The 144179-nt window shown below is 46.2% G+C and overlaps 1 protein-coding gene and 1 non-coding gene across 4 annotated transcripts; both read right to left on the minus strand.

The window, feature by feature from the left end:
- Positions 1-17613: 17613 nt before the first annotated feature.
- On the minus strand, positions 17614-97066 carry Taf1b (TATA-box binding protein associated factor, RNA polymerase I subunit B). 3 transcript variants are annotated; one of them, XM_075984067.1, is made up of 15 exons: positions 96986-97066; positions 95271-95369; positions 89788-89875; positions 82804-82901; positions 82276-82371; positions 78368-78518; positions 73745-73901; positions 67591-67690; positions 33897-34044; positions 32411-32588; positions 31091-31137; positions 28710-28800; positions 19904-19974; positions 19159-19381; positions 17614-17991 (listed from the first exon to the last, which is right to left on the minus strand). In XM_075984067.1, exons 1-15 carry the CDS (start codon positions 97001-97003, stop codon positions 17790-17792), a joined length of 1767 nt encoding a protein of 588 aa, XP_075840182.1. In that variant the 5' UTR covers positions 97004-97066; the 3' UTR covers positions 17614-17789. The 3 variants fall into 3 exon arrangements, with proteins under 3 accessions (XP_075840182.1, XP_075840184.1, XP_075840183.1); XM_075984069.1 differs by having other exon boundaries at positions 67591-67695; positions 96986-97031; XM_075984068.1 differs by lacking the exons at positions 78368-78518; positions 82804-82901; positions 89788-89875; positions 95271-95369; positions 96986-97066 and having other exon boundaries at positions 82276-82363.
- Positions 65919-66054, minus strand: LOC142856619 (small Cajal body-specific RNA 14). Its single transcript, XR_012911667.1, has one exon.
- Positions 97067-144179: the final 47113 nt, after the last annotated feature.

The raw sequence follows: 144179 nt of genomic DNA on the forward strand, positions 1-144179 counted from the left end.
AGTGCTCCTGCCGGCAACCGCAGCTGTTTCCAGTCTCTGTGCCCAGCCCTGGTACGGCACTGGGCCCTACCACCTGTTCTCTCTTTATGTGATAGTTCTGTATTTAAGAAAATTACACACACACACACACACACACACACAGAGAGAGAGAGAGAGAGAGAGAGAGAGAGAGAGAGAGAGAGAGAGAGAGTCTTCATACTCTTGCCAGAGTGTCCCTTCATAAAGCTTATGTTGCTTCCAATAAAGCCCACCCTTCCCAAGTCCGCTGCTACCCTGGAAGTTAGCACCCTCCACCCACTTCACTCACAGACTCAGGAGTACTTCCGTTTCCCTACCCAGACTTCCTGAGCCTCGGCCCAGTGAGCCAGCCATCCTGTGTGACCCACAGTGCCTCCAGCAGACTTCCAACATTTCCCATGCTCCATTTTCCATGTGCAAGATTGTTATGCGAGCTTTTCCAGAGAGGGCATTGTTCTGTTGCCGTGTGGCCCCCAGCACTGGCATATACGTGGAAATGTCCTGGAGATGGTTATCAAATGGCACAGTTCTCTGTAGGCATCCAAGGCCCCACAGTCTGGTCTCTTCTGGCCTATGGGACTGGCCTATGGGACTGGCAGATTGGCTCTCGATAGAGAGAACACTGAGGTGAATTGGTCCATTGGATCCACTGTCTAACACATGGTAGGTGCCAGACAAACAGGAACAGTAAAGACATGTTAAGTCATAAAGTCAGAAACAGAGCAGTGTTTAATCCCACTGGGATTAGATCATATAGATGTAGTGATAAATATATATGGTCTTAGGTGTGATGGTACAAAGCTGTAATCCCAGCAGTCAGGAGGTAGAGGCAGTCACCCTCATCTATATATTGAGTTCGAGACCAGATTCATGGTTGTAACATGAGACCCCGCTACAAAACAAAAAAAATGAAAAACTTAGTCTTATCAGTAAACTTCAAGATAAGATTGTTCCATTTCTTTCTAATACATTCTGAATTTCAATTCCACATCTGTGGGCTGTTAGCATTATGTCTTTTTGTTTGTTTGTTTTTCAAGACAGGGTTTCTCTGTGGCTTTGGAGCTTGTCCTGGAACTAGCTCTGTAGACCAGGCTGGTCTCGAACTCACAGAGATCCGCCTGCCTCTGCCTCCCGAGTGCTAGGATTAAAGGCGTGCGCCACCATTGCCCGGCTATGTCTTTATTTTTACTTAATTTTTTACACTTATTTATTTAGTGTGTGGAAATGAAAGGCCATAGCATGCCCATGGAAATGAAAGGCCAGCTTGTGGGAGATGGTTCTCTCCTCCCATCACGTAGGTTCCAGGGATTGAACTCAGGTCATCAGACTTGATGACAAGCTCCCATACCCACTGAACCATCCCAAAGGCCCTTAATTATACTTCAATGTTATTTTTAATTATAAAAATAATAACTACTCATGGTTCAAGATAAAGAAACTAGTGAGCAAGGGAAGGAAGACATTTAAGCAATGCAGGCGAGCTGGAGTCCAAATGGGCTCCTCCGTCCCCATCCCCACTCTCCTGAGAGAACTAACCACTTTTTAACTGTTTCTCTGTGTTTCCAGATTTTTCTATGTGAATGAAAGCATATAAGGTTCTTACAGGGACGAGTTCCTGCTTCTCACAATTTCCACAACTTTTGTGTCAGAGCACTGGAATTGATTTCTCTGAGTGGGTGTGTGTTAGAGACTGGTGGTCAGCAATAAATTTTCCCTTACCCTTCAGAATCACGGCCATTCACGATAAACATCCTCCCAAGTATGTTTCTGCTCAGTAGGCCAGGTATAGTCAGAGGGTAGATTCCAAGAATTGGAGTTGGTGAGGGAAGCATGTGCACACTTGGAATTCTCAAATTAACATTTTTACTATTGTACATGTGTGCGGATGGGGAGGGGCTGTTTGTGTGGCATGGTGTATGTACGTCAGAGGACAGCATGATGGAGTCAGTTCTTTCCTTCCACCTTTACGTGAGCTCCAGGGATGACACTCAGGTTCACAGGCCTGTGCGTCAGGCACCTCGTCCACTGATCTAGCTCTCACCAGCGCACAGGGAGAATGTGTTAGATTTTTTACGGACATTTTTTTCCAATTAGCCACTCAAACTGGCCAAAGCCATGATGGTGCCAACACCAAACGTTGTCAGAGAGCGCTATGAAAAAAAAATACTATCTTACTGCTCTAAACTGCATTTTTTAAAGTTATGAGTGGGGCTTATATTTTTGGAGGGGCTTCTTAAACTTAAGAATGGGAGCCAAGTGGTGAGAGCACATGCTTTTAATCCCAGTACTCCAGAGGCAGAGGCAGGCGGATCTCTGGCCTCTTGGAGGCCAGCGTGGTCTATAGAACAAGTTCCAGGACAGACTCCAAAGCTACACAGAGAAACCCTGTCTCAAATAACCAAACCAAAAGAATGGGGTAGTATTGTTGGTTTCTGCCTTGTTCTTCTGAGATAGAATCTGATTATATGGCCCCAAACTAATCTCTAACTTCTGGGCTTAAACAATTCTTCTCCCTCAGGCTTCTGAGCAGCTGTGTCCAGGCATGTAGCGATGCACCCAGCTGCAGTCTTATTTTGTTACTGTCACTTTAACTTGGAGGGATGTGCTTGTTGTTTTTCAGACAGTCTCACTACCTACCTCTTGCTAACCTCAAACTCATGATTCTCCTGTCATAGGCTCCCAAGAGCTAGGGTTACGGAAGTGTCACACCATGCCCAGTCGATGGCACTGTTTTAAAAAGAAGGTTGTATCCTAAGTGATGAGTATCAGAGTAGGGGACCCATTACATCTCCCTCCCCGTGGTAGCCATGGACTCTGGAAAAAGTGTGTCAAGGTTGCTCCTGCTGGCTAGTGAGGTGTTCTTAACATACTTACTTCTCTTTGGGCCCCAGTAAAACAAACATGGAGAGAGAGAGAGAGAGAGAGAGAGAGAGAGAGAGAGAGAGAGAGAGAGAGAGAGAATGCGTGTGTTTTGGGCATCCCGCTCTTATGTCCCAGGGCTCTAAGAACAGTTTCTGTAATCAAAATTACCCTGGACATTACAGTTCCTTCCCAACCTGGCCCCCAACAAGTTTCCTAATTGACACCCCAGTTAAAAGCTTCCAACACACTCTATCACTCTGCCCCCATTACAGTGTCTGGTACAGTGGTTCACACATGCTGAATTTTAGCCCTTTTCCCTGGCTGGGTTTAAACCAACCTGCTGTGCCACTAGAATTGTTCCCAGGGGCTCTGATCATTGTCCCTTCCTAGACTGCACCTCTCAGGCTGCTCTGCCTTCTCACTAGTGTCTGTCCCACGTGACTGTTCGAGATCAGGATTCAAGTTCTAGGTCAGCATCACAGTTTTACCCCAGGTGGCTATGTCCCTAATAGTCCTGCGTTTCTGTTTGGAAAGCAGTAGTGAGTGTTGTGGCGTTAACTGGAATGGTGTGTTTCCAGAATTTCCCACAGGGGTGTGTGAGAGAGTGCATGACATGAAAGCAGAGGGGACACTGGGGGAATGATGTGAGCTAGCGAGAGGGGACAGTAGAGGAGGAGCAGGAATAGAAGTAAGGTCGAATGACACATATGCATGAAAATGTCATAATGAAACCCATTACCATGTGTGCTAGCTTTAAAAATTAAAGACACAACTAAACCTAAACACCAACCCCCCCCCCCCAACACACACAAAATGAGCCGGGAGGTGGTGGCACACAACTTTAATTGCGGCACCCAGAAGACAGAGGCAGAGGCAGGTGGAGCTCTGTGAATTCGAGGCCAGGCTGGTCTACAAAAGCTAGTTCCAAGACAGGTTCCAAAACTACACAAAGAGGTTTTTTCTGTCTTCCTCTTGAAGAGGCTGTTTTTGTCTCTTCCCACTTCTCCCCTTCCCCTCTTCTGTTTCTCTCTCTCTCTGCCTCTCTCTCCTCTTCTCCCCATTCCCCTCCATAACCCACTAAATAAATATCTAACCTCAAAAAAAAAAACTACACAGAGAAACCTTCTGGAAAAAAAAATCCCACATTTCCTGGCTTATGGACATTTAAAGATGTCTTCTTTCTTCTCTGAAGATCTTGAGGTTGGTAGAGTGTCGCTCATGGTAGAACGTGCTCAGAAAGTGCCAGGACTGACATTCAGTCCCTGATAGTCCATCCTCCATCCCAACAACAAACATATTCTAAGAGCAGGAACCTACGCTATCGTCCCGAGGCACACCACCTCATTGCCTCACAGCAGCCATTTGTGCACTGCTTCCTCCTGGGATTTGAGTCCTGATGACAGGCTGGTAAAGGAAAGGACATCAAGTGGCTCAATGATAATGGCAGAGTCTCTGCACCAGATCTCCAACCGCCCCACCCTTTGCCAGCCTGAGATGAAAGACTTTCCACTCTGGAGAACAGGGTGTGGGAGGCAAGGAAGGCTGACTGTCCCCACTGCCTCCAGCCTTGAGATGTCGGAAGCTGTTTAACCTCTGAGTCCACCGTGGGCAATCAGATTATTATCACTCTTATTAGTAAAGCCTTTCGCTAGTTTTTGAAGAAAAATGTCACAAATTGGGAATAATGGGACATACCTGTAATCCCATCACTTCCAAAGGCTGAGGCAGGAGGCTTAAGAAGTCAGCACTAGTCGGCTGTACAGTAAGACCCTCTCAAAGGAAAAGAAAAGCGCGATGCCCCACACAGTTCCCAGCATATTAACAAGAGTTTAACGAATGTTAAACTTACAACCTCCTCACTTTTCCATTATCCTAGCATAAGCTGTTTTGATCCTCTAGGATAAAAACTTTACCTCTTATTTAAAAAGAAAAAAAAAACCCACAAATGTCAGGCATATTAGCATCAGTGGTCATTGCTATTCAGGAGGGGAATGACATTGGCCTTCCTCGGGGAGTATCGAGTGTCCAGCATGATCAGGCACCCCCCCCCCCCAGCTTCTGATCCTTAAAGCTCTTTGAGGTAGTCTGAGGTCATCTCTCATAGATGGAGAAGCTGCTGTAGAGAGAGAATGAGTTCCAGGGTCTCAAAGCCAGTAAGTGTGATGTGAACCCCGACATCTTGAACCCCATACTTTCTAACAGGTTTTGATGTTTCTATCTGAGATTCCAAAATTAACCCATGACCCCATTGTAGAGCGGTCCGGACACACTGAACATGGCAGAGCTGTGGCCAGCACTTTCTAGTGACAGTATTTGGCTTTGGAGATGGCGTTTGGTGGTTGCCTGAGCAGAGTCTCAAATCTCGAGCTCCACCGACTCTCAGGATTGCGTCCGTTTTATCATCCATCCACTCCACTTTCAAATGTGACAGTTGCCATGAACACGCTTGCTGAAGGTTGGTCCCCCTCCCCCCATCCTGTCTGCCAACCACCAGGTCTACTAACGCCGGGTGAGTTTTGTCAGGTACCTGGGACTTGGTCCAGACTCCAGTCACCAAGAAGTCATCTGTGCGCCTGTTTGTGAATGGAGGCAGCAGAGGCTCAGTGGGATGGGGCGTCACCAGCTTGCTGGCAACTGGGAGAATCAGGATACCGGGCATTCTTTTCCTGTGGCTTCACTGTCAATTGATCGTTCCAGCAAGGGCTCGGCAGTTGCGACATAGCTACCAGAAAGCCCTTGGCTTAGGAGCGCAGGCCTTAACCTCCAGAAAGCCCTCTCACCTATGACTAACAGGGCATAGGCGTAGCCATCAGATTTGCTGCCACTTGAAGAAAACACCCAGGTGGGGTCTGAGAAGCTAAGCCTTGCTTTCTGGCTCACACGGCCACATTTGCTCCTGGAAGTAGCAGTCCTAGTGGGAACTAGTGGTCATCTCTTTGATACAAAGTATTTATTTTATTTAAATTTATTTAAAATTGTGGAAGCATCACATACATTGTAGTGAAGGGGGAGACAACCTTGCTTTGTAGCTGGAGAACAAGCAAGGGTCGAATCACTTGCTCAGAGTTCACAGTTCACTGATCCGGATCTTACGTGATTTCCCTGCTGACAACTTCCTTTGCTTGAAAAAAAAAATCACATATTTTTGCCCTCAATTTTTATGTCCTTTCTCAACCACAAAACCACCAAGTCCAATGTCTGGGATGTTGAGTAACTTCTGTAGTGCTAATTGGAATAAAGAACTACAGGCTGAAGAAGGGGGTAATCGAGGGCATTTTACAATAAGCATCAGCAAGGAAAAGCAGGAGCCAGTCAGGGGAATTTCGTGACGGCTCTCCAGGGCAGGCTTGGTCTCGGTCTGCACAAGTGTGAGCATTTGTAGTGCTGCTGCTTTGGATCAGGGAGCTCGCCCAGCAACACTCAGCTTAGATACCCTTCAATCCTAGATTTAAAAAACATTCTAAACTACTTTATCATTTTATGTATACTGAAGTTTTGCATATATGTCTGTGTGCCGCCAGTGTGCTTGGTGCCAACAGAGGCTAGAGGAGGGAGGTGGAGCCCCTAGAACTGGAGTTACATATAGTAGTGAGCTGCCACATGGGCGCTAGGAATTAACCCAGGTCCTCCGGAAGAGCATCTCTCCAATCCCTCCTTTAACCCAATCTTACGAGTTCCTCCAGGTAGCATATGACTTCATCTTTACCCTGCTCTGAGCTATGGTGGGGTTGGCCAATGGTGGGGGGCTTCTCTGCAGCCTGAAAACAATAGAGGGCCAGTGAATGTGTGTGTGTGTGTGTGTGTGTGTGTGTGTGTGTGCGCGCGCGCGCGCGTGCGCTCCAGTGAGAGAGTATGCATGCATGCCTGTTTCTGAGCATGGAACCCAGGGTCTTACACATCATCTCTGCCACTTTGTAGCAAACCCAGCCAAGTGAGTGGGTGTGTGGTAAGCCGAGAAACTCACAGACAGCGCAAGGAAAACGCAGACAGGATAGCCAGCACTGTGACCCCAGCTACTCAGAGGCCTGGGTTCAAGGCCAGCTTGGGCAAGGTAGGAAACTCTTTTTGAGACAGGAAGAAAAAAGAGCTAGAGCTGCAGCTCAGTGCTAGAGCTCTGCCTAGGACGTGGAGGATCCTGACCTGAATCACCAGCCAAGATGGGAGACTGCGACCCTGCAGTTCTGGGGAGATGCATGGTCAACAGAGAGAACCACAGTGCGTCCATTTGTACTTAGTTGTGTGGTGTGTCCTAGGTGCCCGTCTTTGAATGCCGCCTACACTCTTAGGAATTCTAGTTCTTGATGAGGACACGCTGAGCTGACCTACCTGGCTTGTGGCACTGGACCCATGTGTGCACAGCCAAACCCACCGCCACTCTCCAGTTGCTCTGCCTAGGGAACCATAACTGCACAAATGCCATTCATTCACTGACCGTGGTGTGTGCACTGGGCACAAGGAACTCTCCTTGAGGAGCTGAGCTGGGCTGGCGGAGGCTGGCTGGAGACGACATCTAAGTAGTGTTCTCAGGGAGCAAAAGCTCTGAGAATAGAGAGGACATCCCTGACAGCAACACCAGCCCTGGCAAGAGCCTGGAGGAACGAGATGTCATGGCTTGTCTGAGCTGAGGGAGCATGCAAGGCAGGAGATAGGAAGGAGTACAGGAGCCATGGTCCAGTGACGAGCCACTGGGCCTCTAGACAGCAAGGAGCCATCAGAGGATTTGGAGCCCCAGAGTGCTAGTAAATCTATTTTTGGAAAATTACTGGCCGAGGAATGATAAATGCCTGGAGAGAAGGGAGGTTTTGCAATCCCCCTGGAAGAGAGGGGAGCATGTATCTGAGCTGGGCAGTGACACCGTGGGGCTGTGTCAGGCTGGATGGAGACTTGTGCCGCGGGCAGGGAGGGCTAGAGATTTGTTGCTGGTGTGAGTGGGAGGCAGGGGACATTTCTGAGGGAGATGAGGTTTGGGGTGAGGGTGGGGGCAGCTCTGAGGATTCTTTAGATTGGGGCAATGTTTTCATCCACACCAGGTAGCCGTGTGAGTGGATACAGCTGCCAGACTGTGGAGCCAGGATGCCTGGGATCAGATCTTGACTCTCTGGCTCTGTTTGACCCTGAACAATCAATGAACTCGGTGTTTCAACATTTACACTCGTAAAATAGTGGGGTGCCACATCATGGTAGTTAAGAGGCTGATCATAAAATAATGGGGAGCCATGTCATGGTAGGTAAGAGGCTGAGCAGCTCTCAGGAGCAGGGCCTTGGAACACTAGGAAGGAGACAGCTATTTGACAGCCATGAAAGTAATGCCCAGTTCCCCTCTCTAAGAACTCAGAGTAATTCAGAACCAATACTCAGAACACTATTAAACAATGCAAAGTGCCCTGCAGTGACTGCTGGAGTGAGGAGCAGTTAGCGATGTCCCCCTTAGTCATTACATAGCTGGAGCATCTACCAACAGCAGGATTCTCTAAGGAGCCGTAAGAGATGAGCCTGGACAAGAGGACCCAGGCAGGCTAACTGTGTTAAATGTGCCAAGTAGGACACTGGAGGTGCCGAGTGATGGAGAGACAGGAGTAATCAGGCACCAAGGAAAGGCCAGGGAGCAAAGCCAGGGAAGAGGGTACACGAAGCACCAGGGAGAAGGTGCCCAGCGGCAGGTCCTGCTAAGGGACATGTGCGGGCGGTGGGCATCCTGTCCACTCTGCCCTGCAGGGTGACTCTGGGATGCTCCTTATCTGTGCCCCTTCTGATGCAGGACTAGACTGTACAAAGCATGTCAGCTAGACATAGGGACAGCTAAAACTAAGTCACAAGAGGAAAACCGAGCCAGCTTTAGAGAAGAGGAGTTGGCTGCGGTGAGCATGGAGGGAGAGGACAGAGCAGTCCAACAGGCAGAGGTCTTTCCAGAAAGACTTTCCTTCTGGTGGGAATTTCTAAGAGAACACTGAGAACATCTTCCATCCTCCCACTGATTTAGCCTTGGGGTTAGTTTTCTTCTCAAGACCTCCCTCCCTCCTTCCCTGATATTTAGACAGGCCAGCCAGTGAGCCTTGGGGACCCACCCGTCTAGGTTCCAATCCAGCACCACACTTACAGCTGAGTGCTGCCGAGCTAGGGTTTTCTACCTGGATGCCGGGGATCCGAACTCAGGTCCTCATGCTAGTGCAGTAGGCACTTCCACCACAAAGCCACACCCCCCAGCCCCATCCTTTCCGCTTCAGGTAATACGGACCACTTAATGCACCTCCTGTGAACAGCAGTGGTGACAAAGGCAACCATATACAAGTGGCAGTCTGGCTTTAGGAGGCCTTGGGGAGCTCACGAGCCCCACTTCCCTGCAGAGATTCATAAGGCACACACTGGTTGTTCCAAAAGGAAATCACTCACCCCAGAAGAGCAAAAGGCCAAGTGAGCCAAAACACAGGGCTCTTCATTTACTGAGTCTCTTGGTCATGTGTGCTAGCAGATCAACCTGGCACGCTAAGGCGGCAAACAACTGGACACCCACAAGAGCTCCTGGAGTGTATTTTGTGAGAGACTAAACCGTGTGAATTTACTCAGCTCTCAAGAACTCAGAGGCATTTTAAGTTAGAAACAATAAAACCTCACCAGCTCCACACTTGGTACAGACCTCCACTCTTCACTGTCTGCAGCATTCAAGTACCTCAGGTAACTTGTACAGCAGCTGTGCCTGGAAACTCAAGTCTTCTGGAAGACGGGGTGTGCCACCCTTCCCAGTGTTTTTCTGTGTGAACTCCGAGTCACAGATGTGCCACGAATGGGGCTGGGGTGTGAGGATAAGAATTAGAGCCATTGTACAGGCGAACTCACCATGCTGGCTGCCAGGTGTCGGGCTCTCCCCCTCCATTCCAGAGTTGAGTGGTTCCTCTTCTAAGGGTCAATGGCAGGCAGGCTTTCTACATGCCCCTACCACCACCACACTTCTAGGGGATGAAGCACTTCACCCACTTGAAACCAACACTGCAGCCCCACAGTGATGCCCACTGCTCCTGTGTATGGGATCCAGAGCTGCACAGGGGGGCACTCTTGCCAAGTCTCAAACTACCAAAGAACACACATATTTTAGTGTGTGTGTGTGGGGGGGGTTTACTAAGAATAGGCAGCAGTGTGTAGGTATTCTGCAGAGGAGGTGTCCAAGCTGGACCAGTGCACATGCTCGTGGTTGTGTACTAAAAAATGGTAACGGGGTCAAAATTCACTGGTAAGACTAATGCAGGAGAGCTGGGATGTTTTTGTTGCATCGTAGGCTGTATCAGCTTTGAAAACGTTTACATTTCTGAGACTGCCATGTGCTGCTCTAGACTGTGGGTCCCTGTGCCTTAGAGTCAGTGCACCTGGCTGCCAGGTGAGGCAGGTCAGGGCTTCCCCTGCACGTGCTTGGATCTACCTTCTTTCTGATTAGTTCAGAGCTAAGGACCACCACAGTCCCAGTGATGGAAGCAGAACCCATTGCTAATAGTGATCTCAAAAAGTCCAAGACCATACAAAAGAAAACCAGAATGTCCCTCATGAACTGAGAAGAGACTTATCCACCATTTTAGCCTATCAGCTGTGCCTCTAACCGCAGCTGGTTCAGAGGCTAAGACAGGACTGAGTCAAGGCCATCAAAATGTTGTCTCTAACAAATCTAAAACCACATTTCCCAGAAACCAAACTTAATATATAAAACAGATGGTGAGTCAAGGCGAAGGGAGTGGGGTTGATCCAACATTTAAAATTCAGTCAATGTAAACGACTACATGAGCTGACCAAACGAGACCACCAGATCATCTCAGAGATGCCAAATTTGTTTTAAAACGACAGGACTCACTACTGATTTCTAAAACAATACCTGAAACCAGCAAACATAAAAAGATTTCCCTTAGGTTTTTGTTTATATTTTTCCCAGAGCTTCCCATGACAAACTTGGGATAAAAATTCTTCTTGTGGCCTTGAATGACATGCTGTCCTCTTTGGCCCTTCTCTTGCACCCCGACATCCCCAGCTGTTCTTGAACCTGTCGGCCTTTGTGCTTAGTCCCTCTGTGATGAGTGATCTTCCCTGACGTGACAAGCTGGTTCCCTCTGCTGTGTTTCGTGCAAGTTGCTGTCCATTCTAATGTCACCTCTCTAGATGGTTCCTCTCAATGGTGCTTTGTAGTGTACCCCTTCTTCTCCCTTGACAGTCACCTCATTTGTTCCTGGTTGGTTTCATTCCCCATTAAGACAGACCAATATCAGCTCCACTCAATCATATAACCCTTAAAGCAGGACACGTGTTCAGTGCTGTACCCCTGGGCCTAGACTGTGACCAGAACATGGCAGTTCTCGACGAGAAAGTAACTGAATAGGAAGGCCCAACTTTTCACAGCCTCGCCATGATACAGTCTTTACACCACATGCCAGTTGATCACGTGGAAAACAACAGCTCATTCATTATTTCTTCCCTGTGAGTGAGCTTGAGTATCATGTCTTTTCAGCTTGGCCTTTGAATTGCCCCCTTTTCCCCTGTTGCTCTGCAAGCACCATTGCTGTATCAAATAAACTGCTCTTCTGCTCACTGTGTGCTCAGACACGCCGCCCGTGTGCTCTTCTGCTCACTGTGTGCTCAGACACGCCGCCCGTGTGCTCAGACACACCGCCCGTGTGCTCTTCTGCCCACTCTGTGCTCAGACACGCCGCCCGTGTGCTCTTCTGCCCACTCTGTGCTCAGACACACCGCCCGTGTGCTCTTCTGCCCACTCTGTGCTCAGACACACCGCCCGTGTGCTCTTCTGCCCACTCTGTGCTCAGACACACCGCCCGTGTGCTCTTCTGCCCACTCTGTGCTCAGACACACCGCCCGTGTGCTCTTCTGCCCACTCTGTGCTCAGACACACCGCCCGTGTGCTCTTCTGCCCACTCTGTGCTCAGACACACCACCCGTGTGCTCAGACATGCCACCCGTGTGCTCTTCTGCCCACTCTGTGCTCAGACACACCACCCGTGTGCTCAGACACGCCACCCGTGTGCTCTTCTGCCCACTCTGTGCTCAGACACACCGCCCGTGTGCTCTTCTGCCCACTCTGTGCTCAGACACACCGCCCGTGTGCTCTTCTGCCCACTCTGTGCTCAGACACACCACCCGTGTGCTCTTCTGCCCACTCTGTGCTCAGACACGCCACCCGTGTGCTCTTCTGCCCACTCTGTGCTCAGACACACCGCCCGTGTGCTCTTCTGCCCACTCTGTGCTCAGACACACCGCCCGTGTGCTCAGACACGCCACCCGTGTGCTCTTCTGCCCACTCTGTGCTCAGACACACCACCCGTGTGCTCAGACACACCGCCCGTGTGCTCTTCTGCCCACTCTGTGCTCAGACACGCCGCCCGTGTGCTCAGACACGCCGCCCGTGTGCTCAGACACACCGCCCGTGTGCTCTTCTGCCCACTCTGTGCTCAGACACACCGCCCGTGTGCTCTTCTGCCCACTCTGTGCTCAGACACACCGCCCGTGTGCTCTTCTGCCCACTCTGTGCTCAGACACACCGCCCGTGTGCTCAGACACACCGCCCGTGTGCTCTTCTGCCCACTCTGTGCTCAGACACACCACCCGTGTGCTCAGACACACCGCCCGTGTGCTCTTCTGCCCACTCTGTGCTCAGACACACCGCCCGTGTGCTCTTCTGCCCACTCTGTGCTCAGACACACCGCCCGTGTGCTCTTCTGCCCACTCTGTGCTCAGACACACCACCCGTGTGCTCAGACACACCGCCCGTGTGCTCTTCTGCCCACTCTGTGCTCAGACACACCACCCGTGTGCTCAGACACGCCACCCGTGTGCTCTTCTGCCCACTCTGTGCTCAGACACACCGCCCGTGTGCTCTTCTGCCCACTCTGTGCTCAGACACACCGCCCGTGTGCTCTTCTGCCCACTCTGTGCTCAGACACACCACCCGTGTGCTCAGACACGCCACCCGTGTGCTCTTCTGCCCACTCTGTGCTCAGACACACCGCCCGTGTGCTCTTCTGCCCACTCTGTGCTCAGACACACCACCCGTGTGCTCAGACATGCCACCCGTGTGCTCTTCTGCCCACTCTGTGCTCAGACACACCACCCGTGTGCTCAGACACGCCACCCGTGTGCTCTTCTGCCCACTCTGTGCTCAGACACACCGCCCGTGTGCTCTTCTGCCCACTCTGTGCTCAGACACACCGCCCGTGTGCTCTTCTGCCCACTCTGTGCTCAGACACACCGCCCGTGTGCTCTTCTGCCCACTCTGTGCTCAGACACACCACCCGTGTGCTCAGACACGCCACCCGTGTGCTCTTCTGCCCACTCTGTGCACAGACACACCACCCGTGTGCTCAGACACACCGCCCGTGTGCTCTTCTGCCCACTCTGTGCTCAGACACGCCGCCCGTGTGCTCAGACACGCCGCCCGTGTGCTCAGACACACCGCCCGTGTGCTCTTCTGCCCACTCTGTGCTCAGACACACCGCCCGTGTGCTCTTCTGCCCACTCTGTGCTCAGACACACCGCCCGTGTGCTCTTCTGCCCACTCTGTGCTCAGACACACCGCCCGTGTGCTCTTCTGCCCACTCTGTGCTCAGACACACCACCCGTGTGCTCAGACACGCCGCCCGTGTGCTCTTCTGCCCACTCTGTGCTCAGACACACCGCCCGTGTGCTCTTCTGCCCACTCTGTGCTCAGACACACCACCCGTGTGCTCAGACACACCGCCCGTGTGCTCTTCTGCCCACTCTGTGCTCAGACACACCACCCGTGTGCTCAGACACGCCACCCGTGTGCTCTTCTGCCCACTCTGTGCTCAGACACACCGCCCGTGTGCTCTTCTGCCCACTCTGTGCTCAGACACACCGCCCGTGTGCTCTTCTGCCCACTCTGTGCTCAGACACACCACCCGTGTGCTCAGACACGCCACCCGTGTGCTCTTCTGCCCACTCTGTGCTAAGACACACCACCCGTGTGCTCAGACACGCCACCCGTGTGCTCTTCTGCCCACTCTGTGCTCAGACACACCGCCCGTGTGCTCTTCTGCCCACTCTGTGCTCAGACACACCACCCGTGTGCTCAGACATGCCACCCGTGTGCTCTTCTGCCCACTCTGTGCTCAGACACACCACCCGTGTGCTCAGACACGCCACCCGTGTGCTCTTCTGCCCACTCTGTGCTCAGACACACCGCCCGTGTGCTCTTCTGCCCACTCTGTGCTCAGACACACCGCCCGTGTGCTCTTCTGCCCACTCTGTGCTCAGACACACCGCCCGTGTGCTCTTCTGCCCACTCTGTGCTCAGACACACCGCCCGTGTGCTCAGACACGCCACCCGTGTGCTCTTCTGCCCACTCTGTGCTCAGACACACCACCCGTGTGCTCAGACACACCGCCCGTGTGCTCTTCTGCCCACTCTGTGCTCAGACACGCCGCCCGTGTGCTCAGACACGCCGCCCGTGTGCTCAGACACACCGCCCGTGTGCTCTTCTGCCCACTCTGTGCTCAGACACACCGCCCGTGTGCTCTTCTGCCCACTCTGTGCTCAGACACACCGCCCGTGTGCTCTTCTGCCCACTCTGTGCTCAGACACACCGCCCGTGTGCTCAGACACACCGCCCGTGTGCTCTTCTGCCCACTCTGTGCTCAGACACACCACCCGTGTGCTCAGACACACCGCCCGTGTGCTCTTCTGCCCACTCTGTGCTCAGACACACCACCCGTGTGCTCAGACACACCGCCCGTGTGCTCTTCTGCCCACTCTGTGCTCAGACACACCGCCCGTGTGCTCTTCTGCCCACTCTGTGCTCAGATACACCACCCGTGTGCTCAGACACGCCACCCGTGTGCTCTTCTGCCCACTCTGTGCTCAGACACACCGCCCGTGTGCTCTTCTGCCCACTCTGTGCTCAGACACGCCGCCCGTGTGCTCTTCTGCCCACTCTGTGCTCAGACACGCCGCCCGTGTGCTCTTCTGCCCACTCTGTGCTCAGACACGCCGCCCGTGTGCTCTTCTGCCCACTCTGTGCTCAGACACACCGCCCGTGTGCTCTTCTGCCCACTCTGTGCTCAGACACACCGCCCGTGTGCTCTTCTGCCCACTCTGTGCTCAGACACACCGCCCGTGTGCTCTTCTGCCCACTCTGTGCTCAGACACACCGCCCGTGTGCTCTTCTGCCCACTCTGTGCTCAGACACACCGCCCGTGTGCTCAGACACACCGCCCGTGTGCTCTTTTGCCCACTCTGTGCTCAGACACACCACCCGTGTGCTCAGACACACCGCCCGTGTGCTCTTCTGCCCACTCTGTGCTCAGACACACCGCCCGTGTGCTCAGACACACCGCCCGTGTGCTCTTCTGCCCACTCTGTGCTCAGACACACCGCCCGTGTGCTCTTCTGCCCACTCTGTGCTCAGACACACCACCCGTGTGCTCAGACACGCCACCCGTGTGCTCTTCTGCCCACTCTGTGCTCAGACACACCGCCCGTGTGCTCTTCTGCCCACTCTGTGCTCAGACACACCGCCCGTGTGCTCAGACACACCGCCCGTGTGCTCTTTTGCCCACTCTGTGCTCAGACACACCACCCGTGTGCTCAGACACACCGCCCGTGTGCTCTTCTGCCCACTCTGTGCTCAGACACACCACCCGTGTGCTCAGACACACCGCCCGTGTGCTCTTCTGCCCACTCTGTGCTCAGACACACCGCCCGTGTGCTCTTCTGCCCACTCTGTGCTCAGACACACCACCCGTGTGCTCAGACACGCCACCCGTGTGCTCTTCTGCCCACTCTGTGCTCAGACACACCGCCCGTGTGCTCTTCTGCCCACTCTGTGCTCAGACACACCGCCCGTGTGCTCTTCTGCCCACTCTGTGCTCAGACACACCGCCCGTGTGCTCAGACACGCCACCCGTGTGCTCTTCTGCCCACTCTGTGCTCAGACACACCACCCGTGTGCTCAGACACACCGCCCGTGTGCTCTTCTGCCCACTCTGTGCTCAGACACGCCGCCCGTGTGCTCAGACACGCCGCCCGTGTGCTCAGACACGCCGCCCGTGTGCTCTTCTGCCCACTCTGTGCTCAGACACACCGCCCGTGTGCTCTTCTGCCCACTCTGTGCTCAGACACACCGCCCGTGTGCTCTTCTGCCCACTCTGTGCTCAGACACACCGCCCGTGTGCTCAGACACACCGCCCGTGTGCTCTTCTGCCCACTCTGTGCTCAGACACACCACCCGTGTGCTCAGACACACCGCCCGTGTGCTCTTCTGCCCACTCTGTGCTCAGACACACCACCCGTGTGCTCAGACACACCGCCCGTGTGCTCTTCTGCCCACTCTGTGCTCAGACACACCGCCCGTGTGCTCTTCTGCCCACTCTGTGCTCAGATACACCACCCGTGTGCTCAGACACGCCACCCGTGTGCTCTTCTGCCCACTCTGTGCTCAGACACACCGCCCGTGTGCTCTTCTGCCCACTCTGTGCTCAGACACGCCGCCCGTGTGCTCTTCTGCCCACTCTGTGCTCAGACACGCCGCCCGTGTGCTCTTCTGCCCACTCTGTGCTCAGACACGCCGCCCGTGTGCTCTTCTGCCCACTCTGTGCTCAGACACACCGCCCGTGTGCTCTTCTGCCCACTCTGTGCTCAGACACACCGCCCGTGTGCTCTTCTGCCCACTCTGTGCTCAGACACACCGCCCGTGTGCTCTTCTGCCCACTCTGTGCTCAGACACACCGCCCGTGTGCTCTTCTGCCCACTCTGTGCTCAGACACACCGCCCGTGTGCTCAGACACACCGCCCGTGTGCTCTTTTGCCCACTCTGTGCTCAGACACACCACCCGTGTGCTCAGACACACCGCCCGTGTGCTCTTCTGCCCACTCTGTGCTCAGACACACCACCCGTGTGCTCAGACACACCGCCCGTGTGCTCTTCTGCCCACTCTGTGCTCAGACACACCGCCCGTGTGCTCTTCTGCCCACTCTGTGCTCAGACACACCACCCGTGTGCTCAGACACGCCACCCGTGTGCTCTTCTGCCCACTCTGTGCTCAGACACACCGCCCGTGTGCTCTTCTGCCCACTCTGTGCTCAGACACACCACCCGTGTGCTCAGACACGCCACCCGTGTGCTCTTCTGCCCACTCTGTGCTCAGACACACCACCCGTGTGCTCAGACACGCCGCCCGTGTGCTCAGACACACCGCCCGTGTGCTCTTCTGCCCACTCTGTGCTCAGACACGCCGCCCGTGTGCTCAGACACGCCACCCGTGTGCTCTTCTGCCCACTCTGTGCTCAGACACGCCGCCCGTGTGCTCAGACACGCCGCCCGTGTGCTCAGACACGCCGCTCCTGTTTGCCATTTGTCACGGTGATGCTACTCATCTTCTCTGGTGGCTTCCAGTTTGAGATAAGCTCAGGTCTTCCCCAGACCCAGCATCAACCATCCTGTGTCCTCAGCATTCTTACACTGTTTAGATCTTTGACCCGCCCGGGATCAGCTTTATAAAAAGTGAAGCGTAATCTAATCTAAGAAGCAAATTCGAAGCCAGTCACGCTGGTGCATGCTTACAATCCCTGATTCAAGATGGAGATGCATTGAGGCCAGCCTGGGCTACAATAGTGAATTCCAGGCTAGCCTGAGCTGCACACTGAGTTCTCGGTCTGAACTAAATGGCTAATTCCCATCTTGGAAAAAGAAAGTTGAGCTTTAAAATCCAATGAATACAGGTTTCCAGGTGTCATTTACACAATTTTTTACTTTCCTGAAAAAAACATTTATGAAAATAATTCAAAGTTCACATATTTTACAATGCATATAAAGATATATATCAATATGTATGTGTATAGAATAATGTGTTTCCCACAATTCCCTAAGATCCGATGTTATCCTACAGAGCACACCCTTCTCTGGTTCTCAGTGTCTTCTTACTTTTTTGGGTCTTGACCTCCTTTTTGATTCATTGTATTTTTTTTCAAAAAGTTTCTTTTCAATTAAGCTCACTTCTTCATGGAGAACAGAAGTCTTTATTCTTAGTAAGAACGAGAAGATGTTTAGTATAAACTGGTAACTCAGAGAAAAGTTTGACTCTTCATAGGTTGTCACATGTTTACAGTAGCTAGAATGGGAAGGAAAAGGAGGTAAATTATCTTAAAATAGTAACTCAGAAACTCTGGCATCCATCCACTGACACCCCCAAATCCCTCTGCCAGTATATATGGTTAAAACAGTATTATGACTTCAAAGGAAACTTGGGAAATTTGCTGAGGTCCTTAATTATATGAAGAGAAAATTCTTCACAGTGTCTATGGTTGCTAAGCTGGGGACAGGAGGGGCTCACTGTACCAGTCTCGATTTCTGAAATGTTTGGTCTAGTTCGCAGTTATGTTTAAAGACAGGTACACACCCACCTCTGGGTCATCATTCTGAGCAGTGCGATCCATGTGTGTGTGACCCTAAGTTCCCAGGATTTTGCTGTCTGTTCATTTGTTTTTTAATTAACGAAGGACCTACGACCCCCACTTTACTATCCTAACTACACTCTATGTCCATCCTTCCATCCACAGGTAAGTGCAGTCCTCGTCCTCATCGAGGAAACTTCTCTTTGCAATAGATGGGGCTAGTCCAGAAAACCACAGCCAATCAAAATGCAGAGGTGTGCAGCCCAGTCCTAATGGACACATTTACAAAGTACTCCTGCACCTCAGGCTCAGGGCACTCAGCAGAGGAGGGGCAGAGATGTAAGAGGCAGAAGACCAGGAATTTGCTATGAGACTACGTCGCCTAACATCGGAAGCTACACCCATAAAGTCTTACAACTGCCTAAACTCGAGCTGAACAGGACAATAGACATGCCAAAATAGATGGGGAGGAGAGGAGCCCAAGAGGCCTCGATATTGCCTCGAACTACAGGCATAAGGCATGCCAAGAGCAGGGAAAACAGTCTTCCCCAGAGAACAACGCACCACTTGGTTATGCAATAGCAAATGGTCAGCCCTGCAAACATACATGCACACAACACTATAAAGACTGAGCAGGGTGTACTTATGTATTTAGGAATACATATGTATATACATACATGTATGTAACAGTGAAAAAGGGGGCAAGATAGTGCATCTGAAAGATAGCAAGGAGGGGTTTTGGAAAAGTCTGGAAGGAAGAAAGGGAGGTAGGAAATAGTGTGATTATATTATAACTTCATGGAAGAAAAGAAAGGGACACTCCTCAGGCAGAGCAGGAGGCCTCATCATGCCTCATTCTTCTGGAGTGTTGAAAACATACATACCTTTTGCAGAATTTCTGGGTACTGAGCCAATACAGTGAGTTCTTGGTTATCAAGGACTGGCCTTTCGTTATCAGGAGTCCCTGGAGGCTATGTCCATGGAAACAAGGGCTATCGATGTCTCCTTCAGTCCAGCTGAACTGAAAACTTGAAGGGGCCTTCTTTTCCACCATAGGTGTTGTGCCGAGCAGGGCACTGAATTGCTTCTGAAGATTCTTCACCATTTCTGCAGGTGGAAGGCAGAGGCAAAGGTCAATTCACAAGTAAGCCAAGATTTGTAAGAATGGACTGGTGTTGGCTTCTTAGCCTCTGGGGTGGCGGTAGGGTGGGGGCAATCTGGTCTCCAACTCAGGAGCCGCCTCCCTTCATCTTCTAAATGCACACTCGCACCCAGTTGGTTTCATAACCGCAGTAACATGCGGGTGGCCTTAGGTGAGGCTGGAGCTGCGTGAGGGGCCTCAGGCAGTTACTTAACAATGATTGAAGAAGAACACCAGACAATCTCAGGGCCAGTTTCCCAACAGAGCTCTCGCAGTCACAGATATTGCTGGGCCCTTAAGCTCTGCTGTGAAGACACAGGCAAATTCCCGGATGTGGATGTCTATGTGGTTTCTCCTTTGGCAGGAATTAGACACAAGCACATCCCCATCGAGTGGAAGTGTGTTTATGCATTGGCTTTCCATATGCAGACGGCTGATACTACCAACTCTACTGCTACCTGGTACCCAACAGGAACCAGCAGACTCACCTCTTCTCTTATACGCGACTGACTTGTCGATGTGCGAACGGTAGATCGGTCTTTTGGTTTTCCAATAATATCTACACACGGTTGGAAAGAAGTGAAGCAGAATGAGGGACGAACATCCACACAGTTCAGAGACGGAGGCAGAACCTGAAGCTCAGTGGCTCCAGGCACTTGTCTACATTCTCTCAGGGCTTCCATTTCTGCAGGAGTCAGGGACCCTTTAGGCGCCACTACACAGCATGCAGTAGAGACTGTTTCTATCACCACACACAACCGTGCTGTTTACTCTCATTGCTTCTTCACCTGCCTTTGCCCCAAATGCTCATCTCTGAGTGCTGTCCTTAGGAATCTGATTTAGAACCTCATACAAAATAGACAGTGATTGCCAGTCTCTCTGGCACACATCCTCTTCCTGGTGAGAAGAAGGAATGGCCCAGATTCTAGCATGACAGACCTAAGACCATCCCTTCGCCTGCAAAGGCAACCTCCTCCTAGGGGAAGGGCAAACAGGTGTGTTCATCACAGAGAGGTGTTGGCCTGAGCTGGTCCACAGGGTCCCCGACCCGCACCCCAGGGCAAAGGCTAAGTGCCATCTGGCATTCCCGCAGGTGACTGGTGACCAGAAATGAATGGTGACATAACCATCTCTGGTCCAGGCAGTTAGTGAACGGCCCAGGAGAGGCTGCTGGTGTGGGACAAGATGATGATGTGTTTCTAAGCTCACGTCCATCCTTCCTGTGCTACCTAAAGGAACAGACTTCTAGAAATCGCAATAAAAATATTTATCTTGATTCAGGCCTCTAAAAGAAAAAAAAAGACACCATGGCAGCAGAAAAGGACACGGAGTCACAGGGTCTGATCTGCTTCCGCCAGGGTCTAGCAGCCCAAGTGACCACAGAGGCTCTGGAAGGCAGAGGCTGTCTTATCTCCTTTATACCCTCTAGGGCATACAGTAGGCATTCAACTGAAGTGTTCGTTAACAATGGATGGGATGGCTGAGCAGTGGTGGTGCACACCTTTAATCCCAGCACTCAGGATACAGAAGCAGGCAGATCTCTGTGAATTCGAGGCCAGCCTGATCTACAGAGCAAGTTCTAAGACAGGTTCCAAAGCTAGAGAGAAACCCTGTCTTGAAAAACAAAAACAAACAAACAAAAACAGATGGGATGGCACACTGTAGGCATTCAACTTAAATATTTGTTTATTATATAATGGAATAAATGAATAAATGAACCAACAACCACATTTAGCTTCTGTGCCGTTTCCTACCCTTACAGGACTGTTATGGGAGTAATTTGTGCCATATTTGTGAGGTCTGGAGTGGTGATTGAAAACACCTTTAATCCCAGTGCTCAGAATGCAGCCAGGACGACATGGTGAGACCCTGTCTCAACAACAACAATAAAAGAGATAACATGTCTTGTTATGTGATGCTAGGAGTGTGGTACAGCCCTGTAATCTCAACACTCAGGAGTTCAAAGCCAGCATGAACTACATGGTGAATTTGAGGCCAATCAGGGCTCCATGAGATTCTGTCTTAATAACAAGAGAAACAACCACCACATTACACTGTACAAGCCCTGTGTAGGCATTAGATGTGATATATCTAGTGCTTGGCAGAGTGTCTGGTTGCCTGGCTCAGAGGTATTCATGAAACAATCAGAACCTTCTAGAAAAGACACTAAGGAATAGGAAGTCAAAACCACAAATATCTCTATTTACCTATAAAACTTAAAAATTAATACTCTTCTCATTTCTAAGGGTTAGTTAACAAAATACATGTGGACTTTTTAGTAATGTTAGGGATAAGTGACAAACATCACTTTACCAAATTTAGGAACTGAGATTTTTCTCAAATATTAAAAAATTCAAATTAGTTAGGTGTGGTGGTGCACACCTTTAATCCCAGCACCCAGGAAGCAGAGGCAGGTGGATCTTTGAGTTTGAGGTCAACCTGGTCTACAGAGTCAGTTCAAGAACAACCAGGGCTACACAGAGAAATCCTGTCTTGGAAAAAAAAAAACCAAAAAAACAAAAAGCAAAACAACAACAAAGTATCAGTGAGGTGTCATTAGCTCTATGGTGAGTCTGTGATTTTCTAAGACATCTTTTTACAATTATCATTTATTTTCCTAAGTGATAGTGTAACAAGTACCCTGTATAGTCACGGCCTTAGGAACACCCACTCTTACGCTTTCCTTAGGAGCTGGGTCTACACAGTATTTTTTGTGCACTGGTAATGAAGGCCTAGACAAATGGCCACCACCATAATCAAGGAGGCATTACTACCACCCAAGGCCAGATGCCCAAAAGATGGGAGAGTGATTGAAGATGACAAAGTTCCAACTGTTTGGACATCCTTCTGCAATGGAGTCTTCTCCAGATATCAGCCTCCTTTGCCTGCTTCTCCCAGGACACAGAGGTTCCCAAATAGACACACCACAAAGGCCTTGGGTTTCTAGCTAGACCATGTCTATGCTTCCTCATCTTTACTTGGTTTGTCTGACTGTTTGGGAAGAAGGATCAAGGTGTAATTTACATCTAATGAAACCCCTCTCAGGGCACTTCCAATTAGCATTCTCACTAGCTGTGTAATCAGCACTGTGACTAATGCAGACAGCCCCAGCGCTCCAACAGCCAGGGCCCTTTGTAGTCGTCCTTCCCACACCCTTCATCTAGGTAGCCGCGGTCTTTACCCTGTAAGCTTGGCCATTTTCAGAATGTGATATAAATAGACGTGTATGGCATGCAACCTTCTGGCCCTCTGTTTAGCACATAAGACTCAGGAGTCACTGCTGGCTGGATGGGAGGCTTTGGTTTATATTCTAAGTGGGCTGTGTGGCTGTGTGGTGTGGACACGCCAGCTACTCTCTCTCATCACCAGCAAAAGTCACAAAAGCATTTCTTATGGACTTCTGTGGGAACATGAATTTTCATTTTACTTGAACTCTTCAAAGTAGTTGTACCATTTTAGACCCCAATACTTGGTATACGCAATTGTATTGAAAGTGGACCCTTCTAATTATAGTAGACATCTTTCCTTGTGTATCCTGTACATCTTCAGTTTTTTCATTTGAAAAATTGAGTTGTTTTCCTATTTTATGAATTCTTTATATTTTATAAATAAAAATCTTTCATCATATATGTAATCTTCAACTACTCTTTTTTCTCTCTTTCACTTTTTTTTTTTTAAAAAAAAAGACAGGGTCTCACTATCCTAGAAGTCACTCTGTAGACCAGGCTGGTCTTGAACTCAGAAATCTACCTGCCTCTGCCTCTTGAGTGCTGAGACTAACGGTGTGCACCACCACGCCCAGTTTTCAGCTGCTTTCTCTAAGTCTAGGTTTTGTTTTCTCTTAAGCACCTTTGGAAAAATTTCCCCTCTACAGTCCAATTTACCAGTTTCTCTTTTTTTCTATTATTTTAAAGAAATTATTTACTTTTATTTCATTTGCATTAGTATTTTGCCTGCAAGTATGTCTGTGTGAGGGTGTCAGGTCTTGGAGTCAGAGATAGTTGTGAGCTGCTGTGTGGGTGTTGGAAATCGAACCCAACTCCTCTGGAAGAGCAGTAAATGCTCTTAACCACTGAGCCATCTCTCCAGCTCACCAATTTCTGTTTTATGGATCAAGGTTTTGATGTTATATCTAAGAAATTTTTACCTAACCCAAGAGATCAGCGAGCCTTTTCTTTCCCATCTTCCCTCCCTCTATTCTTCCTTTGTGTGCATATATGCGCACGTGTGAAGGTCAGAGGTCAACTTCAGGACCCACTTCACCTTGGTTTTGAGGTAGTGTCTCTCATGGGGACCTGGAGCTTGTTAATTGGACTAGACTGGGCAGCCCACAAGCCCTAGGGATCCTTCTGTCTCTTGTCTCCCCAGTGCTGGGATTCCAGGTGTGTACTCAGATCTAGCCTTTACATGGGTGATGGGGGTTCAACTCATGCCCTGATGCTTGCTGGCTGTGCCATCTCCCCCAGCCCAGCAATGAGTTCTGCATGTGCTCTGGAACTTCACCCAGGTTCTTCTCAACCCTGTGCTAAGCTGGCAGCTGTCGAAGCCGCCTACTAAGCTGGTTTAGACAATTGTTTTTACCAGCGTTCTTCATAATCTCATGCAGAATACCATGGTTAACTTCAGAAACGTGTTAACGACCATCTGACATTCCAAAAGATAATGTCCAGAGCAACAGGGAGTCCTGGTTCCATCCCAAGTAATAAATAAACAAATAAATAAAATAATAAGTAATTCATACTTCAGTGTTAGAATCTGTTGTATGTCTCAAAATACTAGCATTTAGCTACATTAGAGGAGTATTTTGCAGCCAAAAGGAATAAGTCTATTTATACAATCCGTTTTCCAGGGAGACACTAGACCCCAGGGTATAGGCTGTCTAGAGGGTCCCATATCAAATCATCCTCTATACAGTGTATGATAGTGTGCTAATACACAGAGGCAGTGGCAGCCTCCACTAACTAATGCCAGTCACTGCCACCACAGAGTCCCTGGGCATGCTGAACACCTGCCTCTTGGTATCACTATGACAACCCATTTTCACATAAATTTATATTTTCTGCCTTCCTTAAAGAAAAAAAAATCAACTAACTAGAATGTACAGAACCAAAATTTCTGGAGAAAGGTTACATGCTACCAAGATACACATTGAAAAGTGCAAAACAGGGGACACGGGGCAGGTGAGCAGAGGAGGGGACATGGGGCAGGTGAGCAGAGGAGGGGACACGGGGCAGTGAGCAGAGGAGGGGACACGGGACAGTGAGCAGAGAAGGGGACACGGGACAGGTGAGCAGAGGAGGGGACACGGGACAGTGAGCAGAGGAGGGGACACGGGACAGTGAGCAGAGGAGGGGACACGGGACAGGTGAGCAGAGGAGGGGACACGGGACAGTGAGCAGAGGAGGGGACACGGGACAGGTGAGCAGAGGAGGGGACACGGGACAGGTGAGCAGAGGAGGGGACACGGGACAGTGAGCAGAGGAGGGGACACGGGGCAGTGAGCAGAGGAGGGGACATGGGGCAGGTGAGCAGAGGAGGGGACACGGGACAGGTGAGCAGAGGAGGGGACACGGGGCAGTGAGCAGAGGAGGGGACATGGGGCAGGTGAGCAGAGGAGGGGACACGGGGCAGGTGAGCAGAGGAGGGGACATGGGACAGGTGAGCAGAGGAGGGGACACGGGACAAGTGAGCAGAGGAGGGGACACGGGGCAGTGAGCAGAGGAGGGGACACGGGGCAGTGAGCAGAGGAGGGGACATGGGGCAGGTGAGCAGAGGAGGGGACACGGGACAGGTGAGCAGAGGAGGGGACACGGGACAGGTGAGCAGAGGAGGGGACATGGGGCAGGTGAGCAGAGGGGACACGGGACAGGTGAGCAGAGGAGGGGACACGGGACAGGTGAGCAGAGGAGGGGACACGGGACAGGTGAGCAGAGGAGGGGACACGGGACAGGTGAGCAGAGGAGGGGACACGGGGCAGTGAGCAGAGGAGGGGACACGGGACAGGTGAGCAGAGGAGGGGACACGGGGCAGTGAGCAGAGGAGGGGACACGGGGCAGTGAGCAGAGGAGGGGACACGGGACAGGTGAGCAGAGGAGGGGACACGGGACAGGTGAGCAGAGGAGGGGACACGGGACAGGTGAGCAGAGGAGGGGACATTGGGCAGGTGAGCAGAGGAGGGGACACGGGACAGTGAGCAGAGGAGGGGACACGGGACAGGTGAGCAGAGGAGGGGACATGGGGCAGTGAGCAGAGGAGGGGACACGGGACAGGTGAGCAGAGGAGGGGACACGGGACAGTGAGCAGAGGAGGGGACATTGGGCAGGTGAGCAGAGGAGGGGACACGGGACAGGTGAGCAGAGGAGGGGACACGGGACAGGTGAGCAGAGGGGACACGGGGCAGTGAGCAGAGGAGGGGACACGGGACAGGTGAGCAGAGGAGGGGACACGGGGCAGTGAGCAGAGGAGGGGACACGGGACAGGTGAGCAGAGGAGGGGACACGGGGCAGTGAGCAGAGGAGGGGACACGGGACAGGTGAGCAGAGGGGACACGGGACAGGTGAGCAGAGGAGGGGACACGGGACAGGTGAGCAGAGGAGGGGACAAGGGACAGGTGAGCAGAGGAGGGGACACGGGACAGGTGAGCAGAGGAGGGGACATTGGGCAGGTGAGCAGAGGAGGGGACACGGGACAGTGAGCAGAGGAGGGGACACGGGACAGTGAGCAGAGGAGGGGACACGGGACAGGTGAGCAGAGGAGGGGACACGGGACAGTGAGCAGAGGAGGGGACACGGGACAGGTGAGCAGAGGAGGGGACACGGGACAGGTGAGCAGAGGAGGGGACACGGGGCAGTGAGCAGAGGAGGGGACATGGGGCAGGTGAGCAGAGGAGGGGACACGGGACAGGTGAGCAGAGGAGGGGACACGGGGCAGTGAGCAGAGGAGGGGACATGGGGCAGGTGAGCAGAGGAGGGGACACGGGACAAGTGAGCAGAGGAGGGGACACGGGACAGTGAGCAGAGGAGGGGACACGGGGCAGTGAGCAGAGGAGGGGACATGGGGCAGGTGAGCAGAGGGGACATGGGGCAGGTGAGCAGAGGAGGGGACACGGGGCAGGTGAGCAGAGGAGGGGACATGGGACAGGTGAGCAGAGGAGGGGACACGGGACAAGTGAGCAGAGGAGGGGACACGGGGCAGTGAGCAGAGGAGGGGACACGGGGCAGTGAGCAGAGGAGGGGACATGGGGCAGGTGAGCAGAGGAGGGGACACGGGACAGGTGAGCAGAGGAGGGGACACGGGACAGGTGAGCAGAGGAGGGGACATGGGGCAGGTGAGCAGAGGGGACACGGGACAGGTGAGCAGAGGAGGGGACACGGGACAGGTGAGCAGAGGAGGGGACACGGGACAGGTGAGCAGAGGAGGGGACACGGGACAGGTGAGCAGAGGAGGGGACACGGGGCAGTGAGCAGAGGAGGGGACACGGGACAGGTGAGCAGAGGAGGGGACACGGGGCAGTGAGCAGAGGAGGGGACACGGGGCAGTGAGCAGAGGAGGGGACACGGGACAGGTGAGCAGAGGAGGGGACACGGGACAGGTGAGCAGAGGAGGGGACACGGGACAGGTGAGCAGAGGAGGGGACATTGGGCAGGTGAGCAGAGGAGGGGACACGGGACAGTGAGCAGAGGAGGGGACACGGGACAGGTGAGCAGAGGAGGGGACATGGGGCAGTGAGCAGAGGAGGGGACACGGGACAGGTGAGCAGAGGAGGGGACACGGGACAGTGAGCAGAGGAGGGGACATTGGGCAGGTGAGCAGAGGAGGGGACACGGGACAGGTGAGCAGAGGAGGGGACACGGGACAGGTGAGCAGAGGGGACACGGGGCAGTGAGCAGAGGAGGGGACACGGGACAGGTGAGCAGAGGAGGGGACACGGGGCAGTGAGCAGAGGAGGGGACACGGGACAGGTGAGCAGAGGAGGGGACACGGGGCAGTGAGCAGAGGAGGGGACACGGGACAGGTGAGCAGAGGGGACACGGGACAGGTGAGCAGAGGAGGGGACACGGGACAGGTGAGCAGAGGAGGGGACAAGGGACAGGTGAGCAGAGGAGGGGACACGGGACAGGTGAGCAGAGGAGGGGACATTGGGCAGTGAGCAGAGGAGGGGACATGGGACAGGTGAGCAGAGGAGGGGACACGGGACAGGTGAGCAGAGGGGACACGGGGCAGTGAGCAGAGGAGGGGACACGGGACAGGTGAGCAGAGGAGGGGACACGGGGCAGTGAGCAGAGGAGGGGACATGGGGCAGTGAGCAGAGGAGGGGACACGGGACAGGTGAGCAGAGGAGGGGACACGGGACAGGTGAGCAGAGGGGACACGGGGCAGTGAGCAGAGGAGGGGACACGGGACAGGTGAGCAGAGGAGGGGACACGGGGCAGTGAGCAGAGGAGGGGACACGGGACAGGTGAGCAGAGGGGACACGGGACAGGTGAGCAGAGGAGGGGACACGGGACAGGTGAGCAGAGGAGGGGACAAGGGACAGGTGAGCAGAGGAGGGGACACGGGACAGGTGAGCAGAGGGGACACGGGGCAGTGAGCAGAGGAGGGGACACGGGACAGGTGAGCAGAGGAGGGGACACGGGACAGGTGAGCAGAGGGGACACGGGACAGGTGAGCAGAGGAGGGGACAAGGGACAGGTGAGCAGAGGAGGGGACACGGGACAGGTGAGCAGAGGGGACACGGGGCAGTGAGCAGAGGAGGGGACATGGGACAGGTGAGCAGAGGAGGGGACAAGGGACAGGTGAGCAGAGGAGGGGACATGGGACAGGTGAGCAGAGGAGGGGACACGGGGCAGTGAGCAGAGGAGGGGACACGGGGCAGTGAGCAGAGGAGGGGACATGGGGCAGGTGAGCAGAGGAGGGGACACGGGGCAGGTGAGCAGAATAGGGGACACGGGACAGGTGAGCAGAGGAGGGGACACGGGGCAGTGAGCAGAGGAGGGGACACGGGACAGGTGAGCAGAGGAGGGGACACGGGGCAGTGAGCAGAGGAGGGGACACGGGACAGGTGAGCAGAGGGGACATGGGGCAGGTGAGCAGAGGAGGGGACACGGGACAGGTGAGCAGAGGAGGGGACACGGGACAGGTGATCAGAGGAGGGGACACGGGGCAGTGAGCAGAGGAGGGGACACGGGACAGGTGAGCAGAGGAGGGGACACGGGACAGGTGAGCAGAGGAGGGGACACGGGGCAGTGAGCAGAGGAGGGGACACGGGACAGGTGAGCAGAGGAGGGGACCTACTTGGCCCTTGCTTCTTCCCATTGTCGTCTTTTCTCATCAAAGGTTTTCTTCATAACTTGGTACCATTTTCTGAAATCAAACTGTGGTTTATCTGAGAGAAATGAAATCCATGCTTAGCAGTAGAACTCGTCCATTAAAACAACACATTATCACATCTGAATTGATTCCTAAATAGAACACTTACATGACAGCTCTGAGAGGATGAGCAGAGCCACTGTCTCCACTCATGCTACCTGCCACTCTCTCCTGTAAGTTGTGACCTATACTGTGGCCCCACAAGACTGTCCTGGAATGTCCTTTACACGTTTCTCCTAGGCTTTAAAGGGTTTTTGCTGCCTCCTGGAGAAGGCCGCTACACAACCAGACCCCTCTTCCCCAGTTCCCACACCCAGCATGTGCACCCCAGTCCTTGGCAGAACTGTGGTGAGAAGCACATGATTGGGAAAAACGCTGTGCTGCTATGGTGGATCAATCCAAACTGGCATTCCCTCGGGACCTGTTTCTATTCTTCCACTCCTAATTCAGAGAGTCCGACCATGAGGAAGGAAGCAGACACAGGCACAGAGACAACAGACTTGGACACAGCAAGTATACACAGGATAGCTCTCTATTCTCCTCCAGTAAGAATGGCCTCTTTCATGTCAATTACAAATGTTTTCATCTGGCCAATATCAACAAACAATACAGCCTTGAAGGCCATACAGCCACAGAAAGGAAACCACCCAAAGAACTGGAAGGGCAGAGGAAAACTAAGACTTAAGTCAACTCAAGTTCTTGACCCCCCAATTTCCTCAAGGGGTGAAGGGGATGGCGGGATGGTACCTAGGGCAGTATAGGGCATGGACCACAATCCTGTGCTGTTGATGGGAGACATACTATGAAGTCTACAAGGATAACATTAATGTGGGATTCCCCTCTGTATGCTGTGAATACCATTGGTTAATAAAGAAACTGTCTTTGGCCTGTGATAGGGTAGAGTAGAGATAGGTGGGGAAAGGTAAACTGAATGCTGGGAGAAGGGAGACAGAGTCAGGGAGAAGCCATGGAGCTGCCGCTAGAGACAGACATGTTGAAACCTTGCCAGTAGACCATGAGCCTCATGGTAAAATATAAAATAATGGAAATGGGTTAAATTAAGATGTAAAAGCTAGCCAATAAGAAGTTGTAAAACCTAGCCAATAAGTTAGAGCTAATAGGCCAAGTGATTTAATTAATACAGTTTCTATGTGGTTATTTCAGGAGTCTGGGCGGCCTCCTACTACACAACATGGCAAAGTGATCTCTTAGCCATGTCTCCATAACCGACCATTGCCTCTAGCATTGAAGGAGCAGCAGAAGATGTCAAGTTCAACCCTATGTACATGTTACTGTAAGCACTGGACAGGAAGGAGTGTTTCACATCACATATGTTATGGAAAACACATGAACTGAGAATATTAAACCCAAGCTCCTAAAACTAATGAGCAAAAATCTTTCTACAAACAGGAACCCTTCCTGAATTTAAGAATTCCTGTAGACACAAAACTACACGGATTGTGTCTACACAATAAACTTTTCAAAAAGCAAATGGGAACCTGTGGGCACTTGATTATAACCCAGCTACTTGGGAGACTGAAGCAGGAGGATCGTAAGTCAAGTACAATGTGACACAAACCACATGGGCAATTTAGTGAGACCTTGTCTTAAAATGAAAAAGCAAAGAGAGGCTAAATGCATAGTTCAGTGTAGGCAAGCTGGCCAAGCTATGCAGAAGTCATGTGTTTCCATGCATAGCAGCTATCTGTCTACTTACCAGCTACAAACTGCACGCCACACAGTCACCCAAGTTTACAAACACCAGCAGTCTAACAGGGACAGAGGGGCAGACAGACTTAGGCCATTAGCTATTATTCCACATGGAGTTAGTTATATTCCATGAATACCCAGTGGAAGTCTGGACAGCAGCAGTGGTGGCAGGCGTGATCAGCTCTGGCTCTGGGAAAGGGGGACTGGTGTGAAGTGAGTGGGTGTGGGGAGCGGGCAGGAAAGTGCTATTAATGCTGCTCATGGAAGAAGCCTGAAGAGCACTTCATGTAGAGGGACCAGCACAGGCAGCCCCAGAAATCACACTGCTGCAGAAGCTCATGGTCTGGTCTGGCTAGCAAGCAGCAAGCAAGAATTAACAACAGATGAGTGTAGAACAAAAGAGAAACCACCTGAGTCTCTTGGTAGCCACAGATACAACAGTCAGACCTACAGATGGAAGAGACAGCACAAGGCCCAGGTGGTACACATACGAACACACATGTATGTGACTGTCCATCATTCTCCTCCACACTGACTACCTTTTAATCCATCATTTACAACCCCCTTTCAATTTGACTGACACAAAATCCATGTACCTTCTTTGTGTTCTTCATTATATGTTTCAGCAAGCCCAGAGTAAGACCTGGAGAATACAACCACAAGACAACTTTTTTAGATGGCTTGTGTCTAGACACTGAATTTTTTATTTGACTTTAATTTTCTGAGACAGGGTCTCACTGGGTAGCTCCATCTGGGCTAGAACTTTCCTTTGTAGACTAGACTGGCCTTGAACTCACAGAGATCTGCCTGCCCCCATCTCTTCAAGTGCTGGGATTAAAGGTATGCTCCACCACCCCCAGGTTTGACAGGGGAAAACAGAAAAGCTGGAGAGCAGTCACTATCCTGGAAGAAGACCCTGAAGATCTTCATCCCTGTGACTTTTAAGAGAGTAACATTGCAAAGCACTGTTAGAATCGAAAATAATCTCTGAGAGACGTGGTGCCAGGAGCCTAAAGGAGTCTGATAGGGTGCCAATTATTCTTTACTGATGTGGGAGTGTCATATATCAATCTGTTGATTTCATTGGTTAAGTAATAAACAAACTGCTTGGGCTCATAGCTTAGAACATAGGTGGGTGGAGTAAACAGAACAGAATGCTGGGAGGAAGAGGAAGTGAGGTAAGACGCCTCAGACAGAGACGCCTGCTCCCCGCTCCTGGGCAGACGGACGCGATTCAGCTCCAACCCAGGATGGACGTAGGCTAGAATCTCCCCAGTAAGTGCACCTTGGGGTGCAACACAGATGATTAGAAATGGGCTAGTTCAGGTGCAAGAGTTAGCTGAGAAGAGGCTAGATAGAAATGGGCCAAGCAGTGTTTAAAAGAATACAGTTTCCGTGTAATTATTTCGGGTAAAGCTAGCCATGCGGGCGGTTGGGTGCCGGGGACGCAGCCCGCCGCTCTTATTACTACACTTTACAATGTATAATGCTTTAAAATTGAGAAATACAAGGGCTGATGAGAGATGCTGCCAGCTCAGAAGCAGGCATAATCAGGTAGCTGAGGTACTTGCTAGAAACCTGTGTCTACAGCGCACCAGACACCACAGCCTGCTGGAAAACACCGGTTCCCACAATCCGAGTAACTAGCAAAAGCTATGCTACATTTCTTCCCATTTTTGTTTTTTTTCTTTTGTTTTTTCCTCCCTGAGACAGAAACCCTACAGGGTTTCTCTGTAGCTTTGGAGCCTGTCCTGGCACTAGCTCTATAGACCAGGCTGGCCTTGAACTCACAGAGATCTTTCTGCCTCTGCCTCCCAAGTACTGGGATTAGATGCACACGTCACCACCGCCTGGCAATGTTATTTTTTTTAAAAAATGGAGTCAATGTGATAAAGAGCCATCTGCCATCAACTTACCATTCTAATTTGTCATCCAGCAAAAAGAGTAGTTTTAACACTACCACAATGACAGCCACAGCCTGCACGTCGTATTTAACTGTCCTTTTCTTTTTAGCTATAGGATCAAATGTCAGGAAGTCCACTTCTCCGATTCCAGTCATCTTTACCACTTGGCAGGTCAAACTGTGCATTTCGTCTGTTGAAAAGTAAACAGTTAAACACAGATTAAATCACTTGGTTCACTAGGCCACAGTAATATACATATTCACCAAGTCTCTTTACATATCTGCTTTGTTTGTAAGGCAGGTTCTTGCCGTATAATTCATGTTGGCCAGGAACTCACGACTAATGCCTTAGTCTTTGGAGTGGAGGCTGGGATTGTACTCTGTAGGCTTGCAACACCTTACCCAGAAACGTTTTATTTAAAATGTGATGCCACGTAGGAATTTGGAAAGCAATGTTTGATAAATAATACTAGAAGATGAGGCCAGTGTAGAAATAGTAATGGGTGGATCTTGGCAGTCCTACCTGACTTCCTGAAACATTTATGTGTGGGACACATTGGGGTAGCATGCAGACAGCCACACATTAGCTTTGTGCTGCTCCGTACCTGTCCCTCGCCCGTGTCTCTACAGCAAAGTATACTTAACCTGTGTGTGGGATGGACCTCCAGGAAGCACCCGGCTGCCGGGTGCCATGGGAGCCCTGGAAGCTCAACAAGCTCTCAGTTAGATTCTCTGTTTTCCCAAAGAAACTAAGCATTCAGTGTAGGCTATATCTACAGCAGAAAGCCGAATCACGGGAGACTTAGAACCTGAAACCCTAGGCCCTTCCTCATCAGTAGCACTCTGCATTTCTAGTCTGATGTGACATCCAGGGCTGCCTGTCTCACAGGAGGCATCAGGGTTGCCTGGCACGTGTGCTCTGCATGAGAGGCTCTGACTCTCAGCACAGCCCTTGCGGCCCTAGAGAGCTCGCTGGTTTTCCACACGTGTGAACGTTAGCAGGCTTCCAGCACTATGTGGGTTAGCCTCCAGGATACGGCAGCTGTTCAAGAAGGTTCCCCAGCTACCTCAGTTCAGCCTTGAGCTCTTTCTCACCTCTCAAGGGCTGACATCACATTTGGCTGGTACTTTTGTTCTAAATTAGATTTGTTATGCAGCACTAATGCTCTCAGGTAAAGAGCGTAGCTTTTCCACACAGGCCATCAATGGCCCACGCTGAGAAACTCGCTGCTCTGTCTGCACGTTGACCCACCACAAAAACCACATGAGTTCTTCCAAGCATAAGTCATTCAGAACTAGACCTCTGTTTCTCAGTAGTGTCCCTTTAACCACGCTGTATGGTCTGAATTATTTTAAGAAAGCATTCGAATTAAATTCCTATTAGTAGAGACTCCCTCAGGTAGCTTGAGTAGTCTGCAGCTGAAAGAAAGGCCCTTCTGTTCTGCTTAAAAGATGACGTAGGTCCCACCTCCCCTCCTCCCCTGCACACCACAGCTCACCAGGGAGATTGAACTCCAGTAAATATTTCATGCACAAGACGTTGGGATGAAGGTAGCAATCTTCAGTTATGTCTGGAAAACGAGGTAAATCTAAAAATATGGCGACTTCAATCATGTTTTTATAGATGTCTTCATAGTCAGGCCAAGACTGAAATTTAAAAAGACATAATCAAGACAGTAATTATTGCAACAAAAATTATTTTAAAAATATTTTCTTTGGGCAGTGGTGGCACATGGCTTTAATCCCAGAATCTGGGAGGCAGGAGCAGGCGAACCTCTGGATTCCAGGCCAGTCTGGTATACATAGTGAGTTCCAGGAGAGCCAGAGCTATACAGGGAGCCCCTGTCTCAACAAAACAAAGAAACCAAAAATATATATATATTTTCTTAAAATTATTTTAAAGGTATTTTCTGATTTAAGATTAATATATGGGGAAGGAAGCTCAGCAGTTAAGAGCTCTTGTAGAGGACCAAAGACCAGTTCCCAGCACCTGCAGCAAGTGACTCAACTCAGTCACTTAAGTCCAGCTCCAGGAGAGCCAGCACCCTCTGCTGGCCTCCATGGGTACCTGCATGCACATGTGCATATATGCGCACACGCAAATAAATAAGTAAATAAATAAATGCATGAATGAATAAATAAAATCTTTTTTAAAAAGTAGTGTGTGGGTCGGTACGATGACTCACTAGGTACACATGCTTGCTACCAAGCTTGATGAATTGAGTTCAACCCTGGGACCCACATAGTGGAGGGAGGGAACTGGCTTTGACAAGTTGTTCTCTGAGGTTCGTATATACCACATAGCATGTGTATTGGGCACTTGTACCTCCCCCAACAACATAAGCAGATAAACAAATGCGGTAAGAGAACTGTGTATTTATTAGGCTGGGCATGGCTGTGCACACCTTTCACCTCAGCACCTGGAAACAGGTGGAAGCAAATGTCTGAGTTCAAGGCCAGCTCTGTCTATACAGTGAGTGAGGTTCAGGTCAGTCACGACAACACAGGGAGACCCAGTCACACACAAAAGTACTAGGTAGTCATTAAATAAAACTTAGAATATGGAGAAAAATGTGAAAGGTAAATACTCATAAACTTGGCAATTTTAATGTCACATAGTTCTACTTGGCAATCCACTCAAGTCACAGCGTTGTCGTCACTGCTCTAACACCCCCCTTCCTCTCCTGTGCTTCTCCAGTCATCCTCAGCTCACACACAGGAGCAGCCTACAGTGACCTGATAGACATGCTCCCGTGAGGATGATAACGCCAGCTCACAAGTTAAAACTGCAGCTCAACTTCATACTATAGCCCCATACATAAAGGCATGGACAATCCTCTTGGAAATTTAGAAAAGTCTGGAGTTTTCTAGAGAACATACTCTGCCCTTGTTTTTTTGCATCTCATTTGTCCACATGAAGCTTATGAACGTGCTGGTGTTATAAACCAGAATCTCATGGGGTTTCAGGAAACCCGAGGGGGGCCCTGCTAAAGCTGTTCTTGACAGAAATGTTGCAAGCCTGTTGAGATACAAACACGTACGAGACACTGTATAACCATACTGTTTGCAGAACCCAGAGCAGGAAACAACATGAATGTCTGTTGGGATGGGACTGATGAGTAGATCTTGGCATCTCACAGTGCAACGTGAATCAGCAATAAAATGCATGCTCTACATGCAATGTGAGGTTTCAAACCATAAAGTTCAAAGAAAGACGCCAGGCATAAGAGAAGGACGTGGTTCTTAAGAAGGACAGGGCTCAGCAGTCTGGGGCTGAGTCTTGTGCACAGTTACGTCAGGACAGCTGTGATTCCATGGCAGGCTGGGGGAGATGCTGGAGGCTGAAGGCGTGACTGCTCGGGCTGTGCAAACCCACTGTGCTGCACATGGTTATGACATGTGCGTTTTCCAGATGTCAGTTTACTTCAGTAAAAATTAAAAGGGGAGGAGGCAGGCAGTACCAGTTAAGTAAACTGCTCTGCACAGCAGCTTCGTGGGGAAACAGTCTGAAGACCATAGCTCAGGAAACCCACAAAATTCTGTGGGAAGGTGCGGGCCTCCAACCCAGCACTTCCCCAAGCAGGCACTCCACTGTTTCCTCTCTTCTTGGGAGAGGGTGGAGGTGCATGTCCTCCCGCTGAGAGCCCAGAGCCCGTCCAGCCCCAGACCTTCTACTTTTGAAGGGCTTACTAGTAAAACTTTTCCCTAGTAACAGGGCCAATCTCTCCCCACTTGGAGCTCAGGAAGACGGAGTTGTTGGAAAGTCCTGCTACTGAGTTGCATCTTTCCCGCCTACTAAACGTGTTAACAGGCTTGGGAGCCAATTGAAGGAATCATAATTTTTTTTGATAAAATTTCATGTTGTTAAATTCAGCTCTTCACAGATGGAAGGGACAGGGGTGATATTTAACAAGGGTTCAGGATTAGGTCTACAGGAAGCAGTTCTGTGCTGACTTCTAGACTTCATATCTGTGCTCATTTTACCTTCCGGTGTCATCACAGCTATCCCTGCATTGTGCTTATTTTAACGTGATTTCATTATCTAGGTTTATGAATTTTACCTGGAGCAAAAAGCCTCCTAGTCCATGCTATGTTATCAACACAGATTCATCTACGACTGGGGAATACAGAGCGAACTGCTATCAGTTCAAAGTGGCAATGTGTTCTTTTAAAATCTTCTTAACGTTGAAACAGGTAATTCAACTTATATGTTAAAATACTATTAACTGTATTCTAAGTTGCCAATTTAAAAGAGAAAAAACACAAAACTTGCATCAGTCTTAGGGAAGTGTCTGTTTCCTTAAAAAAATCATTTAGAACTCTTTCTCTGCAGAGAGCCTGGAGTATCTTTGAAGCTAGACAATTTCAGCACTGCTGACAGGATTTATGGCAGTCCCTAATCCTCTTAAATAAGGCAAGGAGGAGACATAAGTAAGTACTCTTTACCTTCAAGCAAAACACTACACGGCCCCTTAGAAAAATAATCACCTCACCCCAAAAAAGTGATTTAGTAGATGACAAACCCTGACAAACAGGTCGCTAATGAGCAGCAATTTGGTAGGCTAGTACACTAAGTATGTTCTCAGAACGGCCACACAAAGAGCTGATCCATCAATCTAAACAGCTTGTCATGAGCTGGCCACCATCTTTTCAAATATGAACAGAGGAGAAAACAATTACTCACAATGTAAATCTACTCACTTCTACTTCATGAAGATTCTAAACTTTTCTAATCTCAAGCTGGCATTTTAGATGCCACTTTTAGATTTCCTACATAAGTATTTTCCTTGGCTTGTAGTTTTGCTTTGCAACCCAAACTGGTCTAAAATTCATTAGGTAGCCCAGGCTGGCTTCAAACTTGTGAGCCTCCTGCTTCTACCACCCAAGTTTTAGGATTACACATGTTAACTACCAGTCCTGGGAAAATTTATTTTTAAACAGAGCCAATTTCTAAATTTACGAATGAACCAGAATGTTTAAGGATGACTAAAGGGCATGCAATAACATTCCATTTGTTTAAGGCGGTCTCCCACTGGTACTGTGCATCGATGTTACAACTGTATTATGTCAGCAACATTTAAGTTTCATCACTAACTGTGATCATAAATTTCAGAAATACAGAACACTGCACTGACGACAACAACAAAGTCATGAGTGGTGTGCACAGGGATGGTGGTGTGCACAGGGATGGTGGTACACACAATGGGGTGGTGTGCACAGGGGTGGTGGTGTGCACAGGGATGGTGGTGTGCACAGGGATGGTGGTACACACAATGGGGTGGTGTGCACAGGGGTGGTGGTGTGCACAGGGATGGTGGTACACATAATGGGGTGGCGTGCACAGGGGTGGTGGTGTGCACAGGGGTGGTGGTGTGCACAGGGGTGGTGGTGTGCACAGGGATGGTGGTACACATAATGGGGTGGCGTGCACAGGGGTGGTGGTGTGCACAGGGGTGGTGGTGTGCACAGGGATAGTGGTGTGCACAGGGATGGTGGTACACATAATGGGGTGGTGTGCACAGGGGTGGTGGCGTGCACAGGGGTGGTGGCGTGCACAGTGGTGGTGGTGTGCACAGGGGTGGTGGCGTGCACAGGGGTGGTGGCGTGCACAGGGGTGGTGGCGTGCACAGGGGTGGTGGCGTGCACAGGGGTGGTGGCGTGCACAGGGGTGGTGGCGTGCACAGGGGTGGTGGCGTGCACAGGGATGGTGGTGTGCACAGGGATGGTGGTGTGCACAGGGATGGTGGTGTGCACAGGGATGGTGGTGTGCACAGTGGTGGTGGCGTGCACAGGGGTGGTGGTGTGCACAGGGATGGTGGTGTGCACAGGGATGGTGGCGTGCACAGGGGTGGTGGCGTGCACAGGGATGGTGGTGTGCACAGGGATGGTGGCGTGCACAGGGATGGTGGTGTGCACAGGGGTGTGGTGTGCACAGGGATGGTGGTATACACAATGGGGTGGTGTGCACAGGGATGGTGGTGTGCACAGGGATGGTGGTGTGCACAGGGATGGTGGTGTGCACAGGGATGGTGGTATACACAATGGGGTGGTGTGCACAGGGGTGGTGGTGTGCACAGGGATGGTGGTGTGCACAGGGATGGTGGTATACACAATGGGGTGGTGGTGTGCACAGGGATGGTGGTATACACAATGGGGTGGTGTGCACAGGGGTGGTGGCGTGCACAGGGGTGGTGGCGTGCACAGGGGTGGTGGTGTGCACAGGGGTGGTGGTGTGCACAGGGGTGGTGGTGTGCACAGGGGTGGTGGTGTGCACAGGGGTGGTAGTGTGCACAGGGGTGGTGGTACACACAATGGGGTGGTGTACACAGGAGCAGTGCACAATGGTGGTGCCCAGGTTTGAACTCTAATGACAGTTTTTTTTAAAAAAAAATCAACATGTATAAACTCTATACTTCTCAACAGTTACCTGATCTGATGTCAGCAGGGGAGGCATGCTTTGGTAGAGTAAAAACTGACCACTAGTTACATAACACCGAGACAGGGTCCTTCTTCCCAGAAGACCCGGGCATACGGAATGAGGAGACCTCTGTCTGATGCATCTGATTACTATTCAGTGAGCCCAGAGCAGGTTGAAGGGCTTTTCCTTCAGTGCCGCAAATGAAGTAAAAAAATAATTAAGTCACCACTGAACCCCACTCCTGTCCCAGGGGAGGCTGTCGATGAGACAAGGTTTGGCTAGACCATGGATGCACCCCAGAGCCCCACTGACAGGACTATTTGCAGGCCCATACTGCTCCTCAGTCTGGTTTTAGAAAAGGAATGCTTTTGTCTTTGTCCTACTGCCCCTAGTCCAGAGAGGGCAGTCAGTCTCTGATATTCACAAGATCCTAAGGCTCAGATAGGCAGCATGTAATTACCTTAAACATTCAGGTGAGACTGCAGAACACCCCAAGGGAAGGGTCCCACACATGCTGCAGGGAGGTGTAGCATGTTCTCAGTAGGTAAGTGGAGCCCACAGTGTGCTTAGAGGACCCCAAAGCAGCAGTGTGGGGGTCCTGCTCAGAGCTCGGCTTGTTTAAAAAGGTGAAGTAGCGTCTTGCTTCCCACTGACCCCTGGATTACCAGCTAATTAGTCCAACCTTCTGTGGCTCAGTGTGGACTACAAAGGAAGGACAGAGGCAAGAGATAAGGCTTCTGTGCACCGTAGAGCAGCGTCTCCGGAACCACTACAAGATGCTTATTACCGCTCAGATCGCATAACCAGATCTCCTGAGCAGTCTGGGTCTAAGACGATACGGCTAAGCCACCACTTCAAAATTTATTATATTTAATTTTTTGTTTTGTTTTTCAAGACAGAGTTTCTCTGTGTATCCCTGGCTGTCTTGGAACTAGCTCTCTACACCAGGCTGGCTTCAAACTCAGAGATATCTGCCTGTCTCTGCCTCCCAAGTACTGGGATTAGTCTCGCCTGGCTAATTTTTTTTTTTGAAACAGTGTCTCTCATTAAATAAATAGCTGAAGCTTTTCCCAGTCTCACAATCCTGTTTCATCCTTCTGAGTGTTGGGGTGCCAGGTGTGCCATAGTCTTATGCTTACTAAAGTTGGAGGTGTTCCAATGGATCGGTGAAGCCTCTCCAGGGTGCACGCCAGTGTGTGTGGGAACTAATGCACAAAAACAGTGGTTTCCATCCTTATTTTCTTCTGCAGTGGCAGAAATCCTCAGTTGGTTTTTCTTTGAGACGCACACACATGCTCACTCATTTCAGTGATGTTTAAGATATGGGAGGCCAGGAACAAAAGCCCTCAGCGGGCTTCTGTACTGTCTAGCAGCAGTGACCCCAGAGAGAGCAGTGGGACCGAGGGAGCTGGAGACACCTGTTGCCACCACACTTGGCTTCATTTCCCTTAGGTGGATTTCATGCTGTCAGATTGTTATTCTGACAGAGATTGCACAAGCACACTCAAGGGCACATGTGACTTACTGAGTGAAAGGGTGAAGGTCTGAAGATGGGGTGTGCTAACCTGATCCACTAAGTCCTCCATTTGGTGCTGCTTAGGCAGTGATTGACAGCTCTGGAAGAGCCTTTTTCTTCCTTCAACCAAAAGGGACCTAGTTTCACAAAGGGTGTATGATTGCTTCAAGGCGAAATGAATCATCATGGCAGGGTGCCACTCAGTGGGTTTGGCTGAGCCTGCATTACATCTTTTCTCTCTGCTTGTCTGGAGGGAGGCGAGAATGCTGCTGTCAGTACTCAGAACACCGCGTGTGGACTGCAGAAGGACTCTGCTGTCTTCTTCAGCCCTGCTAACCAAGTACAGTGACGTGATGGGAAATGGTTAGCTCTCAAGAGGAAGAGTTAGAAAAACAGCCAAGGACAACGGTTGGATATATGCGCCACCTAGTACCTATTTATAAACGTATAAAAGAATCATGGCCCCAAAGATAGATGCTGCCTTCCTGCCTGTCGGTCATCAGCAGATAAACTGTATCTAATGGAGACCAGTGTGGCTAGGGCCAAAGTTTTTGCTCCACTGTTGACTTAACTGTTGTGTGGACAGTTTTCCCTGAAGAAGACAAGGTGTTCAGCTTAACTCTATAAGAAGACTCGAATGATGTTTGCTAGAAGCAAACGCTGCTTCAGAAGCAGCGCCACTGTCCATTCAGAACCTTGGTTGAAAAATGAATCAGAAAGGATGAAGACATGTTATCGTCAAGTTAATTAAGTAAACAACATAACACAAACGCTGCCCACTTGGGGCTGGGAGTCACAACTCAGAAAAGGAGATGGCGGGAAGAAACGAAGCTAAAGTGCGTACTGTCGGCTTGGCAGACTGCCCGGAGTCAGATGCCTGTAAGAAACAACCCACTCGCCACTCTTGGGGTCCCACTGCATTCCTACTGACTGTCCCTGGGCTGAAAGCCCCCCAAGAACTAGAAGAACAGCTAATGGAAAGACACAGCTCCCATTGGGAGAGCCAGAAAAGGGTTTAAAGCCTTTTTCAGTGGGGTGGTTGCTCTTGGAATTCTTAAGGCAGGCTAAACCTCCTGAAATAACAAAAATAGAGCCAAACCCATAAGAAAACCAGTCCCCAGGAGCCGACACAAACTCAGGTGCCATTATCTTCGTGACCATCTCTAAGTACAATCACACCTTTGTCACTTCTGGAGGAGGCACAGCTGCTGAAGAGGCCAAGACTTAGTGGGGAAAGCAAAGACATGGGAGGGGAAGAAAATGCTCCTTTGTTAGTGAAAGCCATTTCCACTGAAAAGTTTCAACACCCTGTAGTGGAGTGAACACACTTCTGTGAACACAGGCAAGGCACACAGTGAAGGAGAGCCACCTGTCTGTTAGACAAACCCTGGGCCACAGCAGCCAGACCTTCCCCTGCTCTTGAAAAAGCCAAGGCTGGTGTAGGCCACCACTCCACCTGATACAGATGTGACACAAGGCTTCTAGAGTAACACAGATCCATTAATTACAACTGAGGGAATCACCCAATTAGTATGTTTTGTAAAAGACCACAAGGCTATAATAAATTGTTCCAGCATGCATTTAAAAACAGAGTGCTTGGGAAAGCATTTTAATTGAATTTCACAAATATTCCGGTGAGTTGATTTCCCTTCATGAAGCAATGCTTTAGGACAGGCGAGGACAAGCTGGAGTTTCTGTTACACAACAGGGCTCCTGTGATAAAGCACATTACAATATCCCATCAGAGCCGACTTCCTCCTCCGGCCGCACCCTGCCCCGGCTGCTGTGGAGCTGAAATCCAGCTAGAAAGGAGCTAGCTAGCACTAGATGCACCTGTGCATCCAAATTTATCACAAAACTTTCGTCCCATGAGAACTGGCAAGGAATAAAATTATCACACACACACAAGCACACACACATACAAACACACACATAAACACCATAGCATGTATTCTTTATGTAGAAAGGATAAAATGAATTTCACATATATTATGATTCATAAAAGAGCTTGCCAGGCTATTTCAGACTGCTAGAATTATCTTAATGGTTACACGTTTACTGTGTAGTAACAAAGGGTACTTCTTACGCTCATTGTGTCGTGTGGTGAATGCAGTGCATGAATGGAGTATATAGCCTTGGTCCGGGACTTTCTCACAAACATTTGCACAGTCAAATCTAAGTCTTGCGAACAAATACAATTAGGAACTGACAACCAGGGAGGACTTGCCACCTACAGAGATGGGGACTTGTTCTGGACTCAGGATCAGAGCTGGGAACAAACTTTTGGGTTGTGCTGACTGTTGTGCTCCAATGTCACAGCCTCTTACTAAAGGAGATTAAGGACTCGTGTCCAGTGGCGCAGATAATCCCCACTTGGAACCGATGCTGGAAGAGTTGAGTGGCTTTTTTTTTTTTTCCAGCAGATTTACGCCTGTCAATATCAAGAGCAAAGCAAGTTCCTACTCTCTTCCTGGGTAGTGCAGGGAGGAGAATCGTGGGCTGAGCACACTGGGTACTGGGGTGTAGTAGCACAGGATCAAACTAAATCACAGATAATCCACATGAAATCACCAGTTTCACTTGGCACAAGTATGGCTCTTCTAAAAGCAATATAAATGTCCCCTCATAGACACCGTTTCTGCTGGCTTGAGGAAGGACTGTCGAGGACTGGTGAGGTCTAGCGAGGATCACAGAGCTAACAAAGTGATTTCTCTCACAGCTGATACTGACACGCCCATGATTCTTACTGTTAAATGCCCTAGCTTATAAACAGAAGTGATACACCTCAGGAATTTACTACACAGACCTACTAGAATTCTTGTTTATTTTTATTTCATGTGCACTGGTGTTTTGCCTGCATGTTTGTCTGTGTGAGAGTTGGATACCCTGGAACTGGAGTTACAGTCAGTTGTGAGTTGCCATGTGGGTGATGGGAATTGAACCCAGGTCCTCTGGAAAAGCAACCAGTGTTTTTGGCCACTGAGCCATCTCCCCAGCCCATTTTAAAAAACAAAAAACAAAATATTACTCCTTAATGGACTTCTGATGTATTACACAAAATTATGTCAGAAGCAGTCTAGAAATTTTGGGTTTGGGTGGAAAAATAAAAACTTCAGCAAAAAAATTTGAACTCTCCCCAAAGCGAAGTGTTTAAATGTATTTTGTTTCATATTGCTCTCTTATCATTAGCTCAACCACACAGACTAAGCTCTTCCACGCATACAGTTCTTGTGGACTGAACCAGCAAATATGGTCCTAAGTCATGAAGAATTAGTGAAGATATAAGACACAGAAATACCCTTGAACCATAAGCTGCCTGAGGCCTCTCTGAGGGACCCCACTTGGACAGCGTCCTCTAACTACCTCTAAACTTTTGAGAAACACACAAGAACACAAGTCACACATTCGTACCTTTGAAGTTAAGACAGGAAAGTGAACACCTGTGAGCCTACTACCCGCTCAGGACCTAGAACAACATCACTATGGATGATCCTGTGAGCCTACTACCCGCTCAGGACCTAGAACAACATCACTATGGATGATCCTGTGAGCCTACTACCCTCTTAGGAACTAGAACAACATCGCTATGGATGATCCTGTGAGCCTACTACCTGCTCAGGACCTAGAACAACATCGCTATGGATGATCCTGTGAGCCTACTACTCGCTCAGGACCTAGAACAACATCGCTATGGATGATCCTGTGAGCCTACTACCTGCTCAGGAACTAGAACAACATCGCTATGGATGATCCTGTGAGCCTACTACCTGCTCAGGAACTAGAACAACATCACTATGGATGATCCTGTGAGCCTACTACTCGCTCAGGAACTAGAACAACATCGCTATGGATGACCCTGTGAGCCTACTACCCGCTCAGGACCTAGAACAACATCACTATGGATGATCCTGTGAGCCTACTACCTGCTCAGGACCTAGAACAACATCGCTATGGATGATCCTGTGAGCCTACTACTCGCTCAGGACCTAGAACAACATCGCTATGGATGATCCTGTGAGCCTACTACCTGCTCAGGAACTAGAACAACATCGCTATGGATGATCCTGTGAGCCTACTACCTGCTCAGGACCTAGAACAACATCGCTATGGATGATCCTGTGAGCCTACTACCTGCTCAGGACCTAGAACAACATCGCTATGGATGATCCTGTGAGCCTACTACCCTCTTAGGAACTAGAACAACATCACTATGGATGATCCTGTGAGCCTACTACCCTCTTAGGAACTAGAACAACATCACTATGGATGATCCTGTGAGCCTACTACCTGCTCAGGAACTAGAACAACATCACTATGGATGATCCTGTGAGCCTACTACCTGCTCAGGACCTAGAACAACATCACTATGGATGATCCTGTGAGCCTACTACCTGCTCAGGACCTAGAACAACATCACTATGGATGATCCTGTGAGCCTACTACCTGCTCAGGACCTAGAACAACATCACTATGGATGATCCTGTGAGCCTACTACCTGCTCAGGACCTAGAACAACATCGCTATGGATGATCCTGTGAGCCTACTACCCTCTTAGGAACTAGAACAACATCACTATGGATGATCCTGTGAGCCTACTACCCTCTTAGGAACTAGAACAACATCACTATGGATGATCCTGTGAGCCTACTACCCTCTTAGGAACTAGAACAACATCGCTATGGATGATCCTGTGAGCCTACTACCCTCTTAGGAACTAGAACAACATCACTATGGATGATCCTGTGAGCCTACTACCCGCTCAGGAACTAGAACAACATCACTATGGATGATCCTGTGAGCCTACTACCTGCTCAGGAACTAGAACAACATCACTATGGATGATCCTGTGAGCCTACTACCTGCTCAGGAACTAGAACAACATCGCTATGGATGATCCTGTGAGCCTACTACTCGCTCAGGAACTAGAACAACATCACTATGGATGATCCTGTGAGCCTACTACTCGCTCAGGAACTAGGCCATTATCTCTATGGATGAGCCCCACCCAGTATGCGCCTTCCCCAGCCAGCCCTCTGTCCACTGAAGGCAGTCTCCTGGTATCGTGAACTTAAATCAGCAATAACTCATACTAAAAAACGAGATCCCTTTACATAGGCTCACTTGAGTCTTGCTTTCTAAGCTCAGCATGTTTCTTAGATCCATTCCTGTTCCTCATAGCTGTAGTCCATTTATTTCCACATTCGTTTAATGCAGTCAAGAAAAGCTTAACATGTCTTATCAACTTTCCTACATTTAGATACCTTTTAGTTTAGTTTTTGTTTTTTATTAGCTATCTGCCTTCTTTTGCTTTTTCTCTCCAAACACAAAGTTTGTATCAACAGAGAACTACTTAGATGATGACACATCTACTACACAGCTCTAAAGAGAATTAAAATTCGTAAGTAAATTGCAGCATGTAAAGAATATTCTCAGTCTTGGGAAATGCATGCTGAACTACTTAGAGGAAAGCAGCCATGGCTGTAACTGTCTCAGTGACTCAGAAGTAGACTTATGTAGCTACACAGGTAGGCAGGGAGAGACTGTATTCTAAAGAGAATAAAATGTTAGTAACAGCTGAATTTGAGTCAAGGTCAGAATATGGATGTTCTGTGGACTGCATTTAGCATGGAGATTTTCCTATACATCTAAGGCCATCCCTAAAAGAAGGTTGATTTTCCAAAGCTCTCCATGAGGGCCAGCAAGAGCTTCAGAGGTAACGGGGCTGGCACCACCTGATAGGCTCAGCACGATGCCTGGACCAACAGGGCAGGAGAGGGCAACCTCCTGTGATCTGTCCTCTGACTCAGTACATGCAGCAGGGTGGAGTGCCCTCCCATAAATGTCATGAAAATGTATTACAGGAAAAGGTTGGGACTGGAGATGGCTCTGCAGTCAAGAGCACTGGCTGCTCTTACAAATCCCAGCACCCACACGGCAGCTCATAAACACCTGTAACTTCAGTTCCAGGAGATCTAATGCCCTTTTCTGGCCTCCAAGGGCATAGCATGTACATGGTGCACAGACATACATGCAGGCAAAACACCCATACACTTATTTTTTTTTAAATAGAAAGAAAAGGGCTAAAAAGTTCTCTAATATATAATTCAATTCAATGGTTGTTACCAATAATTCTTTATCTTTATTATATTTAGATTTTCTACTGAAAGATTTGTAAGAAATATCTCTAGTTTTCACAACACTCCATTCAGGATTTCTTCTGAGGGATAAAAGATGACTGGTAAGGATGTAGAGAAGAAAGAACTCTTACCTTCTGCTGGTGGGAATACGGATTACTATAAACACTGTGATAAACAGGACTGAAGCACTGAAAATGGAGCAATCCCGTGCGGACACACAGTCCATGTTCACTGCAGCACTGCTGGCGAGAGCCAACATATGGAGGCAGTAAGTGCCCATCACTGGTGGACGGATAGCACGGACCTGTCCTGAACTGTGTGAGTGAGAAAGGAGCTGTCACAGGTGGGCGAAGGGGCAGCACACACACTCACGTCCTCTGCTCTTGACTGTGGATGTGACCTGAAGCTCCAGTGACCTTTACTCTTCCTCACAGTGATGGACTGTACCCTGGAACTGAAAGCAAACATAAATCCGTTCCTTCCTAAACTGCTCGTTGTGAGGCTATTAACCACAGCAACAGATGAACCCAGACCAGGGCAAGAACTGAGGAAACACGGTCACTGTTGGGGTAGACCTGACCATGTGGCTTTCATGCTTTTCCACTATTTTGTGGGAGAACTTGTAACTGGAGAAACAGTTGAGTGCTATGAGCAAAGCATACTGGGCTTTACAGTGGGAGCGTAAAAGACAAGCATAGGGAGAAAGGTGGGGGGACAAGGCATGCTCTATGGATTCCAGTTTGGATCACAGCACCCATGCCAGGCAGCTCACAACTATCACAACTCTAGGAGATCTGATGTCCTCTTCTGTAGGTGCTTGCACGCAAGTGGACATGCACGCACAGATGGACATGCATGTGTGTGTACACATACATGCACACACACACTTTAAAAATGCGAGGGTCTTAAAAAGAATGCAGACAGTTGAGGAGGAAGAAAGCCAACCAGACAAGGCTTCCCTGTGACATTCTGGCTAAGAATCTGTGTGTGCTGCTCAGGCAGGGGCTGGAAACTGCCAGCAGTGGTGGAAGAGCATCACTGAAGCAAAACCTCTTGTGCTTTCCTGGGGGAAAATGTTTTCTCAGGGGAGCACACACAAGCCGCCGATACAGCTGTGGTCCCCCAGGGCCTGTTTGTAACTCCAGCTACCAGCAGAGCTTGTCAATCTTAGTGTTGTCTACATGGTACTTGCTTGTATGGTACAAAAGATGCAAGACTGAGGCGCTTGTGGAGAGCAGCTGAGGCTGGCACTTTGTCACAGGGTCAGAGTCCTTGCAAAGAGGCCCTGAGAAGCCAATAGTGAAGTGAAGCCTCAGGTGTCTCACAACGGAGACCTCAGGATATTGGTGATGGAAGAACCATGGAATGGCCACCGAGGGCAGCTGTAGTGTGGCATGCAGCTGGCCAAAACCTAAAGAGAAGCTGCGGGTGTTGCAGGTGGCAGAACTGGAAGAATTGGGCTGCCGAGGCCCTTTGAAGGCAGAAGACAAGCCCCAGGTGCAAGACTCTGAGCTATAGGATATATCTGCTGGATTTGGTTTTGTTTTGAACTGCTTATTCCCTGTGATGCCCTGATTCTTCACTTTTGATAAGAATACTATTCTGTGTCATCATCTATTTCAAGAATATAAATTGTTTTTAATTTTGTAGGGCCCATAGTTAAGAGACTTTGGACTTTCAAATCTGCATTTTACATCATATTAAAAAGAGAAACTTTGGGGACAAGGTCATAGTTTAAAAGCGATGTCTGGTTTGTCAAATGAAAAGAAGTAAAGTGGGGTGGTCAGCTTTAACTGTGAACTTCATACAAACCAGAATCTGGAAAAAGTCTTTTTTTTTTTTTTTTTTATTTATTTATTTATTTATTTATTTATTTATTTATTTATTTATTTATTTTTAAAGCATTGTCCCACCCAGCTCAGTCCATGGAGCATGAGACTCATATATAAATATATGCATGCATTGGTGTGAAGGTGTCAGATCCCCTGCAACTGGATTTTCAGACAGTTGTGAGCTGCCATGTGGGTGCTGGGAATTGAACCCGGGGTTCTCTGGAAGAGCAGCCAGTGCTCTTAACCACTAAGCCATCTCTCCAGCCCCTGGAAAAAGTCTTAATGAGGGGTTATTTGCATTGGCTTGGCCTGTGGGGGTGTCTATGAGAGACTATCCTAATTGAGTTGATGTGGGAGGACCCAGTTCACAGTGGGCAGTACCATTCTCTAGACAAAGAGTCCTGAACTGTGTAAGAGCTGAGAAATCCAGTTGAGTACCAGCAAGCAGCAGGCATGTGTTTACCTCCCTCACCTCCCGATTGCAGATTTGGAACATGAAGAGTTGCTTCAAGTATCTGTCACTGACTTCCCCACAATGGCAGACTATCAAACAGACACTACTCAGTTCTAAGAGAGAAAGAAGAAAACTCCACTATCTGTGATGATGTGGATGAGCCCAGAGCTATTTGGCACAGAAAAGCAAATATCTCACTTGCATGTGGGATTTTTAAGAAGCTGAACTCACAAAAGTTGGGAATAGTATGATGGTCACCAGAAGCCAGGCACTGGGCGATGGAGGGACATGGGCAGCTGTTGGTCACAGTGTAAAAAGTTTCAGGTGAACAGAAGGAATAAATCTGGCAATTTATTACACAGCAAGTAATTGTAGTCAACAATAATGTCATGAGTGTTTTAAAATAACTGAAAGCAAATTTCAAAGGTATTATTGTAGGAATGATGTAGATAAAACATGCCTGTGATCTCATGGGGAGCTGTACCAGGAGGGTCACAAATTCAAGTCCAACCTGGGCAACTGAGCAAGAGTCTGCACCAAAGTGAAAACTTCAAAGGCCAAGGACATAGCTCAGTGGCAGAGTGCTTGCCTGACATACACAGGGCCCTGGACACAAAGCAGAAGGGTACAATAAAGCGATGGGTGTGTCAGTCACACTGGATTATTCCATCTGGAGTACTAACAGTAAGGCATCAAGATGGATTATTCCATCTGGAGTACCAATAGTAAGGCAGTGATATAGACTTCATAAATGGATCAACTAAAAATACTAAGAAAGAAAACATAGTTGGCAGAAGAGATTATCAAACAAGCATTCTAAGTAACCAAGACCATGGCCTCCAAAACCACACCCCACCCATAGGAAACGTGTTCTAGGTAAGTGCTCTACCGCTCAGCTAAACTTCTGCAGGGGCGTGTCTTGATTATGAAAAGATGACAGAGATGACAATTGGGGTTCTAAAACCCAAGACTGAACAAGCACTGAGATGCCTGCAGATGTTCAGGGAAGACACGCTCAGCCGCACTGACGCCCGTAGGTGTCCAGGAAAGAAATGCTCGGCATCTGAACTCCGTTCTGTGTGTGTAAAGCCCAATACTGGAACACTCCTGTGTCTGCCCAGAGATTAATCACTCTGGAAATGACCTTTCACCATAAACAACAGAGAAGTGAAAAGAACATGCAAAGGAGTTTTCAGGGGTGGGACAACAGGCCATCCTGAGCAAAGACTCCAAGGAACCTGCTTCCAGCCCAAGCAGTTGTCAACCACACTGTAAGGAAGGAGCTGAGGTGTGACGGGCCTATGGTCTGGTGGAGCAGGGAGTCAGGAACAGATTTCCAGAGGTTAAACAGATGTAGTTCCCAGGCAGATTCCAGAGTAAAGCTGTAAGGGGAGGAAGCTCAGGGGATCTATACAAGGAAGCAGGCACTAACCCTGCTGCTTACACTAGCGAAGATAAGGCAGGAGGAATGCTCTGAGTTCAAGGCCTGCCTAGGACACAGTGTGATGGATCTGCTGAAGACAACAGAACACCAGAAGCTTGGGGTAAGGCGTTTGTCTGACAGACGTGAGGTTCAAGGTTTAACCCTAGTACTATCAAAATAAAATTGCAGCCTTAAACAGCAAAGCCAAATCAACAACCAAAGCAGATATCTGCACGAGGGTCCTGCCAAGCCTTCAGCGCAGGGCAGACCTGTAGGGGAAAGCAAACACTTGAGGCCAGTGAACGCTGCAACACTAATCACTGGGAAGCCCCAGAGCTAAAGGAAGCTTTGTGTTGGATTTTCAGCACCAGGAGGGGAAAAGAAAACCAGTGAACGAAAAGGGATTATTATTGATTTGCTCTGGTTCTGAGTCTGAGCCTGGGCTGGTGACCTCAGACTCTGAATTTTCCTGCCTCAGTCTCCCAAATTCTGGGGTTACAGGCAAATATCATTGTTCTTAACACCATCCACACACCCCCAAATAGGGCAGGGGTAATCTTTTTAAAAAAGAGATTTTAAAGTCTTTTCAACAGACATTTAGTTAGACTAAGAAATAGAGGGAAGCCTCAAACAAAACAGGACACAAAAGAAGACATTACAACTGACACCAAAGAAACACAAGCCGCATTAGAAACTCTCATGAACAGCCCCAAGAAACTCAACCTCCCCAAAACTACGGCCCTTTAATAAGCTTCCTCATATTGTGACTCCCCAACCACAAAATTACTTTTGTTGCTACTTCATAACTGTAATTTTGCTACTGTTATAAATCGTAGTGTAAATATCTGTGTTTTCCAATGGTCTTAGGCAACTCCTGTGTAAGGGTCATTTGACCCCCAAAGGGGTCACAACCCACAGGTTGAGAACCATTGCACTGGGGACTCTTGTGAAGAAGTACTTATCAACAGATTGGAAGAACTAGAAGGAATGACCTCCCAAGACTGTAGCTAAGGCCACAGACAACCTAAAGACAAGGGAACATCAAAATTGAATTGGTAAGAAAATTTTTCTAAGAAGGACAAGTCCTGGACTGGAAATTTTCACGGCTGAATTTTACCAGACTTTTAAAAAACTAAGTTTAATTTTCCTCAAACTATTACCAAAAAATTGAAAGGGGTAAAATTCTATGAGAAAGAACAGCATTACCTGACACAAAACCAGACAACTCCAGTGGAATAAAACAAAAATTAGAGGTCAATGTCACTCATGAGCAGAGATGCAAAATTCCCAACAAAACACTAGCACACTGAATCCAAGAGCACACTAGTCATATAGCACAATCAAATGTGATTTATCCTGGCTATGTAGATAGCTCAGCACACACACATCAGTTCATGTGACAAGATGCACCAACAGAAAGAAGGAAAAAAAAAACTATCTTTGTTTGTACATGAAATATAGAAAACCCTAAATATCCAACCAAAAATTAGATCTGACAATGAATTCAATAAATCTGCAGGACGAAAGGTCAACATGCCAGAGTCTGTAGCATTTCTATGCTCCAATAAGTATCAAGAAGTCCAAAAAGTGGCCTGAGTAGAGAGAGCTATGATGCAGATGCCCAGGAAGATTTAACCAAGAGATGGAGAACTCCATAATGAAAACTTCTAAACAGTGATGAAAGAGACTGAAAAAGGCACCAAAAACTCGTGTGTGTGGGGGGGCACACACACACACCCCATATTTGTGGACTGACAGAAATCATTTAATGTCCATACAATCCAAAGTAACCCAACATGGCCCACCACACATTCCATGCAATCTAGATCAAATAATAATGATAGTCTTCACATAAATAGAAAGAACAAGCCTCCTGTGAAACCACCCAGACTCCATAACGAAGCAACACTAGTAACAAGAACAAGGCTGGCGGGACCATAACACCTGACTTTCAAATGTGCTACGAATCCAGAGTGGTTTAACCACAGCAATAGCAGAAACACACACACAAAGGCCAGTGCAAGTAACAGAGACCCCAGAAACAACCCATGAGTGACAGTCCCTGGTTCTGATGGAAATAGCAGAAGCATACGGTGGGGATAGGGATAGCACAGTTGTTAATAAATGGCACCTGGAAAACTGGAGACCCCAAGCAAAAAGAAAAACAGAAACATAACCAGACTTCCATTTTTCACCAAACACAACAACCAAAAAAAAAAAAACCCCAACTCAAAGTGGATCAAAGGCTTAAAGATATGACCTAAAACTATGCAGAGTCCAGAAAAAAACACAGGGAAGTGCTCCAGGACATCAATAGGAACAAAGATTTTTTTTTTTGGATATGACATCAAAGGTATAGGCAACTAGAGCAGAAACAGATAAATGTAATTACATCAGACTGCAAACAGAATTAAGAACAGCCCACAAAATGGAAGAAAATCCTTAAGAACTATTCATCTGACAAGAGATAAACACTTAACTACATAAAGAAGGAAATAGCAGAATATTTTAGTTTAAACCAATTTTTAAATGGACAACAGATTTGAACAAATATTTCAAAAGATATACTAACGGGTAACACATGAATGAAAACGTGTACATGCATGAAAAAATATTCACCACCTCAGCTGTCAGAAAGGCCAATGGAAAACATCTCACCGTACTCAGAACAACTCCTATTAAAGATGAAAACCTTTTCTTTTCTCTTTTAAAAAATGGCACAGTAAGGAGAAAAAATTCTTAAAGACCCCACCCCAAAGGGAAAAAATGGACAAAAACCCCAACTGTTGCTCTGAACTCATCTACGTTGTTGTGGCACTGTAAACTAAAAGCCATCAGAGAAATTAAAACTAGAAGTGGGTATAGTAGGAAACGCCTGTATTCGCTGAGGCAGGGGATTGTAAGTTTGAGGCTGTCAGCCTTTGCTACAATGAAAGCACTGTCTGGAAAACAAGCTCAACTAAAGAAAATACCAAACATCAACCTAAAAGCTGAGCATGTGAGTGCAAGTCATGCTGTAGGGTGCAACCACAGGAGAGGAGCCCAAGTCATGCTGTAGGGTGTACCCATAAGAGGGGAGTCCAAGTCATGCTGTAGGGTGCACCCACAGGAGGGGAGTCCAAGTCACGCTGCAGGGTGCACCCATAGATGGGGAGTCAGTGCTGGAGCTGCGCACAGACAGTCACTGCAGCACAATTCACAGTAGCCCAGGCATGGAGCCTACTGAGGCGTCTATTGGCAAACTGGTAAGAAAACATGATCTACATGCACAACAGGATGGGTTCTGCCATAAAGGTGAAATGCTTTAATGCAGCAACCTGGACTAGCCTAGAGGGCACGGTGAAGGGATCGGGCTCAGGATGATGATGCTATAGCGTGATCTCCTGTGTGGCAGTTCAAGAAGTCGAGAGTAGGTCAGTGATGACCAGTGCCTGGGGCTTCTGAGTGTCTAGCGCACGGCAGGACGACATCTACAAAGAGCTAGTAAAGAGGCTTTCCATGTTCCCCACACAAAGACAGACATGCCAATTTCCTCATCTGATCACTGCACACTGAACACCTGTACTGAAGTAAGAGATCATGCCTCATAAATTTGTACAATTAATTATGTGTATTAAGATCAAGCAGACCTGAAATCAATGAAATGACATTTTTATTTAGTACTGAAAGTAGCCTGAATTTGACATCTAGTGAAGATGTCTCTCAAAACATCAATAAAATGCAAATCAAAATACCGAGTCTATTTTATTCTAATCAAAATGGCTGTTATCAAGACCACACACAAACATAACAAAACCAACAAAATGTGGCAAAGAGATAGGGCAAGTGGGGATCCTTTTACACTATTGGTGGGAATTTAGTAAATTAGTGTAGCCATTGTAGAAAGTGATATGGAGATTCCTAAAAAACATAAACAAAACACTAAGAAACTACCATATGACCCAGCGTACTGTGGTAGGGAAGGAAGGGAGTCTAGAGGAATGAGAGGAAGAGAAACAAGAAACAGCAATGGAGACATCAGTGTCCAACCAGGTGTATGTGCAAACTCACAGGTATGTAAAGACTGACCACATTCTTCCACTTGCGGCCCCTGTCTATCCTTACCTCCTGTTCTACCCACCATTGCCATTAGCTTGAAGTACCCAGTCACAATGCATGTAAACACACAGAGAGGACGAGGAAACCAAGTGTCCATGAGCCCAGCCCTGGGACGCTGGAGGCCCAGTCTCTAACAGTCCCCATCCTGGGACCCTGGAGGTTCAGTCTCTAATAGTCCCCATCCTGGGACCCTGGAGGTTCAGTCTCTATCTAATAGTCCCCATCCTGGGACCCTGGAGGTTCAGTCTCTAAAAGTCCCCATCCTGGGACTCTGCCAGGCTTAGTCTCTTTTTGAACTGATGTCCCTGCTTCCTGGTAGACAGCTGGGGCTCTTCCTTTGGTTTCCTCGGCAACGCTCTTTGGTACACCTGCAGGGACTTACATCAGTGCTCTAGAGACACTAGTGTATTCCTGTTTATTTCAACACTGTTTACAGCAGCCAAGCTATAGAATCAAACTAGATGCTTATCCATGCATCGACGGATAAAGACAAGGTGGCAACTGTATACAATGGGGTTAGATTCAGCTGTAGGGAAGAAGGAAATTATGTCACTTGGAGAAATGACAGAAATCATCAAATTAAGCAAAATAAGCCAGACACAGAAGACAAGCATCACCCTTTCTATCATATACAGTAAACAGATTTAAGCACACACACACACACACACACACACACACACACACACACACACACACACACATGCGTGTGAAAGCAGAAAGGGTACCACTTGAGGAGTAGAAGAGACAATGAGAGGGTGACAGCATCAGCAAATGTGAGTATACAATGACATGCATGTACACAAATGTCCTAAGGAAATATTGTATATGTTTCTGAAAGAAATGAATAACCAAAAATTAATTATGTAGAGAGGGCATAGGAAGTAAACTAGGTGCATTGGTTGATTTTTTTCAACTTGACACAAATCTAATCATATCTAGAACAAGGGGTTCTTTTCTGTAACGTGCACTGGTGTTTTCCCTGCATGTATGTCTGTGTGAGGGAGTCAGCTCTACTGAAACTGGAGTTACAGTTTTCAGTTGTCATGTGGGTGCTGGGAATTGAACCCCTCTGGAAAACAGTCAGTGCTTTTAAAACCGAACCATCTCTCCAGCCCACAGGAAGAGGGATTCTTAATTAAAGTGCCTCCAGAAGATTATCTTGTAGGCAAATAAGTGGGGAATTATCTTAACGACTGATATGATAGGGCCCAGCCCATTGTGGGTGGAGTCACCCCTGGGCAGGTGATCCTGGATACCCAAAGAGAGCAAACTGAGCAAGCCACAAGGAACAAGCCAGTAAGCTGCACTCCTCCACGGCCTCCGCACCATCCTGGTTCCTGCCCTGACTTCTCTCCCTGATGGGCTATGCTGTGAAACCATAAGCTGAAATAAAAACCCTTTTGTCCCCAAGTTGCTTTTGGTCATGGCATTTTATCACAGTGACAAAGACCCTAACTGAGACACTAGGGCTGGGAGAGGTGGCTCAGTGGGTACAGGGCTTCCAGTGACGCATGGGGACCTGAGCTCAGATCCCTAGCACCCATACAAATGCCAAGTGTGTGCATCTGTAATCCCAGCCTCACTCCCAGGAAGGGGGTAGGTACCAGGAAATAGGCAGGACTTATTGGCCAGCCAGCCTAACTAAAACAGGGAGTCCTAGGTTCAGAGAGAGAGAGAGAGAGAGAGAGAGAGAGAGAGAGAGAGAGAGAGAGAGAGAGAGAGAGAGAGAGAGCGCACGTGTACATACCACATGCAGAAACAGTAAAACAGCATTTCCTAACTAAAAAGAAAAGAGCTGTTTTGACACTAATCTCAAACACATAAACCCAGCTCAAGATGCAGTGCCCTCTGTAACCAAGATGAAAGTACTAAAGAAGCGGGATGTGCACAGACATCTAGACCCTGCTGTGAGACCCATAGGAATGGGCACAGTCAGAGGCTACAGAAACCTCTAATGCCACCCCCACCAGAGCTTTATCATTCCCTTCCCCCATCAGGGAGGGAGCTCCCTTCTCGGGGCCTGAAGGAAGCTTGGACGCCCGTCACATACTTGCACGTCACAGACAATCCTCACCGACTGAAGGACTCTTAGGTCAGTTTCCACTTTTGAACCGTGTAAAGTAGGTCTGCATGATCGATCACCCAATTCCCCTCCAGCTGCAGATTCCCATTCCCCCAGGGAAAAGATGCTGGTGTCTGTCCTGGCTGAGATTTGGCTGGGGAACTGACTGACAGAAGACTTTCAGGCACAGCAGAACAGACACACAGCCTTGCCTAAGCAAAAGGAGAGTATTTGATGAGCGGAGGCTGTGGGGAATCGTAACCTTAACAGGAAGGAGGTGCCTGCATGACACACTGGCCATGGAAGGAATGGTGGGGAGGGAGAGTCGGGAAAGCAAACAAGCCAGGGCTGAAGAAGGGAGCGATTTTATAAGCCAAGGCTAAGCAGAGAAGGACTACAAAGGTGACAAGCTAGTCACACTGGTCCTCCAGGACATAGAGACATGCGCTAGAACAAGAGGACAGAGCTCCGGTCTTCTTAGCAGGATGTTTTAACCAGGCTCATATGGCTGCCATAAACAATTTTTCAGTCACTAAATCTAAAGTTAAAGATGCAAATCAATTATTGTTACTATTAATGCCATTTTGGTTTTTCAAGACAGGGTTTCTCTGTGTATCTCTGGCTGTCCTGGGACTAACTCTGCAGACCAGGCTGGCCTTGAACTCAGAGCTATCCACCTGGCTCTGCACTGAGAATGATGGGGTTAAAGGTATGCACCACCATGTGCGGCTTCAAATCAATTTTCTTTTTAAAGCAAGCCTCCTATTGTGTGATGACTTCAGATACCTTCCTACTACTCTGAAAGGAAGCCTAGAAAGCCCAGGCTTTGCTCAGAGTATGTGGGATGCCACTGAAGACATAGAAACTAGAGCTGGGGAGATGGCTCAGGGGAAAGGAGCATATGTTGTACAGACACAAGGGTCTGAGTTTAACTCCCCAGCACCCAGGTGAGATCCAGGCATGGCTGCATCTGCTATAATGTCCCCAACATTGGTGGGAGGGGACAAGTGGCTCCCAGAAGCTGGCTGACCAGTTGGCCTAGCCAAAACAGCAAGCTTCAGGTTCAGTGAGAGACCTTGTCTCAATGTAATTAGGCAAACAACAATAGTGGAAGACACTTGATATCCTTTTCTGGCCTCTGCATAAGTAAGTGTACATGGGTGTAGGCACCTACACACACATGCACACACAACACATACTCAGATGCAGACATTTGTATACATTTGTGAATATGCCACACATGATACACACATACATAAAGATAAAATACCAACTCTGAGTTCAGGCCGATTCCAAGACTAAGATTCTCCAAGGACGGTCTTTCCTCCCTGCTGGCATTCAGGTTTGGCTACTCTACCACATTCTGACATGTTGGCTGAGGCCTAGATTGCTTGCTGAAAAACAGGTGTCCTCTGTCCTTCTCACCAATGACCTCATCCCTGTTCAAGCCAGGAAACACCCCTACCTTATCAGGAAAAAGACCACTCCAGGGGTTGCTCTAGCTAGTAGGCCTGGCCTCGGGCCATTTGAACCACCAGCCTGTCCTCTATCACAACCCTTTGATCCTAAGTACCATCTCTGTTAGCTTCAGCAAGCAGACTGAGACTCCCTTTACCTTGGTACCCTATGTCTGCCTCCTGTTCTGACACTGCTCCCCCTCTCTCCCCATTACAAGGATTTCCATTATTATTTCCTTTCGTTTTCTCCTACTTGGATCTGCAGCCACACTCTGCTTCCATCACAAGCACACACGCATGTGGCACACACTCAGTCTTTCCTGGGCTCACCATCACAGGCGCACACGCATGTGGCACACACACAGTCTTTCCTGGGCTTACCATCTCAGGCACACACGCATGTGGCACACACACAGTCTTTCCTGGGCTCACCATCACAGGCACACATGCATGTGGGACACATGCATGTGGCACACACACAGTGTTTCCTGGCTCACCATCATAGGCGCACACGCATGTGGCACACACACAGTGTTTCCTGACTCACCATCACAGGCACACACGCATGTGGCACACACACAGTGTTTCCTGGCTCACCATCACAGGCACACACGCATGTGGCACACACTCAGTGTTTCCTGGGCTCACCATCATAGGCGCACACGCATGTGGCACACACACAGTGTTTCCTGGCTCACCATCATAGGCGCACACGCATGTGGCACACACACAGTGTTTCCTGGGCTCACCATCATAGGCGCACACGCATGTGGCACACACACAGTGTTTCCTGGCTCACCATCACAGGCACACAGGCATGTGGCACACACACAGTCTTTCCTGGCTCACCATCACAAGCACACAGGCATGTGGCACACACACAGTGTTTCCTGGGCTCACCATCACAGGCACACATGCATGTGGGACACATGCATGTGGCACACACACAGTGTTTCCTGGCTCACCATCTCAGGCACACACGCATGTGGCACACACTCAGTCTTTCCTGGGCTCACCATCATAGGCACACACGCATGTGGCACACACACAGTGTTTCCTGGCTCACCATCACAGGCACACACGCATGTGGCACACACACAGTGTTTCCTGGGCTCACCATCACAGGCACACACGCATGTGGCACACACTCAGTCTTTCCTGGGCTTACCATCTCAGGCACACATGCATGTGGCACACACACAGTCTTTCCTGGGCTCACCATCATAGGCGCACACGCATGTGGCACACACACAGTGTTTCCTGGCTCACCATCATAGGCGCACACGCATGTGGCACACACACAGTGTTTCCTGGCTCACCATCACAGGCACACACGCATGTGGCACACACACAGTGTTTCCTGGCTCACCATCACAGGCACACACGCATGTGGCACACACACAGTGTTTCCTGGGCTCACCATCATAGGCGCACACGCATGTGGCACACACACAGTGTTTCCTGGCTCACCATCACAGGCACACACGCATGTGGCACACACTCAGTCTTTCCTGGGCTCACCATCACAGGCACACACGCATGTGGCACACACTCAGTCTTTCCTGGCTCACCATCACAGGCACACACGCATGTGGCACACACTCAGTCTTTCCTGGGCTCACCATCATAGGCGCACACGCATGTGGCACACACACAGTGTTTCCTGGCTCACCATCACAGGCACACACGCATGTGGCACACACTCAGTCTTTCCTGGGCTCACCATCACAGGCACACACGCATGTGGCACACACTCAGTCTTTCCTGGCTCACCATCACAGGCACACACGCATGTGGCACACACTCAGTCTTTCCTGGGCTCACCATCACAGGCACACACGCATGTGGCACACACACAGTGTTTCCTGGCTCACCATCACAGGCACACACGCATGTGGCACACACACAGTCTTTCCTGGCTCACCATCACAGGCGCACACGCATGTGGCACACACTCAGTCTTTCCTGGGCTCACCATCACAGGCACACATGCATGTGGAACACACTCAGTCTTTCTTAGCATAATGGAAGGCCGCAACTAAAGACGGCAGCCCTCAGATTGGCCCCTCTGGACATGCTTCCTGCTCGCCAAGGTTCTAGGGACTGTTCTTTACAGCTTTAGTTAGAACTTCAAGATCAGACGCTGGACCTGAGGGATGTAATGTGTAGACAAATCTCAACATGGCCGACTCCCAACTCAAGATGCAGACAGTCAGTATTTAATAACCTGAGATGTCAGTCACATGATGTGGCCTGCTTAATTCAACTGTCTTTCTAGTCGTACACTTTCATCTGGTTCAATGCTTCCAAAATAGTACCTCACAAATGTGCACCAAGCTCAATTCTTCACAGATAAGGTGTCTTCAAGAACCTTGACAAATGTAAATAAATCTTTTTTAAAAAGTGGCTACAATTGTAAAAATGGAAATAAGCCATTAAAGGATTTTTATTTGAATATAACATTCTAGATCATAAGTATGATTAGGTTTTTTTCATTTACTTATTTAGTATGTAGGTCAGAGGACAACCTGGGGGAATTGTTTATCTCTTTGTATCATGTGGGTCTGGGGTTGAACCCAGGTTGTCAGGCTTGGAAAAGGCTCCTTGACCCGCTATGCAATCTCACTAGCCCGGGTGACTTTTACAGCCCCAGTGTACTTTCATGCTACTGTTACTGCTAACAAAGTTAGCTCGTATTAGTTAAAGCCGCTCAAAGTGAACCTACTTAAAAAACGGAGGCCAACTTGCACTCATGTGCACACACTCACAGATACATATGTGCAATTTAAATAATTAATTTGTTTAAATGGAGGCCAAAAACCTTATTGGTAAATAGTAAAGAAGATTTGGCTAAGGGGACATATAAATAAGCATCTTATTTTGAACAATTGTTTGTGGTTTGGTTTGTTTTTGTTGTTGTTGTTTGTTTTTTTGAGATAGTTTCTCTGTGTAGCCCTGGCTGCCCTGGAACTTGCTCTGTAGACCAGGCCTTGAACTCAGCGATCTGCCTGCCTCTCTGCCTTTGCCTCCTGAGTACTGGGATTAAAGGTGTGCATCACCTTCTGCCTTTATTTTGAACAATTTTTAAGTTGTAATTTCACGCCGGGCGGTGGTGGCGCACGCCTTTAATCCCAGCACTCGGGAGGTAGAGGCAGGCGGATCTCTGTGAGTTCAAGACCAGCCTGGTCTACAGAGCTAGTTCTAGGACAGGCTCCAAAGCCACAGAGAAACACTGTCTCGAAAAACCAAAAAAAAAAAAAAAAATTTCACTAACTAACACTGAATAATTTTTCTAGAAAAGAAATTGTGCAACACAACATGATGTCCTCCCCACGGCTTCTGACTTAACAGTGTTTGTTAGGAGAAGACAGCAGCAAGATGTCCGCACACATGTGCACACATGCAGGCACTCATCTGCACTCACACACATGCATGAACACACACATTAAAGAAGTAACAGAGAACCACTTTATAAACTACACAAGCTCTATTGGTTTGCCAGGGAATGTTCTTAATATTCTTGATATGCTCTTTGCTATCCAAATGATCATTTTCAAAGCACCTGAGCTGACCTTCATCAACGACTTTCTCTTTTCTCATTGTAAACTACAACAATCCCCGGCATATATTCCAAAATCCTTAAGAGATACCTGAAACATCCTAGGTAGTATGATACATACCCTGTATGTATCACCTCCTTCCCTATACATACATACATACATACACCTGTGATATGGTTTAATTAAAAAGTTAGCACAGTAAGACATTAGCAATCAATAATAGAGCAGAACAAACAGCAACATACCGTAACAAGTGGCAGGGGCTGAAGATGGCGCAGTAGTTAAGAGCACATGTGGTTATTTCAGGGACCTGAGTTGGGTTCCCAGCACCCATGTAGATAGTTCATATTCACCTGTACTTGCAGCACCAGGGAGATCCTAAGTATCTGGGCTCCTCACACACCAGCACACACATGCACATACTCCACCACCCATGCTTGATTCAAATAATAAATCAACTTTAGTGATGTAATGGGGTTGCACTCTCGGAACACCATCCTGATTTTGACCTTTCCTTGTAAAGGTAACACTATGGCTGCTTCTGGGCACACCCGAATTGGTGACATACCGCTCCTGTATCTTACATCATTGTTAAGTACGTCAGTGTTTACAGAATCTAAGTGCTGTGACTGGTACTGATCCTGGAAAAGTCAGTCTGATAACCAAATGGCTGCAAAGTGACGAGTGGGGAGGTAACAAACCGGGTGCTGACAGGCTGCACAAAAGGATGACTGACCCCAGCAGCAGTACAGAGGAAAGACATCGCACCACTCAAAACTCAAACACAGGCTGCTCCATTACATTACTCAAAACTTCTCCAGTTAATTCCTAAAATTTTCATGTAACATTTTTGTACTGTGGCTGACCACAGATAACTAAAACCCCGAATAAGAGGGTTTTTCCTCTACGGTCCTGTTACACTTATGCCTACACTATGGTCCTGTCACAATGGGCACACTATGATCCTGTTACACCTATGCCTACACTATGGTCCTGTTACACCTATGGGCACACTATGATCCTGTTACACCTATGCCTACACTATGGTCCTGTCACACCTATGGGCACACTATGATCCTGTTACACCTATGCCTATACTATGGTCCTGTCACACCTATGGGCACACTATGATCCTGTTACACCTATGCCTATACTATGGTCCTGTCATACCTATGGGCACACTATGATCCTGTTACACCTATGCCTACACTATGGTCCTGTCACACCTATGGGCACACTATGATCCTGTTACACCTATGCCTATACTATGGTCCTGTCACACCTATGGGCACACTATGGTCCTGTTACACCTATGCCTACACTATGGTCCTGTTACACCTGTGGGCACACTGGTCCTGTTACACCTGTGGACACGCTATGGTCCTATTATACCTGTAGGTACGCTATGGTCCTGTTACACCTGTGGACACGCTATGGTCCTATTATACCTGTAGGTACGCTATGGTCCTGTTACACCTGTGGGCACACTGGTCCTGTTACACCTGTGGGTACACTGGTCCTATTACACCTGTGGGTACGCTATGGTCCTGTTACACCTGTGGGTACACTATGCTCCTGTTACACCTGTGGGAACACTGGTCCTGTTACACCTGTGGGTACACTATGGTCCTGTTACACCTGTGGGCACACTGGTCCTGTTACACCTGTGGGTACACTATGGTCCTGTTACACCTGTGGGCACACTATGGTCCTGTTACACCTGTGGGTACACTATGGTCCTGTTACACCTGTGGGCACACTGGTCCTGTTACACCTGTGGGTACACTATGGTCCTGTTACACCTGTGGGCACACTGGTCCTGTTACACCTGTGGGTACACTATGGTCCTGTTACACCTGTGGGCACACTGGTCCTGTTACACCTGTGGGTACACTATGGTCCTGTTACACCTGTGGGCACACTGGTCCTGTTACACCTGTGGGTACACTATGGTCCTGTTACACCTGTGGGTACACTATGGTCCTGTTACACCTGTGGGAACACTGGTCCTGTTACACCTGTGGGTACACTATGGTCCTGTTACACCTGTGGGCACACTGGTCCTGTTACACCTGTGGGTACACTATGGTCCTGTTACACCTGTGGGCACACTGGTCCTGTTACACCTGTGGGCACACTGGTCCTGTTACACCTGTGGGTACACTATGGTCCTGTTACACCTGTGGGCACACTGGTCCTGTTACACCTGTGGGTACACTATGGTCCTGTTACACCTGTGGGAACACTGGTCCTGTTACACCTGTGGGCACACTGGTCCTGTTATACCTGTGGGTACACTATGGTCCTGTTACACCTGTGGGCACACTGGTCCTGTTACACCTGTGGGTACACTATGGTCCTGTTACACCTGTGGGTACACTGGTCCTGTTACACCTGTGGGTACACTATGGTCCTGTTACACCTGTGGGTACACTATGGTCCTGTTACACCTGTGGGTACACTATGGTCCTGTTACACCTGTGGGTACACTATGGTCCTGTTACACCTGTGGGCACACTGGTCCTGTTACACCTGTGGGTACACTATGGTCCTGTTACACCTGTGGGCACACTGGTCCTGTTACACCTGTGGGTACACTATGGTTCTGTTACACCTGTGGGCACACTGGTCCTGTTACACCTGTGGGTACACTATGGTCCTGTTACACCTGTGGGTACACTATGGTCCTGTTACACCTGTGGGAACACTGGTCCTGTTACACCTGTGGGTACACTATGGTCCTGTTACACCTGTGGGTACACTATGGTCCTGTTACACCTGTGGGTACACTATGGTCCTGTTACACCTGTGGGAACACTGGTCCTGTTACACCTGTGGGTACACTATGGTCCTGTTACACCTGTGGGTACACTATGGTCCTGTTACACCTGTGGGCACACTGGTCCTGTTACACCTGTGGGAACACTGGTCCTGTTACACCTGTGGGTACACTATGGTCCTGTTACACCTGTGGGTACACTATGGTCCTGTTACACCTGTGGGCACACTGGTCCTGTTACACCTGTGGGTACACTATGGTCCTGTTACACCTGTGGGCACACTGGTCCTGTTACACCTGTGGGTACACTATGGTCCTGTTACACCTGTGGGCACACTGGTCCTGTTACACCTGTGGGTACACTGGTCCTGTTACACCTGTGGGCACACTATGGTTCTGTTACACCTGTGGGCACACTGGTCCTGTTACACCTGTGGGTACACTATGGTCCTGTTACACCTGTGGGCACACTGGTCCTGTTACACCTGTGGGTACACTATGGTCCTGTTACACCTGTGGGCACACTGGTTCTGTTATACCTGTGGGCACACTGGTCCTGTTACACTTGTGGGCACACTGGTCCTGTTACACCTGTGGGCACACTATGGTTCTGTTACACCTGTGGGCACACTATGGTTCTGTTACACCTGTGGGCACACTGGTCGTGTTAGACTCTGATTTGGCACTGGACTGCAATCAGTTCCTCTAATTAATTTCAGAGACAAGGTGAATACTGGAACATTTTCCAAATTCTGTATGTATGATATCAATGCTGACGACTTTTGTATTACAGTGTCCTCAAACAGAAATGCATTTCTGAAGTTACACCACTTGCACAGTCTGCATCATACTTTCTCCCTCACTAATCTTTTGATAATAAACATGATGAAAAGGTGTTCCCCATCATGTACTATCAAATTATGAATTATTTAGATAACCTACTTACTTGTGACAGAAAAAAAGGTAAAATATTTTCTAAGATAATTAACCAGCCAAGGAGAAAAAAAATTCTTAGATTATTTGGTTCTAATCTGTAGCGATATTTTGTTTATGATCTAATAAATAAAACTTGCCTGAAGATCAGAGTACAGAGCTAGTTACTACTTAGCCATAGAGCCCAGGGACTGGTGGTATACACCTTTAATCCCAGCACTCAGGAGGCAGAGGCAGGTGGATCTCTGTGAGTTCAAGGCCACCCTGGGCTACACTAAACTGACCCAGTTTCAAAGAAAAACAGAGCCAGGAGCGGCTCACACCTTTTTAATCCCAGCACTTGGGAGTCACACACCTTTAATCCTAGCACTAGGGAAATGGAGAGACTGGGCTGTGGCTGGCTGGGAGAGAGGAATATAAATCAGGAGCTCAAGGCTGAGAATTTGTAGAGACAGGATCTTGATTCTGAGGATTTTGTAGAGGTAAGAACTAGTGGCCGGCTGTTCTGCTTCTCTGATCTTTTGGCTTTCACCCCTTAATACCTGACTTTGGTTTTTTATTATTAAGATCAATTAGAATTCATGCTATGCTAATCTTTTTTATTTCTCAGCCTCAAATTCTATTTCTTTTCTTTTTAAAAATTTTTAAAAATTTAACTTTATTATTTATTTATTGAATTTATTTATTTATTTATTTTGTGGTGTATACCTTTAATCCTGGCACTTGGGAGGCACAGACAGATCTCTGTGAGCTCAAAATCAGCCTAGTTTATAAAGCAAGTTCCAGGACAGTCAGGACTGTAACACAGAAAAATCCTGTCTTGAAAATCCCTAAAAAGTTTTTTAAAATATTTATGTATGGAGCCATCGCACAGAAAATCTGGTAACTATACAGACTCTGTCGGCAGGAACCAACTGTTTTGATGTATGTGACCGTCAGCAGTTGCATTGTATAACTAACAAATGCAATCACTACCAGTAACAGTCACATTATTTAACTTTATTTTATGTGCATTGGTGTGAGGGTATCAGATCCCCTGGAACTGAAGTAACAGATATTTGTGAGCTGCCATGTGGGTGCTGGGAACTGAACCTTGGCCCTTGGAAGAACAGCCAGTGTTCTTAACCACTGAGCTATCTCTCTAGCCTCTCAAATTCTATTTCTGAAGAAAGGGACACTACCTACTTTTGAAAGATTGAACAATAATAAAGAAACTAACAAAAACAGATGGATGAACAGATGATAGATGGATAATAGACAGACAGAAAGGCAGACACAAGTGACTCTGTTTCTCAACTTTGGTATAAGACATCAACTTCTGACTGATGCCAATCTCTCCACCTGTGGTGACATCAGGAGAGACATTTGCTCAGAATCTGTGCAATACCCATAATAAGTAAGGCTCTTCTGCTTTGTCCATCAGCAGTCAGTCACATTCCCTGTGGAACTTTCTATCTCACCTGGCCTCTGCTTCTCTCCAACAATGAAGCTGATGGTAACAGTCACACCCTGGCAGCACCATTCCACAGCTGGGACTAAGTGGGTGACAGGTAGGAGCAACCTCAGGTAAAAAAACGCTTCAGACTCACTGTTTTTATTGGAAGTTCTGGAAAGTTTCTGTGGCTGTTGTTTCACTTTTGTTTTTTTTTATAATAAAGTACTTCTCATTGTACTGTTTACTTGGTCAATTTCTCAAGACCCAAGTTATTGGGGGTCTGGGACACTATTGTCCAGTGCTTAAGACCTGTGACCTATCTAGCTGTTATTTTCACCAAAGACTGACAAACCGTCATGGCGCAGAAGACATCTAACATGGGAGATGCAGCCTAGACCCAGGCCTCATGATCTGCCTGTTATATAAGGCTGTGGAAAAGGTACAATGCTTCAGCCTTCATGTCACTGTGATATACAATGCGCTGTCTTTAATAAGGTGCCACAAGCATTACTAGAGTCAGAAACCACTGGCACGCCTTCCACACAAGTCTCTTATACTGCAAACATGGCCACAGAGGCCTAGCACAGTAATTCCTTCTGTGGAAAATGGAAGAAAGCATTTCCTATTAATACTTAGCATACTTATAGACATCTAATGAAGAAGAATGGGATGTACCCTTTGAGTACTCTAATGTAATAGAGATGCACAGTTGAAGGACAGAAACATGTCCAATGCAGTCAGTCTAGAAAGAGACAAAGGAGGCCAGGGCTGTGGTCATGACTGTAATTTATCTCAGCAGGCTGAGGCTGCGAGATGGTGAATTCAAGGCCAGCAGGTAAACTAACATAAGGAGAAGACTTGAACCAGCGCCGCCTGGCACAAGCGACGACTTTCTTCCTCCTATGCAGCCATGTGATCAGTGACAGACCCACATCTTCTTCAGAGCAGTCACATGAACACATTTTAAAAAAGAGTACATATACTCTTCATGAAAATCTACTGAAACTAGATTTTGGACATGTTAGAAAATCACAGAATCAAATATTGCACCAGAGACCGTAAAAACAACTGTACAAAGGAACAACTTACCTCGATAGCAAAGATGCCTTTATCGCGACCATAGACTTTCATCTCTTCTGGAAAAAGCTGAAAAGCATTTCTGTATGGAATGCGGTCCTCTTCAACAAACCTGTGCTTTACAGAAAGGAGTCTCGATGAGAGCTGCACACTGGCTCTGGGTAAACTTTCTGAAAACCTCCCCCTTCACAAGGGAAGGGGTAGTTTGTGCAGCATTCCATCTCCTGCATATTTTAAAGGAGAAAGCTGCTGTCCCCTGCACCCTGTAGGAGAGCAGTCGGCTGATGGTCTGCAGAGTGCCTAACTCTAATTCGATAAGTGTGTCTGAGAAGGGTGTATTTTCCCACTCACCACCAGGCTCCCAGATCACTCCTTTCATGTCTGCTGCCATCACTGGACTAGCTCCGTCACTGTGAATCCCTTCTACAGGAAGTTCTTCCTTGGTCCCCATTTCCTTGTCCTCCCTTCTGTCCTTAGGACCTAGCCAAGAGCGCACTAGCTGATGGAAAACTATTAAGGTTTCTGTCCCAATGCCTTGTATACAGCAGGAGGCCAAGCATTTAAACTCCAGACATTTAAAAATGGACCAAAACACTTATTGACATTCCACTCATCAAGTCAAAGTTGTGGGGTACAACATAGCACTAGCACTATGGGAAAACAGCAGTGACCCAAATAGGCCAAACTTCTGTTCCTGCCGAGCTCGAGTTCTAGTGAGAAGAGGAAACGCGGGCAGTCAGTCAACAAATCTACAATGTGCTAAAAACAAAGGAGAGAGCGAGAGAGAGCAGGACAGAGGTCTGGTGTGCAAAGTCCTAAACAAAGTATCAAAGGAACTCAGACCCAGTTGGGAAATAAACACCCAGAATGCACTGCCTTGGCCCCCATTGTTGCCAACTTCCTAAAAAAAGAAAGTGTTGACCTAAACTTAATTTCAAAATTAAAATGTGATTCCTTTTAGTACTGAAACTTAAGAATTAAACATTTAAGGTACGAATGGACAAAAACCTCTCCCAGCTGGGTTTTCATTGATTGTTTTAGTTTATATAAAGTATCTGTGCATAGTAGACTACAATACTGGCTTAATATTATTATATACATGATATAAAACACACCTATCCCTTGAAAAACCACCTACACTTCCAAATGCTAACATACACATCACTTATTTAGTCTTTGATATATACACAATATATAACTGTAATATGACATATACATAAAATATGCAAATATATGTACAATAAAGGTGAGAACACGTGTTATTACTGTGCCCAGTGCTGAAAGTAAGGTAGTAACAGGAGATGGAGAGACCACCCACTCTTCCAGGGCAGCAGACAGGCAGCAGTCACATGACCACAGTGCGCTAGAGAGGTGTGTCTGTGCAGCAGGAGAAGCAGCAGAGAGAAATGAAAAGTGGGGGAGCAGAGGCGTCCTCAGAGCAGGCGTTGGGTGTGTGGGGTTTTTACAATGACTCACTGCCTACAGTCTTCTCAACGTCTTACTTTAGAATTTGAAATTCCTTTTAGAAAAACTTTTTTTTCCTCAAATGGATGGCAGCTCCGTCAAAATTCGAACACACTATTTCCCTTAGTGGGGATTAACAACTGGCTATCTGGATCCTTAGCAGGGATTAACAGCTGGCTATCTGGATCCTTAGCAGGGATGAACAGCTGGCTACTGGATCCTTAGCGGGGACTAATAGCTGGCAACTGGATCCTTAGCAGGGACTAATAGCTGGCAACTGGATCCTTAGCGGGGACTAACAGCTGGCAACTGGATCCTTAGCAGGGACTAATAGCTGGCTATCTGGATCCTTAGCAGGGACTAATAGCTGGCAACTGGATCCTTAGCGGGGACTAACAGCTGGCTATCTGGATCGATCCAGGAATTTGTTGACAAAGGAACTGGCACCAAATGAAAGTGTCCTGCACCCTCTCCCACCCAACAGAGCACGTTAGCAGCTCCTAGAAACGCTCTCTGCCCATAATTTTACTGCAGCTTTTGGAAGCTTTGATTTGAGACACACTGGGCTTTAACAAGCCGCCAGAGGTTGCAGATCATTAAAGCTGCGCCACACTGGAGCTGTGTGCACTGTGCAACAGTCCTGTCCCATCAATCCTTTCCATTTCTCTATCCACCAGCTTTATCCAGGCCAGCACTTCCTGTTGAAAGCACAGACCACTTGCCTCCCTGCACAGGATATCATTTCCACATAGCTGCCCAAGTGACCCTTTATGAACACAGCTCAGATGGTCTCTCTGGCTGCAATCTTCCCACTACTCATTATAGCACTTAAAATCAAAGTCCTAATGGGTGCAGAGCCATTTCTGCGGTGATAAAGTATGTCCTGGAAGTGTATCAAAGTGATGGCTGTGTATTCCTGAACATACAGAAAACCAATGAATTGTATTTTACCTTTTGTTTTGTTTTGTAATGTGAGGTGGTCTCACTAAGTAGCCCTGGCACACCTGGAACACACTTCACACTTCTGTCTGCCTCTGTTTGCTGAGTCAGAGGATTAAAGGCTTGGACCATCAGGCCGAGTATAAATTGTATATCTTCTTAGAGATTTATTTATTATTCTATACACGAGTACATTCCTGCACATCTGTATATGTAACACATGTGTGCTTGGTATCATGGAGGCCAGAAGAGGGCACTGGATTCCCTGGAGCTGGACTTTATAGACAAGATGGGAGAACCATGGGAATGCTGGGAACTGAACTCAGGCTCTCTGAGAGAGCAGGAAGTGACTTAATCACAGAGTCACCTCTCCAGGCCTTAGGAGTGGCATATTTTTTAAATGGTTGAGAATTTTATATATGTAAATTATATTTCAAAATTTTTAAAGTAAGGGTGATGAGAGGAGAACTAAAGGTAACAACAACTAAAATTTATTATATACATGTATGAAAATTACAAAGAATTTTTTTAAGGGGGAAAAATTCCACCCTAGCATGGCTTACAAAGACACACCTCTGTCCTGCTCACCTCAGTCCTCCGCCCTTCAATCAGCTCTCTTCTTCCAGGCCCACTCCTCACTTCCTTGATCAGACAGAGTCCACTCCTGTTCAGAGCTTGGCGCTAACAAGGGTGGCCCTCGCTACCTGGAATACTGGGATCTTCACGGGTTGGCTGCTCTTTCATTCAAGTGCAGCTCAAATGCCTCTATACCAATCTAAAGCAGCCATTCAGTCATACCCTTACAGTGTCCGAGTTCAGCCTGTGCTCTGCACCTGCCTGGCTGATCATTTTCCCCTTTATTTACGTCCATCTGTTTCTCCCTCTCATCTTCAACTTCACGAGAGCAGGGACTTGACACACTTCTCTCAGCTGTATGTACCTCAAGGGTCTAAACCCTCGGCCACTCTGTGAGTACAGCAGATACTCAACAAGTATTTGTACTGTAAATGTTGGCTGTTGTTACTTTCTATCATTACTGCTAGCAGGAGGGTCCTTTATGGCTAATGTAAAGGAATAGGAACTAATCCTGAGGCCTATGGAAGCTGCTCTGAAGATAAATAGGCAATGACAGCTTACAATCACTGGTAAGATTTGTAGGACCAGCATGGTGGCACAGACCTTTAATCCCAAAATTGGAGGCAGAGGTAGGCGGATCTCTGAGTTAGGGGCCAGTCAGGGCTACACAATGAGCAACCCTGTCTCAAGAAAAGAAAAGAGAAACAGAAAGAATGGAAGAATGAAAGAGAGAGAGGAAGGAAAGACATATATACATTCTAGTCAAGCGAACAATGTCTCCCTACAAACCAATGTTCTTAGCTTTCAAAGCTCAGCAATAGCTCTCAGGCTGAACATCCTGAAGAACCTCCTGGAGGCAATGCAACAGAGATAAACAGGCCCTACCCCAGTTCTGCCACAGTCCCCGGATAATGCTGGGGTGGCCCACTAAGAAGCGACAAGTTGAGGATCTGTCTTAGAGCTCTTTCTGGGGGAACAAAGGTGACAGCCCTTTCTTCTGCCGCCCCAAGCAACTAAGTCTCCAACTTGTACACCCCAGGGAGCACAGTGACAGGCCTCCAGCTAACTAGATTCCATCTCCTTGAAGGCATTTTAGAATTCCCCTCTGAGGGGGAGGAGAGTCAGAGCGAAGGATGGTGAGCATGGGAGGAACTCAGGACTGGGACTGTCTATACAGGCACACAGTGTTTTCTCTAAGAACTGCAGAAAGATATTTTCTTTTCATTTGCTTAGTTTCTGGGAGAGTTCTGATGCCCATACAGATTGCCCTGGGACAGCTCGGAAGATACCATTCAGTTCTCATGATTAGGAATCTTTCTTGAAAGACCCTCTGGTTATTAGCACAAGACTGCAGACAGAGAGCTCAGCTGGGAAATGAGCAAGCACCCAGGTGAGGTGAGGCATGGAGGGAAGGACGGGTTCCAGGGCTTCGGGAAGTAGAAGAGACAGAACATAATGACTGGCGTGTGTGTCGAGTGAGGTGAGAGTCCAGGAACAGCCCTAGGTTTCCTGACAGAACACCAGGGTCCACAGCATGTGCTAAGAGCACTAGAGAAGAGCAGGGTCAAGGAGACAGATGCTGAGGCACTTCCTAGTCATACTGATTCAACCATAAAGACATCAAGTAGTCATGTCCAGTGGCAGCTCTACAGATGAACAGTCAGGTCTGGCCTTCACTAGACAAGTCTGGGCTGGTAACAGAGTCGGGAGTCTTCAGCATATAGACAATAATTAGAGTCTTGGGAGAAGATGATGTCATCTAGTGAGGGCACAAAGCAAGGCAATCCTCAACTCAGAGAATCACGAGTGGTCTATGTGCAGCTGCTCACACCCAGAAAAGCTTTGTTATTTGGTTAATGTCCAAAATCAAAGGCACCACAGCCATTTACTAGAAGCATGCTATCTAATAAAAGGGCCAAGCGCCAATAATGATGACGGTGATGAGGAGCGCTGAACAAGCACGGCAAGCCAGAGCTCTAGCGACGCTTCAGATCAGATGCTCTAACTGCGATGCGGGGCCAAGGGCTGAGCACCTGGAGCCCTAAGGTGCATTTTATTACAGACCCATTCACCTAAGGAAGCAGAAACAGGCATTTCCTGACTTGCTTAGTGTGATGTCATGTAACAACAAACTGGCAGAGTCCAGAGTTTGGCTTCAAACTTGTGCCCTTGTAAGTATTCCATACACTGATTAAACCCAATGCTATTATTCAGAACGCATATAAAGCAAAGGAGAAATGAACACATTAAGGACTTTGGTCTGCTTGGTAAGTGACTGATTCTTCTACACTCAGCTCATTAGTACAGTGGAGTTGGCTGTAGCTCAAGCATGCACTTCCTTTGGTCAGTCTTTCTGTCTAAAACTGTCTAGACTACCTCAAAATATGTAAATATCTACTACTGCATAACAAGATCTTTCTATAATTCTGAAATCAACTTTTCTAATAAACAGGCTGCCTATATTTTAGCTTTTACAACCACAACACATAGTTTTATACAAATACTAATAGTCATTTTGTTAGTAAAAGATCCCCTGTTCATCTTTTCCAAGAAAAAATATTTAAGTCTGCACAGGAATATTAATGTCATTTTTCTCTTCAAAGTATTTTATTCACATTAGATAATTAACTTTCTAATATCTCATATGAGGGGAACACTACAATTCCCATCATATCATTAAAAACTCAAAGATGATTAACTTAGGAATTTGAATCCAAGTTCCATGCAATGATTAACTGTCACTGTCAGTCTGACTGGATTGGACTCACCCAGGAGACACATTTACCTCATGTGTATCTGAGGAAATAGTCCCGGAGAGGCTTAACTATGGGAGAACCCACTGGGTATGCAGTTGGCACCCCATGAGCTGGGGTCCTGGTCCAAATGGAGTAAGGACAGCGACATCCCTTCCTCTAGTCAATGATCTGATATGAGTAAGCTGCAGCCCATCACCAAGATGGCGGCCTGCATCTCCTTACACCACAAGCCAACATAAATCTTTCCTCTTCTAAGTTAGTTGTTTTCATCAGTTCTTAGTCACAAAGAGAAAAGTAACCCATGTACTACCCAAGCTTTCCATTCCTTTCCTCACTATAGGCTTTCTTGTAAAATTAAGAATATCCAAAGGCTGTTCTGAAGTTCACACAGATGATCATGGAAAAACAATCAGGAAGGAAGTTCCACTTACCTCAGAAGGTCAGAGAGAGTAATGGTTTCTCTCTGCCAGAGCAAGGACAGAGAGCAGAGAGCCAGGGTCCTGGGTACAGTCATCTTCAGGACACCCTTCTCCTTCCACTCTGAGTATTCCACTCCATCAACAGATCCAGAACAGACATCTGGGGCTTCTTTACAAACAAATAAGATTTTAAAAAATGAATAACAAATCAAGGGGCATTCAAAATAGATTATAACTGATTCACTCTGTATAAACAATCTAGCAGTGAAGGCCAACAAAAGCTTTAGAAGGGAACCAGGCTAAAAATAACTAGGTTATCTGTGGAAGTGGGATGGATTGAGAGCCTAAAAAGAGATACAAATTTGTAGATAGCCAAAACAAACTATTTTTAAAATAAAAGGATAAACAATTACAAAGAAAAGTGAAAGTCCTTTGCTTGAAGACCTCTCAGGGAGCCCTCTCCTAGAACCCGAGAAGGAGGCAGCACTTTCTCCCACCCAACCCACCTTCCAGGTACCCTCTAGCGGACACTGTCTACTCTACAGACAGGGATGGATCTCACACTGTGCCACTCCCCGAGGGCTGGGGAAATGACAGTGAACAAGGTCTCACCTTTCCTGTGATTTACTCTCTCCTAAGAGCAATGAACAAAAATTACAATGGACAGAGAAAGGTGCTATTCAGAAAAATGGCAATGCAGGAGCATCCAAGGACATCCAAGGGGAGGAGGGGCAAGATGGCTCTTTTGAGTGGGTGGTCAGAAAGTCCCCTCTAAGAAGGTGGTATCTGAGCAGAAAGGTGATGAATTCTACTTTGAGGGGAAATCCCAACATGCCAACAGCAGTGAAAAAGTGTGTGTGGATTTGTGTGTGTGTGTGTGTGTGTGTGTGTGTTTGTGTGCATGCATGGGAGGGGCTTACAAGTGAGGGAAAGTGGCAGCTTATAATGCAGAGTGTGGAAACCACACTTCCGAGCTCAGGATCTATACTCTGGATTTCACTCTAGGTAAGGAGAGAAGTTTAGGGAGTTTTAATGTGAGGGCAACATGGCCTCACTCCTGTGCTTAATACAGACCACCCACAGCAGAGGGATGAAATTATGGAGGGTTGGGATGGAAACAGGCAGTCTCTCTTCCAGGACAGTCAGGACATGGGCTGGACAGGAGCAAAGCACTTCACTACAGATGGGGAAGAGTGGTCAGGTTCGAGGCAGAATTGAAGGCAGAATCAGAAGGGCTTAGTGGTGGCTGGTATAAGCTAAGAGAAGAAAATAAGCATGGTTCTGGCAAATGCAACAAGAATGAAGACATTTGCCAAGACAAAGGAGATGGCAAAGAAATCAAGATGTTACACTGATCAAGTGTGGTAGCACAGATCTGTGTTTCTAGCATCAGCAAGGGTAGGGTAGGAAGGTTGAGTCAGAGGCCAGGCTAGGCAGCATAGTGAGCTACTGTTCCAAAAGCACACAGAGCTGCAGTGGTAAGCATGAGGTCTTTCCAGACACATGGACGACTGGCAAGCAGGCATTTAACTAGGGAGGAGCAGGATTAGCTTCCTCCCTCCTCCTTTTCAGGGATCAAATTTCTGATTTGGAACAGTAGTTAAAAAGTTAGCACTGTGGGACCAGGGAGCTAGCTCAGCAGGCTAAGGCACTGGCCATCAACTCTGATAACCTAAGTTCAATAATCAGGACCCACATGGTGGAAGGGAGAATCGAACACCTGAAAGTTGTCCTCTGAGCTCCACATGTGTTTACTGAACACACACACACAGGCATGCACACATACACTTACACATATATGCACAAACACACATGCACACATGCATGCACACAAACACAAATACACATACACACACCACACTTGCACACACGCCTGGATGGTCACTGTGGCCGGTGTTACACTAGACTGATGACGGGCTCTGCTCTAGTAAAACGTCTGTGGATGGACACCTAGCTGACTCTAGGCTCTCTGTCACTACCTTCTGAACCTCTATCCTGTCTCCTCTCTCCTTCTGGATTGATTTCCTGAATCCTATTTCATTTTCTTTCTGATTCTGCATTCATTTTTATGATTTTTTTGTTTTAGTTTAGATTAATATGTAACATTTGAATTATATTAAGATATAATAATATTAAATGGATGTTGAAAATGAACAGAACATTTTGTGAGGACAGTAGACTACACTTCGCTCTCTTTATTATAGCAGCATGAAGAGACATTTTAATTATGTGCACATACAATCTTGCCTCTCTCTCTAATATATTAGAATAAAACACTTTCTGGATGATTACCTATGTTGGTAGTAGTTATATCTGAGTGGGATGGCAGCTGGTGCTTTGTCTTCTTTGTAACTCTGCATTTTATAGTTTTATATTGAATGGTATTCATAATTAGTGTAAAAACTAAAAGATAGCTCTAAAAATAATTTTTTTAAAGATTTTCTTCTTTATTTCTGTGCAAGTATGTCTGAACGTGTGTGTGTGTGTACCACCAGTGTGCCTGGTGCCTACACAGGCCAGAAGAAGACATCAGATCCCCTAGAACTCGAATTACAGAGGATGTGAGAGACCATGTGGGTGCTGGGAATTGAACCTGGATCTTCTGGAAGAGCAGCAGGGTTCTTAACCACTGAGTCATTTCTCCAGTCCCCAAAATACCTTTTTAAAAATACACTAAGACATCTTGAATTTTGCATGCAAAAGGATGGAAATAGAAAACACTTTACTGAGTGAGATAACCCAGACCCAAAAAAGATGAATATGGTATGTACTCATTCATAAGTGGATTCTAGCCATAAATAAAGGACATTGAGCCTATAATTCATGATCCTAGAGAAGCTAAATAAGAAGGCGAACCCAAAGAAAAACATATAGTTATCCTCCTGGATATTGGAAGTAGACAAGATTGAGAGGCAAAAGTTGGGAGCACAGGGGTGGGGGGTAGAGGGGTAAGGGGAGATGGCGAGAGAGAAGGGAGAAATGGAGGATGGGGGGAGCTTGGGGAAATGGGATGGTTGAGATGGAGGAAGGGTAGATATGGGAACAGGGAAGTAGATATCTTAACTAAGGGAGCCATTTTAGGGTTGGCAAGAGACTTGACTCTAGAGGGGTTCCCATGTTTTCAAGGAGATGTCCCCAGTTAGGTCCTTGGGCAGCAGAGGAGAGGGTGCCTGAACTGGCCTTATCCTATAGCCACACTGATGAATATCTTGCATATCACCATAGAACCTTCATCTGGCGATGGATGGAGATAGAGACAGAGACCCACATTGGAGCACTGGACTGAGCTCCCAAGGTCCAGATGAAGAGCAGAAGGAGTGAGAACATGAGCAAGGAAGTCAGGACAGCGAGGGGTGTGTCCACCCACTGAGACAGTGGGGTTGATCTAACAGGAGCTCACCAAGGCCAGTTGGACTGGGACTGATGGAGCATGTGATCAAACCAGACTCTCTGAATGTGGCTGATGGTGGAGGCTGACTGAGAAACCAAGGACAATGGCGCTGGGTTTTGATCCTACTGCATGGACTGGCTTTGTGAGAGCCTAGTCTGTTTGGATGCTCACCTTCCTAGACCTGGATGGAGGGGGGAGGACCTTGGACTTCCCACAGGGCAGGGAACCCTGACTGCTCTTAGGACTGGAGAGGGAGGGGGAGAGGAGTGGGGGGAGGAGGAGAGGAGTGGGGGGAGGGGGAGAGGGGGAGGTAAATGGAAGGAGGGGAGGAAGTGGAAATTTTTAATAAAAAAAATTAAAATAAAAAAACAAAAAACCCACTAAGATTTCATTCAGTTTGTTCTTCTTGGTCACATGACTCAGCAAGTCATTCTTCCTAGGTCAAGTTCCCTCCTTACACATCCTGAACACCAGGAGATAGGTGCTTGTTCATTGGTTTGTTTTTGAGATAGTGTCTCAGTCCAGGCGGGTCTCAAGGAATGCTGATCTTAAACTCCTGATTCTTATGTCTCTACCTCCCAAGTGTTGGGATTATAGGCACACACCACCACACCTGGCAGGACTATGTTAGTCTTAAAATGCAATGCTGGCGTTAACATTGAAAATATCAGTGATGTAGGAGGGTCTTCTATCTATCTGTTGCTTTCATTGGTTAATTAATAAAGAAAACTGCTTGGCTTGATAGGTCAGAACACAGGTAGGCAGGGAAGACAGAACAGAATGGTAGGAGGAAGAAAGCAGAGACAGGCAGATGCCATGAAGCTCCAGCCCAAGATGGACATAGGTTAGAATCTTCCCGGTAAACCACCACGTGGTGCTACACAGAATATTAGAAATGGATTAGATCAATATGTGATAGTTAGCCAATAAGGGACTGAAGATAATGGGCCAGGCAGTGATTAAATGAATACAATTTGTGTGTTGATATTTCGGGTGTAAAGCTAGCCATGTGGGAGCCAGGCGGGACAAAATGCAGGCCTGCTTGCCTCATCACTACACATCAGGATGGCAGTCAGTGCACTGTTAGATGGATAGGCTGAGTTAGAGATCTGAGACCCACACTACGGAAGAAGAGAACCAAGAACCACCTCCCATGAGCTGTCACACAAGGACACTCTTGCACACACACGAATAAGAAATAAGTGACTCTCTAAAAGGTTCTAGACAGACTGGTTCTCCTTTACCTGACTTTGGTGATGCTTTGGTGACAGGGAAAGGCTTTGGAATCTGGGGCTCAGACTGGAACTCTGCTCCACTTTCAAGGGGATAGGAGGTGTCACTTAGCAGCTCAAGTTCACTGGCCCAATCTGAACTCTGCTGATTGTCTTCCAATACCTGTCCATAAAATAACAGACAGAAACAACTGCTGGAGAGTAAAGGTTAGCTTTTGTGATAGGCCTTCCTGGGGAACGGTTCCCCGACAGTTCCCCCACAAGGCTTCTGGGAGAGGGGCTGCAAACAAGGGCGAGTGGGCAAACAGTCTGCTGGCACACACCCACACCAGGTGGGTGCTTCCAGGAGTGCTTCTCTTGTCAAGAGAAAGGAATGGAAGATGCAGGGCTTGCAGATGAAGCCCAGTTGATAGACTGCTTGCCTGGCTTGTACAAAGTCCTTGGCTTGGTTCTCTGCACATAAACTGGGCACCATAGTTATGGCTGTCAATCTAGCAATTGGGAGGTGGAAGCAAGTCAAGGGCGTCTTTGACTACACAGCAAGGTCTGGCTGATAATGACAATGATGTTCTATCACAGCAATAGATGCCCTAACTAAGACTTGGTTAGAGGCTATAGTTCAGAGGCAGAATGCTTGCCTACTATGCATGAAGCCCTAGATTCAATCCCCAGCACTGCACAAACTATGGTAATGGATGCTATGATCTCAGCATAAAAGAGGGAGAGACAGGAAGATGAGAAGTTCAAGGTCATCCTCAGCTACCTACTAAGTCTGAGGCCCATAAGGACCGCCTGAGACTTTGCCTCTACAGCAGGGAGGGGCCCGTTTATAAAGAACAACATTTCAGATGTGATGACCATAATGCACAATGACAGTTTGCAATTCCTGTCTTTTCAACTGCAGACTCATCTGTCTCACTACATACGTGACATTTCCTCATGGATGTCTAACAGTTGCCTCAACTTAACATGTCCCATGCCCAACTCCTGATCTCCCAGTCCCACCTGCCCTTTCAGTTTAAGGTGACTCCTTCCTTCTAGCTGCTTAGGCTGAGAACCTTGTAGTCATCCTGGATGCCTGCCTCCCACATCCCACCTCTAGTCCATCAGGAAATCCTCCTGGCTCTATCTCCAAAGCTCATCTAGTGCCCTACTCATCATCTCCTGTGCATTGCCAGCCCCCAGCCTGACACCACACACCAAATGTAGGCTTGGATCTCCTGTGTACTGCTGGGCCCCAGCCTAATGGCACGCACTAAATGTAGGCTTGGATCTCCTGTGTACTGCCAGGCCCCAGCCTGATGGCTCTCACTAAATGTAGGCATGGCTTGTTGGTCCCAGTGAGGCCTGAAGTTCAGCATTTCTTCCCCTCTATACCTCATGTTAATCCCAGTTCCCAGAACCCCCTCATCTCCCTGGTAAGTCCCCCTGGCCATTCTGGGTTATGTAATACCCTTCCTGCTGCTCCATTATACACATTTGTTGGCTTGTTCTGGAAATTTCCCGTTTATCCATAGCTTAAAAGTTGTAGGACAGGATTCTGATGCAGGCATCTCTAATTCTTGGAACAGCTGCACCCAGAGCTCTAGGATCATGTCTGCAGACTTACTGAGAAGCCTGTATCTCTGAGGATGGAACCCATGGAATTGTTTCTACTTTAAAATATAATTCTCTCTTCCTTTCAAAAGGAGTATTGCTGTACTCGTGAGACAGAAATAATATTTACCCATGAGCTTCCAATTTCACTTCTTATTTCTTTACCAAGGTTTAGAGTGATAGTGTTCACCCAGGTGTTTACTCACACCAACAAAACTTTTGTCTCTAAGTTTTCAGTTAACCTAAAGAGATTAGAGTGTCACAGAGAACCCTAGACTCTCATTCCTATTTTCTATCTACTAGGCAACATCACAGTATACAAAGACAACCACAAACAAAACATCAGGTATGGGATTTAAACATCATGTCCTTACTGCTTTAAGTAATTCTCTCTTTTTCTTTTTTCCTTTTAAAGAGTCACCATAAAACCATACAGCATCTTTTGCTTTTCTGGACAAGCATATGACTCATATATCCAGACAGGCTAGCATCCCATAACTTTATGATCATAAAATGTTTCTTTTTTCCAGTTAATTCAAACTACCTTTCAGGAGTTGCTTGAAGCTTATCATCTCCTATATGAGAGGGTCATTCCCTAGGTCATTTCCCTAAGTTCTGTCAGCGTGGTTTGACTAACCTCAGCCCCAGGTCTACCCTAGTCACAGAGGATGAATGTGCAGCTTGGGGGCACTGCCTCGCTCACCTCTGTAGCCTATTCCTTTCATCTGGACCAGGACTCTCAGTCCTGGATCACTGACCTTTGCATATAGACCTATGAGGACCCGACCAAACAAGGAAATGCTGGGCCAAGCTCCCAAGTTCCTACCACACCTGAGTCACATGGCTTAGAATCTCATCTTAGCCCTGGAGGGTAGCAACCACTCATGGGACAAGTCTGTGGTTGGGACACTTGCCTTTGTCTGCAGCGGAACTGTTCTCAATTCCAAGGAAAGGGTACCATAGCACATGTCTAAAGAACATCAGAACAAACTGCTCACAGACAGAGTGGCTCTAATAGGTGCTCTAATAGGTGGCCTGACTTTACTTCAAAGCTTCTGAGACAGACAAGAAGGGAGCTGGATAAGTAAGCAGGAATGTCAAGTCAAAGAAAGGACATGAGCAGGGCTTAGGAATGTGGTAGACTGCTTGTCTAGCATGCACAAAGCCCTTGGCTTGGTCCTCTACACATAAACAGGGCACCATAACTTAATGTCTGTTACTTTAGCATTTGGGAGGTGGAGGCAAGTCAAGGCTGTCCTTAACTACAAAACAAACCTGGCCTGGGATATATAAGACCCTATTTCTTTCTTTTTTTTTTTTTTGGTTTTGGTTTTTTGAGACAGGGTTTCTCTGTAGCTTTGGTGCCTGTCCTGGAACTAGCTCTTATAGACCAGGCTGGCCTCGAACTCCCAGAGATCCGCCTGCTTCTGCCTCCCGAGTGCTGGGATTAAAGGCATGTGCCACCACCGCCCGGCTGACCCTATTTCAAAATAAAACAAAATAAACCAGGTGATGGTGCACGCCTTTAATCCCAGCACTTGGGAGGCAGAGGGATTGGATCTCTGTGAGTTTAATGCCAGTCAGGTATAAATAATAAGGTCCCTTCTCAAAAAACAGTAATACTACTACTGATAATAATAATAGGAATAACATATGCAAAAAATTCTAACAACAAAAAACAAGACAAGCAAACCCCACATACATGACAGGAGTCCCTCAAGAGCCTCCATTCTTCTATTCTTGGGGTAGAGCTCAGAGGCTTGGTGATTTACTAGCTTCTGAGTTTGACCACAACACTGCAAAACAAGTAAGACATTCTGGAAAGTTCTGAGTGAGCTGGGTGTTGTGGCTATAATCCTAGCACTTGAAAAGCTGAGGCAGGTGGATTAACTGGAGTACAAGGCTAGCCTGGACTATAGAGTAAGATCCTGACTCAAAAAAAAAAACCAACAAAAACTTTAAAAAGGAAGCTGAGGGCGATGGTGGCGCACGCCTTTAATCCCAGCACTCAGGAGGCAGAGGCAGGCGGATCTCTGTGAGTTCGAGACCAGCCTGGTCTACAGAGCTAGTTCCAGGACAGGCTCCAAAGCCACAGAGAAACCCTGTCTTGAAAAACCAAAAAAAAAAAAGGAAGCTGAACTTTAAATGCCTGAATGTTCCAAATGGTTTAATAAACAGCCACAATTCACTGTGAAGTCGGGATCATTCCAGATTGCACCAGAAGCCTCTTCCCCAAAAACCTATAAACATGGACCACAGTCAGACAAGAAGCCACACACAGCACCTCTGTCTGCCACACAGGCGGATTTTGCTCCATGGCTCACCTTGGCTTTCTTTCTGCTTGTACGAACCGGGTTTTTACAATAGGCCTGCTTGCTCTTCTGAAGATAACGCTTCCAAAAATTGTGTAAAACTTTGTCCTAAGATAGAAGGGAAGCAAGTGGTGCGTCATCATGATGGCAAACACAATCACATCTCTACCACACACGCTGTCCTCCTGTGCAGGTCACCTCCAATCAAATGCCTTCTCACCTGCTCTCCCTTATCAGGTACATGGGGACACTGAATAATAAATGCTTCACTTTGTTTCTCAGTGCAGGAGACTAAATATAGTCCTCAAGAGATACTTCTAAGTCTTGGAGTTAGGGGAAAAGGATAGATAGACATTAAGATCACCACAGAGCCAGCCTATTCTTTTACATAATCTGGATCACAGAAAGGAAACAATTTATCCAGGACTACACTTCTAGTCAGGGCCAGAGCCCGGCTCTTCCTGCGGATTCCTCCCCAGGTCTACTCAAATCTCACACTTCAAACAACAAGGAACCAACATCTAGATACATATGACTTACCTTTAGCTCTGGGCCTACTCCGAGGGTCTTCAGGGCCTCCGCCTGGTGGTAAAGTATGCACTGAAAACCTTCACACACATACCAATCCCAGCCTTTCTCTGAAGAACAGATAAAAAGGTTTAGATGCATACATTCCTAATTTACTATGGCTCCTCTACATAATGCAATTTCTGCTTACATATGCCAAAAGACTATTTCTGTGTCTCAAATAGTCTGTTCTTTCTTTGTGTGTGTGTGTCTACGTGTGGTGTGTGTACTTTGTCTTTTTCTAAATGATCTATCTATCTATCTATCTATCTATCTATCTATCTATCTATCTATCTATCTATCTATCCATCTATGCATGCCTGCATGTGTGTCTGTGAGGATGTCAGACCCCTGGAACTAGAATGGTTGTGAGCTGCCATGTGGGTGGGTGCTGGGAATGAAATACAGGTCCTCTGGAAAAGCAGCCAGGGCTTCCAACTTCTGAGCCATCTCTCTAGCTCGTTTTTATTTATTTGCTTTTATGTTTGTTTTGTTTTAATTTAGGTCTCACTATGTGACTCTGTCCAGCCCAGAACTTGATTATGTACGCAGACCAGGCAGGTCTCAAACTTGTACCAGTCCTCCCACCTCTGTCTCTTCCTTCGAAGTGCCAGGAGCACAGACATCCACTACCATATACAGCTGTGAACTCCAATCTGATGTATTCTTGATATATTTGTATATATTTATATTTAACAAAAGTAAGCATTCTGTTAACATATTGAATTGTTTTCAATTATCTATCATAAAGGCAGAAAACTTACTAATTGGCATATTTAAAAAAATAAACAGGTGGGCTGAAGAGATGGCTCAGTGGTTAAGAGCGTTGCCTGCTCTTCCAGAGGTTCTGAGTTCAATTCCCAGCAGCCACATGGTGGCTCACAATCATCTGTGGTGAGGTCTGGTGCCCTCTTCTGGCCTGCGGACATACACACAGACAGAATATTGTATACATAATAATAAATAAATATTTAAAAAAATAAACAAATTTACGTTTGTTTGGGGTTTCTGTTTGTTTTTGTTTTTAGTTGTTTTGTTTTGAACAGGGTCTTACTATGTAGCCCTGGCTATCCTGCAACTCAATATGCAGGCTGGTATGGAACTCACAGAGCTCTGCCTACCTCTGCCTCCTGAGTGCTAGGATTAAAGGCTTTCCCACCACACCCAGTGAGATTTAAGCTTTCAAATGTGTTTTACAATGCTCAAGATATTGCTATGTTGGAATACTTGGCCACTGCTTCTACCAATTTTCTGCTCCATTTCAACACATATTTTGGTCAACAAATGTAAGTGACAAGAATCAAGAACTGATGTGTGTTGTAGGAGCTGTGGGACTCTTCCCACAGCCCAGCTCCTGGCCGCTTGGCTAACTTATACCCCGAAATAACAACACACAAATTGTATTCTTTTAAACACTGCCTGGCCCATTAGTTTCAGCCTCTTAACCCATTTCTAATAATCTATGTAGCACCACGAGGTGCGCTTACCAGGAAAGATTCAGCATGTCTGACCTGGCGGCTTGCTTCATCGCGTCTGCCTGGGAGAGAGGAGCATGGCCTCTGAGCTCACTTCCTCTTCCTCCCAGCATTCTGTTCTGTTTACTCCACCCACCTATGTTCTAACCTATCAGGGCAAAAAATTTCTTTATTTAATTAACCAATGACCTTCCTCCATCAGATGTGCAGAACGGGCAATAGGCATATTTAAAGAAAATAAACTCCAAGTGGCATTCTGCTTTTGTGAAAATGGTTCTAGGTTATAGAGAAACTGAAAATAAGGAGTCTAGTACACACTGGTGCCTAGGTGGTGTAGGAGGTCCTTCTGTATTTGATGCATTGATGTTTCCAGGCTGCACAGTGCTCTGCATGGCAGATTTGGCTGTAACTCAGATAAAAAGATTTTACGTGCTGCTCGCTCATTCTCAGAGTTAAAGTGCTGAGTGTGGCTCCTACCTGGAGGCCCCAGAACTAGCAGAAACGGTACAAACACCATTTTGAAATTGGAGAGAGGTGGAACATACAGCACAGCTGCAACCAAGCTGCTTAGCATTTTAAAAGTTCTTCTAGAAGTAGAGAACTACAGACAATGTAATAAGGACAGATTCAGACATAAACAACCTCTAAATGGGTCACAGTATTAAATAAATGTATGTAGGCTTGAGAGAGAAAAGAAAAAGAGTATAAAAAGTCATAAAAAAGTTAGTACTTTAAAATAGGGGGTAAAGTCTTTAAAGAGACAGAGTACAGATAGTAATAGATTAAGAGAAATAAAGAAAATAAGCCACGTAAAAATGGAAAAGCCACAGAGAGTCTGGATTCTGTATATTGTTGTTTTCTTTAAATTTTTTGACTGTGAAGGAGCTAAGTACAGAGAGACTTTTCATTGTATGTGCTGCTAAGCTAATCTAACATGTATATTATAAAAGTATTAAGACTTCAGAATTTGGGTCTAAGGATATGACGTTTTGGAAAAGAGGTTCTTTTGTTTTCACAGAAGATGAGACCCTGTGGATTGCTTCTAGACCAATATGGAATGATAAACCACGGCCTCCTGAAAGGTTGCTGTAAACACCCTTAGAAAACTACTTCACCCAACTGCTGACTGAGATGAACCTAACACAAAGGATAAACCAAAAAGCACCTGATTAACAGCGCCCCCATACAGTGCGAAGCAGTTTGGAGAGAAAAAATTGCGCCCATATTCCCAAATAGTGTTTATAACTATTTTTTACATTTAAAGAGGGATATGATATAGATATGAATAATTTGCATTGGTATGGATTTTGATTTATTGATATAAATTTAAGGTCAATCTTGTTATATGTATATTTCTGCTCTTGATTAAGGTATTGTGATTGTATAGTTCATTTAAAATGTAATGTATAATTAGGAAATATAGGTTGTTAATGGATAATCATCAATAATAGTCAAGCTTGTAGTCATGTTAATTTTCTAGCTACATAGAGATATATTTCGGTTAGATAGGCATTCTTCATATCTTTCAAAGACTACAGAATATGGCATTTAAAATGTTTTAATAACTTAAGGCTTTTCATGACAATGAGACATGTCTGCTCCTGGAAGCACCAATCTATTTCAAGATGAAGATAGGCATCGAAGAGGCTCCTTAGGGAGTTTGCTAGCCATTTGGGCAAGAAACTGCTCTTGCCTGGACTGCTTCACTGGACATGCAGTACCCACAGAGAGAGGACTGCTGAACTTGCCTAAAGGTGAGATGGTCTTTCGGGGTTCCTGTTTCATGATGGAGTCTGCGAGACATTCTGCAGGACACAGAAGAAAGCGACTAAACTGTCTTTAAAATTTCCTGCTTCATGAAAATGTCTGCCGAATACTATGGGCCTGTAGGCTGAAGATGGATGCCCCAACAGTACAGAATAACTTTGGGTGACTGTCTAGGCAGCAAGATGTCTCTGTCAATTCTAGAGTTTTGGAAGTTGTTTATAATGCACTTCCAGTTTACATAGGTAATATTATATCCTTCTGAAGTCTTTGATAGAGCTGAAGAATAGATAGTTATAGTTTTCCTTTGTTATGATAAAAGATAAAATAGACATAAATAGACATAAATATTACATAAACTGTAATTCTTGCTTAATAACTGTTTTGCTATATGTAATTTTACTATGTTAAAGTTAAAGCCCACAGCTCCCTTCAACAGAATGGCACCCAGATGTGGATAACTGAACTACACGTAAAGTCTGAGAAAGCTTGGGAAAGAATAGAATAAAGCATGTTTTCTTGGTAGCAACAATTTATCGGGTCTGCTCTGCTTGCTAGAAGCAAGCAAGTGCTCTCATCTAAGAGAGGCTTCCTGACTCAGCTTTAGCTGCAAAACCCTACAGCTTTTAAGAGGTCAGACATGCTAAATCTTTCCCAGGAAGCCACGACCTCGTGGTAAATACAGATTGATAGAAATGGGTTAAAGATGTGAGAGTTAGCCAATAATAGGCTAGAGATAATGGGCCAGGCAGTGATTTAATTAATACAATTTCTGTGTGATTATTTTGGGTGTAAGCTAGCCCAGTAATGGGAACAAAGGACTCGCACTCCTTGCAACACCTAGGTACCAGATGTGTCCTAAGCATTTTATTTTTTCCCTTTTAAAATGTGTGTGTGTGGTTTTGTGTGCAATGTTTACAACTGTTGGTATATGTACACATGTAGGTGGGCTGTATGTAGCTATGTGCGGGTATGTGTAGGTCTATGATCAGTGGCAAGGTCTTCCTTGAACATGATGCATCTTTAAAAAATTACTATTATTTCACTTCATATGTATGGATGTTTGCTTGTATGTATGTATGTATATGTACCACATGCATATGCATGCTGCCCAAGATCCCCTGGAGCTCATTTACAGACAGTTGTAAGCCACCAATGAGTGCTGGGAATTGAATGAAGGTCCCAACAAAGCAAGTGCTCTTAACCACTGAGTCATCTCTCCAGTCCTTCCACCTCTATTTTTTTTTCTTTTTAACATGAGGTCTCTTAGTGAATCTAGAACTTACCGATTTGGCTAGGATGGCTGGCCAATAAGCTTCAAGCATCTACCAGCCTTATTCCTTTCAATACTGGGGTTACAGACACATGCTGTCATTAGCAGCTTATATAAGTTTTGGGGATCTGCCCTCCAGTTCTTTTGTATGTCAGGTAGGTCACTGATGGGGCCATGTTCCCAGCTTCTAAGTATTTTAAACGGACTATTCAACAACCTAAGGAGGCATATGAAAATCTGCCAAAGCAGTCAGAATTACATGTTAACTAGAGTAATGACCAGCTGAAAAAACGTCACAGTGGTTAAGATCCTTGTGCTTTATCTGCCGCTGCTGGACAAATACAGAAATGTGTTCAAATGCATGCTATTCAAACTTCTCACACGGCTTCTGAGGTCTGCACAGGGCGAAGATTCGAACTCCTTTCACTTGCCAGATTAACGCATAATGCAAGATGTCCTTGTCCCCACTGACTGTCCAATCCTTCCGGGAAAGAGTCTCAGGGATAACCAAAAGCCTGTGGTTTCTGATGACCCAGAGGTTAAGAGGGTTTGACCCCCTTCGAGCTGTCTGTATGCACAGGGCTCCCACATAGTCATATAAACCTGGACACTGATGTTTTACACCACCCACAAGCGCCTGCTGTAACTAACAATGGGCGCTACTCTCCTTTCACAGGTAAAGTGCCAGTGACTACTGCCTTGACTATGAGACACACCTAACAGAGCGTCTAAGGTTCTGTAGACAATTTAAGCCCAAACTACACATTTTAACTACTTACATATATGAGTAACAATTAATCAAGTTTTACTCTGATAAAACTGAATAAAAATTATTCAGGTTTTAGGCTATCAAAAGTCACTACTGGACTGGAGAGATGAATGGTGCAGTGATAAAGAACATTCGCTGCTCTCAAAGAGGACCTGGGTTTGCTTTCCAGCACCTCAAGAGTGGGTCACAGCCCTCTGTAACTCCAGTCACAGAGGGTCCAACACAGACACTGGCCTGCACACACACAGGCATGGTACATAGACATATGTGTTGTAGGAGGCCGCTTGTTTGTTCCCGGCTGCTCGCCCCAAAATAATGACACAAAAACCATATTATTTACAATACTGTTTGGCCAATGGCTTAAACATATTTCTGGCTTCTCCTGACTCTGCCTTCTTTCTCCTAGCATTTTGTTTAGTTCCCTCCCCCTACTCTACCCTACCAGGCCAAGCCAATGGTATTCACAGCACAGAGGGGAATCCCACATCACATACGTGCAGACAAACACCTACATACATATAATACATAAAATAATCTTTAAGTCGTTTTTTAAAATGTGTTAATATTTCAGCATTCTCTCTGATACTCATCTAAGAATGTCAATATAAGTATGTCATGTATGTCTATATGTATGTTTATATATATGCATACACAAATATATTTGTATGTCTGCCTTTATAGCTACCTTCTGTAGAACTATTTACTGTCATCATTAGGTTGGTGGTTTCTGTCTTAAAAATCTATCTGGTCCTAGTTAGTCACAAAATACAAATCACCAGCCAAATGTTCCCAAGCCTTCTTCACGACGGCCCATGGTTAGGGCTCACTGGATCCGTAGCTACGCTATAGCCATTTTAGGGAAAATTAATCTTCCCTATTTTAAGAAGGCATATTCAAAAATTCAATGTGAGAAATGGTGTTTTGAAAGTTGGATATAATGTTTAACTTGCCTAATGACAAGCCATAGCTGAAGCACTTCAGAAAGTGACATCCTGGTGACGGCACAGACAGGACAGCCAGCATGGGTACCACCTCCTGCACGCCCGCTGCCCACCAGAAGAGTGGCTTACCAACACATGCTGCAATGCACTTGCTTCGAATTTTCCCACCAGCCGTAACTTCAACTAGAGTTTGGGCTTTCTGCTTAAAATGTTGGCATTTTGTCTGGAATTTATTTAAAATTTCATTTTGTAGGCCTTCCAGTGGTGGTGCATGCATTTAATCCCAGCACTCCAGAGGCAGAGGCAGGCAGATCTCTGTGAGTTTGAGGCCAGCCTGGACTACAAGAGCTAGTTCCAGGACAGGAACCAAAAAAGAGATCTCTGTGAGTTCAAGGCCAGCCTGGTCTACAAGAACTAGTTCCAGGACAACTAAAGTTGTTACACAGAGAAACACTGTCTCAAAAAAAAAAAAATCAAGCCGGGTGGTGGTGGTGCACGGGCGGTGGTGGCGCACGCCTTTAATCCCAGCACTCAGGAGGCAGAGGCAGGCAGATCTCTGTGAGTTTGAGGCCAGCCTGGACTACAAGAGCTAGTTCCAGGACAGGAACCAAAAAAGCTACGGAGAAACCCTGTCTCGAATAATCAAAATAAATAAATAAATAAATAAAATATCTATTTTGTGTCCTCAAAGCGTGAAGGAAAATGTGAGGAAAACCTGGCAGTGCGGGTGCTCACCATGCCTGCTTCTCTTCCTCAGCCCCCTGCAGATGGAGTTGATCTTGGTGTTGGGAATAACTGCAGTGCTCACAACTTCCTCAGACCGCTGCAGGAAAAAAACAGACAGTGAAGAAAAGAGAGCTCTATGCCCCTGGAGCAGATTCCCAGCATGCTCTGGGAAGTGTCTGGAAACAGACAGAGACTAGGCAGATGACAGTGAAGCCATACTATGCTGGTTAATCTTTATGCTGCTTTTTCACATAAAATGTTTCGGTTTCTAAAAGAGCCAGCACACAGCAGCCAAACAAATACACTTTTACTTTAAATGATGTAATTATATTTTAATTAAATATTGATTTAAAAAGCTGAGCATGGTGGCACACACCTTTAATCTCAGCATTTGGGAGGCAGAGACAGACGGATCTCTGTGAGTTTGAGGCTAGCCTGGTCTACAGAGTGAGTTCCAGGTCAGCCAGGGTTACACAGAGAGATCCAATCTAGAAAACAAAAACAAAACAAAAGTATTAAAAAGTAAATTTAATTTTTTAAAAATAAGGGGAACAATATATTAGCTTTTCAAAACAGACCAAGAATAAAATATATTCAATTTTTTTATCCATGAAAAATACATTTTAGCATTAGAACAATTTATGGTTAGGGAAAGTGGCACGCACCCATAATCCTGGATTTAGGAGGTGAAGGCAGGAAGATCAGGAGTTTAAGGCCAGTCTGTGCTACACAGACCCTCCCTCAAAGCAAACAACAACAAAAAACAAACAACCAGGCAATTACTAATTCAGTGAGACTGCTGGTGCCCCACCAACACACAGAGAGACTCCTACTTCTTGAAAAGCAGGGCCACGCCGGGCGGTGGTGGCGCATGCCTTTAATCCCAGCACTCGGGAGGCAGAGGCAGGCGGATCTCTGTGAGTTCGAGGCCAGCCTGGTCTACATGAGCTAGTTCCAGGACAGGAACCAAAAGCTACGAGAAACCCTTTCTTGAAAATAAAAAAAAAAAAAAACCAAAAAACAAAAAACAGAAAAGCAAGGCTAGCCTGGTCTATATAGTGAGTTCCAGACCAGACAAGGTTACAAAGTAAGAGCCTGTCTGAAAAAAAAAAATAAAAAAATAAAAGCACTACTTTTTATTTTCAATAAAACAGAATTTTAGAATAGTAATGGTTAGTAACACTCATAACAAACTGATCAGTGATGAATGTTGTCAACGGCGATTATCTCAGATTGATCTTCTTACATCCAAAAACAAAACAGAGTCTTATTTCTAAAGAAAAGTAAAAATTTTTAAATAATAAATGGCATTGCTATATTTTTTTATAAATTTAAAGGTTGAGAATGAAGCTTATCTTTTGGGGGTTGCTGACGTGGGGGTATGCTTCCAGATAGCCTGGGAAAGCCTCAAATTTGTGGTTGCCTTGCTCCAAGTACTGGAATCCTAGGCTATACCACACCAGCAGAATGAATCTCAAAAAGAATAAAAGGCAAGACCCAGCAATATCACTTTTGGGTATATATCCAAAAGACAATCATATCACAAGGACATGTGCTCAACTATGTTCATAACAGCATTATTCAAAATAGCCAGAACCTGGAAACAACCTAGATATCCCTCAACTGAAGAATGGATAAAGAAGCCAGGCGGTGGTGGTGCATGCCTTTAATCCCAGCACTCCGGAAGCAGAGGCAGGCGGATCTCTGGGAGTTCGAGGCCAGCCTGGTCTACAAGAGCTAGTTCCCGGGACAGTCACCAAAGCTACAAAGAAACCCTATCTCGAAAAACAAACAAACAAACAAAAAAAGAATGGATAAAGAAAATGTGGTACATTTACACAATGGAGTATTACACAGTGGTAAAAAATAAAAACACCTTGAAATTTGCAGGAAAATGGATGGATCTAGAAAAAAAAATTGAGTGAGGTAACCCTGGCCCAGAAAGACAAATATATTATGTAGTCACTCATAAGTGGCTTTTAGACATAAAGCAAAGAAAACCAACCTATAATTCACAATCCCAGAAAACCTAGACAACAAAGAGGAACCTAAGAGAGACATACATGGATCTACATAGGACGGAGAAGAAGACAAGATCTCCTTTGAGTAAATTGGGAGTGTGGGGGTCACGGGAGAGAGTAGAAGGGATGAATGGAAGAAGAGAGGGGAGTGGAGAAAAATGTGTAGCTCAATAAAAACAATAAAATAATAATAAAACGCACAGGCTGAGATGTAACCCAGTTGGTAAAATGCTTGCCTAACATGCCCTAGCCCTAGGTTCAACACCCAAAAGCCAGCCTGGGCAACATGAGACCCTGTCTCAAACAAACATTATAAGAGACATGCTTCTAACATTAGGATTTCTGGACTGTAGTCTCTCTAATTTTCAAACAATATGATATACTAAGTTGGCTAAAGTGAGAAGGTAAGACATCACACACACACACACACACACACACACAAAAAAAAAAAACTCCACTAAAGCAGTTATTGAGAAAAGACAGGTAGAACAAAGTGGTGGGAGGGGCTTCACCCTGAGCTATTTAGGACATAAACAACTAATGCAAAGCAGGGAAGGCTGAACATCCCCAGGAAGCTATCATCAGCTGACTGAATGGTTAGACTGTGGATTATTTACATACCTAATACAAATCTGCAATATTTAGGATAACACAGTAATAACCATCAAGACAAAGGACTTGGTGGTACTCACAAGTCTCCCTTTTCCTTTCCATACACAAGCAAACAAAAGACTGACTGGAAGCTGCTGAATGAATACTGAGAATATTAGTGATTTTTGCTTTCATTTGCATAGTTTTCCATTTCCTACTATGATCACGCATTGTTCTTATAAAATCTATTAAATTCATAATTTGAGCCCATACTTTTATTAAATACTTAAGAACTTGCAAACAATATATGGTGTCCTGACTAAAACACACCAGGGAAAACGCTTTCTAATCAGAAAGCTTTGCTGGAATTGTTTTCTGTGCCAAGAGCTTGAAGAATCAGGCACAACAAACTGAGGGAAGGGCAAGGAGCTTCCACTTGTTGCAGCACACTGACTCATTGGTCGTTTCTTCACCCACTGAATCAACACCTCCACACCACACAACCCTAGGGCGCACCAGCTGTATACTATTCTACAAGCTGAATATGACTGGATTAGTGTAAAGCCAACGTAACAATGGAAGTTGTACACACAGAGGTTTGCCTATTGTGTGAAGGGAAGACTCTGAGGTTCAGGGCCTTTCACAAAAACATGTAAAGACCAGGGATATAACTAGTATGGCACATGCCTAGCATACATTAGGCATTATATACCTAGAAGGCATTAGGTCATCCCCATACACAGTAGGAAAAAGAAATATCACCCACCTTCAAGGACTGTACATTATTCTATTAGGTTGAAAGTCTTTTTGTTTGTTTTATGGTTTTGTTTTGTTTTGTTTCAAGACAGGGTTTCTCTGTGGCTTTGGAGCCTGTCCTGGAACTAGCCCTTGTAAACCAGGCTGGCCTCGAACTCACAGAGATCCGACTGCTGCGCGCACCACCACCACCCGGCTGGGTTGAGAGTATTAAATATGAAACTAGATAGTAATATTATATTCTTTCAAACTAAAAATGATGGTAGTAGATTTAAACAAAAAGAACCAAGAAGCATCAAAGATAGAAATAAAAGAAGTCATTAGTTGCGGTTATTCAGTTTATATAAAAATAGGCCCTGACTCCACCTGCAAATGGCAACTCTTCCTTCGTGACATTCTGCTCCTCCACTATATTTACATCTGGACAACAGTACAAAATTAAGAGTGACTAAACCACTGGCGCCTCATCAAGCATCAAAGCAGAGACAAACCGCACAGGTTTCAAGTGTCCAATCTGATATATCTGTGTACACGAGTATTTACGCATCTTGATGAGACATGTCTCCATGAGACCATCGCCATCATCAAGGAGATTAGCGCTCAGTCATTCCCTAGTGCTCTTTCTCGGTTGAGTGTCTATCTTATTAATATCCTGCCTGACTAACAGAGATACAAACAAGCATCTGAGCTGCAGACTGAATAAGTCACCTCAAGGAAACACACTTGTGTGGGGCTAGAGATGGGCCAGGGCTAAGTGCATGTGCAGGTCCTGCAAAGGACCCTTGGGTTTCCACAGTCCTTGTCAGGCTGCTCACAAGCTCCCTCTTCTAGACGCCACAAGTACCTGCACTCACACATATAGACATACCTTTTTATAAGAGAAAAGCACTTGCATAACTGAGTTGTCACCTAAATTATCTATGCTTCTGAGGGGTTTTGTTTGTTTCACATCTTGTGCCCAGATTTTTAGTTGTAACACTGACTTAGGAAGGCAAGTCAGGCCCCCACCACACTCAATGTTGGGGCACAGTCCCTCTTTAGCCCCAACTAGCCTTTCTGACCAAGCAGTGAAGGCAGCACCTGTTCCTTCCTGGCTCTGCACTTCCAGCAAATCCTGTCCTATGGAGAACAGTCCTGACATGCTTAGCTGGTCCAGCAGCAGGCTGTCCACGCTGTGATTACTGTGGCTGAATTAGAAGAGTATGCTTGCCAAAATAAGACCTAGAACTTTAGTGTGAAGATGGCCTCATTTACCAAGGTTAACAGTGCAGAGTGACGCTCTCTAGTTAGGAAACAGGGGTGATGGGGTGAAATGAACCCGAGAGTTAGAAGACTGAGATTCAAGTCCCACCTCAAGTCCCTGCACTCCTGTGTGTTAGCGAACTAGCTCAACCGGTGCCAGGTGTTGGGGCAAAGGCCTTCAGTCCCAGCTCTTTCGGGTCTCTGAGTTGGAGCCCAGCCTGGTCTACAGAGTAAGACTGTGTCTTAAAACAAAAAATAAAAACAACAAAACCACGAATTCGACTGATGAGCTTTACTTGCTGTCTAGGCATAACACTGTATGTCACAAGTTGTTGTGAGGTAGGGACTACATAAAATATGAGAAAGTACTTGGTACTCTTAAAGGAACTACAGAGATAAGCCCCCCATCACCTCACATCCAACACTAGTGCAACACATTAAAAACTAAAAACTTCTTTCAAGTGTAATGTTTGATATATCCATACACGTATAGTCTATATGTAATATTAATTTATAAATGTAGCTAAACACATATAATTTTTTGAGACAGGGTTTCTCTGTGTAGCCCTGGCTGTCCTGGATCTCACTCTGTAGACCAGGTTGGCCTCAAATTCAGAGAATCACCTGCCTCAGCCAAGTGTGGGGATTAAAGGCGTGTACCACCACTGCCCAGGGGCTCGATATAATTTTAAAATTTCATCTCCCATCTAATTTGCAAGGTTCTTAATCCAAGACTGTACTCTTGAAGACTGTTTCTATTCTTGGAATTTGGCCATTGAATGAGTAATGAAAACAGATCCACTTTTAGGAACTAGGCCACGCACCAGGCTGAAACTGCCATTTTAAAAGCATAAGCATATTCACGAATGGCATGTTACTTACGTCTGTGACATTGTGGCAGGAAGTGCAATAGTATTTTCCTTCATCGGTAAGGCCCCAGGAGACAGCAGCACACTGTGAACAGCGGTCTGTGAACGATTTCTGTAGAAAAGAGAAAACCTGTGACTGTCAGGCTGGTACACTGCATCTTAAACCTCATGGTTCTAAGTTCTACCTCTAGGATTCCTGGTGATTTCATCCCCCAAATTAAAAAAAAAATCACAAAGTTAAAAATACATAGGACTATCTAAAAATAAAAAAATCAGTCTCTTTAGTAGTAAGAAACACTCTAACTATTTCACAAAGCTACTAAAATATGCAGACTAAGAACCAAGAAGAAAAGCTAGACAAGACTAAACTAGAAACAAAGAAACAGGTAAAGTTCCTTGGAAGTGGTGGGGGAGAAAAAGATGACCCAGCATATGTAAGCAAAATAAAAATGCGAAGAGTAGAAACCCTGTTGGCATTTCCTTGGTAGGTAGCACTGAAAATGTACCAAGAAGCAGCTGTTTCAAGCTCTTGTGCATTTAGGCAGCACTATCAAGGGTATCAACTGTATGTGTATGAGACGTGGAACCGTGTGCTGCGGGGCTCCATTAAGGAAAAGGAGCACAAGATTCACCCATGCTCTATATGGATGGATCATGGTGGATTGCAATTTCAGTTTTATCAACTTATTCTCTAAACTTTAACCATCCATCATACAACATTTATTGGTATTATACTTAGAGTCTGCTATGACACCCTCTATCATTATTCTGCCAGTGTGCACGTGCGCGCGCACATACACACAGAGAGACTTGGATTCTAAACCTTTGGTGTTTGAGTTATGGGTCGTTACTGCTGAATATGTCTATCATGTAAAGTTCATTTGAAGTTCAACAACATCTTGATCACTTTTACAATGAGGTATAGATAGGTACACGTGCTGGATAGGTTTGTGTCAACTTGCCACAACCTAAAGTCATTTTAGGAGGAAGCCCAGTAGAGAAAATGCCTCCATAAGATTGGGTTTCTTAATTAGTGTTTGATGGGGGAGGGCCCAGCTCACGGTAAGTGGTGTCAGCCCCGGCTGCTGGTCCTAGGTTCTATAAGAAAGCAGGCTGAGCAAGCCAGCAAGCAGCACTCCTCTAAGGCCTCTGCATCAGCTTCAGACTCCAGTTCCTGCCCTGACTTCCTTAGATGATGTGCAGTGTAAGCCAAATAAACCCTTTCTTCCCCAACTTGCTTTTTTGGTCATGGTGTTTTATTGCTGCAATAGAAACCCTAACTAAGACAGCACACTGGAATGTCCTCTGCAGGGGTTTGGAATCGGCACCCCGGACAGACTGACACGGGTTTCTTGGAGGAATCCCAAGTTCAGGTCCCGCCCTTCCTCACCCCAGCCCAGCGTCAATGGGAGCTTTGCTGGATGGTCCATTCCAGAGAGGATGAGCCATGGAGGTGGCCATCCCACAACCCCACAGCTTCATCCTTCTCCCGACCCACGCCCCAAGGGCACAAACACTCCACCCACCCGCACCCGCACCCTCCCCGTGTGGGAAGGTGGCCTGGTTCCGGGCCGCGTGGCCACCGCCCCCTCGCCCCGCCCCCTCTGTGGGTCACCGCCCCCCGCCGACGCCTCCTCCTCGCGCTGCTCCTCCTCTGCTTGGCTCCCTGGGCTCTTTCAGATAGGGAAACGTCGAGTCAGACCTCCATGCGGTCCTCTAGGTCCTTACCGCCTGCTCCAGATCCATCGCTGCTTGGTCGCCGCCACCGTTACCTAAGGCAGCGGGAGCCGCTTCCGGGAGAGGCGAGAGAGTGCTCCGGCCAGAAACACAGCCCCCGCCTTTGCGTTCCGCTAGTCTTCGGTGCCGCCCTTTGTGCTCCCAAAGCTTGGGTCTTGAGCTGCCAGCCGGCAAGGCAGGAACAGGGCCAGACTCCTGAGAATTGGCTCAGACCTACGAGAAGGTGTCTTATTTATTTATTTTTGGTGGAGTATGTGTCGAGACACGGTTTCTCTGTGTAGCCCTGGCTGTCAAGGCGCTCTGTAGACCATACTGGCCTTGAAATCACAGAAATCCTCCTCCTTCTGGCTGTCGAGTGCTGGGATTAAAGGCGTGCACCACCACCTCCCGGCTTCTTGGGGTTTTTTTTTGTTTTGTTTTGTTTTTTAACATATTCTCCTAATGTCTGAGGTAGAGAACACATTGTTAGAGCTGGGTTTCTATTTGGAATTTTTTTTCTTCTCCAGGTCTTAAGAACCAAAGCCTTGTGTGTGGTGTGTGTTTGTCACCTTGCAACCTAGGTAGCGGATCATGATTTTTTTTCTTGTGCCTCCACTTTCTCCTGTGTAAAAATTGTATATATTTACCTGTAAATATAGTTAGATCTCACATAATAAAGTCTCGATAAATTTCGTACGTTCCTTCGTTGAACACTCGAATTCCTTGCTTCATTCCTTAAATCAAAATCGCTTTTAAATTTTGGGGATTTACCTATAAACAAAGTAACTCTCCTCTTTCGTCAAGACTATATTTGGGCTTTTAAGATTCTTATTATTTCATTTTTTTTGTTTGCTTTTTCAAGACAGGGTTTCTCTGTGTAGCCCAGGCTGTCCTGAAACTCACTTTGCAGACCAGGCTATCCTGGAACTCAGCAGAAATTCGTCTGCCTCGACCTCCCAAATGCTGGGATTAAAGGTGTACACCTCCATTGCCTGGCTATATTTGTTTTAAATGCTAAAGATCTTATCCTGGGTCGGTAGAGATGAATGCTGAGAGGGACTTTAGGTGATAAAGTTCCCACTGATATCTGATTCCCAATTGCTGGGATTAACTCTCTGGTTATATTTGAATTTTTCAAAGAAAGGGACTTTTTTTTTTTTAAGAAAACACATAATTTAAAAATATACAAAGAGAAGCTGGGTGTTGGTGGCACACGCCTTTAATCCAAGCACTTGGAGACAGAGGCAGGCAAATCTCTGAGTCCAAGGCCAGCCTGATCTACAGAGTGAATTCCAGGATAGCCAGACTAGCTATATCAGAAAAAGGTTTAGGGCTGGAATGTTGCTCGGTGATTGGTGTGTGTTTGTCATGTAGAAGACCATGGACTCAAGCTTCAAGACTGGAAATAAATAAATAATTGAGACAACAGCAAGACAAAGAAAAGACAAAGTGTCCATGACTCTATTCATCAGTGGACTTGTGTTAACCAAGATACCACACAAGCCAATAAGGCAGAGTCCAGTTAGAAAGACAAGGCAGTGGAGTGAAGCAATCCCAGCTCCTCTGGAGGCTGAGCAGGAGGACACTAAGTTAGAGTCACCTGGGCTATGTACGTAATGAAACCCTGCCTAAAACAAACGAAACAAAACAAATGAAACGCTGCCGAGGAATAGCAGTGGTGGTGGAAAAGGCAGTCAGTCTCTAGATATATAGGCAAAAGCCAAACCTGGTGGATTGGGTAAGGCAAGGGTTAAGATGGACTGTAACTCTCAGGACCTGTCCTGAGCTGCTGGGAAAAGATCGCCTTTACTGAGGCAAACAAATAAATAAATCTATCTTCTGCCTAAGCACAGTGGAGGAGAAGACAATATTCTGTTTTGGTATATGTCTTAGTGTGGTCTTGTCCCATGTTCAGGTGGGGCCCTGAGGACCACACTGAATTGATGAGGGGAAAGGGCATGCCTGGGGCTGAACATGGGGCTGACCAGGGTAAGATTACTAGGGAGGGAGTGTCCAGAGAGAAAAAGGTCCAAGGACTGAGGCCAGTAAAGGACCGTGAGAATGAATGTCCTTGACACAAAGGAAAACCAAGAGTACAAGGCACCCTGGAAGCCAGCAGTGTTGAAGAGGAAGACCCTTCACCTGCACCAGAATATAATGCATGAGTAATAAAAACACAGAGACAGAAATTGGGGTTCAACCTGAAAAGCAAAGCAGACAAGCCACTAGAGAAGTCTTACCTCTACCACAGCTGGGCAGCCACAGACTAAAACAGACTAAGCCTCTCTCTCCTCCCATTTTATATTCCCTCTAGTGCTGGGATTAAAAGTGTGACTCCATAGGACTGGAATTAAAGGTGTGAGCCACCATCACCTGGATTCATTTCTGCATTGATCTTGTGTAGCCCAGGGTGGCCTTGAACTCATAGAGATCCATTCGACTCATATCTCATTGTCATAAAAAAGAACATAGTTTATTAAAACATCTTAAATGCCATATTTGTAGATCTCTGAAGTGTTTGAAGATGACCTGTCTACCTAAAATATATCTTTATTTAACCTTGAAATGTACCTAATGTGACTACAGTTTGATAATACTAAGTGATTAACTACTAACCTGCATTTCCTTGTTATATGAAACAATTGGTAATAATAATTTTCAAGGACTAGAAATTTGCAATACATTATTAAATGACTTATATAGGTACAATACTTGAACAAAAGCAATCTCGCTGGGCGGTGGTGGCACACGCCTTTAATCCCAGAACTCGGGAGGCAGAGGCAGGCAGATCTCTGTGAGTTTGAGGTCAGCCTGGTCTACAAGAGCTAGCTCCAGGACTGGCTCCAAGCTACAGAGAAACCCTGTCTCAAAAAAACAAAAAAAACCAACCAAACAAAAAGGCAATCTCAATATACAAATCTATATACAATATACAAAGCTCCAATTCAATTTAAAACTAGTAGTTGCTTTTTAAAAGTAGATTCAATAATCTAACTTTTTATCATATCATATCTGTCCTCCCTTTTTTCTTTTCAGACTAGATTCAATAATCTACCCCTTTATCTTATTGTATCTATATCCCCCTTTTTTCTTTTCAAAACAAGAAAAGAATCTAATTTCCTTTGTTTAGCTTTTTTTTCTGACCATTACCAATAACAACTTGTAGCCAACCCTCTAAACAATGACAAACATCCATAATTCACTGGACGAACAAAAACCATCCACCCTACCTCTTGGGAATGTGGGCGTTGTATTCTTAAATTTACTTCCTGCCGACCGGGGACGATGGTATCTTATAGGATCCTGAAAAGAAAACTTGGGTTAATTGTCAAGTCCTGGGAGAGGCAGCTGAATCATCTTTTTGGTCCAGTCTATGCATAATAGGAAAATGCAGGGCTTGTCTCAAGTCCTGGCTAGAGTAGTCTGTTAGGCTGGATCATCTCAGCTTGTCACCTCAAAATTATTCTGAGCAGTTTGTAGTCCAAAACCAATCCTTAGGTGGAACTTTTCGGCTTAGTATTGTTATCATAGTCCTGGAGGATTCATTGTTGTAGGGCCCCATCCTCCTTAAGGAGACTTCAAAGGTCACTGTTAAGTGTGCTGCAGAAAACTGATAGAGACTCAAATCTGAAATCATGTATAGGAAGGTAGATGAAATCTTTTTCTAGAATTAGTTAATACTCTATATGACCATTTATATCATGACAAAGATATATATATATATATACATATATTATAATTCTTATACCTTAAGAAAAGCTGTCAATATAAAACCCAAAGGATTATGAGATTAGTAGCAATAAAATAGTCTTTAAATTTTTGTTTTTCTTCTGTCCCATATTAGGTGGCTCTTCTGACATGAGACAGAGATTTTAAATTTCACTTTAATAATCATGCTTGGGTTTAGAAGAGAGAGTTGCACTCCAACTCCAAAGTCAGCTTTAATTTTTAATTAAACTGGGACTACAAAAAGAACATTTGCATTTTATGTCTGTAGAGAATAGCAGAAACATACATTTTGTAAGATTTATGAAATTTTACCTTGTTGGAAATGTGATATAATAATAGACCAATTTGCTCTTTTTCTTGAGACATTTTTTTCTGAATGCTTTGTTTTTTTTCTTCAGATGTCTCATTTGTCCAGTAGTCTTCAGATTCCTTAGCTGGATATATTTATTTTCCTGAAAAGACAGAGATTAAACCCTTTCTCAGCCCTAATTTTGGGGAGATTCTCTTTTGGCAAGTTAACACTGATCAAATGAAAAGCATTTGTTAGTTTTATAGGTTAGATTAGATTAAAAGGCCATGATGTTTGATGAACTATCATCTCTTCCAATTTAGATGTGCCTTTTGTTCAAATCCAATCTTTATCAATTTCAATGGTATCCATAGCTTTTCTTCTCCTGTAGAAACAAAAGCAAAACTCCTTCCCCAAGGAAATACATGTCCTGATTTCCATTCTGAGGTCAGTACATCTTTAAAGTATATTGGCTTATTTAATTCTGTTTTTTCTACTGTCCACTGTCTCCCCACAGCTGTTGTCACTTTCTCATTAGCACGTAGAAAATTCAAAGTTAATAAAGCATTATGCAATCTATTTATGGGGGTAATTTTTATCCCTTTCTGTTTATCAAATATATCATTTAGAGTTTGATTTGATTTTTATATAATTGCTTGTCCTGTAGGAGTGTGTGGTACACCTGTAATATACTTTATATTATAATAAGCAAAAAACTGTTTCATTTTCTTAGAGACATATGCTGGAGCATTGTTGTCTTTATTTGTGCGGGTATATCCATGGGTGACCATAACTTCTAGAAAATGTGTGATTACTGAATCAGCCTTTTCCGAACTCAAAGCAGTTGCCCATTGAAAATCTGAACAGGTGTCATATTTTAGTTTTCTAAATTCTACACATCCCTCTGCCAGATTTCATTCCTTCAAGTACCCTTTGGGTTGTTTCCTGCAGATAGTGGTGTTTGGTTATATAAAGATTACTTTTTTAAACCTTTGCTATTGACATGATGTTTTCTATAACATTCTGAGGCCTTCATCACATTTCAATCAACAACTGATTGATTTCTGCATTACCTTGTGCTAGAGGACCTGGCAGACCCATATGGGACTGGATGTGTGTTATGTATATGGGATGATGCCTATTCCTGATTTTATCTTATACCTGAATAAGTAATAAAGTCAATTCTGTATTATCTGATATAAATTCAGTGGTTTCAGTATTTAAAACAACTCTTTCTGTATATTGTGAATCAGTAACTATGTAGAGAGGATCTTTAAAATCCTTTAGTACTATGAGAATAGCATATAACTCTGCCTTTTGGACAGAATCATAAGGGCTTTGTTCCACCTTAAATTTTATGATTTGTGGGGCTGGAGAGATGGCTCAGTGGTTAAGAGCACTGATTGTTCTACCAGAAGTCCTGAGTTCAATTCCCAGCAACCACATGGTGGCTTACAACCATCTCTAATAAGATCTAGTGCCAACTTCTGGCCTGCAGGAACACATGCAAGCAGAACATTGTATACATAACAAATAAACAAGTCTTTTTAAAAATTTCTGATTTGGAACCTGCCTTTCCTGATTTATTTGCATCAGTATAGAATGTAGGGGCTCCGGTTATTAGTGTGCCCCGTACAATATGAGGAAGGATTCAGTTAGCTCTCTTTATAATTTAAATTCTCTTGCTTTTAGGATAGTTGTTAATCTCTCCCAAAAATTTCTTCCCATAATTTGTTAATTTCATCATCATTAAAAGGTATTTTGCTGGGTCTATTCCTATAATTGATGAAGTCTCAATTTTCCTTTTATAATCAACTCAGAGACCTTTTCCACTTAAGTTTTTAATTTTTTTACTAGGTTTATAGGGTAAAAAAGGATCCATTCTAAGGCAATATCTACCCTCTGCATTAAAATTCCTGTAGGGGAATATTTGGAAGATAATATGGCCAGAATGCAGTTAAGATTCAGATCCACATTATCCACATGTGCCTTCTGTAATTTCTCTTCAATCAAAGTCAATTCTCTCCAACTACAGCTGATATTTCCTCAGAGACTATCTAAGTCTTTGTCATCATCTAAGGTTTTATGTAAATTAATCAGTTCATCAGGTTTTATTCCCTTAGCTAGAAAATGTCTCCTAGCAATCTTTGGAAATCATTAAGAATCCGCAATCAATATCTACTAATTTGTACCTTTTGGGAACTAACTTTTTTTGTAAACCTATTTTATAACCTAAATAATTAATAAAATCTCCTCTTTGTATTTTTCAGGAGCAATTTGTAATTTCCAACAAGACAAATTTTTCTTTACTTCTTCAAACATTCTTTCTAAAGTATATACATTTGAATAAGATAGCAAAGTGTCTTCAATGTAATGGTAAACTGTAGATTTAGGAAATTGCTCACGTATCATTTCCAATGGCTGATTTACAAAATACTAGCACAGGGTGGGGCTATTTTGAAGGTGTAAGTCACAAACAATCCCACACCAGTTTGAAATTATGATTAATAGAATGGTTATTTATTTAAAGGGGAAAACTTACAGATCACCGTCCCAGACAAGAGCCCTCTGCACAGTCAGGAAAGGAGTCTAGTCGCCAGAAGCAGAGCCGGAAGCCAGAGAGAGAGGAGAGGGAAGTGGCTGCCTTTTTAAAGGGAGAGAGACCATACCCCAATGGGCTGGTATCTCAGCGGCTATTGGCTGAAGGAGCGGAAGGAGCTCCCTCAACACTATTTAACATTCCCTGTGGGAGAACCTTCAGTTGATATCTGTGCCTGAGACCTGCAGGGAGGGAAAAATGGGCTCGCCTTACCATGTGCTGAATGACTGATGGATCTAGATATGAGGGTCACTAGAGAGGAAAGCAATGAGACAGCTAATCTCAATTGTCAGCTTGAGTGGGTTATAAATGGTTAAAAGATCAGTGGAACGTGTGTGCATTTGTCTGCAAGAGTGTTTTCAGAGATTATTGGCATGTGCCATAGCAATGGAGTAAAGAAAGATCCTCCATCTTAATAAACTAGAGACCTGGAGGGACCCAAAGTAGGAGGAGAAAGCCCCCAACTCAAGCAAATGTCATGACACATATGTGTCAGTCAGAAGACAATTTGTGGTTTTTTCCTTCCACTGTATGTGCTGTGGGATAATGCTCTTGTAACCTGTAAAGATTTGTCACTTGTATTGTTATAAAAAATGCTGATTGGTCAGTAACCAGGCAGGAAGAGTAGGCAGGGTGACCAGACTAGGAGAATTCTGGGAAAAGGAAAGACTCACTCTGCAGATGTCAGCCAGCCACCAAGGAAATAAGACATATAGAAAATGAGCTAGTGCCATGGCCATGTGTCAATATAGGCTAATAGAAAAAGGTTAATTTAAGATGCAAGAGCTAGCTAGAAATATGCACGAGCCATCAGCCAAGCAGTGTTGCAATTAACATAGTTTCTGTGTGATTATTCAGGTCTGAGTGGCAGGGAAATTTAAGTGCAGTCTTCATGAACAAAATGGGTTCTAGGGATTAAGCTCAGGTCATCAGATTTAGCAGCAGGTACCTTTACCAGCTGAACCAGCCTTGCTTTCAACAGTGATGGCTCTTGAATCCTTTCACAACTCTGCCTGACAATTTGCTTTCTGTTTGAACATAAGGAATTAGAGCTGACCTTCTTGGAGTTCCCAGTCTACCAAGAAGCCCTTACCTTTCTGGCCCTGTTCTCTCTTGCCAGCTTATTGAAAATGTCTGGAAACCCATATCCCCTTCTGTCTCGTGATCATTATTGTCTTCTGCTAAGCAAGTCAGGAAAAGAACAAAGGGGGCTGGAGAGGTGGATCAGTGGTTAAGGGTACACACTGCTCTTCCAGAAGATCCAAGTTCAGTTCCCAGAATTCATCTCAGGGGGCTCACAACCAGCCATTAACTCCAGCTTCCAGGGATTTAACACCCTCCTCTGGCATCTGATGGCATTACATTACTTTACATAACCCTGCCCTCTCCCATACCACACATATGCACATTATTAAAAAGAAAAGAACAAATAAACTATTTTTAGTCTTTCTTTATTGTATATTACCCATGACTGACAGCATCTGTTTCTATTTTCAATAAAATCCATGAAAAGGGGGTCTACACCAGGCAGTGGTGGCACACTCCTTTAATCCCAGCACTTGGGAGGCAGAGGCAGGTGGATCTCAGTGAGTTCGAGGCCAGCCTGGTCTACAAAGCAAATTCCAGGACAGCCAGGACTGTTATATTGAGAAACCCTGTCTTGAAAAACCAAAACCAAAAGCCAAAACCAAACCAAACAAACAAGCAAAAACCAAGAGGGGTCTACATACTTCCCTCTTTCATTTATTTTTTTAAAACATGCTCTTACAGACTTTCATTCTTAACACTCTACTGAAATTGATTTCATTACCCAGGTTTTTGTAGAGGAACAAAATTGATAGAACACAAATCTATGTACATACATACATATACATATATACACATATGCATGAGTATATGATAGGGGATGTATTGAATCAGCTTATAGGCATGTCCAATCCATGGTCTGTGGTCAGATGTGTATGAATGCAGCCCAACATCAAATTGTAAGTTTATTTGAAACATTATGAGGGCGTGTGTGTGTGTGTGTGTGTGTGTGTGTGTAATCCAACAGTTCATAAAGTTGTACATATTTATCACTAGGCCAGTCAACTTGCTCCTACAGTTTACCATGCTCATGTCTCCATATATAGATGGACTCTTTCACTGCCATCTGGTAAGATAAATAATCGTGATTCTGCATAAACAGTTGTATCACTGTACATGAACTCTTACACACCAGGTGTGGCTCTACACCAGGATCTTGTCTTGGAGTTGGCCCTGTTTTGCTACGAGTTTTCATTCCTATTCATTTGAGGAAATGGAACCATGTCTTGCTTTTGAAATTTGGCCAGAAATACTTTGATTGTGAAAGTCTTGTGAAAATATATGGTGAGAAAGTTCATTGAGTGTACAGTTCACAATGGTGGAGAAAAGGGGGAGGGTTTTTTCTCTTTCTTAACTCAATTGTTCAGTTCTTAAGTGTGAACTCTGGAGATGACAATGTCATGTTACAATGTCAAAAGGTTGGACACCCTTGTTGTTTATTGGAAACTGGGAAATCAAATAATGACCATCTGCATATTGGGGAGCCAGATAATCTGGTGGCTTCTGTGTCTGAGAAGCTGGAAACCTCAGAATAAGGGGCTCAAAGATTGTAGAAGGAGCTGTGGGCCATTTCCCACCGCCTAGCTTCTGCACTGCTAGCTTTACCCAAAATAATTACACGAAAACTGTATTCTTTTTTTTTCAAGACAGGATTTCTCTGCAGCTTTGGAGCCTGTCCTGGAACTAGCTCTTGTAGACCAGGCTGGTCTTGAACTCCCAGAGATCTGCCTGCCTCTGCCTCCCGTGTGCTGGGATTAAAGGCATGTGCCACCACTGCCCGGCTGGAAACTGTATTCTTTTAAGCACTGCTTGGCCCATTAGCTCTAGCCTCTTACTAGCTAATTCTCACATCTTGATTAACCCATTTCTAATAATCTGTGTAGCACCACAAGGTGGTGGCTTACGGGAAGGGATCTTAACCTGCATCCATCTTGGAGAGGAGAGCTATAGCGTATGCCTCACTGCCTTCTTCCTCCCAGTATTCTGTTCTGTCTACTCCACCCACCTAGTTTTCCGCCCTATCAGGCCAAGCAGTTTCTTTATTAATTAACCAATGAAAGCAACAGATAGACAGAAGACCCACCTACATCAGAAGATGAAGCCCCAGTTTAAGGTTTAAAGCCTGGAGGCTACCAGAAGGGTTGCTAGTGGGAATCATGTTGAAAGGTTGAAGCAGCTGTGGTCTCATGTCTGCTGATAATGAGAGCAGCAAGATAAGCTTGGGGAAGAAGTTCCAGGACAGGCACCAAAGCTACAGAGAAACCCTGTCTCAAAAACCAAAAACAAGTAAATAATTAAATAAATAAATATGCAACTGTAAACATCTGCAGGGGACTAGAGAGATGGTTCAGTGGTAAAGATGGTACACACTGGTCTTGCAGAGGATGCCAGTCTGGTTCCTAGCACCTAGGTAGGGGCAGCCCACAGTGGCCTGTAGGGATAAGTCCCGCCCCTTAGGGGGCGTGTTCACCTCGGACTAATGTTTGCCTATAAATTTGGCGATCGTGCTCCCAGCCGCTGCTTCTGCTTTCCTGGTCTCCGGGGTTCTGTAAGTCTATTTCACCATTAAAGCTGTATATATATTTTTACAATCTGTCTGCATTCATTTACGCCGTTACATTTTGGCATCCAACGTCGGGCTATTTTGCCCCCGACTCAAGCGGGTAGCCTGCTAGCTAACACAGCACCCTCCCAGGTGCTGTTTTTTAGTTCATGACTTGGGCCCCAGTGCCGAGTCTGAGACACACTCGGCCACACAGGCCCATTCTGCCTGTCTTGGCTAAGTTTGCAGCAGAACCCCACTGCCTGAATTAGCAGAAGCGCAAGTACTTGCGGTTTTGCAACAAAAGCCGCCACAGTGGCAGATTTGGTCTGATACAAAGTCACTTGGCCGGGTGGTGGTGGCGCACGCCTTTGATACCAGCACTTGGGAGGCAGAAGCAGGCGGATCTCTGTGAGTTCAAGGCCGGCCAGACAGTGGTGGTGCACGCCTTTAATCCCAGCACTCAGGAGGCAGAGACAGGCGGATCTCTGTGAGTTCGAGGCCAGCCTGGTTTACAAGAGCTAGTTCTAGGACAGGCTCCAAAAACACAGAGACCACCACTGGTAGGAACCGATCATTGCAGGTAAAAAAATTTTTCTTTTATAAATAAAATGTCTGAACACATTATTATTCAAGAATTTAACAGTTTTTTTTAATTGTACCATGTGGGAGATTTTACAAGAGGTGTCTATCACCCCACATCTATGGATCCTTCTGGGATTCATAGTTTTCATTGTCACTAAATGGTTTGATAATAGAAATATGATAAAGTCTTTATGAGACGAATCCAGGATTCTTAAGGCAGAGATTGAATGCTTAAAAACAATTGAGAATGACAACAATCTTCTCAAGAATCAGTTTGAAGTTCTCCAAGCTGATGTTAAGGAGAAATTCATTACTATGGAAGAGGGAACAGCTGATTTGGATCGTAAGCTTCAGTCCCTTTCTGTAGGAACTGAAACATTAGTGGCTGATATTAAGGAGAAATTCATTACTATGGAAGAGGGAACAGCTGATTTGGATCGTAAGCTTCAGTCCCTTTCTGTAGGAACTGAAACATTAGTGGCTGATATTAAGGAGAAATTCATTACTATGGAAGAGGGAACAGCTGATTTGGATCGTAAGCTTCAGTCCCTTTCTGTAGGAACTGAAACATTAGTGGCTGATGTTAAGGAGAAATCCATTACTATGGAAGAGGGAACAGCTGATTTGGATCATAAGCTTCAGTCCCTTTCTGTAGGAAATGAAACATTAACTGAGAGAATCTAAACTGCTGAGTGTGACAATCGGATTTTGTCTAAAGCTTATGACAGATTGACGGAAAGATTGTCAATACAAGAAGACACGGTTTATGCCATAAAAATTATGTCCAAAAATGAGATGTTATCTCTAATGGACAAACTTCATACTTTAGAATCCTCAATGAAGGCTTTGGAACATAATTCTGGACAGGAGATTCAGACATTGCAGAAGGCAATGGTGAATAGAATTGAAAAGATTGAGGGATTTCTAAATTCTGATGAAGACGAGCAAAGGGTAGAAAGGCAAATTTTAACTACATCTGTGGGTAAATCTCTCCGGGACAATTTCCACAAAGCTCTACCTACAGCTCTACCTGCCTTTCCAGTAATAACAAAAGAGAAGGTGATTGGTTTAAAAAACCCTAGGGTCATCAAGGAGGATACATGGGAGCCTGTCTGTATGAATGATCTCAAGGAAATAAAACAGGCTGTCATGACTTTTGGGATGCAAGCCTCTTTTGTTAAAGAGATGCTAAGATCTTGGGCCACGACAAGCAGAGCAACCCCTCGGACTGGCTCCAGCTGAGCTCTGCGGTTCTTGAGAGTGGACCGCAATTGAAATGGAAATGCTTATTCAGGCAAGAGGCTAGACTCTTAGAACAGCAGGAAAAAGCGAAGGGAATTGACATTTCCCTAGATAAAATTCTAGGTGAAGGGCTCTTTTCCAACCCTCAGGAACAAGTTATTTGGGTGAAAACACACTCTCCATGTGTACTACAGCAGCCTTAAGGGCTTGGGACAGGGTACAAGACCCAGGACAGAGAATGGAATCATTTGTCAGAGTTAAACAGGGTCAGAGCGAACCCTTTAGTGACTTTTTACAAAGATTAACTAAGGCTGTACAAATAGGGATATCTGACCCAGAAGCAAGACATATAATGATTGAGTCTTTGGCTTATGAAAATGCAAATGTGGAATGCAAAAGGATTTTGGGCCCTTTAAAGCTCAGATCAGCACCCTTGGAAGAATGGGTCTTGCATACACTCAATGTTGATACATTTGATTATGGCACTGAAGCATGGGTAGAAGAAGCAATTTCCAATGGTAAAAGGAGACACCAGAATACCAAATGTTTTAATTGTGGCAAAATGGGTCATATGAAAAGGAATTGTAGACAACGGATTTTCAGAAATAATAATAATAATAATAATGCATCTTTCAGAAATAATAATAATAATGCATCTTCTGAAAATAACAGAAATAGGAGGACTCAGCCTTCAGGTTTATGTAGAAGATGTGGAAAAGGCAGACATTGGACGAATGAATGCAGGTCTACAAGAGACAGACAAGGCAACCTGATACAGACAGGAAACGTGAGAGGGGGGGCCTCACAGGTCCCCATGGCAAACATGGTTCAGTCATTTCCAGTTTCTGCAGAGAACGTGCCTCCTCAGGACAATTAGGAAGCCCCATGCCTACTGTTACAAGCAATAATGATCAGAAAGATAAGTTACGTGTGTTTTTGCAAACTTCTATAAATGATCAAAGACCTAAATTGAGAGTGTGTGTAAATGGAATTTTTATTACTGGCCTGCTGGACACAGGTGCTGATGTAAGTATCATTACCCCAGAATCTTGGCATCTGTATTGGCCTCTTCAGAATGTAAATGTTCAGCTCCTGGGAATTCGAACCCTATCTTGAGTAAGGCAGAGCACGAGATGGGTTGAATGTATAGGGCCAGAGGGACAAATAGGAAAATTAAGGCCATATGTAGCCAATATCGCAATGAATTTATGGGGTCGCGACCTATTACAACAATGGAATACTGAAATTAACATTCCTGCTACTTCTAGAGCCTATAGTTCTGAGAATAATATTAAAAGATATTACAGGGCTGGAGAGATGGCTCAGAGGTTAAGAGCATTGCCTGCTCTTCCAGAGGTCCTGAGTTCAATTCCCAGCAACCACATGGTGGCTCACAACCATCTATAATGAGGTCTGGTGCCCTCTCCTGGCCTGCAGACATACACAGACAGAATATTGTATACATAATAAATAAATATTTAAAAATAAAAAAAAAAGATATTACAAACGGAGAAAACCAGCCATTCGGGCTGTACAAGAACAAGCAATTGATGTCCCTTCAGAGATACCAACAGCCTTGCCTCTAAAATGGTTGACTGAGAAACCAATATGAACAAAGCAATGGCCTTTAGCTGAGGAAAAGTTACAGGCTTTAGAACAGCTGGTACAAGAACAATTAGATGCTGGACATATAGAAGAATCTACCAGCCCTTGGAATTCTCCTGTATTTGTGGTTAAGAAAAAATCAGGTAAATGGAGAATGGTGACAGATCTCAGGGCCATCAACAAGGTTATTCAACCTATGGGCCCTCTGCAATCTGGAATTCCTTTGCCCTCTTTATTACCAAAAGGATGGCCTCTCGTAGTTAATGATTTAAAGGATTGTTTTTTCACTATACCTTTGCAAAAAGAAGATAGAGAAAAATTTGCCTTCACAGTGCCTACTTATAACAATTCTCAACCTTCGAGGAGGTACCACTGGACCGTCCTCCCCCAGGGTATGTTAAATAGCCCCTCCCTGTGCCAATATTTTGTGAACCAACCATTGCAAATAATACGCAAGAAATTTCCCAAATCTATAGTATACCATTACATGGACTACATTTTGTTATCCGATTCAAACATGGATACCTTGAACAGACTGTTTGAAGAAATAAAGATACTTTTACCTAAATGGGGATTGCAGATTGCTCCTGAAAAGATTCAGAAGGGAGATTCTGTTAATTATTTAGGTTATAAAATAGGTTTGCAAAAAATTAAGACACAAAAAGCACAAATTAGGAGAGATCGCCTACGGACTCTTAATGACTTTCAAAGACTGTTAGGAGACATTTCCAGTCTACGACCAGCTATTGGATTAACACCTGATCTAATAATTCATTTGAACAAGACCTTGGATGGTGATAAAGATTTAAACAGTCCCAGAGAATTAACAGCTGAAGCAGAAAAGGAACTGACAATGATTGAGGAAAAATTACAACAGGCACATGTGGACAGGGTAAATCCAGAGCTCGATTGTATTCTCGCCATACTACCATCAAAAATTTCTCCTACAGGAATTTTAATGCAGAGAGATGATATTATTTTGGAATGGATCTTTTTACCACATAAACCAAGTAAGAAACTGAAAACTTATGTGGAAAAAGTCTCTGAGTTAATTATAAAAGGCAAGCTGAGACTTCGTCAACTAGCAGGCATAGACCCAGCAGAAATTATAGTGCCTTTCACTGCTGATGAACTAAAGAAATTATGGGAAGATAATGAACCATGGCAAAGAGCTTGTGCTAATTTTTTGGGAGACATTAATAACAACTATCCAAAAAGCAAGAGGCTTAACTTCATAAAGAGAACTTCTTGGATTCTTCCTCGAATCGTCCATGATGCTCCAATAACTGGAGCCCGTACATTCTATACTGATGCCAATAAATCAGGGAAGGCAGGTTACAAATCAGAAGACTTGGGTAAGGTGGAACAAAGTCCGTATAATTCTGTCCAGAAGGCGGAATTATATGCCATTCTTATGGTGCTAAGGGATTTTAAAGAACCTATTAATATAGTCACTGATTCACAATACGCAGAAAGAGTTATTTTACATATTGAAACTGCTGAATTTATACCTGATGATACAGAACTAACCTCATTGTTTCTCCAGGTTCAAGATTTGATCAGGAACAGGCTTTGCCCTATGTACATAACACACATCCAATCCCATATAGGTCTTCCAGGTCCTCTAGCACAAGGTAATGCAGAAATTGATCAATTATTGATTGGTATTGTGCTACAAGCCTCTGAATTTCATAAAAAACAACATGTTAATAGCAAAGGTTTGAAGAAAGAGTTTTCAATTACATGGCAACAAGCTAAGGAGATTGTAAAGAAATGCCCTACTTGCTCTTTCTATAACCAAACGCCACTGCCTACAGGGGCTAATCCAAAGGGCACCGAAAGGAATGAAATCTGGCAGATGGATGTGTTCCACTTTGCAGAATTTGGCAAATTAAAATATGTTCATCACACCATTGACACTTATTTAGGCTTTCAGTGGGCAACTGCTTTAAGTTCAGAAAAAGCTGATTCAGTAATCACTCATTTATTAGAAGTCATGGCTATCATGGGTATACCTACACAAATAAAGATGGATAATGGTCCTCCTTATGTCTCTAGGAAAATGAAACGGTTTTTTGATTATTACAATATCAAGCATATTACAGGTATACCATACAATCCTACAGGTCAAGCAGTCATAGAAAGATCAAATTGAACTATAAAGGATATGTTGAACAAACAAAAAGGGGTGGAAAACAACCCCAGAAATAGGTTACATAATGCTTTGTTAACCTTGAATTTTCTCAACGCTAATGAGAAGGGAACAACAGCTGCAGAAAGACATTGGATAATGGAAAAGTCTACTGAACTAAATCAACCAGTTTATTTCAAGGATGTGCTGACCTCACAATGGAAGCCAGGAGATGTGCTGCGTTGGGGAAGGGGTTTTGCTCTTATCTCCACAGGTGAGGAAAAATTGTGGATACCATCAAAATTGATAAAGGTTCGGTTTGAAGAAGAGAAGCCACTTGGAAAAGATAAATAACAATTCTTTCACAAGGATGGCGAGCATACTGATGGTAAGAAATACAGATAGGTTGGAGGCAGGGTTCTTTTCTTATCTCCACAGGAAAACACTCATCTTCAAAGAAATTAAAGGACCCTGAATATTTAATTACTGATGGATGGACATATTTTGTAAGTATTAATTTTATATATATATATGTCTTATTAAACATTTCTTTATAAATATGTAGAGCTGGTTTTGAAGTTGGACTCTGGCTCAGTCCCTCTCCAATTCCAAGCCTATTAGTAAGAGAAAAACCCGGAGTTTCTGGAGTTTCTGGAGTTTCTGTCTCATGTCAAGAGCCATGATATGGGACAGAAAGAAATATGATTTTAGAAAACATCTTTGCTTTTCTTCATATCTATCATACTTTTCATTGAATATATCTATCATGTCTTTCATTGCATATATATATATATGTATGACTATATGATTAATGTTTAAGTTTTTCACAATGAACAATGAGGTTTTCCTGAAGTGACATTTGAAATTTCCAGGAAGAAGATGGGGCCCCACAACAACAACTCTACCTGGTTGATATGATACTGATAGCACTACTACAAGACCTGTTTTGGATACCAGCTGCACAAGATGATCCCAACTTGGTTAGCTGAAATGGTGCACATCTTGTTCTGGCCAGACCTCCACAAAATACTCAGAGACTATTTGCAATTTTAAAAGACATTGATCTTGAAATTTAACCATCATTTTACTTTCACAGGATCCCCCAGAAAGAACGTCGCCCCCATGACAGCTGGAAGTAATTCTAGAGGACGACGTCCCCTCTCCCAGTAAAGTTTACCCCTGGGTTTAGGGAAATCATTTAGCGTTGGGAGGTTGGGGGAGGAATTTTATAAGCTCAGGGATCATTTTGAAAAAAACAAGAGGGAATGATGGGATAATAGATTTATAATTGTGAGTTACTGCTTTTAGACAAATATATTGGTATCGATTTTTGTATATTGATACAAAGTTAAATTATATTGACTATTGTATGCATGCATGTTTCTATGTTTAAAACATTTTTATGTATTGACATATATTGTATTGATATATATATATTGTATATTTTTACCATATTGCAGTGTACATTTCTACCTCTGATTAAGATACTTATATAATGTTTGTGTATTGATATATATTTACCATATTGCAATGTATATTTGTACAGTGTTTATATTTGGAGGTCATTATCCTCATTTGTTACACAGTTGTTTATTGTCTTAGTCTTTAAGTTAGATAGATATTGAGAATTATATAGATAGTCATCTAAGTTTGTCATTTATAATTAGACTAATCAGGTTCTCTAGATATATAGAGATTATACTCAGTATAGATAGATAATCTTCAACCTCTTCAAAGAGCTGTAGAAAATGGCCTTTAATCTAACTCAGAGTTTCGTGATAGTGAGACACAATTGCTCCTGGCAACACCGCTCTATTCCCGAGAGAATGTTGAGCACCAAAGACACTCCACCTGGAGCCTTTCTATTTGGCAGAACTGGCCTTTGGGCAAAGAAATGCCCATACCTCAACCACTGACAGAGATACAGAGCGTGCATCAATGGATAAAACAGGACTGTCATATCCTGCCAAGACAGGGTAAGATAGTTTTGAAAAGTTCCTTGCCTTTAATAATGGTATGTCAGTTATGTTAGGCCTTAGCCAAAGTTGGTTGACTCAACATTGCAAACGAGACTTTGGGTGATTGTCCAGGTAGTCAGTTGTCTCTGTCAATTGTTGCACATTTTGGATATATCTCGTTTGTTAAGTAATATTTATTCCCTTCTCAGATCTTTGACGGAGTTGAAGATTATATAATTGTAGTTACTCTCTACATTATTTAGACTCCTTGAGATAGAATGTTTAGCAAAACTTTTGTTCTCAATATTGTTTGTTATATTTATTATTTGTTATTATGGTATATAGTTGTATTTGATTTAGTTCTGTCTTATTTAGACAAAAAGGGGAGATGTAGGGATAAGTCCTGCCCCTTACCTCGGGCTAATGTTTGCCTATAAATTTGGCAAGCGTGCTCCCAGCCGCTGCTTCTGCTTTCCTGGTCTCCGTGGGAATGGTGGTTCTGTAAGTCTATTTCGCCATTAAAGCTGTATATATATTCTTACAATCTGTCTGCATTCGTTTACGCCTTTACAGTGGCCTGAAACTCCAATTTCAAGGACATCTGTTGCCATCTCCTGGCCTCCATGGGTGCCTACACCCATAGGCACATACCCACATACAAACACAAACAGGTTGTGTTTTTTTTTTTGAAGAAAAATAAGCTCTACAAAACCAGAGAAAACCATTGTAAAAAAGAGAGAGCTCACAGGTATAAAATGTATGAGAAAAGAGAGAATGGAGTCTGAAGTCTTGCAAACCATTGGCAGCGGTTAGCATTCCCTGACTTCTGCCGCTCACTTTCCTCAGTCTACCCTTTGTCCTAAAGGGTGCAACCAGTGTTTCAAAAGTATCTTCTAGGACTTTCTACAAAAAAAAAAAAAGGTGACTGCAGTAGGGTGTGCCGCTCTGCCTGTAACTCCTGCTGGCTGATGAGAGAGGCGGTGAGTGAATTTTTCAATAATTAAATCAGTCACCCCTTCAGTGATTACACAAATATCATTATACCCCAAAATGTTGTTTGTAAATTTTTCGTTACATTAAAAAATTATCGGGGGCTGGGGGTGCCGGTCATAGCATGTGGAGGTCACAGCACAAGTTGGCGGGAGTCGGTCCTCCTCTTCCGCACTGGATCCTGAGACCAAACTCAGGTCATCAGGCTTGGCAGCAGGACACTGTGCCTGTTGAGCTTCCGCCCCAGAGGAAGGGTTTAGCCTCTGGAATATATGCTCCTTGGTGCATAGTCTCATGAGATACTCACGGCCGGAAGCTCTATGCCTTTCGTTAATGAAACGGAATCTTTGACCAGGAGCAAAGATTAGGAACGTTTCTGTTTTCACCCATCTGTATAGCAAACTTCCAAAGGCCTAGCTGATCTGTCTAAGAGTTGCTTCTTTGGGCTTCTCATCCGTGTGCTCTAGGCCTCCCAGCGGCATTTATCATTGTCTCAGCCGTGTTTATCATGATGGGGGTGGGGAGGTAGAAAACAGCCGAATAGGAGACGTACCATCAATGAATACAAACGCGACAACGCAGCAGGGTGCGCGCAACAACGCAGCAGGGTGCGTTCAGAGCGACCGGGAGGGCGTGAGGAGGGTTTTATACAACTGTCAGTAAGACCGTTCCAAAGATGGAGAGCAGAGAGGGAAATGGCGTGAGAACCGTGGAAGAATAAGTGGGAAGGGCTGGGGAGACGACGTGGTGGGTACAGTGTCACTGTGGAAACGTGAAGACCTGCGTTTGGATCCAGAGCACCCGCATAAAAGCCAGGCATGGCAGTACACATGGTATCACCCAGCACTGGGAGTACAGAGATGAGGGGAACCAGGCAGTCTAGCCTGAACAGGGAGCTGCGGGTTCACTGAGAGGCCATGTCTTGCAAAAATAAGGTGGAGAGAAAGAAAGAAAAACACTCAATATAACCCCCCACACACACATACACATATACACACATGAATGCATATACGTGTATATATCTTCCACGTAAATATATACACAAAGAATAAGGGGGGACCAAGTAGAGTGGTACATGCATACAACCTGTCAATCAGGAAGCCAAAGTAGAAAGATTGTAGCTTTGAGGCCAGCCTGAGCTACTTAGCAAACAAGGTCAGCCTGGGCTCATAGTAAAACACCAGTTACACAATAAAAAAAAATTTTTTTAATGACATGATGAAGAATAAGGAGAAAATAAAGAGAGGGAGAGAGGAGAGAAAAAGAAATAAGTAGGTTTTAGGGCTGTTAAAAAGGCCTTGAGGCAGAACCTAAGGCAACTGTTTGAGAAACTAAAGAGGTCATTCATTGTGGCCTGAGGTTAGTGGGGGAGAGGCCCTTGTGGGATCAGAGGGCTGGACAAGGCCAAACTGCTGAAGCTTTTCTTGGCCTGCAGGCCTAAGACTTAGCCAGAATTTACAGACAGCCTGCGCTGTCTGATAAAGTTCTCAGTGCTTGGCCAGCAGCATGAGTCTCAGCATGAAGGAAAGGAAGGAAGAGCTCAGGGTGGGTCAGCGGGTGACGTGGAACTGGTCATAGCTACCCAAGTGCTCTCTGACCCTGCGTCTGTATGTGCAGTTGGCAGATTTCCCCCTACAGAGAGAGACTAGGAAAGCCCATGTTCCTCAGTGGGGACACCTTTCCAATTCCCCCTTAGACACTTGGGATTGGCTAAAATATTCAGTTAGGCAGATGTATTACTTTTCTGCAAGATAAACTTCACACAAGTTTAGATTTTTTGCTAGTTCAGAGTGTTAGATCCCTTGGAGCCAGGGTTTTAGCCAGTTGCGACAGAGAGACAGACAGACAGACACACATACCCTGGATGCTGAGACACAGGGTTAAAAATGGAATCCATCACTGGGATGGCTGTCAGCAGAGTCAGGGATGAAAATAAAGATATGGGTTACATTGAATGTGACTATGTTAGGAATGGGACTCTGGACTAGTGAGATGTCCTGGGCCCTGTGTGGATTTTAGAATCATCACTGTCGACGAGGAGTACTTATATGGCGGTGGGGTGGGGAATGAGAACATCGAAGGAAAGAGAGTGGATGACAAATGAAAGAAGAGAATCCCGGGGCTGGGCTATAGGATACTATATTCTCAACAGTCAGGTAGAATAGGACGATTCCGTGTAGATGGTGGAGGCGGAGATCCAGGATTGTGGCCCACAGACTCACCAAATGCAGAGGAGTTTGAGCAAACTCGGCACAAGGTTTGAAAGAGTTTAAGGTAAAGAGAGGGATAAAATTTTGACTAGAGACAGTTGGGTGTGGTGGTGTACATCTTTAATTCCTGCACTTAGGAGGCAGAGGCAGGGCTCTGAGTTCAAGGCCAGCATAATTTACAAAGTGAGTCCCCAGGTCAGCCAAGACTACAAAGAGAAACCCTGTCTGGCAAAAAAAAAAAAGAAGTTTACGTAAAGAGGTTTGGAGGGGGGAGGAAAAGAGTTTCTGCATAAGCACAAGTCCCTGAAGAAAAAGAAGCCAAGAACTGTGCAATAGCAGCAGAAGGAGCCGTGGAGGAAGGGGCCAAGAAACAGGGACACAAAGGTAGCTGAAATGTCAATCATGCAATAGAGGAAGGAGATGACAGGGACGTCTGGTGGGTGAGAGGGACAGATCTGACCCCTGATGAGGCCACCCTGAGGGGTTGTACTGTCTCAGTGACCAGACCATTGGAATTCAGTGACTGTGACCACCACACAGCAGGCTGGGGCCCTAGCCTGCCGAGATGGCTGAGTTAGTCGGTGCCACCCACCGCCTCCTCTTTGCCCTGGAGGCTGCCAACGTCTGAGGGCTTCCAGCTTGGGATAACTTTCCTGAACAGTTGCTGAGGCTCTTCTGAGTACAGAGGTGCCAAGTTGTGTACTCAGGAATCCCAGCCCTGACAGGCCCGTTAGTTTATGACTGAGACAATCTTCTCAAATCCCATCACTGAGCCTCACTTCCCCTCTGAATTATGGGAATGGTAACTTTACCACCACTTCATGAGGGGGCGAGGTACAGTTGGGATGGTGGATACAGCAGACCTCTGTCAGAATGTCATAAACGGAACGACAGGATGCAAACATCATTAGCCGTCGTTAGTCTACAGTAGGGTCCTCATTGGTGCCACAGGGCAGCGTGCAGGGCACGAGGATGTATTTCTAAGGACAGCCTCCCACGCCATTCCCTCTGTGGGCTCAGTTTTCACAACTGTCCTACAGTTTTCAAGATAAGGAGCGAGTCCTGGCTCCTTGCAAAAGTTTCCGTTTTGCTGCTGACAGTTTCGCGATCACTGGAGGAAAGGAAGTGTAGACATGTTATTATCTTCAAAGCTTTCATGGGAACTTATCAAATGCTAATCACAGAGCACATGGCTATTCCAGAGAGCAAATACTGGCCTTGATGCTTCTCTTAGGGAGCCTCCTTCCCAGCTACCCTCAAAATTCCCACCAGAGAGAAGAAATGGGTCCTCCCAACTGTTCCAAGGTCTGCTCTTGTGGCCCCGTCTGCCCACAGTTAGCCGGACTCCTCTGTGATTTCCATAGCCTTGGAGAAGATAGAATATTTGCTGGGTGTTTACTTTATATATCAAACATCAGATCCCTTACTCAAGTCATTTCCTAAATAAGCTAGATTAAACTCGTCGTCTCATCACAGGAGGGGAAACTGAGGCTCGGGAGGTCAATCAGGTCACGTAGCAGGCTAGGCTAGAAGCTGGTTCTTCCCCCAGCCTTCCTGCCGAGGGAGTAGCTGCCTCCAAGGGACTCTTTAGTGAATGAGCGACAAAATGAACCATGTCTGCTGGATCCAGAACTGCTTTGTCTAAGGACACCAACAGGTTTTGAAGGCACACTTCCAACTCAACAGAAGCAAAGTAACCTTCTAAGACTTGTGTGAGGTACCCTGGAGTTTCCCCAAACTCTTGAGTGATAAGATCTCAGGCAAATTGCGGAACCTGTCCTGGGCTGGTTTGCACATTTATAGTCTCAGGGCAAACTTGCTCTTTCTCCTGCTTCTCTTCTAGGAAGGAGACTCATCAGACACCGTGACTCTGGCCACAGGCATCGAGGTCCTGGAGAGAGAACTCTGGCTTCCGGCCATCCTGTATTCAGGACAGAATATCCGAGTTGGAGGCTTTACACAGCATAATAATTCAGGGCATCTTGTTCAACGAACGTGCAGGCATTCCAAGTCAGCAGCACTGGGGACAGAACTAAGTGAGGGGCCCTTCTGAGTACAAAGGCAGCCTCGCCCATGGGACTGATTCTGGAGACAAGCGGAAGGGACCCAAAAAGGAGGTCAGTAAGATATATAGGCTGGTTGGTAGGCAACAAATGGGTGCCAGGCAGTTTTGACCACTATCTAGGAGACCCCAAGTTCAAGACGAAGAGGAAAATATGTTCCACGTTCTTTTCTAAATCTCAAAAATCATCTCAAAATAACAAAAGAAGAGGAGAAACACATAACCAGGCCGCCAGGCCTATGTAAGCCCAGCTACTCAGGAGGCTAAGACAGTCGTGTTGATTACAACTTAGAGAGGCTAGGACGGACAGTTGACCTGGACAACACAGTGAGACCCCGTTTCAAAGCAAAAAAAAAAAAATTACTTGCCTCATATCACACACAGGCCCTGCATCTAACAAAGCAGCAAACCCCATAAAGACTATGAAGGTCCATGTGTGAGATGTGCCCCACAGGTTCACTTGTTTGAACACTTGGTAGTAGGCGATGCTGTTGGGGAACATACAGGAACTTTAGGGGAGGGGCTTTGCTGGGCAGGCCTTAAGGTTTGACTGTCTGGTCCCACTTCCTTCTGTCGCTCTGCTTCCTGCCTGTGGTAGCAGTGCGACCAGCCACCATGCCTTTTCTACCAGGAAACATTATATTTCTTCTTAAACCATTTACCAAGACAAACCCATTCTTTCTTGTCAGGTCCTTGGTCACCAGAATGAGAAAAATCACCAATACACTAGTAAATGTCACAGCTCTGCCCCTATTATCAAATGTGAAGCCCCTGTGCTGCTCATACCTGTAACCCCAGAATTAGTGTCGGCGACGAGAGAAGGGGACCTGGGGGCTGGAAAGCCAGCCAATACAGCCGAAATAGTGAAGGTACATTCAGTGTGAGGCCTGGACTGTTCAAGGCAGTGAGACAGACCAATATAGAAAAGTAGCCAGTGTCTCCCTGGCCTCTGCATGTACACAGGCAGACATACTCACTCACACGATATGCTACACACACACACACACACACACACACACACACACACACACACACACGATAGAAAAAGGTGCCTGACTTTGAGCTCTGGCCTCCACACACATGTACACAGATGTGCATACCACATACAGACACACACACACACACGATAGAAAAGGGTGCCTGACTCTGAGCTCTGGCCTCCACACACATGTACACAGATGTGCATACCACATACAGACACACACACACACACACACACACACATGATAGAAAAAGGTGCCTGACTTTGAGCTCTGGCCTACACACACACATGTACTTACCACACACACAGACACACACAGCTTTACCTCTGGATCTATGATCTGCTTCTACTTAATTTTCAAATATAGTTGTGAGGTAAGAAGGGTTAAGACTCGTTCTTGTTCAACAGCCAAACAACCTCTCCGGCACTTTGATCAAGACTTATCTTTTCCCACAATTCCCTGTGTTGGCAGCTTGCTGAAAATCAATTGACCGTGAAGATGTGAGTCTATTTTTGTCTTTCCTGCTTCGTTTCGGGTATCTTTACACCGTCCTTTGCCTGGATACCAAACCACCTCCTTCATGGTGAACTTCATACTAGGTCTTGAAAAAATAAATATTATCTTTTACTAATTTTTTTGTTACTAAAATATTTTCACACAGCCCTATGGAGATCTTGAATGTCATTGTGTTGGATCAGCAGATGAACATGGGGAGGAGAGTTGACGCTTAAACAACCACAAAGGCTTTAAATTCACGAGTATAGTAGATTTCACCATTTCTATTCATCTTTAATTTTTCTCAGTAATGACTTATAATTTTGAGAATGCAGCTAATTGGCCTTTTTGTTGAATTAATCTGTTTCCTAATTCTCTGTGTGAGAAAGAAGCCGAGACAGTGAGACAGCTAAGAGTGACATACAGCCAATTCCCTTCATGCTTGCGAAGCTGAGCAAAACAAAATTGGTTAATTGGGAGCTGTGGTTAGCCGAATCTCAGCCAAGGAAGAGCCAGTCGACTGCCTTTGGTGTTCACACTCATAGCTCTGATTATGTCACAGCCCATGTTCAAAACCTTCATTGGGAAATAATAATGGGATGTGGTCAGAGAATAAGAGTATCCCTTTACAGTGGAGAAGATTGGAAGCGACTGAGCAGGCCGGTGAAGAGAAGGCTGCCACGCTCTCACAGCACAGCCTGAAGAGTGCCGTTGTGCAACCGTGAGTTTGAGAATGGGGTCAGGTCACCAGACAGGCCCAGGCAGGTGTCACAGCTCCACCCCTGACCTGAACACACTGGCTCCATTTTTATCTCTTTCAAATGTTACAGTTCCTGGTAGGATTAAAAACAAAACCAACCAAACAACCAAAAAAAAAAAAAAAAAAAAAAAAACAGCCTCAGTGAAGAAAATGTTGTAAACCTGTTCTCCGGGCCAGTGAGACGGCTCAGGAGGTCAAGGTGCTGACTGTGCAAGCCTGATGACCTGACTTGAATTCCCAGAAACCATAGGAAATGTCTGACTCCTGGAAGCTGTCCTCTGAGCTCCATACAAGAGCCAGAGTGTGTGAGTGGTTGCAGATGCACAGACATGTACACACACATTCTGCACACACAGACATTTGGAATAAAATAATGACAGCTTCGAAAAACTAAAAACTATTGTTGCAAAATTAGTTTAATGACTAATGAAGCTGACAATGGAATTAGAAAATAATGCTTGTTTTTATGTCGATGGGGGAAAAGGGGAAAGAAATGCATGTACAGGAAAAAAAACGGAGAAGTTACATTAGTGCCAGAATATTAATAGAAATGATTTGTGGCCATTTGGATTATGAATTATTTCCAAATGTTTGTTATATCTTGTAAACACCGACAACGTGACACGCTCTCTAGTGAGGAGAGTGAGCGGAGGCTCTCTAGCATGCTCCTGCAGGCTCTGCCCATGTGATGGAGCTGGTCCTTCTGACTCATCCTTAACTCCCAGGTCACCACAGGGGCACCCTAAAGAATGATTCACTCTACTCCACGTTCCCTTGTCTTCGCCCTTCCATGAACCACTGGTCCAGAATTCTCTAACCCTCCATCATCACTTCCTGTTGGAATTCAATGACTTGAAAATCCATGATAATATGTACGTTAAGGCAAAATCCCGTATTTTAATTATAGGGAAATTGTGTTGGATCAGCAAAGGAAGAAAAAAATGTAGAGGGACCCATGGATGGGAGGATATTAATACATTACAGAAGCAGCACCTACAGCTACCTGGGGCCAGAAGAGAGGGTTGCTTGTCTGTTTTTACATGCTTTTCTTCTTTTTTAGTGTACTTGTATACATGTGCACACACGATGTGGAAGTCAGTGGACAACTTGTGGGAGTTGGTCCTTTCCGTCCACTCTGCAGGTTCCAGGATTTGAACTCAGGTCAGCAGGCTGGGCAGCAAGGGGTTTTACTTGCTGAGCCATTTTGCTGGCCCTATGCTTGTTCCCCACCACCGATTTATTATACTTTCCAAATCATCTGTCATGACATGTTAATATAGTAAAAGGAAAACTACCATGCCGTTTCAAAGACCTATGTCTCTTTCAAATGCTTCCATTTTTAAATCATGTTTTTGTTCTGATTTTGTTGTTTTTCTGGCCTGTATGTCATATCTGTGGGCTGCATGTCATGGTGCAAAGAATTTAGTCTGGAGTGAAGACCAGGTTGGCCCTGCTTTCTTTGTTTGCTCTTCAAATCCTCACAAGACTGAAGGAAGAATGAATATCTAAGGTATGTTTGCTTTTGAACAGCCAAGTGCTGTTTAGAGGATGCCAGCTGACCCCACACTGCCTGCACCATGGCTGCTGATTTAAAGTGTTTGTTTATTTATTTATTTATTTTTATGTGTATGGTGTGTGTACTTGTATGGGTTTATATGCTAGTGGAGGAGCCTCTAGAGGCCAGAAGAGGGCACCCAGACCCCTGGAACTGGTGTTACAGGCAGTTGTGAGTGCCAGGAACTGAACCCAGGTCCTCTGCAGGAACATGAGGCATTCTTATCTGCTGAGCCATCTCTCTAGCCCCAGTTACTCATTTAAGAGCCACTGTGAGCCACGTGTCAGCACTTAGGAGGCTGAAGACAGAGGAGCTCCAATTCAAGGCTAGCCTGGGCTACATAGTCCTCTGTATTAAAACATTCCAGTAAGGCTCAGGAAATAAAACACACAAGTCTCGGGAGGCTCAAGGTTCACAAAGCCCCTCCCTGATGCTATATAATCAGTAACAATTGCTGAGAAGAGGAGACACCTCAACTTGCATGGAGCTGGAGAACGTAGCTTTTCTGAGCTGTCACTCAAACTAGAGTGGGCTTTTTTGGTGATGCCGTGTCCTCGAGTCATGCTTGCTCCTGAAGGAATGAGCCCCTCACCCACACTCCTGCCAGAAACCCCAGTAAACTCACTGGTTTGCTGAGCCAGACCTAGAGACGGGGTACAATCATTCTTTTGGCCCATCATCGGCGCTTTATCCTTGAGGAAACGGACGTTTGTTCATGTCTCCCCAGGAAACAAAGACCACCCACCCCTGCCTCCCTCTCTCAGACACACACATTGAAAAAGAAAGTCTGGGGACCAGCAAGATGGCTTGGTAGGTAAATGCATTCACTGTCTGGCCATGCAAGTCTGAGCACTGAGTTTGATTCCCAGACCCACCATAATGGCCACCACGAAGCTGTCCTCTGACCCACACACCATGGCATACTTCCCGACATATGCATATAATACATAACCAATAAAATAAAAATGTTTATACTCTACAGTCATTCTATAAACAGTGCAAGTGTGTGCGTGTGTGTGGTTGTGTGTGTGTGTGTGCTCACGCATGTGCACACGTTAGTCCATGCACACATGTGTACATGCCGAAATGTCTCCTATAGATCAGGGACTTAACAAAGGCCTGTGCTTCAGTGAGCCTTGAAATCTCACAGATTTTCTTTTCTGCTCCCAGGACTTGGAGCTGCTTAGAGGTGATAACCAGTGGGCATAGGTCCAGCCTGGAGGTGCCCTTCAGTCTCATGAAAGACTGAAAGTTATAGACCAGACAGACACACTGAAGATGGCTCAGGCGGGATCCCTATCCCTGGAAAAGTCATGGGGCCCAGAACAGAATGGATGAGTGAATCTTCTAGAGCTGGCCTTCACTAACTAAGCAGATTCCAAGATACATAGATACTTGGCTATGATTCTTCTTTCTCAGAGGGGACTCTGAAGACCCAGGAGGGAGTAGCATGCCGAGAGCTTGTACTAGGGGCCCTTTGTCAGCTCCAGAGCTTACCCAGTGTGGGGCAGGTCAGCTGGGATAGTTCAGGGAGCTGAACGCCCATCCCCATAGCTCCCCTAAAGAAGCCCCAAGGATGCTTCCTGTGAGGCCCATCCCCTGTCCCTAGAAGAGATTCTTCCAGAAGAAATGAAGATACTACATATGTCTAGAAGGCTCTGAGGGACAAAGCCTCTGAGGTGTATTTCAGCAGATACCCATTCCGTCCATCCGAGCTCGAGTTCCCCACCAGTAAGGCAGGAGCTACACTGCTGGCGCTATAGGTTTCTGACAGCACTGAGCAAGGCACCAGAGGGGAAGCTCTTTGTGACTGGGACACATCTTGTATTAATACACTGTAGTAATAGGAGCGGCGGGGCTGCGTCCCCAGCACCCTGGCCGCCTGGCTAGCTCATACCCTGAAATAATTACATGGACACTGTATTCTTTTAAACACTGCTTGGCCCATTTCTATCTAGCCTCTTCTAGGCTAATTCTCACATATTAATTTAGCCCATTTCTAATCATCTTCATAGCACCGTTAGGTGTGCTTACCAGGAAGATTCTAGCCTACGTCCATACTGGGTCGGAGCTTCATTGCGTGTGTCTGCCCAGGAGCAGGGAGCATGGCGTCTCTTCTGAGGCGTCTGAGCTCACTTCCTCTTCCTCCCAGCATTCTGTTCTGTTTACTCCTCCCACCTACGTTTTAACCTATGAGGGCCAGCCAAGCAGTTTATTTTTTTTAACCAATGACCTTCCTCCATCAATACACAAATAATATTAATAAGGTTATAAGCTCTTTAAGGCCCCAAGGTTAGGGGCCTTTGGGTTTAAGACACATAATCCCAAAAATGTACACTGTTTTGTTTTCTTTCAAGACAGGGTTTCTCTTTGTAACTTTGGAACCTGACCTGGAACTCGCTTTGTAGACCAGGCTGGCCTCAGAGTCACAGAGATCCGCCTGACTCTGCCTCCCAAGTCCTGGAATTAAAGGCTTGTGCCACCACCACCCGGTCAAACAAATGTACTCTTAAACTGAATCTGGAACACAAACCAAGATACCCTCAGAGAACTGAAAATAGAACTCTTATATGTCTACAACCCCACCCCTGGGCATATTTCCAAAGGAAATGATTTCATTGTGTTTGAGGGCATCTGCCCTTTCCATGGTCATTACAACACTTTATCCACAATGGCTAAAGTATGGATACAGTCTAACAAGTCTTCCCACTGAGTGGACAAGGAAAAAGCATCCAGTATACACAATGGAACAGTATCCAGCTATATACATAATGGAATCCAGCATGACCGGCATTGGAGATTCTTAAAGTTAGTAAATAAGTCAGGCTTGGAAGCCCAGGGCTGTGTGATTGCATGTATGTGGACTTTAAGTAGATTGATCTCATAGATGCTGAGAGTAAACGGCTGCTACCACTGGGCTGTTTGGTCCTGGGTCAGTTCTTCCATCACTTTGGGCTTCAATTTCTCCATCCACAGTGTAGGTATACTGGATCAGACTGTGCCTCCAAAAGCTCTCAGAGTTTTTTCTAAAAGATAAATTTAATTTATGTGTATGTGTGTTTGTGTGTCTCCATGTGTGTGCATGCACATGTGCACATGTACGCATGTGTAGTGTTGCCCATGGAGATGGAGTTAGAGATGTTTGTGAACTTCCTGACATCAGCACCGTGATCCAACTGATGGTCCTCTGCTGAGCCAAGCCTCCAACCCTCGCCCTCAAATTTTTGATGGCAGTCCAGCTTAAGAGTAAACAGAACTGCTAGGTGTGGTGTGTTCCTCTCATCCCAGCTCTCAAAAAACAAGGCAACACAATATGAATTTAAGGCTAGCTTGGGCTACAAAGCCAAACCTTTCCTCAACAAAACAAAGCCAGTAAATAGGGCTGAGGAGAGAGATATTCAGGAGATCCTCCATGGCCACTCTGGCCTTTCAAGTGGACAGCAGCTGGATCTTCATGAACTGGGGTTAATGTTGTAGCCATGCCCTCTGCCTTGTCTCCAAGCACAGGAGACCCAGGTACCAGAGGTCCTGAAGGAAGCTCACTGGGTTGGTGCGGTGACAGGGGAGGTTGAAGGCTGTCTTACTCAGGATTTCTATTCCTGCTAACAGCACGTGTTTCTGAGTCCCTCTCTGTAACCTTGTGAACTTGCTTGGATCTCCCCCAAGTCGGTGCTACTGTATGAGGGCAGGCAGTTTCCTGCACCCAGTGATGAGGACCCAGGTCCCTTCCGTTCTCTGACTCCACAATCCTCAGTGGACATCCTCCCCGCCTGTGCTAGGATAGGCTGGAGGGAGACTGTGGAGAATATGCTTACTAGTAACTTTGGGGTTATTTTCGTTGTTGGTGTTTGTTTGTTTCTGGTTTTGCTTTTACTTCCTCAGACAAGGTCTCCTGTGTCCCAGACTAGCCTGGAACTTGCTATGTAGCCAAGAACAACCTTAGACTTCTGGCGGGCTGGATTGACAATCATGACCCACCATGTTTGGTCCCCAGCTTTACACAGGGCTGAGAATCAAAACCTAGGGCTCCCTTCATGTTACACGTTCTAGTGTGCTTCCCTGTGATAATCTCCACAACCAAAAGCAACTTAGGGAGGAAAGAATTTCTTTGGCTTACAGTTCCAGGTCACAATGCATCATTGAGAGAAGTCAGGACAGGGACTCAGGCAGGGATGGAAGCCTAGCCATGGAGTGGCGCTGCACACTGTCTCCTTCACTGAGGCACGCTCAGCCAGCTGTCTCGGGCAGTCCAGGCACAACCTGCTGGGAAGTGCTGCCCACAGCGGGCTGGGCTCTCCCAAGTCAACCCATCAATCAAGACAGTGTCTCCCAGATCTGGCCACAAGGTTGCGTTTGATCTCAGAGATTGCGCAAGGGTTCCTTCCTCCCAGGAGACTTTAGGTTTGTGTCAAGTTGACCACAAAAACTCGCCAGCATGTTAAGCGCACACTACCAATTCTGCTACGCCCCCCAACCCCTTTATTTTTATTTCTTAAAATAAATGTGTTTATTTCAATTTTCATTAAAAATCAAAGTCTGTGAAACATACACAAAATCTCCCATAGATTATAAGTATACAACTTGTTAAGTTCTTTCAAAGTGGATATATTCATGTATATAGCTATTTGTGTTAAGGAAGTCTCACCCCTTCCCACCTCCTTGCCCCGCCAGGGCCTCCTTGGGCTTATCCTCTCCAAAGGTGAGTCAGAACTGTGGTGATATTTTGTTTGTGCCGCCAGCTTCATTCATTGCAGCAGCAACAAACATCACCACACAGAACCCTTACCTCCGTCTCTTAGAGATTCAGTTTACTTGGTTATGAATCTTTTGTAAATAGGACCACGTATGTATAGTTCGTGCTTGGCCTCCGAGACTCACTTTTATGCTTGTGGAAGTCGTGTTACCGGGCGCATCGGCAGCTTGTTTGCTTCCATTGTCATGGGGCATGCCATTCTGTTCCAGTGTTTATCTGTTCTCCTGTTGATGGACACGTGGGGAAGCCGCGGCTTCTCTGGGCATTGTCCTCTCCGTCTCTTGGCAGCTGGGTTTAAACTCAAGCGTGGAATCGCTGAGTCAGTCTGTAAGCATACTCTCTGCTTAGCAGACACCGCCAAAACTTAATATTTGTCTTTCAAAGTCTGGCCAGAATAGGTGTGGTGACTCAAGCCTGCCGCCCTGGCACTTGGGAAGCTGAAGCAGGAGGATGGTGAGTTGAAGACCAGTTCGGTATACAAAATCAAAATGAACAAATGGAAAGAAAGAAAAATCCATCCAGAAGATTACAAAGGGTTTTTGGGGTAGAGGGACTTTGAGAGAAATGTAATAAATAATCAGAACTGAATGAGGGGGAGGGAAGGAGAGGCCAGGGAGATCGGGCCCCGGGTGAGACTTACACACCTAGACTTATAGACGGGTCTAGCATGGAGAGAGTGTGGGCCCGGGGGACTGGGCATAGATGGCAATCCTTCTAGAACATTGTGTTGTGGTTAAACTTCTGGGTCTCTTCCTGGTGTTGGTTTTCATCAGTGAGAGTGGTTTGTCTCACAGTATAGAGAGAGTACATTAAAGAGTCCTGTCACGTGGAGACAGTGCGGCTGTCACTGCTGTTTCCTTTGGATCCCTGTTGGCACTCAGTCCCCATGGAGGAGATGGAGGGCTTTCATCCTGATCGCTGCACCACTGAGATTTCTGTCTGTGGGCACTAGAGAGAGCTGTCCATTTTGACGACAGTGTCAATGCTCTGAGCACCCGAGTCCTCACGCTTGCCCTGTCCTTTCCTCTTGCCCTCATGAAGTAGATGGCCAAAGGGGACCACTGTCTAAAACACAGATGTATATAGTGTCATGAGATCAAAACAAAATTTCCTGTTCATTCCTGCTTATAATGAAGACAGTCTGGAATCTAGCCAGATTGTCTAGCACTGACAAGCTGAAGTTCCTATTCTGACGTCACCTGGCTTAGTTCATATGCCCAACCGCCTTTCTAAGAAGATGAACTTCCTCTTTATATGAGACAGCCCCCACTGCCCAGCCTGACAATGGGAAGGCTTCATGGGAAGGAAAAGTCAGGAGTGGATTTTGATGTGTGACCCCCCCCCACCCCAGTGCAAAGAACACCTCTGGTTGGGTGGACAACTTGGGTAAGGCACACTGGGGCTGCTTGCCTTGAATAGCTGCTGTTTTCAGGTATTAATGGGCCCTTTGCAGTTGGGTTTGCTTAATACTCATCATCACCACCATTGTCACCACTGTCATCACTGCCATCATCATCGCCATCATCACTACCATCATTATTGCAATCATTACCGCCATCCACCACCATCATCATCGCCATCATTACCGCCATCCACCACCATCATCATCGCCATCATCACCTCCATCGTTACCACCATCACCACCGCCATCATCATCACCATCATTACTGCCATCATCATCGCCATCATCATCGCCATCATCACTGCCATCGTCACCATCGTCATCATCACCATCATCACTACCATCATTATCGCCATCATCACCGCCATCCACCACCACCATCATCACCATCAGCCACTGCTTTGAATGAAGATGTTGAACACCTCCTGTGGCTAGGCTGGTTTCTAACTCACTAGCACAGAGGCCTTGTAAACCTCTCTAGCTTTCTCTCAGAACTTTAGAAGGCTAGAATGTGGGTTTTAAAACCAGTGTGGTTGCAAAGACGGCTCTCTCCATCCTTGCTTGGTGCCTCAAAAGGGGCCCCCTTGTTTCCCAAAGTCCTGGCACAGCCAGCCAGAATACTATCATACAGTCAAAGACACGACTAAAAGCCGTCCTTGATTTCTTCCACTTCATCCCACCTGTGTCTAAGAGGCAAATGGCTGTAGGAAAAGAAATTACAGACCAGGCCATGGTGTGGCACACCTTTAGTCCCAGCACTCAGGAAACAGAGGAAGGTGAATCTCTGTGAGTTCAAGGTCAGCCTGATCTATAAAGAGAGTTCCAGAACAGCCAAGGCTACACAGAGAGACTCTGTTTCAAGAAGAAAACAAACCAACAAAAGTAAAAGACAACTGTGGAAACCATATTGTGAATAAAACCCACAATAAATGCTCAGATAAAACTCAATCTTTCTAAAGAGGTAGAGCTGCTATGCCGGCAGCCCTCTTGGAAATACCATGCGTTAATGAATCTGAAGGTGTAGGTATAGGTCAGAAAGTTCAGTTTCCCAAATACTGAATATATATGAAAAAGAACAACTATAAAACTTGATGTAAACTATGCAGATTTTCATGTAAGAACGTAGTACCAACATTTAAATGTATGAAAAAAAACCCAAAAACTTATAGAAGTAACAGCAACAACAAGATGGCGCCTAGAAAGGTTGGACTTTGATAAGAAGATAGACCTAGGTGGAGTGCAGACGTCAGTGGGGGAAGGCTGGCCTTCGAGGAAGGAAGTGGGCCAGAAAGCACAGACCCCAGCAGAAGGCCACGGGCTAGCCCCCTTCAGGGAATGGGTGACAGGCCTGGTGTCTGGGAGCTGTCCCTCTCTCCCCACTTCCTCATCGCAGCTCAGGCCAGAACACACACTCCTGTCTGGAGGATGTGACACTCACTTTGCTGGCCTCTCTGATTCCTCTTTCCTGTTTCCATCTCTCTTCCAGTGGGGCTAGCCCTAGGGCATCCTTGACACAGAGCGAGTCATAAATCCCTCGCCTCGCTCCATCAAGGCCCATCTCTCCAGCATCGCTCAGACTGTGTGGCTCTTCCTAGGAACTCTAGTATGGGAACCAACAAAATGACAAGAGCAGAAGACAGGGAGAGGGCAAGACTCCTCACTGGACCCGATGGCCTGGAACTCACTGTGTAGCCCTGACGGGCTCAAACTCTTAGCCATCCTCCTGTCTTGGAATTCCAAGTGCTGGGACGACAGGTCCAAGCTACCACACCCCTTGAACACAGAGCCCAGTCACCAAGCTGTGTGTTAACACTAGGAACTTTCAAGGTCAAAATCAGAGGGGTGAGGTACTATGTTTGTCAAACATAAGGCTCCCTCCACTTGGAGGGTCTTTTCTGGTCATTGCTCAGTGAGCACCCATCTTCCTAAAAGGCCTGGATGTCCCTTTGTTAAAACTAATCCCCCTGCCCCCTCCCCCGCACCAGTCTTCCTGTTCAGCCCTAAGTGAGGGGTGATGGCGCCACCTAGTGGAATACTCTCCCCTCATTGCACAGATCAGTGTCGATCTCAATGGCTTGTTAAGGATGAGATAGAAAGAGCCTATTGTCCCTATTTGTCTCTCCTGGCTTACCCCACCCCACCCCTGATGGGGATCCCCTACCTGGAGAGCCTGTGGCGGTGCCATATTCTTCCACCAGGAGAAGTCCTTAGCCCTCAGTCAGTGGGTTAGGGTCCGGGTGGGTGGGTGGAAATCCTGCCCCAGGAGCTGATGGCCCAGCATAAGTTACATCAGGTCACTGGCGGCATTCTAAGAAGCAGTGAGCAGAGGAGGATGTTGGGAGGCCTCCCTGTTTTCTCTCAGGAGAACCTAAGTGTTAAGTGAGCAGTTGGGGAACGGAGGTATTCTATCTGTCACTAAAGACAGAAAACACACCCGACCCACCATGTCCGCCACTGGGTTGCTGAGAACCAACTGGAAAAGAGCACTGATCTATCTGAGTGGGCCAGTGGACTGGGATTACTGCTAGAATTTTCCAGTAAAGAAGATCCTTGGGCCTAAGGAGATTGTCGGTAAAGTGCCTACCATGCCAGCATGAACGTGAGTTTGGATCTTCAGTTCCCACAGAAAAAAACAGGTGCCATCATCGTCTGTAACCCCAGCGTGGGGGTGGGAGGTCGAGAGCGGCCGAGCCCTGAAGCTGACTGGTCAGCCTGTCTAGCTGAATCCACGAGGTAAAACAGTAAGACTTTTTATGTAGAGAGAAAGCTCGGCCAGAGCGCACTCGAGTGTATCATACCCCAACACTCAAGGGATGTGACCTCCAGCTTCCTTGTGAGAGGAGGGAAAGGACACCTGCATTGTTAGGCAATTGGTACTGCAGTGTGTGCTCACAAGAACTGCAATGGCCACATATGTCCCTGCGTGACAGAATTACACAGGAACACCAATGTGTATGTGATTTAATGGTGACACAAATGCCTGTAGGTGACATGTAACTAGTTCTGCATGGTTTTTTTCTTTTGGGGGTTGGTTGTTTTCTTTCTTTCTTTCTTTCTTTCTTTCTTTTTTTTTTTTTTTTTGAGTCAGGGTTTCTCTGTTACAGTCCTAGCTGCCCTGGAACTTGCTCTGTAAACCGGGCTGGCCTCACAGAGATCTGCCTGCCTCTACCTCATGAGTGCTGGGATTAAAGACACGCACCAACACTGCCTGGCTGTTCTGCATGTTTTATTTGAAAGATCATTTCAATTTTTTTTCTTAAGTGGAGTGTGGCTCACAACCAGAACTTTGCACATCTCTAAAAGAAAAGACCACAGTTAAATAAACAGGGAGGTGGCCCATTGTATTGATCTGTCCACACCCATCCACCCATCCAGAAGCAAACCCTGTAACCAGAGGACTCACCAGGAAGGACACACCTTTGCCTCTCAGAAACTTGCACACACAAGAGTGAGTGACCACAGCTTTAAACTGCAAATCAAGAGGTGGTTCTGTGTGACCACGCCTGTGTGTGTGCACACACGGACAATACAGGCATGAGTGGGCACGATAACACAGGCCCACTAGCCCTGTGTCCTGGCACAGAGCTCCATGAGTCTCCCAGCAGCCACCCCGGTCACCTGCCTCCTCAGCCTGCCAGAGGCCAGGATGCCTGTTATGTGTCCCGTGCATGTCCTGAGGTAGCCCCACGCAGACTCAGGTCATTCAGAAACACTGCCCAAGTATACCAAAGACCCTTGTTCTTTTCGGTTCAGATGGCTGGACTTCAGCCTCGAGTACCAATGTTCTAGTTCCTTTCTGTTACTGTAACAAACACGGTACTGAAACCATCCTGGGGAGGAAAGGGAGGATGTCATCCTGCAGTTTACAGCCCACCGTGGTAGGAAGTCAGGGCAGGAAGTGGAGCGGAGACCATGGAGGAAGGCCGTCTTGCTTTCCATGGCTTACTCAACCTGTTTTTATACCACACAGGACCACCTGGCCAGGGGTGGCATTAGCCCCAGTAGGCTGGGCCCTCTGCTGAAATGGCGCACCTTCCAGCTATTCTCATGCCTGACGCTCCTCAGAGCCAGGAGCCTGTCTAATCTTGGACCTTCCGCGGAGGGAATTACTTGGAGGATGCTTGGTGACACACATGCTTGGATTTAAAATGGGGACAGAGAAACCCCACTTCCGGAGTCAGAGAAACCCCACTTCCGGAGTCAGATGCCCAGTGAGCTTCAGCAGCACATGGCAATCCACCAACCTAGTGGCTGGTCTCTGTCTGTATCATAAGACGCCTTTGGGTGCCGAGTGGGTTCTGTGGGAATGGCTCCAGTCCCATCCCATTACCCGCTCTTCCACCAGACTCCCACTCTCTGCACCCAGACCTCAGTGGTTCCAGGGCAGCCACTGTCCTTGAGCACCTTTTTGGCTGGGCCCCATGCCACCACCACCACAGGATTGCTGATCCTTGTGACAGGAACCACTTACCTCCCAGAGAAGTTAAGAAACTTGCTGGACATCACCCTGCCAAAGAGGGGCCATTTGGGCTCCTTCGGCCCTGATCAGGACGGATCTCCACATGTTAGCACGGACAGGTTACCACATGGTGACGCGGGCAGATGGGGCTTATAGAGAAGAGATCGAGACAGAGGGACAGAGGTCCCAGGTGACGGCCCAAGAAGTGAAACGGCATAGCTACACGATCTGAAGTGTTGACAAGGGTAAGGTGACCCGTCAAGGTTAGCTTTCAAAGTGAGAACTTGGAGGCAGGAGGATGTTGGGCTACAGGGCCATGACGTCATTGGAAGGGGCGGTAGACAGTGATGGTCCAACAACTGAGGAGCTGATGACGGGGGTCAGAGAAGAATGACAATGGACCCTGGTGTTCATGGCAGGACAGACAGCATCAAGATAGCCAGAGGCAGGACCGTCTATGACAGCGGCTCTCAACACCTTTTCACAGGGGTTGCCAAAGACCATCAAGAAAGCACAGATATTTGCATTAGGATTCATAAAGGCGGCCAAATTACAGTTATGATGAAGCAATGAAAATAGTTTTATGGTTGGGGTCACCACAGCATGAGGAGCTGCAATAAAGGGTCACAGCGTTGGGAAGGTTGAGAACCTTCTCTGATGAAAGCAGAGAATAAACTAATTTTTGAGTGGCTGCTGTTAGCCCCAGACCTACCGTAAGGGCATCTCGTTCAGATGTCATTGGTACTGAAGTCTAGACAGAGCTGATGTAAGGCCCAGGAGCAGGAAGGACAGGGCTGTGTCCAAATTCACATCATGGGACGAGAAAAGGCCAGTCCTGCCTAGGGTTGAGAGTGTCACTTTGGATGCCGCTTCATGGTAAGAGTACCTGTAAGAGGGCAGATTCCCCTCTCTTGAGGTCTGGAGACTGTGGTGCTGTCTCACCAGGAGAGGCTTTTGCAGGACAATGCCTTTGTTTACAGTTCCAGTTGTCCTCTGTAACAGAGAGCTGAGAAGCCACACCTAGACAAGGCTTTACCCTTTCACAGAACTCAAGGGCAATGCCATGGCCAGTCCTGGTCTTCTTGGTGGCAGTGATTCATGGAAAATATATTTATTTCTCATATTTCTGAAGACTGGTACAAGATCAAAGCACCAGCAGGTTAAGTTGTGTGATGATGACATCTACATATGCCAGAGATGAGAAGTGTGTTCTCACTGAGCAGGGAGAGGAAGGACAAGCTGATGGAACTCTGTAGGGCACCTCCAGCATGGGCAGAAGCCCACTGACAAGGGGAAACCTTCTTGACCTGGGCCATGGCTAATTTTACCTGCTGACTTGGTGTGATCTACCATCCCCTTGCAGACCAGAATCTGGACACACCTATGGAGGACTTTGTTTTTAATTTGGTCAATTGAGATGGTGCCACTGCGGGTGGCATCATCCCCTAGGCTGGGATCCTTGCCTTTAGGAAAAGAAGAAGTGAGCTGAGCACAAGTCTTCATTGCTCTCTGCTTCCCAGCTACAGCTGCAATGTGACCAGCTGCCCCTGCTCCGCATGCTATGACTTCCCCACCACAAGGGGTGGTAACCTTGAGCCATGAGCTGAAATCCACCTTTTCTCCCTCCGGTTGCTTCTGTCAGAGTGTTTTATTATCATGGCAACTGGAGAAGCAACTAACACAGCCTGACTACTTCTTTTTGATTGTTTGTTTAAGGTAGGGTTTTGTGAAGCCCAGTGATGGGGGAGGGTCTTCTTTTTTGTGTTTATTTCATTGGTTAATAAAGAAACTGCCTTGGCCCATTTGATAGGCCAGCCCGTAGGTGGATGGAGTAGACAGAACAGAATGCTGGGAAGAAGGAAAGTGAGTTAGTTGCCATGCCTCTCCTCTCCAGGTCAGACGTCATGGAGCCAGCCACCAGGTCAGACATGCTGAATCTTTCCTGGTAAGACACCACCTCGTGGGGCTACACAGATTATTAGAAATGGGTTAAGCAAGATATGAGAGTTAGCCAAGAAGAGGCTAGAGCTAATGGGCCAAGCAGTGTTTAAAAGAATACAGTTTCCATGTAATTATTTTGGGTAAAGCTAGCCGGTGGCCAGGAGCAGGGTGGTGGGAATCGGCCCACAGTTCCATCTATAGCCCAGGCTAACCCCAAATGCACCATGTAGCTGAGGATGATCTTGAACTCCTGATCCTCCTGCCTTTATCTTCTAAGTTCTGGCATTTCATGTATGTGCCACCATGCCAGATGCCAGGTTTGATGTCAGTGCAATGCTGGGGATTAAACCCATCGTTTTGTGCATACGAGACAAGGATTCTACCATCTGAGCTCCATCCCTGACTCCTAACCATCTCCCCGAGGTTCCAGCTCTTCATCACATCCCCAGGCCACCTGCATTTCAGTCATGGAATAGCTGGAATGTGTCTTCCAAAACTGTGTTGAAAACTTAATCCCTGGGGCAGCAGTATATATATGACTTAGGGGTGTGTGTGTGTATATATATATATGACTTAGGTATATGTCTGTGGTGTGTATGTGTGTGTGTATATATATGACTTAGGTATATGTCTGTGGTGTGTGTGTGTGTATTTGTTTGTTTGTGTGTATATATATATGTGTGTGTGTGTGTGTGTGTGTGTATGACTTAGGTATATGTCTGTGGTGTGTATGCGTGTGTGTGTATATATATATGACTTAGGTATATGTCTGTGGTGTGTGTGTGTTTGTGTATATATATATGTGTGTGTGTGTATATATATATATATATATATATATGACTTAGGTATATGTCTATGGTGTGTGTGTGTACATCAATGCTTGCTCATGAGGGCTGGGTGCAAGCATGCACACGTGGATGCCAGAGGACAGTTGTCCTTGTTTGGGGCAGGGTCTCTTCACCATGTGGATGCCAGGTTACCTGATCCTTGAGCTCTCAGAGAGTCTTCTGCCTCCCATCTCCCTGTAGGGAAAATCAGGGATTGCAGATGCTTGCATTCCTATATATGTGGGTTCCAGGGATCTGAGCTTAGGTCTTCAGGTTTGCCTGACAAGCACACAGTGGGTGGTGCCATCCCTGGACTGGTGGGCCTGGGTTCTATAAGAAAGCAGGCTGAGCAAATCATGGGGAGCAAGCCAGTAAGCAGCACTCCTCCATGGTCTCTGCATCAGCTCCTGCCTCCAGGTTGCTACCCTCTTTGAGTTCCTGTCCTGACTTCCTAGGATGATGAATAGTGATGTGGAAGTGTGAGCCAAATAGGCCCTTTCCTCCCCAAGTCACTTTGGTGTCTCATAGCATCAATAGAAACCCTAAGACCATTGCGTAGTCTTGGGGATCTACTATCGCTGCTGTGCAAGTGTGCTAGACCCGTTCTTAAGGCCTCCTTCGGCAGAGAGATCATTCGGCTAATGGTCAACAGGGCAGGCCAGGGAAGGATGGTGTCCAGCCAAGAATGGACAGATTGGCATAGCGCCCATCACATCGAATCCTGTTCTAAGCTTTGTGTATTAGTCTTGCGGTCAGGGAAGGTGATTGTTAACTTGACAATGTGGAGCCACTGGTCTAGGGAGGATTCCCACTAACTCGAGTGATACAAAATGTCAACATATGGGTTCCTAGTAAGAAATGAATATCACACGGGCCCACATTTAGCATCGGCAGGGCTGCGATGTTTTCCTTTCCTAGGAAGCAGTCGCCTGTTTGTAATATGGAATCTGCATATTAGAATTGAACCACTCTGGTATCTAAGGTATCAGACTGTCTGGTTGCTAGTCATCTCCAGTGGGTTGCCTTGACAACCAACTGTCCTTCAGTGTCACTGGCTCAGCCCCTTTGTCTCCAGGTCCTCCTTTTCTCTTCTGAATCAGGACGTCTAAAAGTCGCGTTGTTAAATTGAGAAAGATTCCGTGCTGGAGGGCTGGCTCGGTGATTAAGAACTGGACTGCTCTTGCAGAGGACCTGAGTTCAGTTCCCAGTATCAATGTCAGATGACTCACAAAACCCCGTACCTCCAGCTCCAGGGGATCTGCCAATTCTGGTCTCTGCAGGACACACACACTTTATAATAAAAATAATAAATAATATAATACTAAATCTTTTAAAAATATAAAATTCCATTGTCGTCTCTTTTTGTATATAAGCACATGAAATATGGGGTACATTAAGCAAAGCTCATCTGTTGAAAGCTGTTGAGACTGGTTGAGAGTTCTCGGGGAATAGAGACTCAGGTCGGGTGATTTTGTTCATTTGTTTGCTTGTTTTTGTTTATCTAGATAGGGCTTTTGCTGTGTTATAGTCCTAGCTGTCCTGGAACTAGCTCCATAGACCGCGCTGACCTTGAACTCATAGAGATTTACCTGCCTCTGCCTCCCTAGTGCTGGGATTAAAGGTGTGCGCTACCACTGCCTGGGCTAGGCGAAGCGATCTTAACAAATTATCTTGAGTGATAGTTGGCAAGCCTGCAGCTTTCGAGGTGGCTTGGCAGGTGGCAACATGGGCAACAGATGACACCACTGCTGGACCCTAAAGATGGCAGGCTGGGGATTCAGGCTAGGTTTCTGTGTTGTGGTCTTGAGAATTCTCCCGTCTCTCTCATCTGGAATTTTAAGCTGCTGAGTTTAGAAGTGTCCAGAATCTGCTGGCTTGTGGCTCCTCTGAGGGCTGTGCACAAGGACCAGGCACAACTTCCTCCTCGTCTTGTAGGCGGCATCCTCATCTCGCATGGGTTGCCCTGAGTAGATCGACACCCTGTCCACAATTTCCATTGTAAAGGAAAGCCAGTTATATTGATTGGAAGCGAAGCTCACTCTGCTCTGAGCTCCTTCCCAGCAGAGTCCATTCCCACCAGAGGTCACATTCCGGGTACTGCTTTAAAGAGTCTCCACACACCGGGCAGGCAGTCACAAACAGTCAAGTCCCTCCTCACGGTTTACCTCATGGTTCCAGAGCCTGAGAAATCCGGAATCAAGATGGTGCCTTCCTGCTGCAGGCTCATAGAATGGTCTTTTCGGTATTTTTGAGACAGTCTTCCTTTATGAATCTGACTGGCCAGGAATTCACTATGTAAAGCTCTCTGGCCTCAAATCTCTGATGATCGTCCTACCTCTGCCTCGTGAGTACTGGGATTATGGGTCTGGACTACCACACTCAGCTCAGACTCCTTCCCAGGGCCACTGGTCCCCATTCTAGGGGAACCATACTTATGACTTCTTGAAGCTTCACCTCCTGATATTGTTAACCTGGGGGCTGGGGTTTCATCACATAAACAGGAAAGGTGCACAGAACAGATTAGAGTAGACACACAGCTCACATGCTACCAACAGAGGTAAGAGGAGGGAGGGAGCAGGCTTGTTCTGGTCAGCAAGAAGAGTCTAGACACTTAGGAGAGATACAGCCTTTGACTCAGTGCCAACACAACCGACTCTTCACTTCTTCAGAGGACTGAGATGCCACGCAGGCCAGTATCTTGGTACCTCTTCTCATTGTTCAGATCCCTGAAGGAGCAGTGATCTGGCATGGTCCTTTCGCCTAGGTGAAGGTAGCAGAAGGTAGTGGGGGGAATAGGAGAACCCATAGCCAGGGTCCCAAAAGACAGTCCTATATGGAAGCAGTAACCCCAGTTCTACCAGTGGGGAGTGGCAGAAAAGGGACAGTAGAGGCCAAAGAAAATTATGCCCAGCTCCGTCTCTCAAGGGACGGTCACACCTGTCACGGAACTCAGTCGTGGTTTCCTGGCCTGACTCATGGAAACCTTCCACAGCTGCAAACAGCAAGGTGCACAGGTATGGAAGGCCTGGCAGAGAGCCAGGAGGCCCAGGTGTCCCTGATGCCTCCAGTCAAGTCCTGGGCATAGGCCAGCCCACTCTTTATCTGAGCGTTTAGAACAGGTGTGTTCTCCGTCTCTTCTGGTCCAGATGTCCATCCTGGCAGAGCACAGAGAGAAGGCTGGGCTTGGCCTCCAGAGTGTGGCCCCCAGCTCTTATAGCGTCCCCACTTTACTGGCTCCGCCCCACCCTCAGGGGAGGGGGACTAAGACCACTTTCCTCCCTGGCTTTCAGGTGTGCCAGGTAAATATGCAAGGTTTAGGACTGCCTGCCAGGACGGAGCAAGAGGACCCAGCTGTCTGGTATCTTTCTGGAAACAGTGGGACCCTCTTCTGTTGAGGGAGCGGCAGAGCTGCATCCCCAGCATCCGCCCACCTGCCTGCATGGCTTATGCCCCGAAATAATTACACGGAAACTGTATTCTTTTAAGCATTGCCTGGCCCATTAGTTCCAGCCTCTTATTGGCTAGCTCTTTTATATTGATATAACCTATTTTTAATATTTTGTGTAGCACCACGAGCTGGCTTACCAGGAAAAATCTTAACCTGTGTCTTTTTGGAGTGGGAGAGTCATGGCAACTCACTGACTCAGCTTCTTTCTCCCAGAATTTTGTTCTGTCTACTCCGCCTACCTAATTTTTTGTCCTATTAGGGCCAAGCAGTTTTCTTTATTAATTAACCAATGAAAGCAACAGATAAATACAAGACCCACCTCCATCATTTCCCCTTTTTCTGTTTAAACAAAAAGAGGAAGGCTTTAACTTAACATAGTAAGATTACATATAACAAAACAGTTATCAAGCAAGAATTACAGTTACAATATTTATATCTATTTATCTTTTATCATAACTAAGGAAAACTATAACTATAATTAACCATTCTTCAACTCCATCAAAGACTCCAGAAGGATATAATATTACCTAAGCAAACAAGAAATCCAAAACTCTAAAAATGACAGAGACATCTTGCTGCCTGGACAGTCACCCAAAGTTCCTTTGTACCGTTGGGGCATCCATCTTTGGCCTTCAGACCCATAGTATCCAGCAGACATTTCTATAAAGCAGGGAATTTCAAAGACAGTTTAGTCACTTTCTGCTGTGTCCTGTAGAATGTCTCACAGACTCTTATGAATCAGGAACCCCGAAAGACCATCTCACCTTTAGGCAAGTTCAGCAGTCCTCTCTCTGCGGGTTCTTTGTGTCCAGTTTATGCAACAGTCCAGGCAAGAACAGTTTCTTGCCCAAATGGCTATCAAACTCCATAAGGAGCCTCTTCGATGCCCATCTTCCTCTTGAAGTAGCTGGGGCTGCCAGGAGCAGACATGTCTCATTGCCATGAAAAACCCTGTTATTAAAATATTTTAAATGCCATATTCTGCAGTCTTTGAGAGATAAAAAGAATGTCTATCTAACTGAAATATATCTCTATATATCTAGAAAATCTAACTGACATGACTACAAGCTTTACTATTATCGATGATTATTCATTAGCAACCTATATTTCCTATTATACATTACATTTTAAAAATGAACTACACAATCACAATACCTTAATCAAGAGCAGAAATACATATACATATAACAAAACTGACCTTAAAGTCCATATCAATGCAAATTATTCATACCTATATCATATCCCCCTTTAAATGTAAAAGAACGTTTATAAACCATATTTGGGAACACGGGCGCCACTCTGTTGAGGGAGGGGTGGGGCTGCATCCCCGGCATCCGCCCGCCCGCATGGCTTATGCCCCGAAATAATTACATGGAAACTGTATTCTTTTAAACATTGCCTGGCCCATTAGTTCCAGCCTCTTATTGGCTAGCTCTTTTATATTGATATAACCTATTTTTAATATTTTGTGTAGCACCACGAGCTGGCTTACCAGGAAAGATCTTAACCTGTGTCTTTTTGGAATGGGAGAGTCATGGCGACTCACTGACTCAGCTTCTTTCTCCCAGAATTTTGTTCTGTCTACTCCGCCTACCTAATTTTCTGTCCTATTAGGGCCAAGCAGTTTTCTTTATTAATTAACCAATGAAAGCAACAGATAAATACAAGACCCACCTCCATCACTCTTCTACCTGAAAGCTTGAGCTGGGGCTCCCAATGAAGTCACCACTCTCTATGACTGAGCCCCCTGTCCTGTCCTTAGTGGGAAAGCAATGCATATTTCGAAACCACTAGTTGCCAGCGCTACACACTGCCACTCACCTCTGAGCTCAGACACAAGCTGGGCCCGAATTCTGGGTCGGACTGGCTGTAGGCCTGAGCCATCTCCAAAGACTCAGAACTTCAGGGAGCCTCAGATTGAGAAGCAAGGTTTACAGAAAGTGGGCACTCAAACTGCGGCGGGGGGGGGGTGTGTGAGGGGGGCAGGCACAGCATAGGGACCACAAGTGATTCCTCCCCCTGCGTCCAGCTCTTCAGTTTTCAAATTGTGGTCCCCCTAGGTAAAGGGGACATTGAGTGTCCTGAATTTTCTTTTCTTTCCCCTCCCTCCCTCCCTCCCTCCCTCCCTCCCTCCCTCCCTCTCTCCCTCCCTCGCTCCTTCCTTCCTTCCTTCCTTCCTTCCTTCCTTCCTTCCTTCCTTCCTTCCTTCCCCTTCCTTCCCTTCCTTCCCAGACAAGGTGTCTCACCAACCCAGAACAACCTTGCACTCACAGCCTTGAACTCCTACCCACCTGTCTCCACTGCCCAAGTGCTGGGACCACAAGGACCCAAAAGTCGTGGTGCTCCTTACAAAGATCTTTAACTGTGAGTTTACAATCTGGGAACAGCCTAGAAAGATTACTACTTTCTAATCTGGATCATTTTCATAGGCCCTCTATGCCCGGGAACTGCTGAGGGCTCTCAGTCCAGATGCCCCCTGACATCCTAACTTGGTCTGCTCTAACTACTGCAGGCTACAAAGAGGAGAGCGAGAGAAGGGGAGGGCAGCATTCTCACCCACAGCAGGCTGGCAGGGAAGTGGCTGAGCGCCCACCCTGGATGGAGACCTTGAGGCCTGCAGGATCCCATCCTCCTGTGAGCCCGCAGGTTCTTTGGCATAGCCAGAGCTTCATGAGACCTCTTGGCTCCAAAGACAGAGACTCAGACTTGTAGCAGAATTTTCTATGCTATGTGATCACAAGATCAACCATCCCCAAAACTCTGTGGGTGCTGGGGGAGGGGATGGTATTGACACGGAGAGGTTAGGTCACTCAAGGACCTAGTGGGGAGCCAGATCCTGGCAGATAGGAGCCCGGGCATCCTGGAGCAGCCATTCTCACCTGGGGGCTGCAACCCTCATGTGGGTCGCATATCAGATACCCTGCATATCAAATATATACATGACAATTCATGAACAGTAGCAAAACTATAATTATAAAAATGATTTTCTTGTTGGGGGTCACCACAACATGAGGAACTGAATTCAAGAGTCCCAGTGTTAGGAAGGGGGAAACCACTGATCTAGAGGATCCTGCTGTTACCCTGAGCTGAGCCGACTTGGAAGTCCCCAAGTAGCAGACTAGGAGAGTTCTAAAGCAGCAATGACTTTTGTTCTAGGTCCTTAGTGGTCCCCGTCCATAATGGCCTGTACTGGGTGCTGCCTGCCCCCACCCGCTGAGAGGCTCCAAAACTCTGGCTTTGCCTTCAACCATCTGAAAACCAGAGCGTGGGTGTGGCTTTGTTGGGAGGGCCAGGGCCACCGCTGGGTCCAAGCAGCCACCAGGAAGCCTCACTCCCACCCTGACAGAGGTGGCACTGACTCCACCCTAGTAGGGGGAGGCCAGGTTTCTGTGATGCAGGCCATAGACTCTGTTTGGGCCTCGAGAAGCCACGCTTTGCTCCACCCTAAAACTGTTGACAGAGCGGCCAGGAAATCTAGGTCAGCAGTGGGCGAGGCCCTGCAGGTGTGACCCGGTGCCAGGAGAGAAGTCACGGCCAGCTGGGGAGGGAACACCC

The sequence above is a fragment of the Microtus pennsylvanicus genome, chromosome 8, assembly GCF_037038515.1.
Source record: "Microtus pennsylvanicus isolate mMicPen1 chromosome 8, mMicPen1.hap1, whole genome shotgun sequence".
Taxonomy (NCBI): Eukaryota; Metazoa; Chordata; class Mammalia; order Rodentia; family Cricetidae; genus Microtus; species Microtus pennsylvanicus.

Coding starts and splice junctions, on each gene's coding strand:
- Taf1b (XM_075984067.1), bottom strand. Junction 82,372..82,803: donor GAGTAGGCCCAGAGCTAAAG/GTAAGTCATATG, acceptor CTTCTATCTTAG/GACAAAGTTTTACACAATTT. Junction 31,138..32,410: donor CTGGATGACAAATTAGAATG/GTAAGTTGATGG, acceptor TGTATTCTCCAG/GTCTTACTCTGGGCTTGCTG.